General features: G+C 44.6%; 6 protein-coding genes and 1 pseudogene across 6 annotated transcripts; 3 read left to right on the forward strand and 4 right to left on the reverse strand.

The window, feature by feature from the left end:
* The first annotated feature begins 1,310 nt into the window (after positions 1-1,310).
* Positions 1,311-11,580, forward strand: SLC51B (solute carrier family 51 subunit beta). The gene is made up of 4 exons (XM_045540945.1): positions 1,311-1,395; positions 8,866-9,068; positions 10,146-10,236; positions 11,291-11,580. Exons 2-4 carry the CDS (start codon positions 8,972-8,974, stop codon positions 11,493-11,495), a joined length of 393 nt encoding a protein of 130 aa, XP_045396901.1. The 5' UTR covers positions 1,311-1,395; positions 8,866-8,971; the 3' UTR covers positions 11,496-11,580.
* Positions 11,581-12,150: 570 nt separating this feature from the next.
* On the reverse strand, positions 12,151-25,607 carry RASL12 (RAS like family 12). The gene is made up of 5 exons (XM_045540959.1): positions 25,262-25,607; positions 23,147-23,203; positions 17,789-17,862; positions 16,875-17,065; positions 12,151-13,911 (listed from the first exon to the last, which is right to left on the reverse strand). The coding sequence occupies exons 1-5, from the start codon at positions 25,362-25,364 to the stop codon at positions 13,536-13,538; spliced, it is 801 nt and encodes a 266-aa protein (XP_045396915.1). The 5' UTR covers positions 25,365-25,607; the 3' UTR covers positions 12,151-13,535.
* A 6,146-nt stretch (positions 25,608-31,753) lies between these two features.
* Positions 31,754-35,451, forward strand: KBTBD13 (kelch repeat and BTB domain containing 13). Its single transcript, XM_045540973.1, has one exon. The coding sequence runs from the start codon at positions 31,754-31,756 to the stop codon at positions 33,128-33,130; it is 1,377 nt and encodes a 458-aa protein (XP_045396929.1). The 3' UTR covers positions 33,131-35,451.
* A 12,076-nt stretch (positions 35,452-47,527) lies between these two features.
* On the reverse strand, positions 47,528-63,142 carry UBAP1L (ubiquitin associated protein 1 like). Its single transcript, XM_045540986.1, has 5 exons — positions 62,566-63,142; positions 56,618-57,187; positions 54,239-54,448; positions 48,588-48,689; positions 47,528-47,749 (listed from the first exon to the last, which is right to left on the reverse strand). Exons 1-5 carry the CDS (start codon positions 62,683-62,685, stop codon positions 47,615-47,617), a joined length of 1,137 nt encoding a protein of 378 aa, XP_045396942.1. The 5' UTR covers positions 62,686-63,142; the 3' UTR covers positions 47,528-47,614.
* Positions 63,143-65,683: 2,541 nt separating this feature from the next.
* LOC123631012 lies at positions 65,684-65,801 on the forward strand (annotated as a pseudogene).
* A 5,638-nt stretch (positions 65,802-71,439) lies between these two features.
* Positions 71,440-84,460, reverse strand: PDCD7 (programmed cell death 7). Its single transcript, XM_045540997.1, has 5 exons — positions 83,449-84,460; positions 81,114-81,252; positions 75,377-75,613; positions 75,025-75,112; positions 71,440-73,307 (listed from the first exon to the last, which is right to left on the reverse strand). The coding sequence occupies exons 1-5, from the start codon at positions 84,451-84,453 to the stop codon at positions 73,184-73,186; spliced, it is 1,593 nt and encodes a 530-aa protein (XP_045396953.1). The 5' UTR covers positions 84,454-84,460; the 3' UTR covers positions 71,440-73,183.
* Positions 84,461-88,368: 3,908 nt separating this feature from the next.
* CLPX (caseinolytic mitochondrial matrix peptidase chaperone subunit X) lies at positions 88,369-127,845 on the reverse strand. Its single transcript, XM_045541010.1, has 14 exons — positions 127,505-127,845; positions 121,531-121,691; positions 119,970-120,087; positions 111,435-111,589; positions 109,321-109,480; positions 108,076-108,117; positions 102,567-102,743; positions 102,025-102,189; positions 101,029-101,117; positions 99,878-100,042; positions 95,932-96,231; positions 94,213-94,305; positions 91,387-91,493; positions 88,369-90,123 (listed from the first exon to the last, which is right to left on the reverse strand). Exons 1-14 carry the CDS (start codon positions 127,581-127,583, stop codon positions 90,033-90,035), a joined length of 1,902 nt encoding a protein of 633 aa, XP_045396966.1. The 5' UTR covers positions 127,584-127,845; the 3' UTR covers positions 88,369-90,032.
* Between the last annotated feature and the right edge of the window lie 14,566 nt (positions 127,846-142,411).

Below are 142,411 nucleotides of genomic sequence, written 5' to 3' on the forward strand. Positions count from 1 at the left end.
ACATCATGTATTACAAGGCACTCCATGATCCGCTCCTGTCTCCCTTCCGACTTCATTCCACGCCACCTGCCTTCATCACTATGCTTCAGCTACCTTGGCCTCCTTTGTATTTCCCCGAAACGTGAAGCTAGCTCATTATTTCTTCAGTGTCTTTGCACCTGCTGTCCCAGATCTTTGCATGCTTAACCCGTCATTATTCAGTTTTTAGTATAGTAATATAGTAGTCATTGCTTCCCCACCCCATTCCTTTCCATATCATTACATTGTTCAAATTGTTTGTGGAAATTATTACTAGCTGCAATTATCTTAACTATGTTTTTGCTTACTTTTTTGTTGGCTATCTATCTCCCCTGGAGTTTGAGCTCCAGGACTAGGGTCCGCAGCTGTCTTGTTTACCATTTATTTATCCACATAGCAGATGCTCAAGTAATATTTATTGAACGAGTGAAAGCATTACAAAATGATGAGGAGCTGGAGTTCCGTGCACCCCCTAGGTTCCCTGTTGGTCTCCTTTCCTCTGCACCACGCAGCCATTCACACTGTTGCCCACTGCTTAACTCATAGAGGAACTTGGACTTGACATGCAACCTCACTCAGCCTCTATTTCTTCACTTGTGGAAATGGGAACCCCACTTTCTGCTGAGCCAACAGCAACACTTGCTTGAGATGCAAGGAGCCAGTGAGTGGAAAAGTCCACAGACTACCAGAATTGAATGGGGCTGGCCTGGTGCAGGGAGAGCCTCAACCTGGCCTGCTTCTTCCTCTCTGGGTCACTGGTGCTCACACAGCCTCCCCAACCCCCACCTCCAAAGGTCTTGTTTTATAGCTCCTTGTGAAGAACTCACATGACGCCATGACCTTCACTATGAGAAAGTACAGGCTATAAAAGGCCAGCCTTGGCTCCCTGCTCCGTGGTTAACTATTGATAATATTAGGGAATAGAGGCGTGGAGCGGGCATACCACATATCCCCCCACAGTGATGGAAGCACAGAGCTCTCCAGCACACCCCCCTGTCCAACCAAAGGATCTGAATGTTCTCTCTTTACTTGAGGCCAATGCATAAGAAGGAAACCACTGGGCTCCCGGTTCTTTCGGATTGTGAAAGTCAGGTGGAGCCTGTTTGCCCTCCGAGGCCACTGGTTCAAGAGGCCAGTCACCCGGAGTGGCAGAGAAGGCTCCAGGCCTGGGTATGTGCTAAGGGCAGAGCTGCCAGGTGGACTGAGCTGCCCCGGCTCTGCAGGCACAGTCCCCTAGCTGACAGCTGTGGCTGCCTGCGAGGGCTCAGGTGCAAAGGCCATCCTGTGCTGCTGTGAGGAGGAGGAAGAGGAAGACACAGAAATCAGTGCTGCTCCCAACAGCACATCAAGGCAGGCCCCAGGAACCCAGGATCCAGGGTGAGTGTCCTCAGCCTGCCGGGGGTGGGGTGGCCCAGGGTCTTTGGCAGGAATTATAGCCCAGTGGCAGATGGTTAAGCCCTGTTTAAAATGCAGGGATCTCCCAGAGGGGCTTAAGGAAACGAGACAACTAAATGCAACATGATATCCTAAGTGGGATCCCGGAACAGAAGAAGACACTAATGGAAAAACTAATGAAAGCCAAATAACGCATAAAGTTTAATAATAAAAGTGACAATATGATGCTCACTCTAAAAGCAAACTGAATAAGTACTCTGATAGAAGTATGTTCCTTATTTCTGTGGTAGCTAACACAGTTGGGAAGGGCTAGTCTCAGTTCTGGACTTGGATCCATTTTGTGATTTGATTTTTTTGTTGATTAGAATATGCTTATTATAACGATATTATACATATTTAAAACACACTCCACGGTGGAAGGCAGCCTACATGCATCTTTGTACACTTATCTGATTAGTTTCATTAATTAAATATCCAAAATTGGATTGTTTTATTTATACATTTTGAGAAAAGGTATACATGAAATGTAAACATATATTTTAAATGCATATAAACATACAAAATATACATTTAAAATAAATACATAAATATATTCACACATTACATAATGTAATTACATGTGTCATTTTCATGAAGGTAGTGTGTACTCACAGGAAACTGCAATACAGAAGTGTTCAAGGTGAACACCCATCCCACTCCCCAGAGGCAGACAGTGTTAGGTATCTTGACCCCCACACTCTGTCCTCAGGGGAGTCTGCCTGTGGAACAGGGATGTCTTACATCTGAGATTGGACAGAACATCACAGTCCTTCTTAGCACTGTGCCCTGGACAGTCAAATGGAGCTGGAACACAAGATCACATCTGTTAGTCATTCCTGTGACTTTGTCTTTTCATTATTTTGTAGATCGATCAATAGATATATAGATAGTTCACTCAAATGAGTAAGCAGGTAGTGTGCACCTGAGTCCATAAAAGTCTATAAAAGGTCTTTCTTTCTCCTGGACTTCTATCTCCATCTTGACACATAGACAATCATTCACATGTGAAAAGCTTAAGTCAGTATTGTATTCATGTCAAAATATTTTCCCTTAAAATCTGTAGCTGTTTCTTTAGTTTTTTCAGAGCATTTAGTGCTGGAGAAAACTCTGATGCCAATCTAGTCCTTTTGCTAATACTCTGGTTTTCTGTTTGGTGGTTTGCCATCCCTTTTTGTTTTGTTCTGTTTTTGAAAGTGGATCTCACTCTGTGGCCCAGGCTGGAGTGCAGTGGCACAATCACAGCTTGAGACAGCCTGGATCGAACTCCAGGGCTCAAGCGAGCCTTTTGCCTCAGCCTCCTGAGTAGCTGGGACTACAGGTTCACACCACCACACCCAGCTAATTTTTAAATTTTTTGTAGAGATGGGGTCTCATTATGTTGCCCAGGCTGGCCTTGAACTCCTGACCTCAAGCAATCCGCCCACCTCAACCTCCCAAAGTGCTGGGATTACAGGTGTGGATCCGGTTGTTTTTGAATGCTCCTGGCTAGGCGTCCAAAGGCTATTTTGGGCTGAGGTTGTTGAGCTCCTATGGCAGTGTCAGAGGAGAGGGGACTTAAGAACTCTTTGTTCTCTCTTTACCTTTTGTTTTTGTTATTAGTGCACCCAAGGCTTTGATCTGTTCAAAGCCCTTCTCCTGGTTTTATCTCCTTAGTTACTTTTATCTCTATTCCTATTCCCTTCCTCCTCCTCCTTAAGAGACAACCATCCTAATGTGTTTAATATGTGTCCTTTTAAAAAATGTATTCTTGTAAAATGTGTTGTTTTGTGTGCATATATTTTGAATTTTCATAAATAGTATGGTATGACCCCATTATGATCCTTGAGGATAATTTGTTTAGGATACACTCAGGAGCAGGACTGCTGGGTCATGGGGTGTGTACACTTGATTTGAGTAATTTGCTGTCCTGATGGCTGCTCTAGTGCAGACACTACCAGTGCACAAGGCTAGAGCCCCAGAGCCCCACCAACATGCAGCATCATCCAGTTTTCAAACTGCCAACTAATAGATGTCAAGCAGTATCTCATTTTTGTTTTACTTTTCATTATTCTGAATACCAAGGAGTTTGAGCATGTCTTCATATGCCTGCTAGCCGTTTGGGTCTCCCACTTTGTAAATTGCCCATTTATATCCTCTGTCCATTTATCTCCTGGGGTCTGTCTTCTTCTTGTTGTTTTGCAAGAATTCTTTGTACATTCTAGATATATTCCTGTCTCGGTTTTAAGCATTGCAAACATCTCATCTCAATCAGAAACGTGTTTATTACTTTATTCATGAACAGATATCCTTAGTTTTAATGTATTCAAATCCATAAATTTTTGTTGTTATTGAAAGAACTTGTATGGTTTTGTTTAAGAAGTCCTACCCTACATCTATTAACTGTGTATTTTTCTTCTTACATTCAGGCCTTTAATTGATCTGGAGTCTGTTTTTGTACGTGCTGTTTGTTAGCTATGCATCCACTCTTTCTTTTCTCCACACGGTGAGCCAGTTTTCCCTACACTAAACAACTCCTCCTTTCCCTCCTTTATTGGATATCAAGTTCCATGTGTACATAGGTCTCTCTCAAACCTCTATTCTAATCCTTTCGTCTAGTGATCTGGTCTTGTGTCAAAAACCACATTTTTTATTATTCTGTCTCAACATCTGGTGGGGCCAGTCTCTCCTCTTCATCTGTTCTTTTCCCCCACACCAAGGTTGACTTAGCTATTTGTGGATGTTCATTTTCTATATAAATGTTAGCATAAGTTTATCATGGTCCTCAAAAAATCCATTTTGATTGGGAGTGCAGTGAATGTATAGATTGATTTGAGGATAATTGACATCTTTATAATTTATTCAGATCACTTTCTTTGTCTTAGAGTTTTAAATTTTTCTCCATAGAGGTATTTTGTATTCTTGGTTAAATTGAATCGAGATGCTATTGTGAATGATAATCTTATTTTTCTAACTTTTTTTTTTTGAGACAGAGTCTTGCTGTGTCACCTGGGGCTAGAGTGCTGTGGCGTCAGCCCAGCTGACAGCAACCTCAAACTCCTGGGCTCAAGCGATCCTCCTGCCTCAGCCTCCTGAGTAGCTAGGATTACAGGTGTGCACCATCTTGCCCAGCTAATTTTTGTTTTTAGTAGAGACGGGATCTCACTCTTGTTCAGGCTGGTCTCGAACTCCTGAGCTCAAGCAATCCTTTTGCCTCGGCCTCCCAGAGTGCTAGGATTACAGGCGTGAGCCACCGCACCCAGCCGGATATCTTATTTTTATTTAATTTCCAGCCCACTAATAACATGAGAAATGCTATTGATCTTGCATATAGCAACCTCGATGAATGCTTTTATTAGTTCCAATTGTTTTTCTAGGTAAATGTATCAAAACCACATTTTTTATTACTGTGTCTCAACATCTAGTAGGGCCAGTTTTTCCTCTTCATCTGTTTTTTTTCCCCAACGATGACTTAGCTATTTGTGGATATTTTTGTATGAGAAATGCTATTGATCTTGTATATAGCAACCTCAAAGAATGCTTTTATTAGTTTTAATTGTTTGTTTTTCTAGGTAAATAATCTTGTCATCTGCAAATTATGAATTTTATCTCTTTTAAAAAAGAAGCTTACTTCTCTTTCTTTCCTTGTAGCACTTGCCAGGACCTCCAGGACTATATTAAACCATAATAGTCAAATGCAGCCAGAAAACTGTTGTCTTGTCACTTAGCTTAAAGAAGTGTATCTATAGTTTCTCCATTTAACATAATGTTTGCTGTAGGATTTATTTTTATTGCAGTTAAAATACACATAAGAAAATTTACCATCTTTACCATTTTTAAGCATATGGCTTAGTGGTATTAAGTACATTCACATTGTTGTACAACCATAACCACCATCCCTCTATAGAAAGTCTTTTCATCTTATAAAATTCAAACTGTATCCTTTAATCAATAACTACTCATTCCCTTCTTCCCTGCTGTAGGATCTTTCTTTCTTTCTTTTTTCCTTTCTTTCTTTTTTTTTTTTTTGAGACAGAGTCTCCCTGTGTCACCCAGGCTCCAGCAGTGGCCCAGTCATAGATCATTGTAATGAACTCCTGGACTCAAGGATTCTCCTGGCTCAGCCTCCCGAGTAGCTAGGGCTACAAGCATGTGCCACCACACCTGGCTATTGAAAGGGTGAATGACCCAAAGGACAGATTTCACACACAGGCTATGTGGGAGCAACAAGGCTGGTTTATTCACCCGGGTGTGAGTGGCCTGAGTCTTAAAAGACAGTCAGCATAGAAGGGGGTTTTGTGAGGGTTTTTACGGGAATAGCCGACCCCCTCCCACCTACCCTGTTCAGTTCTTTGTTGCTGGGCCAAACTCCTGATCTGTATCATTGTTGTGGTCAGGCAGGTGAAGAATTCCTTTCTGCTATGTGCAGTTCGTGTATGGCAAAGGACGGTGGGCAGAACAGCTGCTGTCTGTAATAAATTATTCAAACAACCAACTCCTAGGACCCCTTTGCCCCAGTCACATCCATCCTTCTGCTCTGGCCTCGTTCTTATCAGGAGAGCTAGGGAGGGATAAACTTCGTCTCTATCAGGGAGGGAGGGGGAAGGAATGCTGGCTGCAGCTGTCTGTTAGATCTACAAAGTCCGGGGACTCTCCAGACTCCTGTGGCTATTGTTTTACAAGCCTAAATTTTACATTAACCACATTCTGTCCTATACATACTTTTCGGGTTCCCACCTGGAACAAACCTAACAGCTATTTATTTATTTATTTGTGACAGGGTCTCGCTCTATTTCCCAGGCTACAGTGAAGTGGCATCATCATAGCTCACTGCAACCTCAAACTCCTGGGCTTAAGCAATCCTCATGCCTCAGCCCCCCAAGTTGCTTGGGACCACCGGCATGTGCCACCATCCCTGGCTAATTTTTAAAATTTTCTGTAGAGAAAAGGTCTTGCTATGTTGCCCAGGCTGGTCTCAAACCCCTGGCCTCAAACAATCCTCCCACCTCGGCCTCCCAAAATGTTGGGATTACAGGAATGAGCCTCCATGGCCAGCTTGTTATAGGATTTTTTTTTTTTTTTTTTTTTTTTTGAGACAGAGTCTCACTTTGTTACCCGGGCTAGAGTGAGTGCCGTGGCATCAGCCTAGCTCACAGCAACCTCAAACTCCTGGGCTTAAGCGATCCTACTGCCTCAGCCTCCCGAGTAGCTGGGACTACAGGCATGAGCCACCATGCCCGGCTAATTTTTTTTTGTATATATATTTTTAGTTGGCCAGATAATTTCTTTCTATTTTTAGTAGAGACGAGGTCTCACTCTTGCTCAGGCTGGTCTCGAACTCCTGACCTCGAGCGATCCACTCGCCTCGGCCTCCCAGAGCTAGGATTACAGGCGTGAGCCACCGCGCCCGGCCCAGGATTTTTATATATTGCCTTTACCATGTGTTAGCAACTTCCTTTTACTCCTAGTTTACTGAGTTTTTAATCATACATGTCAATCATATGCTTTTTCTCCTTTAGCCTAGTAATGTGGTGAATTATATTGATATAGTTTCTAATGTCAAAGTGTCTTTTCATTCCTGGCATCAAACTTACTTTATAATGATGTATTATTTTCTTAATACATTGTGGAATGTGGTTAGCTAACCCTTTTGTGTTTTTTTTTTGTTTTTTAGGATTTTCGCACCTACTTGCATAACTGAACGGGTCTATCATTTTCTTTCCATGTTTTGTCCTCATCTAGTTTTGAAACCAATGCTAGCTGCACAGTGCAGTTTGTGCTCTTTATCTATTTTGGGGGATAATTTGTTTAAAATAAGAATTAACTACTTATTGAAAGTTTATTAGAACTCACAATTAAAGCCATCCAGACCTGGACTTTATTTTTGGAGAGAAAGTCTTGGACCATCATTTCTTTATTATTTATTAGTCTCCAAGTTTCTTGTTTCTTCCTTGTATAATTTTGGTATTTTATGTTTTTCTGGGAATCTATCCATTTCATCTAGATTGCCAAGTTCATTAGCATATAGCTCAAAATAATATTCTATTATTTCTAAAATCTCTGGTGTCATTTTGTTTCTATAACTCGTTTCTTTGCATCTTCTTTCTTTGGGTCAATCTTGTCAGAGATTCATTTTATTAGTATTTTTTAGATGGCTTTTGGTTTTCTTCATCTTCTCCACTTTCCCCCTCTACTTCATTGATTTCTGTCTGTTTTTAAATTGTTTCCTCTTGTGTTGGTCAGAGGACCCAGTGATCCAGAGGGGAGAAATTTGCCTAAACACAGTTAACCAGAAGCAGAATCAGCTCCCTGGCTCTCAGCCCAGGGCCCACTCTCATGCCCTGCAGCCCTCATACCAACAGCCCAAAACAGTCAGGGGCACCAGCTGCCAAACCTTGGCCCGGGGCTGACACAGAGGCCTGGGCTGTCCAGTCTAACAGCCACAAGACCCAGGGCCACTGAGCACTTGAAATATGACTAGTTGGAATCGAGATATGCAGTACGTGTAAAATTTACACTCAATGTCAAAGATTTGATACAAAAACTGTGAAATACCTCAATGATTTTTACATTGAGTACACATTGACATGATAATATTTTGGATATATTGGCTTAAAAAATGTATTGTCAAAATTAATTTCACCTGTTTCTTTTTGTTTTTTAAAATATGGATACAATAATATTTTCTATTAAGCAGTAATAATATCGGTAGTACAAGAATATGTCACAATTTGTGACTGTTTTGAGATTGAGGTTTGGTTTATTTGTAGGGGCAGAAAAAGGCTCAAATTAATGAAAGGATTTAGCCAGGCAGCATCGGCTCTCCTCCTTCCTCTGCAAATAACAGAAACCAATTCTGCTAACTTGTCCAAAAATAGTCCTCAGGGGGTTGCGGAACAGAGGGCAGCACTGACCAGCCAGGACTAGGGAAGCGGGCGCTCTCCCCAGTAGGAACTGGCGGCTGTCTTTCTGGGCACTTCCTTCTCTCGGCTCAGGGTAGCAGGCGTGCGAATCTCAGGAAAGAGACGTGATAGGCCCAGCCTTTGACACGTGAGGAGATAGAAGCCTGTGATTGGCTATTGCATGAGCCTCAAGGGCGTTGGGACGAGTTGCTAAGGAAACGGGGGTGGCGGGCTGTGGGCCGTATGAGGGCGGGGTTGCGCATGCTGCGCATGTGAAAACCTGAGCTGTCTTCTGCAAGGGTCCCATAGTGCGCCAGTGGCTTGGTGCTTCTCACTCCCAGATCAGTGCTGCTCCACACGTGATGGATTTCAATAAAGATTTGAGTCACTCCTATAGTCTCTGCCCCTCTGCGCCCCACCTGCTCCTGGATCCGGCTATTTTGGTCCTGCGGGCCGGAGGAGACCTGGGTTTGGGCACGGAGGGGAGGTCAAACTGGGGTGGGCTATCTGGTCATGCTCTCTGCGCTGTTTCCAGGGGCCTGCAGGGCTTGTCTGCTAGGAGGCCAGGAGGGCAGCTGGAGCTGAGGGCCTGAGGTCGACGTGGTGTCCAGAAGCACAGCTAAGCGGGAACAGGGAGGGGCATGGCGCACAGTGAAGGGGCTACTGGAGCCCCAGCCCGCACCGTGGTGTCCCAGGAGCTGCTGGAGGAGATGCTTTGGTTTTTTCGTGTAGAAGATGGTAAGTGGTGTGAGTGATGGTGAGGATGGGAGCGCTTCTCAACACAGAGCAGAGTTTGGCTGAAGCCCCCTGACACTGTCATCTCCTCCCCTCGGGCGGCACCTTCCTCCAAGACAGGAACCGAGGCTGGGCATCTCAGCACCCCGCGGGGTCTGGCCGAACAGCACCCTCCTCTCAGGGAGCGGTCACTCATCGACGCAGCCATCCAATCATCACAACTATTTATTAAGCTCCTACTGTGTGCTGGGCACTGTTGTCAGCACTGGAGTGACAGTAGTAAATAAAACACAAAGGTCTCTCCCCTTGTGGAGCATGCATTCTAGTGCAGGAGATCGAAAATAAACAAGCTAAACAACTAAATGCATGGTGTGTTGGTAAGAGATAAGAGGAAAAATTGAATAGAGAAAAGAGAATAGGAAGTGTGCAGCAAGGGTAGGTAAGGCGGTCAAGGAAGGCCTCACTAAGAAGGTGACATTTTAATAATCAGGAAGGTGACTTTTGGGAAGTGAAGGAAACAGTCATGCAGATTATATTTGGGAAGAACATTCTTAGTGGAGGGAACAGCAAATGCAAAAACCTTGAGGCTGGACCCTGGGTCATTTCAGTAGTGTGGACAAATCATGAGTATCCAAATGCAGATCAGCCACTTTATATGTTATGTGTTATCTATGGGCAGTTGTAAATCCTTCCTCCCCCTCCCTGCCTTCCTCTTTCCCTCTTTCTTCCTTCCTGCTTTTCCTCACACTACACAGGGCCAGCCCCTGGCAAAACTGAAGCTGGTGAAGTTTATCTTGGCCCACCCTACTCACCATCCCACCCTCACTCCTTTTTCCCCACTCTTCCTTAGCCGCAGTCCTGTCTCCACCATTAGCTTAGGGCTTCTCCAGAGCGAGATTGTGTCTTCCCCATGTCCACCTGTTAGATTGTGTGTCCCCTGTGTCCCCTGAGGCAAGGGGCTTATCTTTGATTCAGTCTCCACAGCGCTGTGAGCTGGGTCTGAGCCCAAGCCCCAATTATTAGGGGCCTAAGAGGTACCTGGCCTCTCCTCAAGGCTCTGTCCTGTGTGTCTCTCCCCAGCATCTCCTTGGAATTTTTCCATCCTTGCCCTGGTGGCCGTGGTGGTTGTGATAAGCATGGTCCTCTTGGGAAGGAGTATCCAGGCAAACAGGTGAGGAGCTGATCTGGGGGCGGGGGGGGCTCTGGAAGGTAGGGGCCCTGCCTTCTCAAAGGGAAATCTAGGGAGGGGTCATCTAGGAACCTTGGCTGCCCACCCTCTGGGACAGCAAAATGCAGCCTCCAGGGTCCTTTGAGAACCTAAAGCTGTTATAAAAACAAAAACACCCCAGCAACTATCCCTGATTATCACCCCTGGGCTGAGGCCAGTAAGTAGGCATGACCTGGAGGAGGGTAGCCATTAAGAAGGTGACCTCGCCTCTCTCACCCTGTCAGGAAGCATCCCCCTCAGCAAGGTCAACTCACAGACAAGGTGGCTGTCCATGACAGCAGCAGACCCGCTCCGCTATGGCCCAAGCAGATTCCCTGGACAGCCAGCTTCCCACAGCTGTGTCCCTCCACCATGACCAGGGAGTCTCAGGATACCTTGAGTAACACAGACTTGGAGAGAGGATAGACTTGCAGGAGTTAGTGGCAGGAATGTCAGGTTGAGGAAGTGGGCAGTGGGAGCCAGTGAAGGTGGGGGTGAAGTGTGCACTGTGGGGTCTTAGAAACATGACCCGTGTTGTGTGTAGGCTAGTTTGGAGAAGGAAGCACCCAGAGGCAGGGAGAATAGTTAGGAATTTCCTGCAGTAGTGTGGGGGACGGGGTGTGGGGTGACAACGACTTACACTAAGTAGGATGAGCATCCTGGAGCCAGAGGCAGTGTGGTTTGGTGAAAAGAACACAGGACTCAGAGGCAGGAAACTTAAGTGAACGTCCCAGGTATGTGCTTCTTTGGCCTCTTTGAACCACATTTCCTCACCTGTGAGGGGAGGGGGTGGCAGTAACAGCTGAGCTCACCAGTGGCAGTAAGGATTCCTTACTGAGACGACACCCACGCAAGTGTAAGGTGTCTCTCTGCCAAAGGAACATCCAACCACTGCTGCTTGTCCCCCAGCAGCTCCGGCTGTGTAGGGATTTCCCCTCCAACTCTAAGCCATCTGGGAGATCCACTCCTTCCCCACCCACTCAGGCTTTCTGATCAACACTGTTCCCTCTCTTCCCAGAAATCAAGAGATGCAGCCAACAGAAGAAGAAACTCCAGAAGTCCTGTATTTGGATGACGCCGGAATCAAGGATCACAATAGCCTGAACAACCTAAGCAAGCCTTTGCTCTCAGAAAAGCCAAACATGGCTACGGTGGAAAATGAGTTAAAACAGAGTGATGTCGCATTGGTTCTCCTCCCATACTCACCAGAAGCTGAGAGCTAGGGAGAGTTCAGAGCACGCACACCCTAGCCCAGGCACATGATCTGAGCTCAGCTCCATGGCCTGAAATCTCTCAGGTTTTACAGTCCCCAAGCAGCCTTTTTTTTTTTTTTAATTAGCAGATAAAACAAACTGCAAGCAAAGTAAAATTCTATTATTTTAAAAAAATATTTTATTAAAATGCTCCTGGAAGTGAGCTGTTGGAATTGCATAGTTTGTTCAAATAGTAGTGGTCCACACACACACAAACACACACACACACACACACACACAAGTGGCTTGGAGCAAAAGTGCAAAACCCGTAGCCAGCCTGTGGGTCAGGAAGCCTGGCCAGGACTCTCAGCATGTGGTCTTGAGTAGCTACAGATTCCATTTGCCCTCAGCTTCTCCATTTATAGAATGAGGCTGAAGATTGGGTTAGAGATGCTGTTTTCTTTTACTTTTTCTTTTTTTTTTTAAGACACAGGGTCTCTCTCTATTTGCCCAGGCTAGAGTGCAGTGGCCTGATCATAGCTCAGTGTAACCTTGAATTCCTGGGCTCAAGTGATCCTCCTGCCTCAGCCTCCTGAGTAGCTGGGACTACAAGTGCACACCACCACACCCAGTGGGCCAGTCGAGATGCAGTCTTGCTATGTTGCTCAGGCTGGTCTCAAACCCCTGGCCTCAGCGATCTTCCTGCCTTGGCCTCCTAAAGGACTGAGATTATAGACCTGAGCCACTGTGCCCAGCCAGAGACACTGTTTTCAATCCAACCTCCTGAGACTGCTCAGAGGGGGGAAGGAACAGGATTCTGGGCTCAGGATCCCCTTCTCAAGCCCCCACCTGCCAGAGCTCTCCTGCTTACCTGCGAAGGGTCTGTGAGGACTTCCTTCGGACCTGGCCTGCGGCAAACACTGTTGGAAGTGATTGCACTGCCTGCCTCTGAGAGCCCTTTCTTCCCAACAGCGGGATCCCAAAGGAGTGTTCTGATCCTGTGTCTGAGCATGGTGTTCTGATATAAGCTGTGGTGATACCATCAAATAATTTATGCAAAATATTGCTTTTTTAGCCCCAAATGCTTTAGGTTCTATCTTACAAAAGTGGGCTGTGAACACTCAGACCCACTGCTGAGGGTACTGGGTCCTGCCAGACCAGACTACAAACAGGTATAAGGTGCTCCTATCTGCCGATCTGTTGCTACTGCCAGGAGGCCTGGGTAGTTGTCACTGGAGAGGACAACTTTGGTCTGCAGCCTTTATCGTTAAACTTCAGAGGGCTGGTTCCCAGGGTCTAGGCAGAGTCCTTAGTGGTGGGGAAATGAGGGGACCCCGTATGCTCGCAAAAGAACCGCTCAAGCTCTTCACACTGGACAACCACAACTCGCAGCCCCCGCTGGCCTTCTGGCCTCACTGAGAGGCACAGTGAGGGAAATACCCTTTCCTGGGACTTCTTTGTCCCGCCCAGGCTGTCCCATTGGGTTATTTTAACTAGATTTTCCTTGGGCAAACCGTGGGGTTTGTTGCCAGGGCTCTAGAGCCAGGCTCCAGCCTCGGAAACCTGCAGCCGCCCTGCCTTTCCTGTCCACCAGGTGGCGCAAGGACCTCAGGGCTGTCACTCCCGCTGGCCGCTCTCTGGCCTCCACAGTGACAGGACTCCTGGGAGCTCTCCACCCAGACAGTCCATTAAGTGCCACAGCTGACCCAACTGTAGCTGGAGCAGAAGGGGTGATGGCAGCAGGACGGACATTGCAATTTCTTCCTGCTTACGGCTGTCCCCAGGTCTCTGGGTTGTCGCAGTGGCTGTTTTTCTTCCAGGGTCACAGATGCTGTGGTTACCATGGAGAACAAGGCCTGGGAGGAGTAGGAGCAGCATCCCCGCTTGTCCCTCCAGCTCACACGGTGCACTAATTGTAGGGACACTGCTGGGTGCTGGAGGCAGGGTCAGCTGTCCACCAGAGGGTGAGGGCTATTGGTCCATCAGAGGGAAAGGCCGGTGGTGACAAGCCAGCGCTTGTCCCCGCAGCCCTGCCCAGCCGTCGCGTCTGGGGTTCCTGAAGAGGGGCCCTCAGAAGATCTTGAAGCCCTTCAGGAGAGTCAAGGTAGGTGCCTTGCGCTTGCTCTGGGCCCGGGATGACTTCACCGTGACCAGCTTAGCCTGGGCTATGGTGGGCATCTCCTTCAGGCTGACCGTGGAGAGGGTGTTGAAGGTGCAGCTGGCCAGCCCGTGCCGGGCGGTGAGCGGGGCCTGGTGGGGCAGGGCCCTCTCCTCAGAGATGTAGAGGGGTCGGGCCAGGGGGCTCCTCTCCAGCTCCCGCCGCGCCTCTCGCACCGCCTCATGGAAGACGTGCTGTACGTGCTCAAAGTCCAGGCAGGCAGAGACCTCGAAAAACAGGCACCCAAATCTGCCCGCCAACGCCGCACCCTCTGCCTTGGTGACTTGCCTGGTGAGGAAGCAGGGCGGGGCAGGGAGTTAGGCGCACGCTGTTCCAAGTTAGGCAGATCAGCTTCTACACCCAGCCCCCACATACTAGCTGGGTGGTCTGGGGTCATCTCCGTCTCTGAGTCTCAGTCTTCTCATCAGTACAATGGGATGATGACATCTGCCTCTCAGGGTTGTTAAGATTAAGACAATTTGTGTCGAGTGCTTAGCACTGTACCTGACACAGAGTCAGGGCTTAATAAATGGTGGCTGATGTCACCAAAGCCAGGATTTAGGGATGAGATGAGAGAAGCTGCTCCCCCATGTGAGACACTAAGAAGGCCATTCCCAGCCCCGCCTCTCCTCTACCCCAGCATGGGTCCCTGGGGCAGGAAATGGGCCACCCACAGCCCTGGCTTGTGGGATCAGCTCTGGAGAGAAGCAGTTGCTTGGACTGAAGGGTGTTAGACCACAGAGGTGACTCTGGAAGCCTGTGGTTGGCAGAGCTCTCAGGGCTCGTGGGGAGTTGTGTCTGCCTGCCCAGGGGGTGACAACATGTCATGGTGAGGAGGGGGAAAAGGAGGGGGCAGAACACCTATGCCAGCTTGGTCCTATACCACCTCCTGTGATGGCAGGATAGACGGTTTGAAACTGAGAAGGTTCTAGTAGCGTCTGACCTGAGAGCCATGGGGATTGAGGTGGGAGGGAAGAGAAGAATGGCTCTCCAGTAGGTCAGCTGTGCAGAAGGGGGGAGAGACAGGGTCCCTGAGGTCTTGGGGCCAAGGTTCCACTGGCTGAATCCTCCTGACCTACTGCCAAGCTGCCCCACCCACCATTTCTGGGGATGACGGCACAGCCCATGAGATGAGAGGAGACACCAGGGTGGGCAGCGGTGGGAAAAGGTTTCTGAGTCAAGGTCAGTGTGGCAGGAGCAGGGGGCTGGGAGGCGCTGGCTGCCCAGGGTACTGCTCCAAGGAGGGGAATGGGTATCAGAGGGAGAGGGTGACTGGGACAAGAAGAGCCAGGGGCCAGCATCTAAGCCACTCCCCACCCAGGGCTGCCGTCCTGTCCTTAAGCTCACTGCTTCCCGAGGAGCCCCTTTTGAAAGAATGCTTGGTATTATTTGCTTTTATGATGAGTTTGAATCTGCAACTTTGTCATTATGGGGCTTGAATAATGAATTTTCAGAAAGAAGAACCCTGGGCATGCATGTATGTGTGTGAGTTGGTGACACAGGCACATAACACTGTCCTTTTTCTTATTTTGTTGCATTCTAGTGAGCTGTTTTTTGTTTTGTTTTGTTTTTTGAGACGGGGTCTCGCTGTGTCACTTAGGCTAGAGTGCAGTGGTGTCATCATAGCTCACTGCAACCTCAAACTTCTGGGCTCAAGTGATCCTCCTGGCTTAGCCTCCTGAGTACCTAGGACTACACGTGCACCAGCACACCCAGCTAATTTTCTTATTTTTTGTAGAGACACAGTCTCCTTATTTTGCTCAGGCTGGTCTCAAACTTCTAATGAGAGTTTCATCAGTGGTCTGGGAAACATAGCCCTAACCCACATTTTATCCTTTTAGCTGCAAGACAGTCATGGGAAACAATGACCAATGCTCAGCTAAAAGTTAGATTTACTGCACTTACTGAATCGTAATCTACTAACCTTGGGACTTGAACAAAGAATGAAAGGGGGATAAGTTGTCGTAACTTGTTCTTAGGGAACTGATGCTACTTCATTTCAGCCATGTATTCTTTGTCATTTGCTCCCAAATCATTTTTAGACACCCCCTTTGACAAAGATTGGGGTCTAAACAGTGGTCTAGTGTTTTTCCCCATATTGAAAACTGGCCTGTTCACAATCCAGTCTTTTTTTTTTTTTTTTTGAAACAGGGTCTTGCTCTGTCACCCAGGCTAGAGTGCAGTGGTGTCATCATAGCTCACTGCAACCTCAAACTTCCACAATCCAGTCTTCTGACCCCTTTTCTAGGGCACGTTATTCCTGAAAGACTACTTTTCGTGGCTTTACAAACACATGACTTTCCTCATTCCCCGAGATGTGATTTGTCCGGGTTTGAGGGCTTGACTGCCTGGGAAGGCCCCTTCCTGTGGTCCCCGTTCATGAGCCCACACCTCACTTTTCTCACTGCCCCTCTGACCCTTCTAAACAAACACCAGTCAACGCATCTTTGGGGCCTCGGGGAGCAGGACTGACCAGCCAGGGTGCAAAGCTGGTGGAAGTTGCCGTACGTCGCAGGCAGACCGGCCACACAGGACAAATGTCAGTGCTGGAGAAATCCAGTAGGATCACTCATCAAGTACAGGCAACACAGCCTCAGTGCCTCGGGGCCAGGCAGGCAACTCCAGTGTGTGGAGAGGGTGGAGGTAAGCCATGGGGCCTGGGGAGGCCTGCGGTCAGCTGGAGAGAGCATGCCCCACCTCAAAGCATTCCAATTCCAGGTCTTTTAAAACACGGTCCCGGCCAAGCAAAATATGGCTACAGCATTCTGTGGTGATGTGCCCTCTGGCCCAGTCTCTGACCTCTGATTCAGGTCCAGCCCTTTCTAAGAGAACTTGCCCCCAGCATGGCCAACTGTGGGAGTGAGCGTGGGGTGGGGCTGAGCTTGGGCGAGGCCAGAGTGGGTTGGACCAGAGCAGCCACCTGACCCAGGAGCCAGTCAAACCGGAACTGGCACTGATTGTCCCTCAGCTGCTGGGAGTCGGATTGGACGGTCCTATAGACTCAGGCAAGGAAGGGTGAGCCTGAGAGAGACCACAGAGACCCAAGAGGGTGGCAGGAATGGCTTCTCCTCTGACTTTCAGGGTCCAGCCCCTGCGTGACCCGGATGACTGCCCTTCCTGTCCCTGGCTGACGGGAAGACCAATGCCCACTGGACCCTTACAACACAATCCTTCTTACCGAAATCTGAGGGGATTACTGTTCTTAGCAGCTGACTAATCCCTGAAGATGAGGCCCACGCTGGCCGCCTCACCTGTACTGGGCCATGTCCAGCTTGTTGCCCAGCAGCAGGGCGGGGTAGCTGCGCTGCGTCTCCCTCGCGTGCACGGCGAGCAGCTCCAGGTAGCTGCTGCTGCCCTCGAAGCTCTGGCGGCTGTCGACGCTGTACACCACCAGAAAGGCGTGGGCCCAGTTCAGGTAGCGCTCACAGTTCCTGGGGGTGTCCTGGGGTGAAGGAGAGAAGCCCCCTCAGGGGCCGAGGGGGTCAGGGTAAAGGCCCTCACCTGAGCTGCCCCGTCCCACCTCCCCACTCCCCGAGTCTTTGTACATTGTTCCCCATCAGAGCCCTTTTTCAAAGGGGCACTTGAGTGTGGCTTTGGCTGGGCGTGAAAGGAGACATTGTCTCGTGGAGCTCCCTCCCACCACCCAGCCAGAGGCTTGGAGACCTCGGCCCCTTGGGCACAGAGCCGAAGACTCTGGCATGGCCCCTACAGAGACCTGGCTGTCCCTGGGCACCACTGGTTTCAGGTCAGGTTCGTGCTGCTCCTTTGGCTTCTGAGAATAACTGGCATCTGGCCTTGGCAGGGGCGGCAAGGACATGGGGGCAGATGTGTGTGTTGGGGGTGGCTTGGGCGAGGGGCTCACACCAGAAGCGTCTGCGTGAGCAGGTGTGCACCTGTCTCCATGTGTGCATGAGCAGAACACCCCGTTGCACGGATCTCAGAGCTGATGCCAGCAGCCCTCCGGCCTCTCAGCCTGCTTCATCTTTCTCATTTGGCAAATGAAGGATTCAGGCCCAGAAAGGTGAGCGCCTCGTTCAGTTTCCCGCAGCAAAATGTAATTTAAAAGGATCCAAATTCCCATGTGAGGCCCCCCACTCTGGGCCAGGACTTCTTAGGAGGCTACACTGATTCTCAGCTCTCCATGGGCAAATGGGGGTAACGTTACCAGGTCTGCAGTGTCCATGACTCTCAGGTGGACAGGCTGGTGGTCCACAGTCTCCTCGGAGCTGTAGGTGTCCTCTGCAACACAGACGGTCAGCAGGTCAGACGCAGTGAACTGGGTCTAAGTTTGAGCTTCCCTTGTATGGCCTCAGGGGGCCCTCGGGAGCTGCTCTGGGTCCCAGGCCGAGCTGGGACGGCTGTAAAGTCCTTGGTTCCCACTCACATGGAAGATGTGGGCAGAACCTCCTACCAAGGAGATGCTACTCTGCCTGCCGGGCTCAGAGGATTAGCGGCCACTCACAGAACATGCCTCGGGGACAGGACTGTGTCTGGGCCCATACACAAAGCTGGCAGGATGGAGTGTGTGGCCCACGGGCCCAGTTAGCAGCACAGGCTCAGGAGCTGCACTGCCAGCCCCTCCGTCCCCAAACCCCAACCTTCTCCACCCTCTTCCCCCGCTACCACAGTACCTGGCCTGCAGGAGGCCCCCAGTGACAACCCTCCTGTCCCCAGTGGGAGAAGAGATAAGGCGAGACAGAAGCACACAACACAATGGAGGCAGCATTCTAAGAAGGTTTTACAAGTAATCTTTGTCAACATGACAGCAGAGGAGTCTAGTGTAGTCAAAAGTTTTAAGTTGGGGCCGGGCAGGGGTGGTTCATGCCTGTAATCCCAGCACTTTGGGAGGCAGAGGTGGGAGGATTGCTTGGGGCCAGGAGTTTGAGACCAGCTTTCCCAACATAACAAGACCCCATCTCTACAAAAAATTTAAAAATTAGTTAGGTGTTATGGTGCACGCCTGTGGTCTCAGCTACTCAGGAGACTGAGGCAGGAGGATGGCTTGAGCCCAGGAGATCGAGACTGCTGTCAGATGTGCTTGTACCACTGCTCTCCAGCCTGGGCAACAGAGAGCGTCTCTTAAAAAAAAAATAATCATGAAAAAGTTTTAAGTTGAAGATGTGGAATCAAATCCAACTTCAGCTGCTTTTTAGCTGCGTGACTTGGCTGAGTCACTTCAGCTCTCTGAGGCAATGTCCTCAGTTTAACATGGGAATACTATGGTAACACTGGCTAACCATTTCCAAGTCTTTACTCCGTGCCAGGTGTTGTGCTAAGTGCTTGTCCCTACATTAGCTCGTTTAATAGTCTTATCTCCCAGGGCTCTGTGTGTCAGGAGTGGATAGGCCCCCAGGACATGGGGCCTGGGCCACTAGAAGTGCCTGGGAAAGGGCAGTGGGGACCGTGGTGCTCCAAGTTAGCAGGGCAGGTTCACATTCACAGGTGATATTTTTTTGCTTACATTTTATTTTGAAAAAAATTTAGACTCACATAGAAGTTGCAAAATAGTACAGAGTTCCTATGTATTCTTCACCCAGCTTCCCCCAATGTTACCACCTTACCTAACCATAGCACAATGACCAAAACCAAGAAACTGACATTGGTACCATGGTACCATATAAGCTACCGACCTCATTTGAATTTCATGAATTGTCACTTATTTTTTTAGTTCTCATGACCTCAAACCTGAGAAAGCAGCAAGCGAGTGGCCACTCATGCAAAGAGGACCTCACAGACACACCGGCAATCATTCGCCCTACCCCCAATCTCTGCCTATGCCACTGGAGCACCTCATCTTTTCCTGGTGGTCCCCTGCCCCCAGTGACCTTAAAAACCACCCCTCTTGGCAGAACCGAGATGCTCTCTGCGTTCCTGGCAGCATCCACTGTGAGAAGGGCACCCTCCCAACCCTGGCTGAATTCACAGTCAAACACTTCTCTCTGAGGGCCACTGGCAGCCAAGCCAGGCCTGGACACACTCCAAGTCCACTAACATCCAGCATGAATCACAGACAGCTTCTTGTCCCCAGCCTGCTTTGGGAACATGGATAAATAGCTGCTCTTATGCAAAGACAAAAAAAATCTAATGGAAACTATGCCCGAAATATTTAACTATATTTGGTCCAAGAAGACCTACCCCCAGATGCCTACATCTCGTTCAGATTTGCCTTTATTTTCCTGCCAAAGCTGTCTGATGCATCCCTTTTAGGCATTCCCCCAATAGGCACAGTGTCCTGCCCAGCCCAGCAAAAGGTTCTAGCCCACCTTGATCTCCTGCTGCCCTTACAGCACGACAGCCTTTTGAGGTTGCTGTTAGCTCCAGTGTAGCGAGAGGACAAGATGAGACCCTGAGAAGGAGGGAACTCGCCCAAGGCCACACAGCATCCTATCAGCAGAAGCAACTTGAATTCGGGTCTTCCAGGCTGGGCTGCCTCCCCATTGGCACCCCCTCACCCCCTGAGCACAGTACAAGGGAAGACCAGCTGGGGACGTGGAACGTGGTGGGGCAAGCTGGAAGAAGCCTCAGAGGCCATCTAGTCCAGCTTCCCCTTTACAGATGGGGTGACTGGCCTCAGAGGCTGGGGCGGGGTCGGGGGGGGCTCCTTTCCCAGTCACAGTGATGTCCAGTCTTTCCGTCACCAAGTCCCTGCCTCCGGGTACTCTGGTGGGCTTCACAACTCCCAGTGCTAATTAGCATTCTGTGGACTTCCATGCCGAGGGAAGAGTTGTTTCCCAAAGTGTCTTTCTCTTGAGCTCTGGTCAGAGCGTGTGCAGGGTAATGCCACAGCAATGGTGTTCGTGTCTTACCAGAGCAGAATGAGGGCAAGAGAGGTGAGAGCTGACATTATCCACTGGCCAAGCCAGGTGAGATGCCCCAGCCCTTCTGTGAGAGGGGAACATTCTCCTGGAGACCCCAGCTCCTCCTGGGGGGCTCAGCATGGGCAAAGCCCTTCCACAGGCGCTGAATGGGGAATTGAGGATCCGAGGGCCCAGTGCCACTCAGACCTCTCACTAGCATAAGGCCCTCTCTACGCTACAGCACGAGGCTGCCGTAGTAAAGAGATGAGTTGTCTCGTCTTCCTTTGTACCTGGGGGTCTCCATGATCTTAGTCAAATCACCGAGCCCTCTCTGCCTCAGTTTCTCCACCTATAAAATGGGGATAATAATAGGAGCTCTTCCTTAAAGGTAATCCTAAAACCAAAAGTCCTAAAACCACAGTTAAAAGCATCTATGTTGTGCCTAGTACTGTGCTACATGCTGGAAATGGGAGTGAATCTCCACCATCAAGAGGCTCCCAGAATGAGCTCAAGCTCTTAGAAGACCTTGGAGAGGGTGGAGAGGTGTTTTGCCAACGTCTGCCTGATGGCTAACCTTCCCCTTGAACGTTCAGCCCTCTCTCCACAGGAGGAAAAGCTCTGGTCCCACAGTCTCTGCTGTTGCTGGAACCAGCACTGGGACAGTGGCCGGAATGTTTAGGCCCTTCCCAGCAGAACCTCTGAGGAGTGGCACTGCCCCCTAGAACACGTCTGAGAGGAGAGCGTCTGTCGCCTCTGTAGCTTGTGGGCGCTCAGTGTGGGCTGAGACCAGGACCGAGGGCACTAACCACAGCAGGGCTGCCCCTCACCCAGACAGCCTGACTCCTCATTCCACTACCAGGTCCAAACTCCAAAATTACTCAACCAGGAAGCTCAAACCGCCACTGTAACAGGCTCATCCGGTGGGACCCCATGTAAGGGTATGGACTGGGGGCAGGGAGTAAGAGAGGCTGGAGGCGAACTGCCAGAAAAAATACAGGATGCTGAGTGAGACTTGAATTTCAGATAAAATGGAATCATTTTTAGTATAAGCATGACCCATGCAGAATTTGAACTGGGCAGAATGTATCTTTTGAGGTGTGTCGTTGGGATCCCTCCCACCTGCCCATGTGCCTTTCCTGGCTGTGCTGCAGCCACCTCACCTCCGTCCGCAACTCCTCTGTCCCATCTCTGATTCCCTGGTCTGGCCTCCCCGGCACCTCCCTGGCGGCACGCCCCATTGCAGCCTGTGTCCCCCTCTCTCAGGAGTTGACCTCTGCTAACCAAAGGGGCTCCCCTCAGACCTGCTGTGTGACCTCGGCCCAGAGGCCTCAGCTCCGTGGGCCTTTTTCCTCCACTGTAGCACCAAGGTACAGGGCTTTGAGGAACAAACCCCTTAGGGACTGTCAGTGCCTCTCCTGCCCTGTACCCCTGACTTAACCAAGGGAACCCCTCCACTTTCTCTGTTTGACATCCTGGGGTTCCGTTTAAGATTTGGATGAAGGGATTCTGCTACCTAAGGAAAAAAAATGTTTTTAACCATAAGACTAAATAGCCCCGAGGTCTCTTCCTGCTCCAACACTGGGATTCAGTACTCTGCCCAGGCCTGAACTAAGGGGCTGGTGGGCACCGCTGGGTTAAGGTGCTCTTTCTTCCAGGTACAGTAGCGGCATTCGATCAGGGGCCTGCTGCAGGTAGTGTGGTGGGTTTTTGATATGTGTCACAGAGCCCCGGTTTCTTCAGAGGGCTCTCAGGGGGCCCACGAATGCTTTATTCTATTTTTATGAGTGGAGAAAATAATCCTAGACTGCAATGTCCATTTTCAAAAGGCTAAGATCATCCACATACCCTGTTGTTCCCAGTGGACAGTTTACAGTAAACAAATGGTATAAATGTGAGCTTTAAGTTACATTTACACTAATAAAATCCTGCTTTTATTTTTTTTAGATATTAGGGTTCCATGTAAGAGGTTATTATAGGAAAAGGTCCTGCTACTAAAAATAATTTTCAAAAACACTGATCCAATTAATCAGATGCACAGGAAACCTTTTGAGGAAGAAGGAAAAGCAAATATGCACTGAGCATCTATTGCGGGTCAAGTACTGCACTGGATCTTTCATGTGTCATCTCTTTAATCCTCAGAGTAATTCTCTGAGATAGGTATTTTTATGCCCATTTTACAGATGAGGAAACTAGTTCAGAGAGGTTAGGTGACTGGCTCAGGGTTGCACAGCCAGTAAGTGGCAGAGCCAGGATTCAAACTCAGCACTGTGACAACAAACATCCCTTTTTCCAAATACCAGGATGCAGCTATAAAACAAGACTAGTTGTCTCATGTGGTTCAAAAATTGGTTCAGAAACCAGCACCACAAAAGAATTTCTCAAATGTCTTGTCCAGCTTTTCTGAAAAAGAACACTGAGTAATCGTCTTGAAGAATGACACCTATTGGATGTGGATATCCTGTTATATTTGCTTTTTTTATTTTATTTTTTTTTAAATCTCATCACGCCTCATATTTTAGGGCAAATCAGCCCCAGTTGCCTGGGTGGGCTGTGAAAGGGATATTTCTGACACTTAAAACATTTTCCCCCATGGGCTGAGTCATCCTGGTGGCTCCTTCCTTCTGCCCCTAGATGTGCAGTCCTGGCCAGGGCCCACCCACGGGGTAGGCCCCAGGGGAGTACTCCAGGTGGGGCACAGGCAGCAGGAGGAAGGAGTGGTTTCTTACCCAGATTGGGGTCATATTCGCTGATGAACCTCTTGGTCAGAAACTTCACGGTCAGGGCTGCAAGAAGCAGAAAGAGGTCAGCTCAGTCTCCCCGCTGTGTCTGGCTGCCAGCCCCTCTCATTTTAGGCAGGCCGCAGCTAACCTCCCTGATCCCTGGCTGACACCACGCTCAGCTCTCTCAGGGAATGTGGCCGGGGAACTAAAAGGTTGGTTTGAGAAGCTCAGAAGAAACCAGAAATATGAAAAGCTGAGTCCCTCTAGTTGCACCCTGAGATTTTTTTTTTAGTGCCAAGAAAAGCGATGAGAGACAAGCCTATGGGGTGTTTGTGAAGACCGAGTGCAGAGGTCAGGACCCCTGCAACCAGTTACCTCGGGGTCAGCCTGCTGAGACCCCAACTAAAGGGAGACGTAGCCCACTCTGGACAAGCCACAAAGATTCTGAAGTGCGGAGCATTTATTCCAGCTTTGGCTACAAGCCAAAGAGAGAGTAAGAGCAGAATTGATCGTGGGTGTGTGGTCCCTGGGAAGGGATTTCCAGGTGAGGTCCAGGTGAGACCTGAGTCCCCAGTAAACACACTCTAGTCCTGGTCCTCCACAGCTCAAGTCTTGGCCCTCTCCAGGGCCTCCACACTCATCATGGGTGTCACAGCAGAATGTAAAGCTCTGGAACGAAGTTCTCCCCAGTGGAACACGTTAACAAGATTCTGACTTGCTTCGGAGGTTAGCCACATAAAGGACCAGCCAACTATTAATATTATACTGGATTCTTAAAAAGTAATATGATATTGTTAAGAAAATCCTTAAAATTCTTTCCTAGGATTCCTAACAGTGTCATTTTGCAAACTAATACCCAGGGAATACATACTTCAAAATGTACATTCTTTCATTCATGTAGTCACTGGCTAAACTGCACTAGTGACAGAGCTACAGATAGCAATGCGATTTTCAAAGGGAAGAAGCAAATCTTTTCTGTAGGAAAACCAGATGTGGAGTCCTCTTTCTGAGTCAGGAGGGCTGGCTTCAGAATCAGAGAGTAGGGCCCCAGTGAGTCTCCAAGAACACGGTGGGGAAGGAAATTCACGGCTAACTGAGCAGGGGTGGCCATCACTAACAGCTATTAACTAGAAAACCAGCCAGTGGAGGAGCCGCTCTGCCCCAGCACCTTCATTTGTCTGGGACTGGGTGGCAGGGGAGAGGCAGATCCTTTGTCTCTGGTGACACCTCCATCCCCTTGGGCTCCAGCTGCCAGAGTTCAGTGTTGACAGAAGTTATCTCAATGGAAGCCCAAGATCTTGGTTCATCAAGAACAAGTCCCAGGCACCTGGGACCACAGCTCAATGTGTTTCCAGAAACTTAAGAGAGGGGTCTGGCCTGAAACAAACACATTTGATAAGAATGCACAGTTTGTCCCAGAATCCCAGGGAATTGGGGTGGGGAGTGGGGGAGTGGCCCTTCCCGGAGAAATTCAGTTAGCTAGTAACTTCTACCAACTTCCTTCAGTGGCGGCTGGCTGAGGTGTGTGGATGGGGAGGGGGGGTGGAAGGGACGCCTTCACTCAAGCCTAAATCAGGGAGTAGCAAGGCTGCCACTAAAGCTCAAAGAGGGCCCCCGGCTGGAGATCAGCGCCCAACAGTCCCTTTGGAGCCAGTCACCAAGACTGACTGCTGGCCCCAGGAAAGGAGGTGGGGGTGGGGGTCGGGGGGGCTGGTGGCAAGGGAGACCGGGAGAGGACTGGGAGACAGAGAGAAAGACAAAGGGGAGAGACAGAGGGAGGGGGACAGCAGGGGTCACAGACAGGGAGGACAGAGACACAGTGGGAAGACACAAAGGGAAGAGACAAGCAAGGAACAGAAGACAGATGAAAGAGATGGAGGAGCTGAGAACAAAGCTGAGAGAGAGAGAGAGAGGAGAGAGAGAGAGAGAGAGAGGGGGAGGGAGAACGTGGCAACAGAGAAACTGAGGCAAAGAACAAAATCACAGTGTTTCACCCAACCTACCTGCGTGAAGGAAGCCCCCCAAACCAATGGAAGAACCTGCCCCCTCGTCCACAGCGTTCCCTCCACCCACTCCGTGTCTCGGGTCCCCCCCCCACACCCCTGCCCTCGCGCCACTCACCAGACTTGCCGGCCCCGCGGCGCCCCAGGATGGCCAGGTTGACCTCGAGGGGCGCGCTCTGCTGCCCGCTCCCCGCGCGGGGTTTTCCGAACACCGAGGACATGGCGACGCCGTGGAGAGCCACACGGGTCTTCGGCCGACGGGCCCCGAGCAGCGCGCCCTCCCGTCGGGGCCCTCGGGAGCGGGACGCGGCGGCCCTGGCACTCGCGGCCGGCCTCGCACCGAGCGCCTAGCGGCTGCGACTGGCGCGGAGGAGGGGCCGCTGCAGCCTGGCGGGCGGGGCCGCCCCGGACGCCACCAAACTCCTTGTAAGGGCTGCAGGAGCCCCCCACGGCCCGCTCATCCCGCTCCCTGCGCAGGGAGGGAGCTCCAGCCGGCCGCGCCCCCCAGCGCCGTGCTCCGCCTCGAGGACCCGGGCGCCTCCATCCTCTGGAGCGCCCCCAGACCCGCCTGGGAAGACACAGAGAGGGAATCTTGGGCGTAGAGGGGTAGAAGGGAAGATGTTTCCAGACTTTCCTTCTACTCATTCTTTTTCCACCAGCAAGAAAATCCACCCCTCCCTTTGTTCTATCAAGCCGGGCCTCCCCTGCCTCCTCCAGGAAGCCTCCGGGGTTCAACTCCATGACTCCTCCTTTCTTTAGGTCACAGCCAGCTCAGCCTAAGCGCTCTATTTCCCCAATCACATTGTCCTGTCCTTTGGTGTGGTGACTCTAGAGATAGCACTGCAGTACCCAGGCTCCTGGGAAGGGGGCGTGAGAACCCCTTACTGAGAGTTCATGGCCGATATAGGTTCAGCTTCAAGAAACCTAATCCACCCTGGATTACTGTTTCTCGTCGATGAGAGCTAATGAGTTGCATGTGTTTGTGGCCTGTTGCGTAAATGGGGTATTTGTTCTAAAACCTGGCACCCCCTCTTGCCCACAGCAATTCTGGGATTGGTGGTGGGCCTCGCAGGGGTCACCTGGTCATTCCCCTTGGGACTCAGGGTAAATGTGGAGACAGGGCAAAGGGCCCACACTGCGAACCTGGACACTTAGGATCTAGTGCTAGCTCCTTCCTTTGGGTGATCTTGGGCAAGTCACCTCATTTCTTTGGGCATTGGTGTCCCCCTCTATAAATACTAAGGGAAGGAGAAAATAAATCCAAATCTCGTTGATGTGACTCAGGCCTAATTGAGAATGATGGAATCAGCCCTGAGTACATTTTAGGACCCTATGAAGCTTCTCTTCTGGAATACACTCAAGCTAGAGTGGGGAAGGGAATGGGGGCCTCAGAGACCTCTCTTTGCAGCGCTTCTCATTCCTCTCCCCCCAGAGGGTTAGCTCTTCTACCCACCCACCCACAAGAGAAACCATGGAAGCCCAGGCAGGGTTCCCGGCAGAGCTGGAAGGCAATAGCTTCTCTTCCACCAAGAAGGAAAATTATTTTCCTGGATAGGACATGAATATTGACTCAGCCTAATTGTGTTTCAGGGAGATCATGGTAAACCAGCTGTTATAAAGACTCTAAGGTATGGGGAGGAATTTGTTTAGATTACACCCTCAGGCCAGAATTGCTCCACAGCTAATGACCAACAGTTTTCCTTTGAGTTGTAGGAGGTGAGAAAGTGGGAGCCAAGTTCCAGCCACAACCCTGGGCTGGCCCCAGTCCTGTGAAGACAGACTGGTTGTGGATGGGGCCCCTGAGGACAGAACTAGTCTCACTGGAGGACTGCTGGAGGGAAGGCAAGCTGTGGACCCGCATAGGTCCTATCCCATATAAACTTGAGCTCTGCTACTTTCCAGCTTATGTGATGCTGGGGAAGTTATTTGACCTCTATCTGTTCTCAGTTTCCTCATCTTTAAAACTTGGACCAACCAGGAGCTGCAAGGAGGCAGATTCTGGCTGTGTGAAGGTGAACTCCCTAACCATCTGAGCTGTCCGTAGTTAGAAGGGGACTGTCTTTGGAGGAAGTGAGCTCCCTGACGTTGGCAGCAACCAAGGGGGTGACCACTTCAAGGAGGTGTTACAGAGGAGACACCATCATGACTTGCACGATGCAATGAGATGACCCTTAATTTCCTTCTAGTTCTATTAATAGTTTAAAGATTAGTAGCCAGCTGGCTACTCAGGCCCTCAGCTGTGACAACTCAGTGCTCAAAGTCTGCCCCTCCTCTAAGTCTTGGCAGGAAAACAGTGCCCACCTCATGGCTGCAATTGTCCCTTCCCCCATCCTCAGTCTCCTCACCGGTGGGCTGCTTATCCAGCACCCAGAAGTTCCCACTGTGGACTGGAAAGGCCTTGGGGATCAGTCACACTTACTGTCAGACCATGGAATAAGCTACTTTGCCCTTTTGGGCCTCAGTTCCTCATTTTTAAAATAGGAATTATACACACACACTCACACACACATATATATATATAATTTTTTTTTTTTTTTTTTTTTGGAGAGAGAGTCTTACTCTGTCACCCTGGGGAGAGTACAGTAGCATCATCTTAGCTCACTGCAACCTCAAACTCCTGGGCTCAAGCAATCCTCCTCCCTCAGCTTCCCAAGTAGCTGGGACTATAGGCACATACCTCGACACCTGGCTAATTTTTCTGTTCATAGTAGAGATGGGGTCTCACTCTTGCTCAGGCTGGTCTCAAACTCCTGAGCTCAAGCAATCCTCCCACCTCAGCCTCCCAGAGTACTAGGATTACAGGTGTGAGCCACTGCACCTAGCCTAAAATAGGAATACCATTAAGGATTACATGACATAGCATGGAAGTGTCCTACCCAGAGCTTGGCCCATGGCACCATAAAAGCAAATGATAGTTTCCTCCACTCCCCCTGGATATGAAGAACACACATTTCTTATCCACCTACCAAGAAGTCACAACTGTTTAGTGACTAGAAGTTTGGACACTTCAGGTCAAGAGAGAGGTTATTCTGCTAGGGCAAGTAGCTCAACTCTCCTTACCTCACCCTCCATGAAGGTTTTCTCATAGGAGGCCCTCAGGCACCCAAAATGCAGAGGATGTGGCACTGAGCTCAGCAGTGGGCATGCAGCAGGTGCTCACTAGATATCTCTGGAGTGAATGAGTGCAGCATGTACAGGTCTAGACATGTAGGGCCTGTGAGGTTTTCCCAATGGCAAGTCCTACCCTTGCCACCCACCTCCAGCAACCATTTCACACAAAGCTAAGCTTTTGGTATCCCTTTGTGGTGTTGCTGCCTTTTCTGGAGGCACAACATGATAACCACTTCTGTGGCTGTTCAAGAATAAATTCAGATGTCAAAGCTGAACAACCTAAGAAGTCAGATTCAAATTTCACTTTGTAGATGAAGAAATGAGGCCTAAAGAAGTTGGTAGCTTTTGCAGATCAGTAGTAGTACCAGCATCAGAGCCCAGGCAGGAACCCTGACTCCCATCTCCAGTGCTCTTCCTTCTCCAAGTCCAGGCAGTACAAGCCACTCAGTACCCTATGTGCAGAAACACCACCATAGGTGGCAGGGGTGAGGGCTCCCCCACCAGACTGTGGGGGTGGGGGTGCCTCCCAGGGCAAGGGTTATGTCTCCTCCATCAGACTGGAGGCTCTTGTGGGACAGGGCTGTGTCTTCTCCATCAGACTGGGGATTGCAGTCTGATGGAGAAGACATAGGTTAGGGTCCAGGAATCCACTTAACAGACCCCTACTGTGTACCAATCATGGTGGATACAGGGTTGAATTAAGGCTGGGTCTGTGCTCTAGAAAGGCTCAGGGTCTGACACAGACTCCTTTCCTTGCCCCCACCCCCAACCTTGCACAGTGTGGGGGATGCAAAGTGGAGAGGGAGATTGGTGCAGGGTCGAGCAGGGCCTGGGAACTCTGTGGGCTGCCCACAGCCAGGATAGTTCCTTGTCCTTTTCAAATCCCAGAGGGACACTCAGTGTCTGGGAGGAGGAAACTCTTCCCAGCTGCAGACAACACCCCACTGGGGCCTTGGAGGCAGGGCCAAAGAGCTGATCCTTAGTCCAGCCTCAGAAACCTGACCCCCACCTTGGGTGACCCTCTCCCCACTGCCTGGCTGCTGATGGTGGAAACTGGGTGTGTGTATGAGCCCCAACCCACTCAAGCCAGGGCTGGAGTTGGGGGAAAATAGAGCTGAGAGCAAACTTCAGCCTGCTCTGCTGAAGGGTTTGCATACCCTCCCCTTCCTGCCCTCAGGAGAGGGCCAGGCGATGGTTCCATCTGGTTGTGTCTGCCAGTTACTGGGTGTCTGGAACAGGCCATTTCATAGAAAACTGTAGCCCCAGGATTGTGCAGCAGCCCTGGCCCCCTAGGGGTCAGTCCCTCCCTGGTCCTGCCCATTATTTGAGCCCAGCAGAAGGCAGCGTTTCTCTGCTCTGAGGCAAGGCTAGTGCAGATGAAAGGAGGCAGCAGGGCTGGAGTCAGCAGGGTTCAGTCCACCCCACATCCTCGTTCATAACCAAGGAAAAGCCCAGCTCATCTGTAAGCTTTTCTTTCCTCATTTGTGAAATGGGAACAGTCAGACACCCTCTCTCTATATCACTAAGGCCACCAAAAAGGACAGCCAGGACCCAGCACTGAGAGCCCACTTGTCCCCAAGAGGGGGGCTGTCATGCCTGCTGCCTGGACATGCCTGGCCCTTTCAGCCAATGTCTGGCCTCAGGGAAGGAAAGGAGCTGGCAGAGGGCCTGGGATAGTATTCATGGGGTCCCCTGCCCACACTCTCCATTTCCTCCTCCTCTTCCTGTCTGGTCCCTGGGGCAGAGCGTCAGAGATATTTCTGGCTGCCTCCTCCAGGCCTCTGGCTTCCCAAGCTCACACAAGTGGTGCCCCACTTTGATGGAGTGAACTGGGTGGGAGTTCCCTAGCAGGGGAGCCACATTGGTGCTGGGTCTACAGATTTATACATGTGGGTCTATGCATATGTTTATCTTAAGGAGGAAAGAGATTCCTCCCTCTTTCCACCTCCTGCTTGGTCATTGTGGGCCAGTCATCCTCCCAAAGAAGGCCTGCAGGTGACAATGGGACAGATGAGTATCTTCTAAATGATGAATACCATCCTACACAGGTCTGGGCCTCAGTTTCCTCCATATACAATAAGGTGGGAGGAGAAGAAAGTCACTAAGCTCCCTTCCACTTGACATTTTGGGACCCAGAGTCTTAGCTGGCCACCCATGAAAGTTCTGTGCAGTGGGAAAAATGCCACAGGCTGGGCAGCAGGAGGCCAGGAGCTGTCTGCACCAAGCTACAAGACCCTGGGAAATTCCCTCTCCCTCTCTGCCCCAGCTCCTCCACTGTAAATGAAATGGTTGAACCAAGTCTGAGGTTCCTTCCAGCTGTGACATCCTGGTACAAGGGGACTGCCCAGCATTTGTAGCACAGAAAGGCAGCAGAACACATTGGTATGGGCACACATTCTAGAGTCAGACTGGCTGCATTCCAGTCCTAGGTCTACCATTCTCTGACCATGTGACTAAGCCTCTTGGTGCCTCAGTCTCCTTATCTATGAAATGAGGCTGTTAATAATATCTAGTTCATAGTGTTGCTATAAGTAACAAATGGATAATATCTATTAAATGGGGGAATCATAGCATGTACTCACAGGGTTGTTGCAAGGAGTTAATATAAAGTACTTACAACAGTGCCTGACACATAGTGCAACGTGTTAGCTATTACTATTTCAAGAAGCCCTTCTTCCCATCCACAAGCATATAATCCCCTCTGCAGCCCCACTTTCTTTTCCCAGAGCCACTTAGCAACGGAGAAGCCCGGCAAATAAGGAATAGACATCAGCTTCCCATTTCCATCCCAAGTCAGGTCCCACACGCAGGAGCTTACTGGATGCTCACCTACAAAGCGAGTGGCTACCCCTTCCATCTTAGAGAAGGAAACTCAGTCTCAAAAAGAGATTGGACTAGCTGAGAGTCAGGGGCAGAATCTCAGGCCAAATTAAGACCCTGGTCCTGGACTCCAGCCTGGCCCAATGTACTTGCTCCATCTCCGCCTCTCCCTCCAACCCGCATGTCCCACCGCTCTGAGCTGAAGGGATGGGCTGTGTATTAACCCGTCCGTTTCTTCCCAGCTGAATGACGTTGGACAAATCACCTAAACTCTCTCGGCCTTGTACTTCACAGATATTGTCCCGATACTGTGAAATAAGTGTTATTATTGGTCCCATTTCGAACATGAGGACACCAAGAGTCAGGGAGTTATGGGACATGCATGAGGGCGCACAACTGGTATGACGCGGGTTCAATGGTGTGTCTTTGTTAGCAGCCCTCACGTGCCCAGTATGCAGTCGGTGTTCGGTATATGGTCACTATTACTACTATTTCTCCTACGGAAATGAGTGACCACGCAGGTCTCCAGATGCCCTCCGGGCCCGCAGCCATTCAGCCTGCGAGCCACATCACATGAGCCATACTATCTTTAGCCAGGGAGATATTTATATCCCCCGGGGAAGTTTCTTCCGCTCTTGGAGAGCCCCAAAGTGCGCGGCCTCCGGCCCTCAGGCTCGCCATGCCGCGGGGCCCGGAGGAGCCGGTGCAAGTGTGGGTGGGTGGCCAGCTCTTCCAGGCCGACCAGGCCCTGCTGGTGGAGCACTGCGGCTTCTTCCGCGGCCTCTTCCGCTCCGGCATGAGGGAGGCGCGCGCGGCCGAGGTGCGCCTGGGCGTGCTGAGCGCGGGCGGCTTCCGCACCACGCTGCAGGTGCTGCGCGGAGAGCGGCCGGCGCTGGAGGCGGCCGACGAGCTGCTGCAGGCCGTGGAGTGCGCCGCCTTCCTGCAGGCGCCGGCGCTGGCGCGCTTCCTGGAGCACAGCCTCACGTCGGACAACTGCGCGTTGCTCTGCGACGCGGCCGCCGCCTTCGGCCTGCGAGACGTGCTCCACAGCGCCGCGCTCTTCATCCGCGACGGCGCGCGCGAGCTGGCGGCCGAGCTGGCGCTGCCCGAGGCCCGCGCCTACGTGGCGGCGCAGCGGCCCAGCACCTACGTGGCCGTGAGCACGCACGCGCCCGCGCCCGGCTTCCTGGAGGACGCGTCGCGCACGATGTGCTACCTGGACGAGGAGGAGGACGCGTGGCGCACGCTGGCCCCGCTGCCCCTGGAGGCCAGCACGCTGCTGGCAGGCGTGGCCACGCTGGGCAACAAGCTCTACATCGTGGGCGGCGTGCGTGGCCCCAACAAGGAGGTGGTGGAGCTGGGCTTCTGCTACGACCCCGACGGCGGCACGTGGCGCGAGTTCCCCAGCCCACACCAGCCGCGCTACGACACGGCGCTGGCCGGCTTCGACGGCCGCCTCTACGCCATCGGCGGCGAGTTCCAGAGGACGCCCATAAGCTCCGTGGAGTGCTACGACCCGGCCGCGGGCTGCTGGAGCTTCGTGGCCGACCTGCCGCAGCCGGCCGCCGGCGCGCCCTGCGCCCATGCGCGTGGCCGCCTCTTCGTGTGCCTGTGGCGGCCGGCCGACACCACAGCTGTGGTGGAGTATGTGGCGCGCGGCGACCTGTGGTTGCCGGTGGCCGAGCTGCGGCGTCCGCAGAGCTACGGCCACTGCATGGTGGCCCACCGCGACAGTCTCTACGTGGTGCGAAACGGACCTTCCGACGACTTCCTGCACTGTGCCATCGACTGCCTCAACCTCTCCACGGGCCAGTGGACGGCGCTGCCCGGCCAGTTCGTCAACAGCAAGGGAGCGCTCTTCACGGCCGTGGTGCGCGGCGACACCGTCTATACGGTCAACCGCATGTTCACACTGCTCTACGCCATCGAGGGCGGCACTTGGCGACTGCTTAGGGAGAAGGTCGGCTTCCCACGGCCTGGATCTTTGCAGACCTTCCTCCTCAGGCTGCCTTCTGGCGCTCCGGGGCCTGTGGCCTCACCGTTGCCAGAACTGTGACCCCTGGGCTGGCTTTAGGATGGGACACCCCGAGTCTTCCCTGAGCCAGGCTGAGTGTGTGAGGCCGGCTAGGAGCTTCTGGGAACTACTTTCTGTTGACACACCCAGGTTTGGCGCCTCCTGGTGGTGTAGCCATGTCCAAGAACCTCAGGGAGCAATGACCATGCCCGGGTCTGAGCCTTCAAATCACTTGGGCTCTGCTGAGAGCTGGTGGGTCACCATGTCAGTGAAAAGGATTGGGAGAGGGGGTGTTAGGATTTGAGTAATCCAGACTTGCATGTAATGGGTCAGTAATTGAGTGTGGCTAGGAGTGGGTTAAGTGATGTTAAACTGCCAATCAGTAGGCGAGAATTAGGTACTTACTGTGTGCCCAACACAGTGCTGGGCTTAATGAGAGCTTTAGTTGTCAGAACAGGGGTCCACAAAGCTTAGAGTCTAGCCCAGAAAAAAATCTTAACAGTTATAGGACAACAAAAAGGTTTATGCACACTTGTAAGTAAATCCACAAAGAGTTGAAGGCAACATGCAGAATTTAAAAAACCCACCCACAGTATGACAAAAGACAGTACTGAAGAAGTCAGGGCAAAGGGAAAATAGGAAAAATATATAACTCCAGGAAGGAGGAGAGTATACAGACTATATGGAAGAGACAGGCAGGGTACAGTTAGCTGCTGAAAGGGGAGGTTCAGACCGTGGGGACTGAGCTCAGAAGAGGAGGAGAGGTGGGGAAGACTAGGGCAGGTGGGAAGGGTCTCTGTGAGCCCAGCCTTGAGGGCCGAGCAGCTGTAGGTGGAGGCGTCTGGGGAGCCGGTGAGGCTGGGTGGACTTGTAGCAGATAACTGAGCTGAACCTGTGGGGGAGAGAAAGGATTCCCCACACCCTCTTTTGGGGACAGGGAGCCTCAGGGGAGCATCAATGCCCGTCTCCTTTTTGCCCCACCACAGGGGCAGTGGACTGTTAATCTGTATGACTTCAGGTCACTCAAGGCACCAGCCCAGTCCTGCCTCATCTTCCTCACTTGTATCCCCTCCTCCACATTCTATAGGTTCGCCCTCTTGTCCTAGTCTGTGCTCCTGCCATCCCCTGGGCCTGGAGTGCATTTCTCTTCCTATCTGTTGGCTCTATACCTACCTCCTTTTTGCAGGATTGGCTGATCGGGCTCTTCACTTTCCTGCCTCCTGGCTGTAACATCACTGTGTGTGCGCAGCCGTGCACATGTGCGGATGGTAAGGGCAGAGATCCCGTGCTGTTAACTGAGCTGGGGCACTGCCCCACCTGCAGAGAAAAATGATGATGTCTTAAGAGAACCCAGGCGAGAGAGGTCACTAGTTAGGGATCTGGTGCTGACCTCTGTTGTTAGATGAGGACTCTTGTCCCTCTAAAACACCCAGCTCTGGCTTCTGGGCTGATGCCTGCCCCAGCCCTCCAGTAGACTTCTCTGAGTGGTTCTGAATGGTCTCCAGGGCCTGAGGCCCATGGGAAATCCTGGCCTCATCAGAAGTGGAGAAGGCAGCGTCATCAGCATGGCACCTCTTGGGCAGGGAGGCTAGTGTCAGGGCTGCCCCTAGCTGCCCGTACTCCTAACCTATGTCCCAAGTCTGGAGAATGCTGCCTTCAGAAGCCTGGGACATTCCAGCCCTGGAGTAGCCTAGTATGATGAGTCACAGCAGTAAACCCTGACTTTTGCATCCTGTGAATGATGTGCAAAGTACTTTCCCCCTCCAGACCTACCTCGGGCTTCGGAGTTGGGTACCTTCACCCCGTGGCAGAGGAGATATGTGAAGTTCAGAAGCTGAGTGACTGGCCCAAAGCCACATGGCACGGCAGAGTCCCTCACTTGTGGTTCCATCAAACTATGATTTTTATTACGTGTCAAAGATTGACTTAACTTGGTAATAAGGGAACCATAGAAAGGCAAAGCTGGTTGAAAAGCATTTGAGAGACAGAGATTTGTATGTTTAGTTGGAAAAGACATTCTGAAATATGTTTGTTATGTTAAAGAGCAAGCTGGGTAATGTCTTATGGGGCAATAAAACCATAATTTCTGTGGTTCTCTAGTGGACAGAATTCCCTTGCATCTTTACATACATGCACATACACACTTGTGCATGCACCTGCAAGTTAGCGTGTGACTTCACAAAGCCTGGGGCCTAATCAATAGCAAATTGTAAAACAAAGGTACACTCCCCTTGAGAATTAGATAACTCTTTATTGTTCAGCCCTGTCCCAAAGTGACATTGAAAGGACATGCAGTCCTCCTTTTGCCTTACTTCCAAGTTACGGATATTTTTTCGTAACAGTGGAGCATTTTCCTCTTTGCTTCTGCCTCCTGTCCAACGCTGAAAGCCTGACACTTGCAGTGTGGAGATGTGTCTGCTGACGGGCTCTCGCAACCCACAGAACTTTGTGTTTGGCTGCATTTGGGGCTACTGTGATGGGGCCGCCTGGCTCCTGGTGTTTGGTGGTTCCACCTGAAGCCCTTTCTGAGATGATTTTTGTGCATGATAACAGTGTTCACAGAGAGCTTTCTCGCAGTTGACTTATTTGCACTTGAGGATTTTAAGTGGTAGACGGTTTGGCAATGCCCCTACTGCCCCTCTTAAAGGAAAACAAAACCAAAGAGTGCCTGATTGGAAGCAGCACAGCTAGGAAGGGGTGTATGCTTGTTTTCTGCTTGGCTGACCCGAGATGGACAGGGTGTTGCTGATAGTCTCCTTAACACTCCCCTCCCTTTTCCCCTTCTCTGCACCCCCACTTCTTTTGGGAGGTCATTTGCTCCCATGGACCTGGCCCTTGCTCCTCCCTCCTCTGTAGGAAAGTTAACTGTGCTGGGTTCTCTTGCCTCAGGATATAGCTGGGAGACTCGTGGCTCACTTCCCAAGGGTGTTGATGAGTGGTTTAGGCCCTGGGTGGGGCAGAGGGGGGTGTTTGCACTTTCACAGATGTCTCCCTCTCAGGAAGTGTGAGGGAGGCTTTCGTGACCCAGCCCACCTTCTCCCCTAGCCTAAGGGCCTCACTGTTAGGGCCCCTAGTCCACCCACAGCCAGTGTGTGTCTTCACTGCCCACTACCGTCGGCAGGGATGGTTACCATGCCTGGTTTGCAGTCGAGGGATCCAGCAGAATCTCAAAATGACTCACCCAAAGTCACATGGCCAGTTAAATGGAAGAGCAGGGTCTTGAACCCAGGACTTGGGATGCTCTCAGCCTCTCATAGCCTAGCACTTAAAACTTGTCCAGTGTGTGAAGGGGTTTGGGGGCACAAACCAGGTGCAGGTGTGGACATTTCAGACACAATTAGGGTTTACTAAGCTCAGAAGGCAGGATTTGAAATCTCTGTCCAGTCCAGAGACCACTCCAAGAAGTCTATCCTTCCAGAGAGAGATACCCAGCTTAAAACAGCAGAGAGCATTTCCCGGAACCTCGTGGCAGTCCTATAGCCCAACCGTTGGAGCTCTCTCCAGTCTTCCACACATTCTCCTTGACCTTGGCTGTGGATGCCCTGCACCCAGGCTTTCCTCCCCTGGGATTATCCTGTTTTGTTTATGTAGCCTGCCCGACAAGGCTGGAGAGATTAGTCCTTCCCACACTCCGCAGGGCCTGCTTCCTTGGGTGCCTCCCGTCAGTGTGTTCCCATGGCAGCCAGAGCCATCCTAATGAAACTCCAGTCAGTCGTGTTGCTGCTCCTCTCAGAACCCTTGGGTGGCTCCTCATCTACTCAAATGAAAGCCAAGGTCCTTCGGAATCTCCCACCCTGTTTCCGCCCTGACTTCATCTCCTGCCACTCTCCCTCTGGCCTCATTGCTCTTCCTCAGACACAACAGGTACTCTCCCAGCTCAGGGTCTGTGGACTGGGTCCTTCTGCCTGGCCTGCCGCCCTCACTTGGCCGCCTGGCTACTCCCCTGCCTCACACGGGTCTTTGCTCAGATGTCACCTTCATGCTGAGACTTTTCCTGACCTCCCTGCTTAAAATCTACCTCCCTTTACCTGTTTTATTTTCCTCCATAGCTTCAACATCATCTTCCATGCTACATTTTCACTGGTTCATTGTCTATTTCCTCCTACTAAAATTTGAGCTCCATGAGGACAGAGATTTTTATGTGTTTTGTTCACTGCTGTATCACCAGGACTCAGAACAGCGACTAGAACATAGTAGGGGCTTAAGAAATATTTGTTGCATGAATGAATGAATGAATGAATGGTCATTAATGGATGTCTGTTGAAAAAAAATGAATGAATCAATCAATTGATCAGTCAATCAAGGGAAACCCCACGGGAGAGGTACAGAGAAAGGCCCTCAGATTTCAGAGGAGAGGGGTGTCGTTTCTGGCAGGGCTGTGGGGGTTGGGCAGGTGGCCAGGGAAGACTTTTCTGAGGAGGTGATGAGCTGTCAAGTCCACCCTGGGAAGAGTGGGCTCTGGGAACAGCAGCCACTTGTGGGTCACTTCCCTTCCTTCAAGGGAAGGGAAGAGGCTGGGATTGGAAACACTAATCATCCTGTGAGGAATTGCTCCTCTTGGCCGTGGAATACACACAGGGCTGCTCTGTTTATTTTCCTTTGGCCCCAAGCAGCTGGGCCTCTTTTTCATCCTAATTGCTTTGCTTCAAGTTGCTGTCACTTCCCAGGAATGGCAGCAAATTAACTGTGCTGGTGGGAGACACAGCTGTCGGAAGACAGGCTGTTCCTGAGTATGGACGATGGGCACAGGAGGGGACCCCGGTGGAGGAGGTCTCATCCCAGCAGTGTCCCCTGTGGCCCTCATGATTCTGCCCTAGCTGGGGTGAGGAGGCACAAAAAGGGGGAGCCCCTCTCTCTGGTGTCTCAGCCACTAACAAAAGTAAAGGGGGCCTTTTGCTGGGCCACGGGGTCTGGGAGCAGGGTATAAGCATCTAGTCCAACTCCTCTCTTTGCACAGGGGAGGAACGTAAGGTCAAGGGGGCCAAGCAACCTGCCTGGAGCCACACAGCAATGCAGTGGCCCACCAGAGCTAAAACCTGCTTCTCTAGAATCCTCCTGTCATGACACACTGATCTCTTGTGCTGCCTTCAAGGACAACACGAGGGAGGTGCCCCACAGTGACCCGTCAGGCCTGCCCTCCCTCACCCCAGACCTCCATCCTTTCCCGTAAAGCTCACCCCTCTTGCGTCCCATTCTTGCAGCACTTGAGTTTGATTCAGCAGGTAGAAACAAAGGAGTTTCTCTCTAATAGTGGTATTTGGGCACCTGTGCCCTTAGATCTCACATGTGTGTGTGCGCGTGCACACACACACACACACACACACACACACACAAACTTTTGCCAACGCTAAGGGAGGCTGGAAGCCGTTGCCCAGTATGCTTCTCTTTCCAGGTGACATTTTCATTCTAACTGGGGTCTTACAAAGACCTTCCTAACCCCAAAGTCCTCTTAGCAGAGGGCATTTCAGGTGCTCCGAGGGAAACAGCTCTGGATTGGGGTGGAAACAAGGGCCTGAGGGGCTCGTAGGCGCCACTGCGCAGAGGGCAGTCCTGCATGCCGGCCACCAGCCGGCTGGTTTTAGAGTCCAGCCCCAGCTCTGACGGGGACTGCTGTTTGAGCATGGGTAAGGTAAATCCCTTAACCGTTCTGAAATTAAAGTGTCTCAACTAACCAGAGATGACAGCTCCTAGCCCGAGGGCTGCCATCAGGGTGCAATGAGAACCCACAGGCCGGCATACGCAGTCCTCGCCCTCCACACTGCTTCCCTCCATCCTTATAACAGACCCCTGCTGTGGGGAAGGCGCAGGTCCCCGAATGGACACTGTTCCCGCAGTCTGTGCTTGTCACTCAGAGGGGCAGCATGGCAGAATGGTTAAGCCTGGGCTTAGGCGCGGGGGGACCTGGCTTCATGTTCCAGTGCCATCACTTCCCAGCTGTGTGATCCTGGACAAACCTGGTTTCTTTATAAAATGGAGATGATGATGGTAATACTTCTTTTTTTTTTTTTTTTTTGAGACAGAGTCTCGCTCTGTTGCCCGGGCTAGAGTGAGTGCTGTGGCGTCAGCCTAGCTCACAGCAACCTCACACTCCTGGGCTTAAGCGATCCTACTGCCTCAGCCTCCCGAGTAGCTGGGACCACAGGCATGCGCCACCATGCCTGGCTGATTTTTTTCTATATATATTTTTAGCTGTCCAAATCATTTCTTCTTATTTTTAGTAGAGACGGGGGTCTCGCTCTTGCTCAGGCTGGTCTCGAACTCCTGACCTTGAGTGATCCTCCCACCTCAGCCTCCCAGAGTGCTAGGATTACAGGCGTGAGGCACCGCGCCCGGCCAGTAATACTTCTTTACACGGAGCCGGCGTGCAGGTTCTGTGAAGCACCTGTAGTTGTGGGGCCTGAGAAGCTGGCGTCTGAGTGTGAAGGGCTGTCAGTGCCAGGAGGGGGAACTTGGGCTTTATTCTGCAGGAAGTGGGGAGTCACGGCGAGCATTTGAGCAGGTGAGTATGACAGAGAGGCTGCTTGTGTCGGACGCCAAGGCCCTCATTCAGCCCTGTGCTGCCTGTCTTGTTTGTCCCTCCAGATCTGCTCTTGCTCCTCCTCCTGCTTGTGCCTCGGAGGCTGCCTGCTCGGGTGACGTCACTGGCTCCCATGACTATGCTCCATGATGGGGCCGCCAGCAGAAGGTGGGAGGCGGGAGTAGTGAGGTCAGGGGACTTATTTCCCGGCTCCCTCCCTGCAGGGTCGGCTTGTGCTGACCTTTTTTCCTTCACTGACCTGAGTCCCAGCTCCTGTCAGGTGGCCCTTTCTGTGCAGCCGTCTCAGTTTCCAGGTCGTGTTGGCTGCCCCCTTCCCCCCCACTAGGCCTAGGAGTGGTCACAGTCCCTGGGTCACTAGCCTTGCACCGTCCCTGTGGGGGCCCTCCCCCCTGTGTAAACAGCCTCTTTCCTCAGCTCTCCTCCGATGACCTGATTGGAGTGTGCCATCTCCTTCCTGCCAAGACCATGCTGGATATGTGCCCTGTCCCCTCTGACCCTCAGCTCTCTGGGCATCCGTCACTGAGTGGCTTGGCTCGGGCACAGGAAAGGATACTGGAAAACGTCCATCTCAGTGCCTTGGCCTGATTACACAGTGATGGGAACCAGAAGAGTGTCTTACGGGTAGGGGAGGTGACTCAGTGACCGGAAGCGGGGGCTTTGCCTCCCAAGCAACTTGAATTTGAGGGGAAAAAATTGGCCTTTAGAAGCTCTCTGAGGAGTGGCTGGGAATGGAAACAGGACCAGATCCATGAGCTCCAGGGTGCACACTCTGCTGCTGTTCCCAAGTCGGGGCCAGGCAGGCCTGCAGCCCTGGCTTCTAGGCAGGGTCGGCCTCCCTACTGCCCTGGCCAGACCTGCCCGTTACCAGGCTTATCCAAGGGGCCTGCTCAGGGGGAGCCTAGGAGACCCTTGCTCCAGGCCCAGCCCTGCCGTCCATTTGCTGGGTGACATCGGCTGGTTGTCTCACCTCTCTGAGCCCACGTTTGCATCCGTCATTGCAGATGTGTCAATGCACACATTGGCTGTGGGGTCAGATGAGGGGACATGTGTGCAGGCTCGTCGTGAGGGGAGCCGGTGTGGTGGGAGGGATGCTCCCGCTGCTAGCTCAGACTTTCTGGATTCTAATTCAGTTCTAGTACTTTCTGTCTGTGTGATCTTGGGCAGTTGTTTGACCTCTCTGAGTCTCAGGTGTGCATCTGTCAGGGAGGACATCAGTACCTAAACTCACAGGCTGTTGGGAGGGTGAGTGAGGTCATGTGCAGAAAAGGCCTAGGGCAGTGCCTGGCCCACAGTAAGGGTCAGTAAGCCAGAGAGCTCTCTTCCCTCAGGCGAGTGGATTACCTTGGCAATAGCGTAGGTCTGGCTTCAGACGGAGAAGGCAGTTAGTGACTACCTGGTGTGTCTGGGACCCCCAAAGAGGAGTTTTTGGCCTTGAAAGCATGACCCACCATTCCTCCTAATTACAGCATGTGTCTAGAATATAACCCCTGGCCCCTTACCGCCTTAGGGACATGGGACAGTGCTCCCTCTGGCAGAGGGAGGAGGGGCAGGCATGTGAGTCCTCCCTGGCCTGTGCAGATGGCCCTCCCACCACAGATCCAGATGTGGAGAGGGTGTCATCCCTACGACCCTTGGGCCTCAGCCCTGTAACTGAGGTCCCTGAACTCCTGGGGAGCTCAAGATGCTTCTCTTAGTTTCAGTCCCCTACCTTGAAGCCCCCAAACACCTCTGATCTGCCAGTAGGCCATTACATTGGCCACCTGCCTGCACACAGCCTGGGGTTGGGGTGACAAAGCAAAGCTCCTTCTCACAGACGCAGGGGTAGTGGTGTCCTTGGCTAGCAGCACCCGCTCCTCTCCTCAGAGCTCAGCCTGGTCCCCACAGTGTGGCCACTGCTTCTGGCCTGCTCAGGGATGGTGACCCATGCTTGTCTCTGCTCCACCCTGCTGCCACACAGAAGGAGCACGTCACAGGGGTCATGAGCCAGGGGGCACCTCTGTCCCTTCCTTGGGCACTAGGGGCCTGTGCAGATTAACTCCAGGCCCAGCCCTGCAGTCCTTCCAGGCTCTGAGGGGCCGGGCACTAAGGATTGGGGGACTGCCTTTGTGCCCTAAATCACCTCCCTAATAGTGTCATGCCAAGTACCTAGAGTTCCCTCAATACTTTCCGGCAGGTCTTTGCCCTGAGAATTCGGTGAAAGCTCTTTGGAAAGCAGGTCCCTTTCAGCACGGGCCACGCCTCAGGGCTAACTCCTCTGAGTCTCCCTCCTGCCTTCCTTCCCTCCTTTCCCGATTTTTCGTCCAGCAAACCCCTCTGAGCACCTCCTTTGACCACAGGCTGGGCCAGGCGCAGGGGCAGAGAGACAAGCCAGGTTCAGTCCCTAACCCCATAGTAACAGGAAGGAGGCAGCCCCTTCCGCAGTTACAGGACCACAGGGTAAGTCCCTGCTGGAGCGATGCCCTCAGTGAGAACCAGGGCTTCCAGACCTCCTGCTGCCAGCCTGTGGGGGGCAACTGTCCCTCGTCCAGGTTTACCGTCTTAGACCTCTCTCTGGGTTCGCAGGGGTCAGGACACACTCTGACCCATTTGGCCGCTGCCTTCACTCGTGCTCTCATTGCATCCAGCAGGGTGCCTTGGCTGTCAGCCAGGGAAACCTCCCTTGGCTAAGTTCAGGAGAGCAGGATCTTACTGCAAGGCCTTGGGGAAGGCCAGAGCACCTGGCTGGAAAGGGACGGGGGCCCCAGCAGCAGGAGCTGTTCACAGTCCCACTGAGGCCACAGCCAGAATGAGTGTGCTCAGGACTCCAGGGCTCCAGGCCAGAGTCGGACTGACCCTGTGTGGGTGACATGTGCCTACCCCCTGGTCAGGAGAGGACAAGGCACTTTGACGAACAACACACTGAGATGGCCCACAGCAGGGGGAGGGGTAATTCCCCCAAGAACAAGAACACCGGGTGTCACTTAAGAATAAGGGGACACGGGCAGCCCTGGGCCTGCTGAAGTTCTTGAAATTGTTTGGCTGCTGGGGGTGTTTGGAACCTGTGGTTAAGCCATGCCTTGGGGCTGTCCCCAGCTCCCTGGCTTCCCGCCTTCTGTCCTCATCTGGTACCCAGTTAATGTCTCTGCTCAACCTGGAAACATTTTCTTAACGACAAAATAAAATCATAGGTTAAAAATCTCAAGCTGTAAAACAGCAGATGACGTGGTGTGGGCAGCTACCCAGAGGACACAGAACGCACGTCTCCTGAGTGGGTGGCCTTATAAGGACAGGTTCAGGAGGAGAACGGGCAGGAGGGAGGGCCACCCACCAGGGGAGTGTGAGGCTGGGCTGGGGGTGGGTGCCCCCCTATTGGGCTGGGTGTGGAGCCCGCAGGGGTGCCTGGCTAGGACCCCATTCCACTTGGAGGGAGTTGGCAGAGCGCAACCTCCAGAGGCCCTCACTGGGCCAAAGCCTGCCTGTCCCTCCGCCGCCACTGTGTCCACCAGCACAGGCCCCGACCTGCTCTCGGCTCCCTCCAGGGCGGAGGCGTTTCCTGTGCTCCATCTCACCTTCTCCACAGCTGGTACGGTGTGCAACGAAGGTTTGCAGGGCGACAGAAGCAGTAAATGAATGGCTCTTTGGTGGCCGTTTTGGCTCATCAACTGGGCTACAGCACCTGGAACTCAGGGCAGCCTCTTCTCAGAGGGACCAGCGCAGGCTGAGTAGGTGCTTAACAAAGGACGTGGTGGCTGAGTGGGCAGGGCCCTTGGGTAGAGCTAAGTGATCAGTTTTTGCCCTGCTCAGGATCACCTTTGTCCCCAACATGAAGGCACACATACCCCAAACGCCCTCCAGACAGTGCCTGTGGCAGGCTTTCACTCCCGCTGAAGACACAGTGTGTTTGACAGAGGGAGTTTCTGGGAGAGTCCTCGTTGTTTAAGATTCTTCTAACCTCATCATGTCTAGGAACAAGGGCCTGGCCCTTGGGATCAGGGCGGGGCAGGGGGCTGCACCAGGAGATCCTGTACCAAAGAGGGGCTCTAGAAGCCTTCCCCAAGCCCTCATTAGGACAGATCCGTCCCTGAGCTCCCTGAAGCCCCAAGTCCCCTCTCAGTGGGTCTGACGCGGAGACAATGGATGTCACCCGTTCCCTTCACCAGCTTTTGCTGTGCCTGAAACCCTATCGCTTATGAACCATTATTCTGAAGTGGGCGCTGCCTTCTCCCCAAGTCCTCTTTTAAAAGGCAATGAGGCCGGGTGCAGTGGCTCACGCCTGTAATCCTAACACTGTGGGAGGATGAGGCAGGAGGATCACTTGAGGCCAGGTGCTCGAGACCAGCCTGAGCAACATAGCAAGACCCTGTCTCTAATACAAATTTTTAAAAAATTAGCTGGGTATGGTGGCGAGTGCCTGTAGTCCCAGCTACTTAGGAGGTTGAGGCAGGAGGATCACTTGAGCCCAGGAGTTGGAGGCTGCACTGAGCTATGATGGAGCCATGGTGCTCCAGCCTGGGCAAGAGAGCAAGACCCTGTCTCAAAAGAAAAAGAAGGCAATGGTTTCCCCGCAGAGGTCAACAAAGGAATTTTTCAATCTCCAAAGAGGACAGGACAGGGCAGCTGGAGGTCAGACTGCGGTTAGGGGAGGCTGAGAGGGGAGGAGGGTCCCGGATAGGGAAGGGGCTCCTGACTTCTCCAGATGATCTTCAGAGGCCAGCTGTGACCTGAGAGTGTGTCTCCCTCCTCCATGCCCAGAGTGGAAGGGTCAGGGCTGAGGAGCCTCTGGCGGCCCCTCAGCCAGCCCTGCTCCCAGTGCCAGGAGATTGATGTCAGCTGCAGAAGGTTAAGTCAAATCGAAGCAAGAGCAGCTGAGGCTCCTACCAGAGGTGAGAGAGGAGTGGTGCCAGCTGTGCCTGCTCAAGCCGCCAGCGAGGGCCAGCGAGGGCCCAGCCGTGCCTGAGGCCCCGACTCAGGGAGGGGCTGCCGCACCCGCACCACAGCTATTAGAGTAGAAGCTCAGAGGCCCACACGGGGGGCCTGCTCTGCTGTCCTTCTGTCCTAAAATAGAAATGTCCCTTGTATTATACAAATACAAGACACAACAAAACTCCCTTATGTGATTGCCTGAAATCCCACCACTAGTCATGTATAATGTGGGGTTAAGCAGTGCCTCTCTTTCGGTAGGCTGCCTAGTGGGCCCCCAAAGACGTCCACATCCTAATCCCTCGAACCTGTGAATATGTTACCTTCTCTGATAAAAAGGACTTTGCAGTTGTAATTAAGTTAAGGATCTCAAGATGTGGGATTATCCTGGATTAGCCTGGTGGACATAAGGTAATCATGAGGGTCCTTCTAAGACGGAGGTGGAGGGTCAACTAGACTGAGGGCACATTCCCTGGGAAGGGAACACACAAAGAACCCATGGTCTCAGCCTGAAATGGCTTAGGAGACATCCCTGCTGTCAGTTGGGAGGACTTTTTTTTTTTTTTGACACAGAGTCTCACTCTGTTGCCCAGGCTAGAGTGCCGTGGCATCAGCCTAGCTCACAGCAACCTCAAACTCCTGGGCTCAAGGGATCCTACTGCCTCAGCCTCCCGAGTAGCTGGGACTACAGGCATGCGCCACTATGCTCGGCTAATTTTTTCTCTATATAATTTTAGTTGTCCAGATAATTTCTATTTTTAGTAGTGACAGGGTCTCGCTCTTGCTCAGGCTGGTCTCGAACTTCTGAGCTCAAACGATGCACTCGCCTCGGCCTCCCAGAGTGCTAGGATTACAGGCGTGAGCCACCACACCCGGCCAGTCGGGAGGCCTTTGTCAACCTGCTGGCACTGGCCTCTGAGGGAACATGATGGGGACACACAGAAGAGGAGACAGAGCATAGCGGTCAGAAGGGAGAGCATGAACCGAGACAGGATGTTCTTCATGCTGCATGCTTGGGCCAGGCCTCGGTGTGCTGCATGAAGCCAGGACGCTACCATCCTCCTGGCCTCATCTCCAGGGGCCACCTTGTCCAGATCACTCCTTCAGGCCACTTGAGTGTGTCATCTGCTATTTCAAGAAGCCACCAAGGCAGCCACCTGACCCTTAATATTAGCTGTAAAGATTGCCCTTCTCCCAGGCAGCGCTAACAGAATCTTCTGCTCCAGCCACCTTCTTGAACCTTGCTGACCAGAGAGGCTGAGTCAAGCGTGGACAGGTTCTCCTGGGTTTTCCGAGTTGGATTATACATGCTGGAGATTTGTTGACCATAACAATGATGAGGACCATCAGAGGAAAGGCAGTAGTGGTTATGGGATGGGGAAGGGTATAGATATGTATAAATAAGTAAATAGCGACTAGATACCATGCCACAGGCTTCCTGTGTGCCATCCCACTCAATCATCACAGTTGGAAAGTTTCAGCGTCTGGGTTTTAGAGATAAGAAACTGAGGCACAGATAGGTCATGTGACTTTCAAAAAGTCACACAGCTAGCTAGTGGTAAGGCCACAGTTTCAGCTCAGATCTGATTTCAGAGTCCATGCCTCTAACTACCACACTATTCTGCCTCATAAAAAATATTTAAAACTAATTTTCCCATCTTCTCATTTTCAAGCAATAATTTTCTAAAAATGGAAAGGTTTGGAGCAGGAAGGGAGAAAGATGGGAGTAATGAGTGGGTGAGGGCCTGCCAATCGGTCACCTCTAATCAGGAGGGCTTAATAAAGTGGCAAACTGAGGCCAGATTGCCTTAATCATAAACATAATAGCTGAGGACCTAACATTGCATTTTAGGAATTAAACTTTAATGTTGCTGTCTTTTCCAAGGGTAGTTTTATTTTTGGCAACAGACACATGACCAGCTTTATGCCATCTTGCCCATTTTCTCAAATAGTTTTGCATTGCCTGCACGTTATTCAAAGCAAATTTTAAGGCCAAAGAATATTTTTAATGTGATTTCAAGTTGGCAGGCATTGAGCTTGGTGGGGTTGAAGCCCTGAGAAATGTGCAAGTTTTTGTTTGTTTTTTTTTACAGGTCTGAGCTCCAGGTCCAGCCCTGTTTGCAGGGTGGAGGGGCCGAGAGGTTTTGATTCTGTGTTAATTGCCATTGGTCCTTGCAGAGGGCCAGCTGGGAAGGGCAGGGGCTTCAGTGTCTTGGGCTCTGACCTCTGTTTGCCTGAGTCCACCAGGGCTCCGGAAACTGGTCCCTTCAATCCTTGGGGGCCTCTAAAGGATAGGCCTGGGGTGACTGGAGACAACTCTGGTCCCCACCTCCCTACCCCCCAAATGAGGAAAGACTGACATAGGACCACAGATTGTCAGAGCAGAAGGGGACCCAGATTGGCTGGTCCTGAGGGTCACACACGCTGGCCATGGGCCTGTTACATTGTGAAGAATCCCCAGAGAGCTTCCTGCATGAAACAAAACAGATTCCTGGAGGCTGCCAAGTTGAGCTTTCTGAATCAGAATATCCGGGGCTGGAGCCGGGGACTCTTTAACAAACTCCCCAGGGACTATTATGGAAAGCAGCCAGGTCTGGAAACTTTTGACCTTGTTAAATCTCAGTACTTTTCCTGGGGACACTGAGGCCCAAAGAGGCCTTGAGCCAGACATGAGCAGACATAAAATCAGAAATCAGGTCTTCTGACCTGCAGTTTGATGTCCTTTCCACACCAAGACCAGGTTCTAGCTTGACTCGGAAGAGCTGTCCATCATTTAGTTATTTTAATTTTCTTAACATCAAAGGTACTAATGCATACAGTTTGAGTCAAATACAGGTCGTTTTACAAGGCTTATATGAAAAACACGGTTCCTTGCCCTGCTCTCCCATCTCACCCCCGCAGAGGCAACCACCTTCAACTCTTTCCAGCTGATTCTTTTGGTGTTTACTCCCCCTTGGCATTGTTTGCGTTTTCATACTGAGTAACATGCATCGCTTTGTTATTCTGACTTGGTTTAATAACACAGTTAGGATGGATTGCCAGGTCTGGCCCTGGACGGGAATGCCTGGGTGTTGGGGAGTGCCCAGCGGTCACTGGGCACAGGCCACCAGCTCCTCCAGGGCTTGCTCTCGGCGGTTGCCATGGACCAGCAGCACCTCCTTGATCCGGTCCTGCTGGAAGCCCATGTCGCTGAACTGTTCCCAGAGGCGCAGGAACTCCCCTGCCTGGGGAAGAGGAGGCAAGGAGGGCACTGGGGGCTCTGGGAGGCCTGGCCTCAGCCCTGGGGAGCCCCCGCCCCAGTGCCTGCTGTGCCTACTCGAAGCAAGCTGTGCCCCCCGCCCGGGCCAGGTGACATGATCCTGGGAGCACCTTCCTCTCCCAAGGAAAGAAGGCCCAGCCTGGCCACGGGCTCTGTCCCAGCTGCACTGCCACCCCTCCCGCTGGGTGCTGTGCTCTGGCGCTGGGGCAGGAAGAGGCAGGTGGCACACTGGTGCCCAGAGCGTGGGGCTGTCTCTGTCCCCAAACACTGCTGGGGGCCCACAAGGCAGTCTCTGCCTGCCTTCCTCCTCTGACCCTGGAGCTTGAAACTTCACCTCTGCTCCCTCTTTCCTCCTAGACATGTCACCCACTCCTCTGTTCCCTCAGCCTCTGTGAAGAACTCTGCCAGTTGCAGACAGGATTCCAAGCGTCTATCGGGCACTTAGAATTTACTGTTGGGCACACACCTGCATGCATTCTGGGTGGGCGGCAAACTCCCTGAGTAGAGAGTACAAGCATCTTTGCACTGCCCATGGCTCCTGTCTGGGTGTCTGACAAAGGGGACATTCAGTAATACCTGCCGTGTTGACTCAGTTAAAGAAAACAAAGTCCCCTCTCCCCTCCACCTTCTGTCTCCCTTCCACCTCTTCCAGTTCTTCCTCTGTTCCTCCCGCCTTCACCCATGCTTCAGCTCCCTGGCCCGCCTTCTCCCCAGGGTGGGGCCGCAGGCCGGCTCCGCCACCAGGGTCGTACGGCACCCTCAGTCCTCCCAGCCCCGGGGCCCTGGCAGGAGGCCCTGCTCACCTGGCTCTCCGAGAACTGGAACATCTCCATGGCCTCCTCCACCAGGCCTTCCTCATAGCCCTGCCGCAGCAGCCGGTCACAGGCGCTGAGGTAGCTGAGAAACTGGGCGGGGAGGGGGCAGAGAGGAAGGGGTGGTGAGAGGAGGGTGGGCGGCAGGCGGGGCGGGCAGGCTCACTGGGCAGCCCGCCTCATGCGACCAACAGGAGAGGAACAGAGGCCTCTTCCGACAATCAGCGGGCAGGTGGACAGTGGGTCCTCACCAACTGTCCCAAGCTGGGGGCTGGAATCCAGGAACAGGGCTGTCAGGGTGCGCTAGGGAGTTCACAGAGCCTAAGTGGGGAGCAGGACAGGCTTCAAAGGTGTCTTACCTGCCACCCCAGGTATTCCCGCACACCTGCACCACCCACTCTCCCTGGCCTGTTCTCCCATCCACACTCGTGCACCCCCACCCCACCCCCAGACACAGCTCTGTCATCTGGGACTCCGTGAGCCCCTACCACGCAGCAGTCCTGTCCCCGTGCTGGGAAGGGGTGCAGGCCTGAAACCTGTTAAAGTCATCAGGGGCCACTTTACCCTCAGGATAATGAGCTGCTTCCTTGCCGGGGCACAGAGCCCTGCTCACCTGCCCACAGCCTCGGTTCCCCCTCAGCCCCGCCAGACATCTGCACATGCGGCCCCCCCAGCCAAGGCCCCCTCCCTGCCCCTCAGTCCTTGTCCTCTGTGCTTCCCCTGCACAGCTCGTCTCACTTCATAATTGCTTCCCTTAAGCTTTCTCATCTCTCCCACCCACCAACTTCTCCCTCCCCAAGGGAGGGGTTGTGTCTTATTCACCACTGTGTCTCTGGCACCCAGCATGGCGGGTAGAAGCAGCTCAATAAATGCATGCTGTGTTTATAATATGAAGGAAGAACTACATCAAGGAATTCTCAGCGTAGTAGGGGAGATAAACCAGATACGGGACAACATCAGTGCCAGGCACATCAGAGCAGGATTTATGGGGACTGGGTGCCAAGTGAAGGCTCCAGACGGTAAGAATTATGGATGTGTGTGCAGAAGGAACAGGTCGGGTTTCTGCAGACCTTCAGAGCTGGGCTAAAAGCATGGATCATCTAGACTAATCGTCTCAAACTGTTTTAGCTCCTCAACTGTTTGTCCAAGCTCAAGGAAGCTTCAATAATAACAGGATAAGATCAGAGCTGCTTTGGGAGAACTGGGGCCGGGGGCATGGGAGCCTGGAGTCTGGTGCTGCTGCCCTGAGGTACTGCCCATGACACCTGGACCTTGCTCTGAGGACATTCTGAAAACCACCTACCCAAGCCCTCCTTTCACAGTTGAGGAAGCTGAGGTCCAGGCAGGGCAGGTGGCTTGCCCAGGGGCCCAGGACTAAGGCCCAGATCACCTGCCCAACCTCTTAGTCAATGCCTTGTCCAGCAGAGGCAACAGCTACTAGAGGAGGGCTTTGAGCTGGCTAGAGGACAGGGTTTTCTAAGGGAAAACCTTCACCTTCAGAAGGAGGGCGGGAAGGGCAGATGGTGGATGTTCCCTTCACCTTGTGAGTCACCCACAGCAATGGCTCTCAGCCTCAGCGCTCACTGCAGCCACCTCTGGAGTTTTAAAACTACTGATCCTGGGCCTCACTTCCAAGGGTATGATATAATTGGTCTGGGGGCAGCCTGGGCATTGGGATTTTTGTAGCTCTCCAGGTGGTTCTAGTGTGTGCCCAAGGCTAAGAATCACTGACCAGGGACAGCTGACCTCTGGCCATGCCAGGCTGGATGTCAGAACCATCTGCAGATCTTTTAAAAGTATAGGTCCCTGGGCCCACCTCAGATCCAATGGGACCCTTCAGGATGGGGCCTGGGAGTCTGCATTTGTAAAGATTCTGCTGCTTAGCCAGTCTTGTGGCAGGAAGGAAGGAGTGACGGACAAAGCTTCTCTTCTGTGTCTCTTTCCTCTCTTGGACTTTAAGCACCCTGTCTCCATCACCTGATGTCCTCCCTCCTGGGCCATCTCTTGTTTATCTTGGCCAAAAAGGATTTACTGCAGTGTGTGCCTTTCAAAGAAAGAAGGAATCTGAACCCAAAAGAGTTGCTCAGTTAATAGAACTTCATAGAATGGAAAGAAAAACTTATTTGGTAGGGGAGGATAGAAGGGGCCTGGCGCCCGACTGCCCACTGGGGAAGAAGGCCAGCCAGAGATCCAGGGGGCCAGGCAGGTGGCCAGTCTATATCTGGAAACACAGTGTTCCCAATGCAGTGAAATCCTTCCAGCCCACCCGCTGGGAGCCCAGTGCCCTGTGCTGGCTCTGACTGATCTTCAGACCAGTCCACCGTGATGGTCTGAGGCCACAGCCTTGTCACAGGGCCTAGAAGGACTGGAGAGACATGTCAGAACCCCACTGTGCACCTGGCCCCTCACAGCCCTCCTGGCCAGCTTCCTGGCCAAGGCCCTGGCTTTTCAGTGGCAGTGTAAGGTAGGAGCAACTTTACATCTGCTCTTAAATCTCCTATCAGCCTGGAATGCTGTCCTAGGAGGTTCTCACACAGAAAATGAGAGAAAAAGCAACCAAGATTCAGAGTTCGACCAGCTTGGCCTGAACCCCAGTGCTGCCATTGACTGGCTGTACCCTGGCCTCAGTTTCCTCATCTGCAAAGTGGTCAGGAAAGTATAATAATAGCAACCAGCCAGGCATGGTGGCTCACTCCTGTAATCCCAGCACTCTGGGAGGCCGGGGTGGGAGGATCGCTTGAGGCCAGAAGTTTGAGACCAGCCTGGGGGATGGTGAGACCCCCACCTCTGCAAAAAATTTAAAAATTAGCCAGGCTATGGCCGGGCGAGGTGGCTCAAGCCTGTAATCCTAGCACTCTGGGAGGCCTAGGCAGGTGGATTGTTTGAGCTCAGGAGTTTGAGACCAGCCTGAGCAAGAGCGAGACCCCGCCTCTACTAAAAATAGAAAGAAATTATATGGACAGCTAAAAATGTATATAGAAAAATTAGCTGGGTGTGGTGGTGCATGCCTGTAGTCCCAGCTACTCGGGAGGCTGAGGCAGTAGGATCGCTTGAGCCCAGGAGTTTGAGGTTGCTGTGAGCTGGGCTGACACCACGGCACTCTAGCCTGGGCAACAGAGCGAGACTCTGACTCAAAAAAAAAAAAAAAAAAATTAAAAATTTGCCAGGCTAATCCTTCTGCTAAGGCACCTAATGGGTGCGGTGCGCACCATCTGGGGGAAGACATTCTTGAAGCTCTGACTTGGATCGGGCAAAGGCAATATACATAACCTAAACATTTGTACCACCATAATAGGCTGAAATTTAAAATAAATTAAAAAAAAAAAAAGAAAGAAAGAAAACACCGCAAAGGGGAATGTTTTTTTCAGGTGGAGGGATGGGAGTGCAGGCAATGGCATTCAGTGTTACCTCCTGACCCTGCTAACAGTCACTCCTTCCATGCCTCCCTTTTGCCTACTGGGTCATTGACCGAATTCTCAGCCCAGCCATCAAAGCACCCTCGTCTGTCCACAATTCCCCTTGTCTTATTCCCCCCAGCCCACCTCATGCACCTTCTCCTCCAGCTAGACTGGTTGGATTAGGGCCTCCCAAACACTTCCTTCCTGCCTCCGCTGCTTTGTTCACACTATCCCTCCTGCCTGGAATGTCATCTCTTCTCCTTCCTTCAGAGTCAGATCTTATCTACTCTTGAAGTACAGCTCAATGCTTGCCACTTCCATGAGGCCATTTCTTTTCTTTTTTTCAGCTGTGGGAATGTGGTTAATGAAGCCTTTCTTGATCACTGGAATCTCCTTGTGGTAAATTGAGAATGACTATAAATTCTCTGAAGTCCCTCCCATCAAGAGGTGGAGTCTGTTTTTCCATGCTTTAAATCTGGAAGCCAAGCAAGTGAGTATGGTGGTGAACTCTGTAATCCCAGCTACTTGGGAGGCTGAGGTGGGAAAATCACTTGAACCCATAAGTTCAAGGCCAGCCTGGGCAACATAACAAGGCCTTGTGTTTTTAAAAAATAAATAAATCTGGGATGGTCTAAGACATGCTTTGACCAATAGAATAAGGCGGAAGTGACTATGTACAGTTTCAGCCTAGGCTTCAAGAGGCCTTGCACCTTTCACTCTTGCACGCTTGGAACTAAGTGGGCTAGCTTGCTGGAGATATGTGACCCCTGACAAGTGTCACCGACCACTGGACTGAGAGTAAGGCCTTCTTAGACCATTTAACCCCAGTTGAGTTACCAAACTGTACCCATATGAGAGACCCCAGGTGAGATGAGCACAAGAACCACCTAGCTGAGCCAGCCCCAAAACCGCCAATCCAGAGAATCATGACCAAATAAATTGTTTTTATATTAAGCCGCTAAGTTTTGGGCTCGTTTGTTATACAGCAATAGATGACAGAAACACCTCTGTAGCACTCTTATCCCTTCTACTCCCTAGCATCTTGTCATTACTACCTTTTAAAAGGCACTTTGGAGGTCTTCACTCCCCTGCAGGTGCTCTCACATTCTTGGCTTATATTGGGAGTCAAGATCTGCTTCCAAACATTAGAGTGGCTTGGAGCGCTACCCTCTGAGGTCATCATGAGTGTCCACCATTTTTCCAAAAGAATAAACTCTTCAAGAATAGAATCTGGTGTGATAGACTCTATAATGTACCTTCCAGATACCCCTTCATTGAATGACTTGTTGTCCCAAATGCTGAGAGCTGGGAGATACCCTTCAGGGATTTCCTTAACTGCAGAGATCCACTTCTCCCATGCAATGCCTGACTGAGGCAGGGGTATAAAGGCCTGACTGTCTCACCCCCACTTAGGACAACTCTGACGGCCATAGAAGCTCCAGAGTTGAGCCTGCATTGCTGCTCAACTTCTCCCTCTGCCCACTCCTGCTTGGTCCCCTCCCTTCCACAGGAGTTGATCAAGGGCCTCCATGCATCCTGCATGCCAAACTCCATCTGAGTCTGCTTTCTGGGGAACCCAGCCCACAACACTAGTTTTTATGTACCTTGGTTTTCCCAATAGCTCCTAGCTGTATATAAACACCCAGGAAGTGCCCAAGAAATACTCTTGACTAGAGGGTGGATGGGTAAATGAAAAGGGAGAAAGATAGATGTGGGTATGAATAAACTATTCATTGAGGGAAGCGGTTAGAGCTGCACCATCCAATATGGTAGCTACTAGCCACGTGTAGCTATTTGAATTTAAATTTAAATTAATTACAACTAAATAAAATTTATAATTCAGTTTCTCAATCACACTAGCCACATTCCAAGTAACTACACCTGACTAGTGGCCACCGTTTTGGACAGCGCAGATAGAAAACATTTCTCTCATTACAGAAAGTTCTACTGGACAGTTCTGGAGAGATTCTTGACTGTCCAAACTCCAGTCACCCTGTATTTGGGTCAGGGTTCAGGACAGGTGTTGAATACTAAGATTTCTCAAGTGGGCATGGGGATTCCTGATAAAACCCTATGGAGGAGGCAGCATTAGGGTCTAGAAACTTAGAAAGCCTCATGATTAGAGCCAGGCTGGGGTTCTGCCTCCAGGAGAAGGAAACAAAACTTGAGGTTACCAGTGAAAACCACGTGGCCACTCACCTGGCTCCAGCTTCACAGCCCCTCAGCTCCGGGTCCCCCACTCACCTGGCTCAAGCTCTGCCTCCCTGTCTTCTGCAGAGCCACAATGGCCCTTCGCAGGGGATATCCCAGGGCGACCACTGGCCCGATGAGGTCTTGCTCCTCCTGGCTCAGGGCGGACAGCAGGTCAGCCGCGGCATCAGGGTGTGATCTGTGCGTGTTGAGAGGCTGGGGTGCCTCACCAGGAGGCGGCAGGCAGGTGTACGGGCTGAGGGACTGAAATTCAGACAGGCTGCACGTGTCAGTTACCACAGGAGGTGACACCCAGATGGGCTGGACATTTTAAAAGGTGCCTTTGGGTACCCCTTTCTATACAGAGTAGGAGCCGATACTGTGGAGGGTGTGGAGTCCTGCAGACCCTGCTCCCCGCTGGTTACTCAGCCTACTCATCTGCAAGACGAAGGCAACCACAGAAGCTACCTCCTAGAATTGATATGAGGCTTAAGACCATGTGAGAAAAGGGGTTACCAAGGGCCCAGCACACAGAGACTGTTAGCAAATGCTAATATGTCATCTGTTGCTTAGAACACCCTGCAGAAGGAATATGATAGGTCCATCCTATTATCCCATTTTACAGATATTGAAATGAAGGTTCAGAGAAGTTAATGACCTGATAAGCAACATGGGCTTGGGACCTGAACCCTATTCACAGGAATTTTTTATCCCACAACTTAGTGAGGGGAGGGCAGGAGTGGATCTTCCCAGCCAGACCCTCCTCTTGAGCTTCGCTGGGCTGGGGTTTGGCAGGACATGGAGAAGGGTAGGAACTGGGCACCCCCCACCCCCTCAGCTGTGGTGCTGGAGAGACCCAAACAGACCCTGGATTAAGCAGGGTGGCTTGAGGGCATTTCAGTTTGTTTCGCCAACCCATCTCCTGTGGGAAGTCCCCCTCTGCTGGCCCTGAACATTTCGCCCTGTCTCCTCCTCCCAAGGAAAGCCCAGCTGCTGCCCTGGCTCCTAGGCCGGAGTGAGTATATGAGGGATATGAATTCCCACCCATCCCCCTCTTCTCAGGGGTTTCCCTGCTGTGAACTTGCCCTGGGCGCTGCCCATAACCTGCAGGGTGGACTATAACCAATTTTAGGAGCCGAGTCTACTCTTGTATCCTTGAAAGGATTCTTAGCCACCCTCTGCCTCAGTTTCCTATCTACAGAATACTACCCCATCCCTCCCGCAGGGCTGTTGCTAGAGTTAAATTAATCTTGACCCAGGAAGAGCCTTTCCAGTATCAATATCTGGGCTTTGATGTCGGCAGTGCCTGTCCATCTCACAGAGCCTCTCCTCCTCCACCACATTTGCTCTAAACAACCGCGGGAAGCATTGCTGGCCCACTTCACAGGCAGAGAATGGGTGGCTCAGTGACTTGCCTAAGCTTACACACCAGTGAGGAGGAAAACCCAGCCCTCAATTTTCTTCTGTCTTTTGGATTGAATTTCACCTTGGCCTTACTCTGCAGCATCTCCCTGCCTGACTGTGGGGCTACTGGGGGACAGAAACCCATGCCCAACTGCCACCTTCTGCTACTGATCCTGACCCACCCCCATCTGCTCCAGATCCAGGTTTTGTGGAGTTTGATACTCATACAATTTGGAAGAGACCTTTTAAAGAAAAAGGACAATTATGAATAAAAAATCGGGTAATATTAATACAAGACCTTGGAAGGGACAAAGTGAGGGGCCTTAAATTTTGCCTTCATTTCTGCTCCTGACTGTTCCCGGTTCACCTCCTCCATCCTGAAGCCTTCCCAGCCTGCAGCAGCCTTCCCTTCTCCATCTCAACACCCCACCCCACTATTCAGTGCTGGGCCTTGTCCCACACTCCCTTGGCCAACTCTCTTTGCCCTGGGATTTGACCTTGTCTGTCCCAGCCCAGTGTCTGGCAGGAAGTGACTGTGCGGTGGGCACTCCTTGACTGAGCCTCCAGCTCACCAGCCTGCAGCAAACCTCTCCGAGCGGGAAGGCCCTGATTCCAGTCGCCGTCATTCAACATTCGTTCACGGAGCACCCTCTATGGGTCAAGTCTGCTCTGGGAACAAATTTGAATTGCGATCCAATCCCCGCCCTAAAAGAACTCAAATTCCAGTGGAAGAGACAGACAGGTAACGGATAATCACAATCATTGTGACAGGCGCCCTAATAAAGGCTAAAGGAAAGGCAGCCACGATTGGAAACGGAGGGAATGGGGGGGGGGGGGCCTCTGAACAGGGAGCCTCTAACCAAAGGGACGCGGGAAGGACAGAGCTGCAGGCCCCGGGTGGGAGCAGGTAAAGGCAAGGAGGAGGAGCATGAGGAGGAGGGGACGAGGCTGCGAGCCCGGCTGGGGACCCAGACTATGGGGGCCTCGGCTGCTGAGCTGCGGCCTTGGAAGGGCGGGCGGCGTCCTCACCGCGACTGTGGGCTCGTGGCTCCGCAGCGGGGGCACGGCGCCGGCTGTGGATGGCCGCGGGGCCGGCTCGGAGGTGCTGGGGAGCTGGGGCGCGGGCCCCGGGGGGGGCGTGGGGCCGGAGCACAGGCTCAGCGCCCGGTGGCCGCGGAAGCGGTGCAGGAGGGCGCGGGGGCGAGCGGCCAGCCTGCCCTCGGAGAGCCGCCGCCCTGCCCCGGCCAGCTCCGACCTCAGGCCGCGCAGCACGCCCAGCGAGCCCAGGCGATGGCCGGGGCCGGGGCTCGCCGGGGAGCCGGGTTGGAGGTCGCAGGGGCCCGGCTCTTCCTCGCTGGCAGAGGAGTCTTCTTCCTCGTCCTCCCCGTCCTCCTCCTCTTCCTCAGGCCACTCCTGGGGTCCAGCCTCCGGGTCTTTGATTGCGGCAGGCTCAGGCGCCACCCCGTATTCGGGGCTGACCAGCAAGAACCAGGCCGGAGGGGCTGATGCAGTCCCCGGGTCACCGCACTGGAACGGGCAGGGTCCCCAGACGGCGGCCTCCACCCAGAAGAGCGCCCTCCTCTCCAGGCTGAAGTCATGCTGCGGAGAGAAGGCGACATAAGGCCGGCGAGGGGGGCAAACCAGAACCCCAGGGGCGTATCCCTAATCCGCCACCTGGGGTACCCTGTTCAGCCAAAGACTGCCTAGGCCTGGACAGCTTCCGATTCTGAGCCCCGGGCACCCATCGCAGCCTGCACCCACCCTCGGTTTTAGCCAACACTGTGGTCGATTGATATCAATGATAGTTTAATGGCAAACTCTGGCATGAAGCACAGTGAGGAATTACTGAATAGAATGACATGTAGCAGAATCCAATATCTAAATCCCTTTGCCATTCAGTGTGTGGTTGAACAACAGCTGCTTAAAAATATTCTTGTTAAAGAATATTATTCTCTGCTTAAAAAATAAAACTTGTTGTTAGCAAAGCAGCTTTCCCGGGAGCCCAGTGCCGTTTGCCACTGAATAGTCTGTCAGCCTCTGAGATCGTCCAGGGCGGCCAGGCACGCAACCTCCCTATGGAGTAATCCCTGACCCCATACCCTTTGCTGCTATCCCAGGTTCTTTTGGGGCCCAGGAAATGTGACAATCGCTAATCTTTGTTGAACTCTATCTACTTACTATGTTCTAGTGTCATTCCTATTTCCAGATTATGAACATGAGGCTCAGAAGATTTCATGTGCTAGGGGGACAGGTTGGTGGTGAGTGGTGGAGCTGGTATTCCTCTGTCCACCTGACCCCGCAGTGCTTTCTCCACTACTTATCAGGCCACCTAAAAAACCAATCTGGAGTCCACATAATCTAACTTGACAGCTTATAAAATGAGGCAAATAAAATATTCCTGTTTCCTACCTTTAAAATTAAGAACAGAAAACATAAAACTCCATTAAAATATAAAAAACTTTTGGCCAGGCTCAGTGGCTCACGCCTATGATCCTAGCACTCAGAGAGGCCGAGGCAGGAGGATCACTTGGGGTCAAGAGTTCGAGACCAGCCTGAGCAGGAGTGAGAGACCCTGTCTCTATTAAATAGAAAAATTAGCTGGGTGTGGTGGGGTGCATCTGTAGTCCCAGCTACTCAGGAGGCTGAGGCAGAAGGATTGCTGGAGCCCAGGAGTTGGAGGTTGCAGTGAGCTACGATGATGCCACTGCACTCTACCTGGGGTGGCAGGGTGAGACTCTGTCTCAATAAAAAAATAAAATAAAATAAATAAAAATGTAAAAAAATTTAAAGGCAATTTGCTGTACTTGGCCAGTTAAGAGAGAGAGACTCGGGGAAGTGGTGTCTGGGGGTGGGGGACAGGTAGGTAGAAAGACAGGCATGGACACTTGAGACACTTAGATCATAGGCACTGGCCCCTCTCACCCCGACAGGACCCCACCTCAGAGAGAGGAGCATACGGTAGCTGCTCCAGTGGGACTCCCTGCCTGGCGTCAGGGACCATGTCTTATTCCTCTCTGTATCTTCAAGGCCCAGGGCAGGCCTGGTATAGAGTGACCATTTGTACGCATGTGCAGAATAAATGGTTAGAGAAAGAGATTGGAACAAAATAGGTGGTTTGTGAAGGACAGAGGAGGGAAAAAGACAACTTCAGAGCTAACGAGGCATACTTGGAGAGAAAGAGCCCAAGAAAACAAGAGACAGCCAGTGTGTCTTAGAGGGATAAAAAGACACAAAGACCCAATAAAATACCAACACTTGATTTTGGAACTAGGCAAGATGATTCTAAAGTTCATATGAAAAACAAGACTAGCCAGAAAAACTCTGGGGACAAAAATATAAATAAGGGTAACTGGCCCTACCAGATGTTAAAATATATTATAAAACCTCAATAATTAAAACTATGGTACTGGCACAGACAGATTAAAGGTACATAATAGAAAGTCCAGAAATAGACCTTAAAATATCTGGGGATTTAGTAAATAATAAAGGCGGCATCTCAAGAAATAGGAAAACAAGTGACTGGTCTGTAAATGATGTTAGCTAGCTAGAAAAAAAAAAGTTGGATCGATTCTCACACTGTACATGTACAAAAGGATCAACGATTTAAATGTATAATGTGAAACCTTAAAAGTATTATTAAAAGACAAGAGAGAAACCTTTATAATCTCAGGAGGACAAAGCCTTTTTCACTTTGGATCAAAATCAAGGAGCCATTTTAAAAAAAGATAATTCTACTACACACACAGACACACACACACGCACACACACAAAATCTGCATGGCAAATACACCCCTAAGGTCAAAAGACAGGTAACAAACTAACACTCATGTCACAGACAAAGGACTAACTTCACTAATACAGAGTGCTGAGAAATAGATAAGAAAAAGACCAACAGTTCAACAGAAAAATGGGCAAAAGATACTGTAGTCCACAAAAAAGAAAACACAAATGGCTCTTAAACATATGAAAAACTGCTAAACCTCACTCATCAGGAGAGAAAGGCAAATTAAAACTACGCTGACCCTGCATCAAGGACAAGAGACAGTAAGAGAAACATAAAAAAGAAAAAGGAAGAGAAAATATTATAAAAAAGGACAACAATAAAGAAAACAACCTGCACTGAGATCCCACTTGCTTATCCCTTGGCATATCCAGTCTGCTGACAGCCTGTCGGGGAGCTGGGAGGAAAAGGCACTCTTATATTGCCAGCTGGGATGGAAGTCAGCATACCCAATGGAGGGCAGTTTGGCGATGCACTCACACAAATTCAAAAGGACATTTGCATGTAGTCATGGTTCCCTGCAGCATTGTTTGTAATGTCGGACTGGGGACAACCAAAATGTCCATCAGGAGGGGACTAGTTCAATAAAGTATCATATATCTATATAATGCAATACTATGCAGTGAAAAACAAAATTGAAGCAGCTTTTTCTGTACTGATGTAGAAAGATCTTAAAATACATTAAGTAAAAAAATCAAGAATAAATATATATAAAATATTACCTTTTGTATATAAAAAGGAGGAAATGATTGTATTTGCTTACATATGCCCACAAGAATCTCTGGAAGAATGCATTAAAAATGAATAACAGAGGTCACCAGGGAGGGGGTGGAGGTGGGGAACAGGGCAGATGGGAAGGTATCAGGGGGAGGCTTTTCACTCAACCAGGGGTAGGCAAACTGCCTCTGGGCCAAACTGACCCCACCCTGTTTTTGTAAATAAAGTTTTATTGGAACACAGCCATAACCACCCATTGTGGCCATATTGCCTATGTCTCTTTCTCCCCACAACAGCAGAGTTAAGTCATCGCCAGAGTTTTTACTATTTGGCCCTTTACAAAAAAATGTTTGTCACCTTCTGCTCTATACCATTTTATATACATATATAAAAATTTAAAGTTTAAAATCACATGAATGTATTTCCTATCTAAAAAAATTAAATTTTTAAAAAAGGAAATTAATTAAAGGGAAACTATGAAACAAGAGGCCTATTGAAGCTTTAACTATGGAAGGAAGGGCTTCTTGGGAAGGCAACAGGGCGGAAGAAATGGACATGGGCTTTGGGGTTTGACAGATTCGTGCTGGAATCCTGGCTGTGTCATTCATAAGCCATGTAACCCTGTGGGTCACTTGGGTGGGAGCTTTGGTTTCCTGTGCCATGGTATAGGAATACTCACCTTCTAAAAGGATCATCATAAAAAGGAGAGAAGAGCAAATGTATGAAGAGCACCTACCACAGGCCTGGTCCACAGTAGATGGTCAATAAATGGTAGCTGTTTTTTTTTCCCTTTAGGCCACCGTGTATTGATCTGGTAATCTAACATCTACAACGGTGTTATGGGGTAACATCTTTCAAGTTCCAAATGCTGGGAATACATCCTGGTGAAGCTAGAGGATTGACCAGGGGAGGCTGTAAATCATATTTGGAGTCCCCTGCTTTTCCATTTGTTAGTTTGGCCCAGTGGTAAAAGAAATGGAGGCCCAGGAAGGGAAACAGGCTTAAGGGAAAGCAGTTGCCCACCCCAAGCATAGGGGGCATAGCCAGGGTCAGCATGTGGGCATGGCCTTGGCAGAAAGTGTCCATTTCTGCTTCTAGGAAAAGTAACCTTCAGAATAGCCTCTTCTCAGTGTGGCTTGAGCTCAGCAGGGAGGGAAAAGCTGTGATAATCCACCACTACTGCAGGCTTAGTAAAGCACGTTCCTCTTCTCAACAACAAAAGCCCTGTGCGAGAATATGAGCCCACAGCACAGGCTGCCAGGGAGAGTGAGAGCTCCTGCCCCACAGAGCATGGGTCCCTGGACATTGTGCTCTGAGCTTTACAAAGCTTATTTCCATTCTGGAAACCCTGGACCTAAGGAGCCTCAGTGCAACTAACTCCAGGGTCTGCAGATGAAGCAAAATTGCACCGGTCTTCCCCTGCACCACCAGGCCACCCAAGACCCTCCACTTGCCCCTCCCCAGGTCTCTTCTTCATGGACTGATCTCTGCTTCTGACTTCCCTGCAACAGCTTCCCCTTGCTTTTTTTTTTTTTTGCCTTCAAACCTTACCTGCCCTGTATCTCTCATATTCCGAGTCCTACTCTTAGCTAGTATGAAATGACCTGGAGTCAGGATCTGGGTTTTGGTCTTATCACTGCCACTAACTTTAGAAAAATCATTTCTCTTCCCTGGGCCTCAGGTTCCTCATAGGCAAACTGAGTGAGAGCCAAACCAGATTCTCAAATTTTTCTACGAAGTACCCTGCAGACAGTGGAGAGTAAATATACAAGAGTCTGAGGACCCAGCCCCAAGGGGCCAATGCCAGCTCCAGCTCCTTGCAATACTGTTCTTTGATTTTCTTAAATTCATGCAAATTTTACATCCTACTCCATGATATATCTGTGTTATAATGTAAATGAAATAGGTTTCCCCCCTAAATCTTCAAGTAAACTTGAATCTTCAGGAAGTTTAATCACTTTTATCCTGAGGTCACTTGTGATATGACTGCATTCCCTGGGAGTGTGCATATCCCCATGTGTAGGCCCCTGGGGTGCATCAAGGCCACCTCCAGGGGAGATGGGCTGTGGGGCTGTGGAACAGTAATCCCTTCTAATGCGTCCCATGTAACTGTCTGCATTTTAACAGGAGATTCCAGAGACAGTGTCTTAGACCAAAGAAGTGATTCTAATGGTGGAATTTTAGACATGGCAGCAGGGTGATAGGGAAGAGAGGAATTGCAGCATCCTTGCAATGACTTTCAGTCACTTCACAGAGGCAGCCTCCCAATTATCCTAAGCTTAAAACAAGACCCACTAAACAATCCTCATCACCCAGCCACCAGCCTTCTTCATGAAACACATTTTCTTCTATTGGGTTATTTCCAAACTCCATAGACTGTATGATAGCAGCTTAGCTGCCCTTTAAAATCAAGGAACAAAGCTCCCTGGGGCTCAGCCTCAGACCCACAGACCCAGGAGGTAGACAGAGACACACTTACCATGGAACCCAGCAGAAGCTCCCTGCAGGCTGGGACACTGAGCTCTGGCCCGGGGAGAGGTTCTGTGTCTATCACAAAGCCCTTGGGCACCTTGAAGGGAACACCGTCGAGGGCGTTCATTCTGTCAGAGGAGTGTGGAGATGGCTGAGCGGGCTGGGGCAGGGCGCCTGGTGGCAGGGAGAGATTGTCAAGTCCCGTGGACCAAGCTCAGGCCTCACTGCTGTCCTGTGTGGTCACTTAGCTGACCCCTACACAGCTGGAAAGGAAAGGTGAAGTGGCCCGTGCTGCATAAGGGAGGAAATGAATAAAAACAAGAGCATTCACACTGACAGGACAACTCCTTTCACATTTAAGTCATGCTCTAGACCACTGTTCCATATTGAATATGAACGTGAATTCATATTCAATTCACTTTCATATTTAAGTCATGCTCTAGACCATCGTTTTCCAAAACATGGTCCACAACCTAGTCCTAAAGCATTGTATCATAAGAGCTGTCATCCAAATGTTTAAGAAACAAATAACATCAATTTACATAAACTCTTCCAGAGAAGAAGAAAATAAGGAAAACTTTCCTTCTTTCCTTTTTAGAGACAGGATCTCACTCTGTAGTCCAGACTGGAGTGCAAAATATGATCATAGCTCACTGTAACCTCGAACTCCTGGGTTCAGGGGATCTTCCCACCTCAGCCTCCTGAGTAGCTGGGACTACAGGCATGTACCACCATGCCTGGCTAATTAAAAAAAAAAAAAAATTTAGTAAAGATGGGATCTTGCTATGTTGCCCAGGCTGGTCTTAACTCCTGGTCTCAAGTGATCCTCCAGCCTTAGCTTCCCAAAGCACTAGGATTATAGGCATGAGCCACCATGCCCATCCTGGAATGTTTTCTAACTTATTTGGATTTTAACATAACTCTGATAGCAAACTTGATGAGAAAATTAGAAGCCAATTTCTTGTGAACATGGATACAAAAATAATAACAAAAGTAATTATGTCTCACGCCTGTAATCCCAGTTCTTTGGAGGGCTGAGGCAGGAGGATTGCTTGAGACCAGGAGTTCAAGACCAGCCTGGGCAACACAGCAAGATCCCGTCTCTACAAAAAATAAAAAAATTAGCCGGGCATGGTAGCACACACCTGTAGTCCCAGCTACTCTGGAGACTGAGGCAGGAGGATCGCTTGAGCCCAGGAGTTTGAGGTTGCTGTGAGCTAGGCTGATGCCACGGCACTCTAGTCCGGGCAACAGAGACTCTGTCTCAAAAAAAAAAAAAAAAAAAAAAATGTTAATTTGGTAAAGTCATTGAATACAAGGTCAATATTAAAAAATCAATTATATCTCTATATACAAACAATAAGCCATGTAAATAGTATCTTCTAAAAATTTCATTAGATATTGACATTTTAAAAAGATACCATTTATATTAGCATTAACTACAAAGGACTAAATCTAACACAAGACTTCTACATAGAAAACTATAAAATGTTAGATTAAATGGAGGAACATACCATATTGGAGGATTGTAAAATTTAATATTTTAAAGATATAAATTCTCCCCAAATTGATTTATAGATCCCATGTATTAAAATTCCATCACATTTTTGGGGTATAAATCGGCAAGCTAATTCTGAAATTAAATGAAATACAGAGGGCCAAGGAAAGCCAAGACACTTTTGAAGAAGCAACATAGAAGACTTAAGTCCAGAAACAGATCCACACATATAGGGATCCTTGATTTATGACAAAATTGGCCCTGCAGAGCAGTAGGAAAGGGAAGGTTTTTTTTTTTTTTTTTTTTTTTTTTTGAGACAGAGTCTCGCTTTGTTGCCCGGGCTAGAGTGAGTGCCGTGGCGTCAGCCTAGCTCACAGCAACCTCAAACTCCTGGGCTTAAGCGATCCTACTGCCTCAGCCTCTCGAGTAGCTGGGACTACAGGCATGCGCCACCATGCCCGGCTAATTTTTTCTATATAGATTTTTAGCTGTCCAAATCATTTCTTTCTATATTTGGTAGAGACGGGGTCTCACTCTTGCTCAGGCTGGTCTCGAACTCCTGACCGCAAGCGATCCACCCGCCTCAGCCTCCCAGAGTGCTAGGATTACAGGCGTGAGCCACCGCGCCCGGCCCAAGGGAAGGTATTTTTGATAAATAGTTCTGAATCAATTGGATAGATATCTACCTGGGGAAAAAAAAATCTTGACCTCTACCTCACATCATACACAAAAATCAATCCCAGGCAGATTATAGATCTAAATGTGAAAGATTAAATAATAAAACTTGAAGACAAAATGAGAGACTATATTCATGGCCTTGGAATAGGCAAACATTTCTTAAGTTGCAAAAGGGACTAACTAACCATGAAGGAAAATACTGATAAATTGTATAATATTATACTAAAGTTGAGAACTTCCATTCATCAGAACACACCATTAAGAGCACAACAAAACAAAACAACAAATCACAGAGTGGGAGAATATATTTGCAACACATCTATCTGAAAAAGGATTTATATCCAATATATACAAAGAACTTCTATAAACAATAAGAAATAGGCTGTGTGTGGTGCCTCACGCCTATAATCCCAGCATTTTGGAGGCTGAGGGAGGATCGCTTGAGGCCAGGAGTTCCAGATCAGCCTGAGCAAGAGAGAGAACCCCTTTCCACAAAAAATAGACAGATTAGCTAGGCATGGTGGCACACGCCTGTAGTCCCAGCTATTTGGGAGGCTGAGGCAGGAGGGTCACTTGAGCCCAGGAGTTTGAGGTTGCAGTGAGCTATGATGACGCTACTGCACTCTAGCCGGGGTGATAGAGACTCTGACTCAAAAAAACAAAACAAAACAAAAAAATAAATAGGTAAAAGATTTTAATAGGCACTTTACAAAGAGTATATCCAAATAGCCAATAAACATATAAGTTGTTAACCTTTTTCAGTCATCAGGGAAATGCAAAATAAAACGAGATACCACTATACACACATACAACCATGAATGGTTAAAACAGTGTTGATGAGGATGTGGAACATCTGTAACTCTGATGCACTATTGGTAAGAAAGTCAATTAGTATTATTCAACAGTATCTACTAACGCTGAAATCCAAGAATTAAAAACTCATTCACATATCACTTTCTTGGCCTTTTGGCTAAGATCAAGTATAGTATCTGTTCTTAGTTTAGTCATACAGCAGCCAGGAGCTTCATTTTTAATGTACTTTAAACCACATTAAATATTGAGCCTCTTGCATTGGGGGAAAAAAGGAAAAAACTCATTCACATAGAATTTAAGCTCTTGACTGCCTATAATATACAATTAATTCTAGACTCCCGGCTGCAGTCTGGCATTCTGCAAACAATCAGGGCTTACCAGGGAGCGCCTCTGGCTCAACACAATCTGTCACTCCTGCCAGGATGATGCAAAGCCCTGCTCCTGAGGTCACTGCGGTCATCCTTTTCCCCACAGGAGAGCACCATGTGGAGAGGCAGTGTGGGTAATCTGAGTGCAGAGAGTTCAAATGAAGGCAGGGGGGCAAATCCCTTAATTCCCTTCTCTCCTCCCCCAGCTGCCCGTTCTTGTCAGTGTCTTACTGTACGTAAGACTCAGAAGGCTTCTCCACCCCGCACCTGGAGCCAGTCTCACTGCATGTCAGGAAGCAGCTCTTCATGCTGCCTTCATGGTACAGGATCAGGCAGGTCCCAGTGTAACCAATAAATTATCTCCCTCATCAGCCAGTTCTTTTATAGGGGACCTTTGAGGGTGTTATAGGAGACACAGCAAAGTTCAGCAAGTTTTGGCATTCTCAGATTTATTTATTATTCACATTTTCAGCTATCATTTGAATTCTGAGCTGTGGGGAAGGGCCATAGTTTACTGAGACTAGGTGTGAACTGCCTATCTACTTAGCAGGTATAGGGCACCTGTCTCCTCTATCTTCCACCCAGCATCTGCATCCTAGTAGGTATTCTTCACTTAGCCCTATACTTGCTTTTGGAATAATTTAAGAGTTTGAGGATTCTGGCAACATATCTCTTAAGAATGGCAAGGGCTACAGTGAAAGGTATGCTCTAATTAGAACATATTTTCAGCGAGTGCTAAGTATGAAATGAGAGGTACAGAGTATTAAGTGATAACATTCTCCAGAGGAAAGGAGTGTTCTAATCCTTGTGGGGGTTAGAGAAGCTTCAGCAAACAGATGGGACTTGACTTGGACCCTGGAGCAGTCTGTGAGCAGGGAAAGGGTCAGATGGACAGCAAGACTCCAGGGAAGGAAGAGCTTGAGCAAGGGAGCAGAGGCAGGAAGCTGCAGGGTGAGGGGATGAGAAGCTGCTTGACTCAAGTGAGTGAGTGGCCTGTGCTGGGAAGCAGTGGGAGGCAAGATTGAAAGGGTAGACTGCGGTATAATGGGGGAGGATTTTGAGCTTTAGGCAGAGTGCTGACTATTCAGTAGGTGGTAGAGAAAGCTTGTAATAGGCCTGAGGGTGTAGGGTGGGGTGGGAACTTTAGCAAAGCAAGGCTGTGCATGCTTCACCAGACTGTGTAACTCAGGACTTCCCAAACACCAGTGCATGGGTCTGTGCCCATTTGGTTGCATCTGAGCATAGGTGTTGGAAATGGGGTGGGTGGAAGTTGTGGTAATTGGTCTAGGTGGAGCCCAGGCAATGGCATTAATACTCCCTAAATGACTTCATCCTTACCCATAGCTTCAATTACCTATGATTCACACAAATTCTCTAGTTCTTTTCTGAGAGCAAACTCATAACTGCCTACAAGGCATCTCTCCCAAGCTATCTCAAACTCATCATATGAAAAGTGAATTGATTTTTCTCTCTCCCAAACTGCTTCTGCCCACCAGAGGGTTTCTTGTCTCAAGGAATGGTGACATTGAGCCAGGTACACGAGGACTCACCCCTGACACTTTTTCTCTCCTTTACCACCACCCATCTCAAAACCCATGCATGCCAAGTTTTATCTCTCAAACCTCTGGAATCCAGACACGTCACGCTGTCTCCATTGTTATCATGGGAATCCACGCCCCTGTTATAGTATCTCTCACTGGGACACCTGGTCTGCATGTATCTTCACATGCTCTATTATTACAATTCTGTTCCACATGCCAAGGCAAGAGGGATCATTTCAAAACACGGAACTAAAGCCACTTCCTTGCTTAAAATCCTTCAATGGTTCCTGGCTGCTTTCAGAATAAAAATTAAACTCCTTCTGAAGCTCTGCAATGTCTGGTCCCAGATTCCTCTCTGCCCATCTTACTCCAGCCATGTTAGCTTCAACTGCTGTGGTCCCTTGGCCCACCAGAGCCTTTGCATATGCTATTTCAGATACTTGCTGTGTTCTTCTTCCCTGTCTCTTCCCCACAACTGTATTAAGAGCTGTTCATTTTTCAGAGCAGAGCCGAAACATCACTTCCTCAAAAAAGCTTTCCCTGATCCCCAAACTTGGTTAGATTTACCTAGCATGGTGGCTTTCAGGAATATTTTTTATTTATGGGACTACAGGTATATGCCACCACTCAAGAATTTTTTTTACTGTGACCCATAGTACACTTGGTGACCAAGCATACACATATGTAAAATGAATGACTCTTACCATTACTATATGTTACATAGATATTTTCTATTATTTCACCTAAAAATGTATTACAGAACCCTGTTTGGAAAAAAATCCTAATTCATAATTTCATAGAACTATGCCTTTCCTTCAAAGCACTCAGCATATTTTAATGATTGCTGGATTAGTATGTCTTCCTCATAACCTGTATTTTCTATAAGGCTAGGGAGTATTTGGTATTTTGCTTAGCCTCAATAGGAACTTAATAAATATTTGGATAATGAAAAATGTAAATTGGTTAGGAAGTACTTTTCCTTGTGGCACTTACCACAACTATAACTAATGACTAATTATCTGTATAATCAATCATTAAGCTTCTCCTCGCTAGACTCAAACTCCAGGAGGGCAGGAATCCTGTTTTTCCTGTTTATGTCTCTAGCATCTTACTGCAGTACCTGGAAAATGGCAAATTAAAGACCATTTCCCAAAGAACAGTTCAAATCCTGGTACCCAGATTCTGGCAGGCATGGATGAATAAAGCTGAGCAAAGCGTCTATTGTTCTGCATGGTCATGCCCTCTACCACCACTTGCCTCAAAGACCTCAATGTTTGTTTCAGGGACTATCAGAAACCAAGTTTATTTCAAAAGGCAAATGGAATCTCCATTGGAAACAAATTCTTCATGGGTGGCCAGATGTGGCAAGTCAGGAACTACTGTGTGGATTCACACAAAGGTAAGCAGCTCATTATATGGGAATAGTTTATTGGTTCTAAGCATTAAAAACATTTTTCGTTGGAAATGTCTCATTTAATCACTATTCCCCAAATCACTACTAATACTTTATAGCATTCACATTCTGTTTATATATAGCATATTATTTAAATGGAACAAGATATACTTTGTACTTACCTTGTAATTGCCAGAACTTCCCTGTGGACAAAGCACGTAGAAGTGAATTGCTACAACAGATGGTATAATCCTCGCTAAGCTTCTTGTTACAAACGTCACGTGGACACAGGAACATGAATGGTTTTAGAGTGATTAACTTGGTTGGCTTGTGGCAGCAAATTCTTTGACATCATAAACTCAGCTACTTGGATTTAATATCCTTAGTATTTAACATATAACTAATCTATTTCTCTCGTAGCTTTCTAATCTCTCCTGTATTTACCTAATTTATTAAAAATATATGCTTTTGTTAGAGTTTTTCACAAGTCCAGGGTCTCTCCTCCTAGGAAATAAAAGAATAATCTTGCATATAGAATATGATGAATCAACATATAATTGGTTAACTTTCTGGTGAGTCTATGAATGATTTTATTTCTCTATTTTCATTCATTCATGTTCCACATATGAAGAATGTAAGTAATGTGTAAAAAAGACATGATTTAGAAAAGGGCTGAAGGCTCAACAGAATTGGAGTTTCTGGTTCTGTTAACTGAAAAGAACAAGAATCAACCAACAATAACAAGCACTTCTATCATGTAGGCTGTAATCTTATAAATACCTTCTCCACTGAACAGTAACCAGGGCTTGTTGGAGAAATGATAGATTCCAGGTCAGGGGGAGGAAATGTATGTGAGAAGCTTGGGACAGAATACTGGGATTGTGTGGGAACTCAAGAGCTTAGCTGAAGAGGCTCCCATTGGCCAAAGATGAGATAATAAAGCTAACAATGAACCAAAAACAATATAAGATACAAACTCATAATGATACTTAAAAACAAAACTCATTGTCTACCTTTAGAGGATGGTGGGGAACCAGGTCATTATTTTGAAAACTAATAAATAAAGGGAACCAAGTATTTATCTCTTGCTTTTTCTATATAAATTGTACTCCAGGATAATCACATAGTTGATGAAGGGAAGTTTCTCTTTTTAGAAGTATTCCAGCTAATAACTAAACAATGACAATTAAACTCTATTTTTCAATGCCCCAATGAATTCATGAATCTAGGTCTTATCAGTGGCTGCTAACATCACAAAAAGAGACAACCAGACATTAGTGCCTCCTGAATGGAAGAGCACATCACATCTATGAAGTATTCTTGCTGGAAAATTCCAATCTAAATGTGATCAAGTTTCTAGATCAGTGTTATCCAATAGAAACATAATGTGAACCATCTATGCAATGGCACATCCCAAACTAGTTACATTTCAAGTGCTCAACAGCTGTGTGTGGCTACCATATTGGTTTAAACACTAACTTATAGGATATACATGGAGGGATATGGTATCACAAGGAAGCAATTGGCAAGACCAAGACCGTGGGAACTCTTTAGGAAAACTATTTCATCAAGAAATAAATTGCGAGGGAAAAAGAAAGAGTGACAGAGTATAAAAGTACATGAGAGGGAACAGGAAGGAGACCTGGAGATTATCAGAAATTTAACACACATCAACCAACAACATATTGACTGTATTTAGATTCTGACTTGAACAAAATGTAAAACATTTATGAGATAGGGAAATTTGAACAATGACTGGGTATTTGTGATATTAAGGAGTTATTCATTTCTTTAAATGTGATAATGGTCCTGTGGTTAAATTTTTTAAAACCTGTTTAAGGCTAGATACTGAAATATTTATGAAGTAATTTGATGTCTGGGATTTGCTTCAAAATAATCCAGGGTGAGTGGTGGATGTACAGATGAAACAAGATTGGCCGTGAGTTGACAATGATTTGAAACGGGATGATGGGTATATGGAAAACAATTATGTTATTCTCTTTATGTTTGAATGTATTTGAAATTTTCCATAGTAAGTTTAAAAAAAAAAGACTGTGGGGTAAGATTATGATGATACTGCTCATATTCTTTTTTTTTTTTTTTTTTTTGAGAAAGAGTCTCACTCTGTTGCCCAGGCTAGAGTGCCGTGGCATCAGCCTAGCTCACAGCAACCTCAAACTCCTGGGCTCGAGCAATCCTACGGCCTCAGCCTCCCGAGTAGCTGGGACTACAGGCATGTGCCACCATGCCCAGCTAATTTTTTCTATATATATATATATATATATATATATATATATATTTTAGCTGTCCGTATAATTTCTTTTCTATTTTTAGTAGAGACGGGGTCTCGCTCTTGCTCAGGCTGGTCTTGAACTCCTGAGCTCAAACAATCTGCCCGTCTCAGCCTCCCAGAGTGCTAGGATTACAGGCGTGAGCCACCGCACCCGGGCGCGATACTGCTCATATTCTTAAAAGTTCAATTCATTAAAGGTACTATTGAGTCTTTCTAACCCTGTAAAGAATCAGTGGCTGGTGCCACTACCCACAGGCAATAAACCAGGAAAAGCTTACAAAATAAAAACCAACCAAACAACAAAAATAATACTTATTTTATTTACACCTTGCAGAGGCCAAACGAGAGGAAAGAGGGAAGGGTTTTTTCTCCACCTGTGGTTAAATGCTACCCTCCCCTTGGGCTCTGCTGCCTGAGTTTTCCTCAGTCCCTCCATCACACACCCTGTCCCCATCAATGTAGACGTCGTAGTAGCAAGGCTGTCTGGACACCAAACATACATCATACAATTCATATTTTTATTTCTACTCTTTCTGCATCTCATCAGAGAGCAAATGGTGGAGATGTCTAACAAAAAGGCACACAGGGCTGTGTGGTTATGTGAGGCTCATCGTATAAGATTCTAAGAATTATAAGCTTGAGTATACATGCTGGAGACATGTGGCCCTCATTCCTTGTTAACTCTATAAAGCATAATATATATATTAAACAATACAAATTAATGGAAAAGGGACAAAGACATCAGCATCCTGTCCCAAAAGCTTCCAACTACAGTACACAATATCATTTCCAAAGTTGATGATTTCCTTTCCTGCTTACCAGAACTGGATTTTGCAGAGTTTGGAGTTTGAGATTCACCTTCCTACAGCAAATGCCTGTTTAATAAATTTGAATTTTGGAGTGAAAATGTGTTTCATCAATGTGAAAGTGTGTTAAGTGATTTGGAAGGTAACAAATTGGGGGCAAAGGCTCAAACTAAAAAATAAAAATGATTTTTATTTAATTTTTCAGAAATATAAATAGCAAAATAATTGGCAAAAACCAAACCAAACAGAAAAGAAAAAAATGACATGTTATATGATTGATCATCTCCAAGCACAACAGCATTTATTAATGAATATAAAAAATAAATTATATTACTTTTATTTGCTTCTTCCCCAGCTTTGACTGCATGGATGCTTTTGGAAGTTTGAGTTCCCAAGAAAATTCCACAGCTATACTGGCTCCTACAATGCGACTGAGTGAGGTTAAGGTCCCACTCCCATATGGAAATAAATTTCCATCCTTGGGGATTCTGAACTAGACCCCTAAGAATTTAAAAAACAGGGGCTTTCATTAGGTTCCTTCTAACATGACGAAAATACAGCCTTCGTCCATTAAGACACAATCCAATTTAGGGACAGGTACTCTTTAGATTTTCTGAGTTCACATGAGTACTAAGACTAGGCCACCACCTGTTCTGACAACCCAGCCTGCAGTCACTGCCATCTTCCTAACTAGCAGCCTTCCAAGCTGCACCAAAACTGAGATTAACAAAACTGAAGATAAAGCATTTTTGAACTTTCCTCCTGGAAGTTAAAGGGCTCTTTGGGTAGGAAGGGTAAGGAGGTTTTGCATCAAGCTTGCTTTCATATTTACTATTGGTGGAAGGGCTGCTAAATCAAATCAGTGCACATCTGTATTGAGTATCTGAGTGAACTGAGTGTACTTACCCATCACCACACAAAGAAGTTAGAGCAAATTAACAAGTCATTCTGGACCAAGCCCCTTAAAACAGAGGCAAATGTGGTAAACCAAGGTCACTTCTTGTGGTAATAACCTCAGTTCACCTAAGTTCTTTCCTGAAGAACCATATTAATCTCCTGATTCAAGAGGCACCTCTGGCTAGCACAGAGCACAGAAAGAAAGCATAACGTCAGGACAGGGCAATGCCACATGGAGTTTAGAAGTTGTGATTTAGTGTACAGCACAAGATGGCAGCATCGCTAATATTTAGAGCTGGAAACAGCGCTGGCTGGACCACACTCCTGGAGCATCTTTACTAATGGAGCTTAATAGCAGTTGCCCAGATGTCGTTGCTGGGGAGCGGGGGAAGGACCCATCCTTGGGGAACGAAGTTGCCTTTGGGATGATCAGATGGCACCAGGTACTGATCCCAATCATGCCTTAATAAGAACATTGTAGAACAACTGTTTATTTCTGTTTTATTCCAAGCAAGATGTTTAGCAACTAAGTATTCTATTGCTAGTACTTAGTTTTCAAATGACTGATGTACTAATTAGCTATAGAACCTGATTATTAGAAATTATGCAAAAGTTATATTTCTTAAATGCACACAAAGGGAAAAACTCTGAAGACCTTATAATTTTGTGGATAACTAAATAATTATACAGTCGACCCTCATTATTTGCAGATTCTGTATTTGCATATTTACCTACTCATTAAAATTTATTTGTAACCCTCAAGTCATCACTTGTGGTGCTTTCACAGTCACTTGCAAATGTGCAAAGCGGCAAAAAATGTGAGTCATCAAAATGTACCTTCCCAGTTGAGGAAGACAATACTCCCTCTGCCTTCTTGTTTTCAGTTCATACTATAAACTAGTGCCCTTTTCTTGGTCTATTTAATGCCATGTTTTTCACATTTCTGTACTTTTCATTGATAATTTCACTGTTTAAAATAGCCCCCCTAAGTGCAGTGTTCCTAAGTGCAAGGCGGCTGTGGTGTGCCTTGTGTAGAAAGTATGTTGGATAAGCGTCATACAGGCATGAGTTATAGTTCTATAACTGTGAGTTCAATGTTAATGAATCAACAACATATATTAAATAAGGTGTCTTTAAACAGAAACACACATAAAACAAGGTATTGATCAGCTGACAAAAATGTTGTGACCAAGGGCTCACAGGAATCTACCTAACCCTATGTTTCCTTTAGGAGTAATGGTTTAGTATTCTGCAATTCAGTGTTTTCTGGGACATTATAGAACATACCTGCCATGAATAATGAGAATCAACTGTACTTATGTTTAAAGCTAAAACTTATATATTAGCCAAAAATAAACTTTCCCCAGAACATTAACTTGGTATGCTAAAGAGCATTTTTGCATGAGAATCACAAATTGTTGAATTTGGAAGGGAACTCAGAGATCACTTAGTTTGGTGATTTAGAAACCATACTTTAAAGACCCCTAGGCCCCAAGTGGATGTTTGGGGGAGTCTAGAAACAACAAAGTACTTACAGGAAACCACAGATTTAAACTGCCTGGGGAACCCATTCATTCAATTTGTTATACATATTGATTTCTCACAAGACAGCACTCAAGAAGAGTGCTGCTGCTAATGTTTGAAGGCCACATTCTAGCCCATCATCTTCATTTTACAGGTGAGGAAAGTGAGACACAGAGAGCTGAAAACTACCCAGCTCATTAGTAACTGTTGATTCAGATGAGGCTCCTTGTTTCCAGGTTACCGGGCTTTGACCTATAAAAGCTCAGAAGTCAGCATGGGTCTTAAGCAGTTTCCATAGGCAAGTACACAGGGGAGGGTTTCTTTTCCTGGGTCTGGTTAGCACCATTAGAGAATTAGAAAAAGGAAGCCAATGCTTTAAATCTACATAACAGGTATAACATGAGAAAATACAAAAGGGCAAGTCACAGCCTGAGTTTCAGTTTCTTCACCTGTTAAAATAGGGACATCTATTTTTCAAGGATTAATGACGACCAAACAAGATGTAGGCAGCATCCTTGAAACTTGGAAACATTATAAACCCATTAGGAACTTAAAAAAAAAAAGATACGGTAATAGACGTCAACAACGCAAGCACCTCATCAAGCACTTCTTGCGACCTAAGGGAAAGGCAACACAGATAGCCAGCCCCTCTGACCTGATCTGGATGAGCGCGGGCAGGGAGTGCTCAGCTTGGAGGTAATACTGTCGGAAAGGCTGCAAGAGGTGAGCAAGTGGGAACTCGTCTGAAAGAGAAAAAGCACAGTACCACATCATCCTACTTGATATCTAGAGTGTGTTTCTCAAGGCAAGGGGGCTGAGCCTATGATTATGACAACGTGATCAAATGCATTTCATCTGTAGCCACAGGTTCCATGATCCAGTTTAGAGTTTCAAATCTAAAGGTGTCATTTGTCACCTACCACCTCTTAGATTAAGTTGAGATCACCCATGGCAACAGCTGTCAATGTAGTATTTTCCTTTTCTCCACTGGTCACGGAGAGACTTACCTGGATCCCCAAATAACTTGGACTCAATTTCACGTTTCTGAAGCAAAAATTTCTCTTTTTCTTTTCTCTGTTTCTTTTCCAATTCTCTTTTCCTCTCTTCCTCTTGTTCTCCTTCCAACATAACTCTAAGGGCTCTCTCTTCAGCTTCATACAGTTCAGAGCGTTTTTTAATGAGTTTTCTCAGACGCTGAAGATGATGCTCGAAAGTCTCATCTGCGGAGGCTGGAGGACAGACCCCTGCATAAAAAGAGCCAAATGGCATTTTAGATTCAACTTGTTGTTATCCCCAAATCCATGTTCTAATGAGCAGACTCAAAGTCCTACCTATGGTATAAATTTGCTTAGAATTTGGAATCTACCCAATCTTTAAGGCTCAATCTGATCTTTTTGAATTTCTCATTACTGACCCTACCCTGACTCTCTCTAAGTCCTCCTTCTAGATCACACCACTTAACTTTTGACTTTCTTTCTTTCTAATGGTTTGATTCTCCACTTGGGACAGTGAACTCACTAAAGGGAGGAACTTGTCTTAACTTCATTGTTCGTGAAATTCCCTAATTATCAATTCCCAGACCTAACTAATTAACAATTCTCCCTCTGACTCTGAATTTTGGGAAGGCACACTTGGATGGTTAAGAAGATATACTTAACCACACTGATCTGCTGCTGACAGCAGGGTGACCAACTGTTTCAGTATGCCTACTTTTGGCACTAAAAGCCCCATGTCCCAGGAAACCTCTCAGTCCGAGGAAAACTGAGATTGTTGTCACCCTGATTAACTTGTGAGGTCAGCTGCCAACATGGCTAAAGCCACAATTGGGAAAATTTGATTACAGACTGCTTATTAGGTGATATCAAAGAATTACTGCTATTTTTTTGGTGTGATAATGGCATCGTAGTTGATCATGGGTACTTAGGTGTTCTACTTTTGTGTGAAATTTTTCATACAGTTTCACAGGGAAAAACAATCTAAATTTAATGAATACTTGAGTGGACTACAGTTCTGCACGCACAACCGTAATGGCCCTATAATATAAAAGCTGCTAAATCTGCTAGGTGATCCAATGCAGAGTAATGTGAGTGTGATCTATCCTGTTAGTCCTTGGAGGTTGATTGATTGATTGGCTGATTTCTTTATTCAGACATGGGGTCTCACTCTGTCTCTCAGGCTGGAGTACAGTGGCCCAATCATAGCTCAGTGCAGCCTCGAACTCCTGGACTCAAGTGATCCTGAGCAGTTGGGACTACAGGCTTGCGCCACCATGCCCAGCTACTTTTTAAATTTTTTTTAGAGATGGGGTCAGGCTGGTCTAGAACTCCTGGCCTCAAGGAATCCTCTCACCTCGGCCTCCCAAAATGCTGAGTCCTTGAAGATTTTAAAGGAAAGTGTATTTATTACCCAAGCATTTTAGCAATACCAGATATAAAGAAGAAGAAAATCCTAATCTCACTACTACAATCAACCATTTTTGGCCGGGCTTGGTGGCTCATGCCTGTAATCCTAGCACTCTGGGAGGCCGAGGCAGGAGGATCACTTGAGCTCAGGAGCTGGAGACCAGCCTGAGCAAGAGTGATACCCCATCTCTATTAAAAAAAAAAAATTATTTTCCCATGTTCTCTTCTTGACTTTTTGTCCATATATTAGCAAGTTCATACAGTTCAGCATAATATGTATGTAATTTCCACATCCTCATGTTGATTCTCTATTCTTTTCCAGTCTTCATTACTATTTAATGGTTCTGTCCTATTCCATCAAATCAATGTATCATAATATACTTAACAAACTCTTAAGTATCTACTTCTGGACACTTAAGGTATTCCAAGTGTCCCATTATTATATAATGCTACATGAATACTCTTGAGCATGTTATTTTTTTCCTTCCTATGGATTATTTCTATAGGAAAAATTCTCAAGAGTGAAAATGTTTATGGATACTTTCAAGACTATCAAAATGTGGCACTAAACTGCTTCCTAAAAGAGCTATACATTTACACAGTTACCTAACACTTGACACAGAGAAGGTAATTAATAATTCTTCAATGAATAAACGATTTTCAACAGGGTTTTAATAATTTATGCTGCCACCTGTGAAGTACAATATTGCCAGCTTTGAGCACTCAGTTTTCAATTTTGGCTGAAAAAATGGTATAAAATAGTGGTTCCTCAAGTTTAGTAGTTCTATCACTTGTGAAGTTTTAATTTGCAGGTACGATTCTTTTCTCCTTCAACCACTAGAGATAAGTGATTGTGGAACTCTCCTACCTTCACCTTCAATGCTAATATTTCTCCAGATCATTTTTCATAACTGCTTTGTTTGAACAGGTTTACAGTCACTCATTCTCAACTATGGGAACTCTACAACTCAAATTCATCTTCTGCTAAGTTGACAGGCTAATATTTTCCAAGTACACACAAAATTTTTATACGCGGACAAATTTAAGCTGTCACTGTTGCTTTGTAATAATTTCATGGTTTTGTTTCATTTCTTTACCTTTACAGATTGTAAATATTTTAGGCTTCGTAAGCCATTCAGTCTCTGTTGTAACTACGAAAATCTGCTCATACAGCAAAAATACACAGACACTTCATCAGCCCTTAAGTGCCTGCAGAGCCCATGAGGAGATGTGGCTTGCTCCCATCTCAGGCTGCTGGACCTGGGCCACCCACCCACGTCTCCCTCAACCCCTCGTTGATCACTCCCTGGTCAACCTGACACAGCCCCTTGGAAATGGCATTCCTTATCCAGTCTTCCTCTTGACCCCACGTACTGGCACCGTCTAGGTTCCCTCTACGTCTAACACTCATTCCCCTAGTCCCACAGCCTAGACACCAATGCCTTTGCCTCTATTCCCCTTCAGCCACACATACCTTGGGGCCTCATCCAGTCTTTGGACCTTGGCACGTTCAGAAAAAACCTTCCACCTCTATAAAGTCTTAAACTCAATTATTCTCTTCTCCGACTACAACTTTCTCCCCCTCCAGTACTTTGGTTTTTTTTTAGACAGAGTCTCGCTCTGTTGCCCAGGCTAGAGTGCCGTGGCGTCAGCCTAGCTCACAGCAACCTCAAACTCCTGGGCTTAAGCAATCTTTCTGCCTCAGCCTCCCGAGTAGCTGGGACTACAGGCATGTGCCACTATGCCCAGCTAATTTTTTTTTTCTATATATATTTTTAGTTGTCCAGATCATTTCTTTCTATTTTTTAGTAGAGACGGGGTCTCGCTCTTGCTCAGGCTGGTCTCGAACTCCTGACCTTGAGTGATCCACCCGCCTCAGCCTCCCAGAGTGCTAGGATTACAGGCATGAGCCACCACGCCTGGCCCCTCCAGTACTTTTATTAATAGTTCCTTCTCCCCAGAGACCTGTTTGTCAGCTTCACCAAAACTTACATATAGCATTTACTATGTGCCAGGACTGTTTTAAGTACTTTATACATATTTCCTAATGTAATCCTCACAACACTCCATGGGTAGGTACTACCATTATCTCCTTTTTATGGATAAGGAAACCAAGATGCAGAGAAGTTTGAGTAACTTTCTAAGACCACACAATCTCTCCGAGTATTTGCCACTTTCCAGAAGGAGGTAAAGGGTCTACCTCTTCCTCCAGGAGTCTACCTTTTCCTCTTATGTCTCTGATCTCTCTTGGTGTCTTTTGTAGTCTCTTCTTCATCTGCCTTGATTTTGACATTCCTTATGATTTTCTTTTTGCCCTCATCTCATGCTATACAAACTCCTTAAGGTCATTCCAACTCACGGCTACATGCCGATGAACTCTTATCCAGAATGTACCCCAGGCACCCCAGGCACCTCAAACTCAACAGGCCCCAAAATGAACTGGTCAAGCACAAGCCTTTTCCTCCTCCTCTGTTTTCCTGCGCAATTGGAATGGTATCCTCACTCATTCAGGAGACCAGGCTAGAACCTGGAAGTCATTTTTTACCCTTCGGCTCCCCTAAGATACTTATTTACATGTATATACAACCCCCCTTTATTCTATATTTTATTTATTATCTATTAAATTCCTTTACTTTTCTCCAATACACTGGCTCTTAGCTCATGCTCCCATACTATCCCTGCCCAGACTACAATAGCTTTTCCAGTCTCTCTCCCCTGCTCCCTCTCCCCAGATGCTCCAAATCTTTCTCTGCTCTGCTGGCACTCACTGATCTTTGTCATCATTTCACTCCACTTAAAAATTTTCAGTAGTTCCCCACAGCTATAGGCATAGATAAAAACTCTAGACTGGCCCATAAGACAGTTTGCAACGTGGCCTGCTTACATAACCAGCCGCATCTCTCAGCACTTGCTCAGAGTACACACATCTTCAAGAGGGAAGTTAGAAAGCTGTTTTCTGCTTAAGTACGTGTGTAACCAACTGCTAGTTACCAAATCATTTTACATTCAAGTCAGTTAACTCCAGAGGCTGATAACTTTTGTAGATCATAATTCTCCTATAATTCCCTCCTTCTTTTGGATCAAAGTGAAGAAGACTAATATTGAGAAATGTTGGTAAATCCACTTGGCAAAGGTTTACTGAGCACTCACCTCATAGAGGAGGTGGGATGGGGGAATATTAAATAGTAACCCTCAGGTTTTGTATTCTAGTAAGAGAGATGGATAGACACAGCCGATGCTAACTCCCTTTTGACTTACTTCTGCCTTTTAGTGCCCTAAAAGTACTACAGTGGGGTCATTTGATTCTGAGGCCTGAAAATGTGCATTAGCCACACTGAAGGCTGGCACACAGAAGCCAATCACTTACGTAGTGACTGAGCCTGGGCGAACGCACGATAGTCACGTTCCAACAAAACTTTATTAAGAGTCTAAAAGAATCAGTTTTCGTTTATATTATAAACCACACAGGGGAAATTATTTGCTAGAGTGGCATTTGCTAATTTGTGTACTCTCAAATATCTCTGGTGAATGCCAGGGCCTACAATCTACTACATAAGGCAGCAGCATGTGGTCCAAACCAGACGCAAGTGAGAAGGAATAGGAGGTCACCTCAACCCAGATCAGAGAAGAATGAAGAATCCTGCCTCTGTGTTTGGTTTTGAAGGATAGTGAGATCTTAAAATGGCAAAGATGGGACTCAGGGCCCACAAGAGCAAAGGTCCAGACAGGCAAATGGAAAGCACAACTGGGTAACTTCTAGAAAACCAGCATGGCTGGAACAAACTTTAGTGAAGAGACTTGGACTACCTGTGGTGCTTCCTCTAGAGGCAAGAGGAGACCAGTGAGGTCTACTGAGTACAAAAGTGACATGCAGGGAAGCTGGGAACATCTATGCACTCTGCAAGGCACTCCCTGCACTGTCCAACTATTCATACCCCTTCAAATTGCAATAATTCAGGTTTGAAATGTATCTGAATCAAAACTTTCTGGTGCATCAAGTAAGGGTAGGAAAGCTTTCAGCTTGGCCCCTGGGCAACGTTGACCAACCACGGCAAGCACATTCAGACAAGCATGAACAGGAATGCCTAGGGTAGGAATGATGAGTCAAAGGGAAGGTAGTGGAGGGGGTTCCCGCATCTGCCTCTCTTTCCAACCTTCAACCTTAGTTACCAAAGGCTAAAGATCTGAGGCTTCCTGCTTCAAAACTTCTGGGTGACTGCTGACAAGGCCAGTTACGCTACAGGGTGAAAATAACGAAGTTTCAACTACTTTCCCTTTAATAATATTTGGAGTAGGAAGGCACTAGGGTAAAGAAAGGGAAGAAATGCAAATTCACAGTTACCTTTCCTCGCTGCAGCCTCTTTCCTCAGTTTCCTCAGTTTCTCCAAAGCCCGAAGAATGTCTATCATTCTTTTGGTGTCTGCTTGTTTTTTCCTCACTTCAGATAATACGCCATCAGCAGCAGCTTTGAGTTCCTGCTCCTGGAAGACAAACAAAGCACACAAGACCTAGTTTTAGGAACAACCTCACAGTACAGAACAGCTGCCTGGTGGTTAGATTTCAAAGGATCAGCGTTACAAGAGACTCTACTGAATCTACATCCCAATTTCCTGGGTGTTACACAACTCCCCTCTAGCCAAGGAATTATCCCCTCTACTGGTGGTATAACTCTCATCTTAAAGGAGAACTTGTCTGCTCTGCAGCTTCCACATAAGCACTGGTTTTTGTTTCTTCCTGAGTATCTCTCAAAGTGTGGTCCCGGGAGTATCTGTGTCCCACTTACCTTGTTAAGTTGGGACTCTTCTGTTAAAAACACAGACTCCCAAGGAAGGAATGGAGTTGGAAAGGCCAAGAACTCCACAAAAGTCTCTTAGTGATAATCTATGCAGTTTGTACTCTCCTGCTCTAAGGTCTCAAGGATTTCTTCCACGTGACCTTCCAAACATTTGAAGATCACTATCCTACTCTTCTTGAGTTGGTTCACATGCAGAGTCAATAACCCAGTTCCTCAAGCCACTCCTCATGCGACTCCATGGCCAATATCCTCGCCATGGGTGGTAGAGAGGATCCTCTTGTCTAAAGTTCTCTCTTCCATCTGTCAAATAAGTGCCTGTAATTCCACCATTACAGCCAATACCAACCTGTTTCACTGTCTAAGTATTCCCTCTGCCTGGAACTGCTCATTTTGCCTTCACTTGGCTTTGATACTTCCCTCACGATTCAGCTCAGATGTCACTATAACATCCAGAAAGCTTTCCCCCAATGGATTACATATCCCTTCTTTGGGCTCCTACAGCACCTACAGTTGAAATCCTAACACACACCATGCTATACTGACATGATCTTCCATGGGGCTCTAAGCCCCTTAAGAACAAGGCTATGTCTATCCCCACCATTCAGCACTAGGCCTGGCACAACATGGGCCCTCATTAAACGTCTGCTGAATTGACCCACACTCCCTCAGGTTAAAGTGTTGCCTCTCCAGGCATTCTCCTTTAAAGCAGTGATATTCCTGATTGTGCAATGAGAAAGTCTGCCATCAATACACTTCACAGCAAAGTTATTTCAGACTCTAGGGCAGTGGCAGACAGCAGAAGACATTAGCTGATTGCAGAGAGTGGAGGGAGGAGGTAAGAGAACACCAGAGGCACTCAAAGTTAACAATGCCTTAAACAACTATTCGAACAATTTCCAGTTTCACCCTGGCCCTACATAAGAGCTTGAGATCAACAGGCTTTGGAATCAGACAACCTGGGCTCAAATATGAAGTGAAACTGCCACAAACTGGTTGTATAATTGTTGGCAAGTTAATCTCTCTATCCCTCAGTTTCCTAATCTGTAAAACTTGGATAATACCTCCTACTTCTCTGGGCTGTTATAAAGATTCAAGATCTGATACACGTAAGGACTCTAGCATAGCTCCTAGTTTATACGATAGTAAGTGCTCAAAAGCACAAACAGCTGTTTACAAGTTTTAACCCTCATATCCCCAGGTTCTGCAGATGGGAGGGTGGCTCAAAGCCAGGAGTTTGAGACCAGCCTGGGGAACACAGGGAGATTCCATCTCTACAAAAAATTTAAAAGTTAGCTGGGCATAGCAGCACCTGCCTGTAGTCCCTGCTACTCCGGAAGACACAGGAAGATTGCTGGAGCCAGGAGTTCCAGGCAGCAATGAGCTATGATTACACCACTATATTCCAGCCTGGGCGGCAAAATTAGACTCTGTCTCTTTACCAAAAAAAAAAAAAAAAAATGCCTTATCAGCCAATTGGGGTATTTACTCCTTGAAGTAGGGCCCCCAAGCTCTTTATATTTTGTATTCTTAAAATCACCTAGGGCAGTACAAGACACAAGGACCCAGAATGTTAATGAATGTTAGTAAGTGGACAGAAGTTGGCGCAGGATAGAGAAGACCTGTCATTCCTGCAATGCCACCGTGTAATCTTATACTTTGTGTTTACAGAACTTTACAGCGCACCTAGTGCTTTTGTTTTGCGTATCATACATCATCAACACGCAATTAACATAGAGGTATGAGGTGGAAATACTATCTATCATTTTATTTTACCGATAACGAAACAGAGGCTTAGCCCTGGAAAATGACAGCTTAAAGTCTCACGCCGCTTCAGGTTCCAACCATCATCATCCCTAACCCCATGAGCGTCCGCTGCTCTCACCCGCTTCTTCTCCTCCACCTCCTGCACACATTTCACCCTCCAGCGGTCAATCTCCTGCTCGCGTTCCGCTGCCCGCGCGACCTCCTCCTCCCGCTCGGCCTCGCGTTCCCGGGCCCTCTCGCCAAGCCTCAGCCGGCGGCGCCGGACCCTCTCCAGCCTCCGCCGCGCCTCGCCCACATAGGCGGCCTGGGTTAGCGGCTGCAGCCGCTCCGCCAGTTCGGCGCGCAGCGGCGCGGCCTGGGCATGCAGCAGGGCCCAGGCCGCGCCGTCGGCCTCGGCCTCGCGCAGGGCCTGACTCAGGCCGCGGAGCCGCCGCACCAGGCGCAGAATCCCGCGCAACCGCGCGCGCACCTCGCCTAGGCTGGGCCCGGCGTGCGCGCGCTGCGGCACCGGGCAGGCCCGTCGCGGGGTCCCGAACACCGCCTCCAGCCACTGCCGGTCGCGCAGGCGCTGGAGGACCGCGTCCCCGAGCACGTCGGACGGCGGCGGCGCCTCAGGCCAGCGCGGGCTCCATGGCGGCCCCGGGCCGGGAGGCGGCGGCCGCGAGCGCTCGCCGGCGTCGGTCCCCGGGAAGGGCCGGCACTGGGGCAACGGCGGAGGCAGTGGCGGCGGCGGCACCTGGTAAAAGGCCCCGCCGCCGCCGCCGCCGGAAGCTTCCCCGGGGGCCCGGGGCTGCAGAGCCAGCGGAGGCTGGAGGAAGGGGGCGGAGGCCCCCGGAAAAGGGCCGGGCCGCTGGGGAAGAGGCGGCGGGAAAGCCGGGGAGGGCAGCGGCGGTGGCGGGCAGCCGAAGGGAGCGGGAGGCGGCGGCTGCGGAGGCGGCGGGCCCGGGCGACCCGGGGCGAAGAAAGGCGGCAGGGCCATGTTGCCGACGAAGATTCTCTTGTGGAGTGACAGCAATCTGAGTGGTTCCCCAGGAGAGTCTTCCGGGCGGAAGTGATGTCTTAGGACGCGCGACGCTAGTACACACGCGCCGCCGGAAAGCCCGGTGCACGGTTGGGCGTTCATTCAACCTTCTATCCTTCAATTCATAAGTACTGTTTTTACTGAGCATTCTAGGTGTGGAGCTACTCGTTTCGCATACAGCGGGACTAAGAGATACAGGTTTTCTCCTCATGGAACTACCTGTCTAGTAAAGAAAACACATTAATCAAGTAATCGTGCAAACGTAGATGTGCAGTGAATACTTGATATAGTCAAAGAGGTTGGGAAAGGTTGTCCTGAAGATTTGAGACTTCAGCTGAGATCTAAATGATGAATATGAGTTACATAGAAAAAGAGAGGGAAGCACAGTCTAGATGGGAACAACATATGCAAAGGCCCCCTGGTAGATAGGAGTATGTCTCGTGGGAGGATTGATAGAATGCTAGAAAGCCTGAGAGGAGTTTGGTGATCCTGGGGAGGTGGACAGAAATCATAACGTCCAGGGTCTCATATCTTAAGAACAACGGTAAACTACTGATTTTAAGCAGGAGGAGAAGGTAAGGCAGTGCCACATTAGATTTTTTAAATTAAACTCTACTTGAGACAATTGTGGATTCACAGGCAATTGTAAGAAGCAATACAGGGAGATTCTGTGTACCTTTAACCCAATTTCCCCTACTGGTAACATCTTGCAAAATTATAGTACAATATCATAACCAAGATATTGACATTGATACAGTCAAGATACAGAACATTTCCATCACTGGCAGGATTCCTCATTTGTCCTTGTCAATGGGAAAAAAAGCCAAACTCTGTAAAATAATTTTAAAGAGATTTACTCTGAGCCAAATTTGAGGACCATGACCCAGAGCCATGCTCAAGTCTTGAGCAAGTGGACTGGCTGAGGTTGGGTTACAGTTTGGTTTTATACATTTCAGGGAGACAGGGGTTACAGGTAAAGTCATAAATCCATAGTGGGAGGCATACATTGGTTTAGCCCGAAAAGGTGGGCCATCTCGAAGTGGGGAGCTTACAGGTTATAGGTGGGTTTAAAGATTCTTTGGCTTGTAATTGGTTAAAGACATGAAGCTTTGTCTAAAGGCTTGGAATGGTTTAATATAGTTGCTGTTTATCAGAGATAAGCATATATTTGTTGTGTAAATTGAGGACCTGCAGGTTTGTCTTGCATAGCCTTAGGCTTGTTATTGGGTTACAAAGGATGTCCCCAAGGAGGGAGGGGGGCATGATGAGGCATGTCTGACCTCCCTCCTCCTGGCAGGCAATTTAGTTTTAGGATATTCCTTTGGCCATAAGGGAGGAGGTCCATTCATTCAGCCGGTGTGGCGGTGAGCCTTAAAATTTTATTTTGGTTCACAAAGCTTTATATTTTAAAAATAGCTAGTAAAGACAGCCCTCATCCTTCTTTCAGCATGTTAAGCGTAGGAGCCCTGGAACTGGTTTACCTGGGGCTAAATCCTGGCTCTTTTAACTGGTTGTGTGAGCTTGGGAAAGCTACTTAACCACTCTGGGCTTCGGTTTCTTGATCTATGAGAAGGGTTGCTTATAGTATCTACCTCAGAGTTGTTGCATTAAATATCAGAGTGACAGCAGGTAAGTACTGTATGAGTGTACATTATCATTTTACTTGTTTACCATTTTTGTTTCTTCCTCTATATGAACTTTAGAATCAGCTTGTTTCAATTAAAAAATCTATTGGCTTTTAAAAAATATTAAATGTAAAAATTAAACCAGGAATAATAGACATCTTTATGAGTTTCCCCATTGAAGAACACAGGATCTCACTTTTCCCTGGACTTGTGAAAATACCTACCCATTCACTTCTTCCACTTCCACTGCTACCACTTTAGCCCAATTCATCATCTTTTCCTTGTTCTCCTAGTCTGTTCTCTCACACTGCAACTGAAGTGGCCTTTAAAACTTAAGTCAGTTCCACAGACCTACTCAATTAAAAAAAATTAAAAACAAAAAAACTTAGTCAGATGTCATTTCTCTGTGCAAAACCTTCCAACAGCTTCTCATCTAAAAGTCAAAGCGTGGAGGGGAACTGGAAACTGCAAGACCAACTTTTAGTTTTGCTGTGAACAAGCTGGTCAACTGGTGGAAAGGATGTGGGTTCAAGGAAGTTGTGTTTTGTTTGTATGCAGATGAGAACTGATCTGAAAAAAGAGAAAACTGATGAGATAGGAGACAGGCCAATGTTGGAGAATGCTGAGTAGGCCTATAGTCATGTTTCCTTCCATTCATTTTCCTCAGAGCCTGCCCTTTCCAACAATCGAAAATGCACATCTAATCATGGCCAACTCCCCTGCTTAAACCCTTTTTAATAATGTCCCACTACTTTCTGCAAAAAATTACAATTTAACCTGGCATACAAGGCATTCTATTATTTGTTTAAAAATGTATGGAACACCAAATACATGAAGCACTATGGTAGGTGCTGGTAATAGAGTTAATAAGAGAGGCTTGGTCTTCACCCTATGGAACTTAGGGTGTTGGAAAGATAAGTAACTAAGCTTGGGAGATTTGGTATCAGACAGAAAATACTAGGCAGTGTTTAGATGCTGCTGGGAATGATTCAGAAGGAAGGAGACAGGTAACGTAGTAGAGATACCAATAAAAGAAGTAAAGGCCTTGAGAAATGAGAGGGGATGATGGGACCCAGAACATATGTGGAGTGATTGAGTTTTTGTTAACAGGAATCCTTCAGTTTTAACTAGAAAGGCTGCATGATGAAGTGGGTAGATTTATAGACAGTAGGACGATGAGTTCCATCTGATGATGCTCTCTCAATGAGGCAATGTCTTTAGCTGGACGGAGAGAATATTAAATGGTCATCTCAGAGTATTAATAGGTAAGTCATGGTTATCTAAGGCTCCCTATTTGCTGTTTTACACCTCTGAGATTTTGAATTAATTCTCACTATTCTTTTCTGGCATATTCCTACATGTTCTTACAGACCCATCTTCTGTACCACAACACCTGGTACCTCACCTCCACTATTAAAATGCACTGATATTTGTGTTTGCCTCCCCTACAAGAGTAGTTTCTTGGGCCGGGCGTGGTGGCTCACGCCTGTAATCCTAGCACTCTGGGAGGCCGAGGCAGGATAGCTCGAGGTCAGGAGTTCGAGACCAGACTGAGCAAGAGTGAAATGCCGTCTCTACTAAAAATAAAAATTATATGGACAACTAAAAATATCTATAGAAAAAATTAGCCGGGCATGGTGGTGCATGCCTGTAGTCCCAGCTACTCGGGAGGCTGAGGCAGGAGGCTCGCTTGAGCCCAGGAGTTTGAGGTTGCTGTGAGCTAGGCTGACGGCACTCTAGCCTAGGCAACAAAGTGAGACTCTGTCTCAAAAAAAAAAAAGTAGTTTCTTAAAAATCTTGATCTGTATCCGTAGTGTCATGTTTTGTGAGGGACACTTCTTAAGGATTTTCAATAAAAACCTTAATTAAATTTTGTGGATCTACAACTGGAAGAGTTAGAGGCCTATGAAGTGCCACAGATTAATCAATCCCTAGAATAAGGCAGCTCATATGACAACTGTGCCCTTTTTTTTTTTTTTTTTTTTGAGACAGAGTCTTGCTCTGTTGCCCGGGCTAGAGTGAGTGCCGTGGCGTCAGCCTAGCTCACAGCAACCTCAAACTCCTGGGCTCAAGCAATCCTACTGCCTCAGCCTCCCGAGTAGCTGGGACTACAGGCATGCGCCACCATGCCCGGCTAATTTTTTCTATATATATTTTTAGTTGGCCAGATAATTTCTTTCTATTTTTAGTAGAGACAGGGTCTCGCTCTTGCTAAGGCTGGTCTCGAACTCCTGACCTCAAGCGATCCACCCACCTCGGCCTCCCAGAGTGCTAGGATTACAGGCGTGAGCCACCGCACCCGGCCAACTGTGCCCTTTTAAAAATGGCACTGCTTTGGCCCTGCTTGTTGCCGTCAATGCAAGTTGCAGTATGGACACACCACCACGTTGACTTTCATTTAGACCTTTTGTTTTATTCAAATGCCAAAACATAAGTTCCAAGATACAAATTGTAGTTAGAGTCAGTTGTGTTTGATTTAAAAACATCAATTATGCTTTGTTAGCAACTTCCAAAACCAAATATAAGTTGTTGTGACTAAAATGTCTCCCAGCCCATTTTTGGAGGATTACCCTCTACATGTTTAGAAGCTAGTCTGATCTCCACTCTACAAAAAGGAAAATGATGCTATAAGAGAAAGATAATGAACAGAATTATAATATGAAAGACTTCCTGAGAAGATCTTGAACCATTATTGGGGAGACTAAGGATACCTATTTCTGTGCCATATTATAGCGACTAGCCTTAAATACTCTATAATACAAAGTGCATTTCTGGTCCTACCCCAGCCATAAATAGGTATCTTACATCCCTTTTTATTACATCATAGAAGGCTCAACTCTTCCATCAACAGGATTTAGAATTTGCTAATAGCTTAAGGTTTTTTTCATAAGCAAAAGTAGGTAAAAGGAAAACTCTAGAGTCTATAAACCTAAAAAAAAAAAAAAAAAACCACTGATTTATAACAATTATGAGATTGCATTGAATAATATAGAAACTTGTGTCATTACAGAAGGAAAGAAAAAAACTTAAAAGGTACCCAAACCCAAATACTTTAATAATTATGGAATCAAATGATACAGTTTTCAAGTACCAAATTCCCCCCCTACTTTTTAGTTTTGTTATATAATGAATGTTAGTAACATGTTAGTGTGACATATTCACTTTGGCAGATAGCAAAACAGATATTTTCTTTAATGTTCTGTGAAGCCAAAGAATTAGACAAATGTTTGGCACCAAAACACAAAACAAAAAAACTAGCTCAATACTTTAGGTAAGTAAACAGTATCAGGATATTGAGTTCCGCATATAGCCATTGCTATGGCTAATACTGCATGCTTTTTATAGAATTAGATGTATAATCTTTTTCTGAAGATTTAAGCCAGACTTCAATTCCATCTACTCACTCATGGTACCAAAATGGATCAAAGATGGCAAATAAATCAGGCAAGTCAGTAAGAGAATGGCCTTTTTTATAGTGCCAATTGGGAAGTTAGTGTCATGCATTAGCAGATAAGACTAAGAATATAGCTAAACAAATCATCAAAATATGGTTCTTGAGGATATTTTTTCATGAAATTTTTAACAATTTGAAAACTACCTGGTCCAATTTTTCAGATGAATAAAATTCTGGTATTTTCAGGAAACACATGTAAGTAGAAAAAGGTAACACTAAAGAATGGTATCCCAACATTTAATTTTAAAGAATTTATTTTCCCATTTGTAGAGTAACATTATTGTAAAATTCAGTTATTGCAATACCTGCATTGCTTAAAGGAATTCCTAAGAATTTTGTTAAAGCATATTTTTTAAAAACTGAACCAAAATAATGTACATTTATCTCTAAACACTGTATCATTAAAGTCCACATAATGTCCTCTGTATAAATCAATGTGATGTTACAATAATATACATGATCTGATTCTTATCCTAAAGGCTTCTCTGACCATGTATGATAGCCAAGATAGATCCAATGCCTTTAATATCAGACTGTAGAGACAGTTATGATCCTAAACAAAAGAAGGAGAAGCTTTATATACAGGACAGGACTCTGACAGTCTAGCTGTTGGCAGCATCTGCCTGGCGAGGCCATCCTTCTTCTTCAACGCCAGAGTCATATTCCTCTTCGGATGATTCTTTTGTTGGAGCCCTATAATAAAAAGCTATGTTTATTTGTTTTTTAAATAAAAATTGGAGGCAAACATGATTTCTAGACTTAGAATAGTAAATTAATCATCTAGCTAAAAAAGCCACAAAAATAGAAAATATTCAGGGCATTTTAAATATTGTTTGCATAGTGATGAAATATGGGAAACAGATTACACAACCAAGAGTTGCAAATAAAGTTCCCAACATTTTCCCTAACAAATTTATTACTGAATTAAATGGACAAGTGTTCAATTACGAAGGGTTAAAAAATCCTTTTCTCCAACAAATAAAGTAGAATCTGTTATTTCAACTCAAATGCTTTAATTTAGCACATGTATGCGGTAAAGAAGCTGATTACTTATGACCGAATCTGACCTAACTGAAATTAGTCAAACTTATGATTTAGGCCATCACAATTCCTTTTAAAGTCACATATCAACGTCATTAAACAAAAGAAATAAAAGATTATATCTTTCTGAATAACTGAGGCTGTTCAAAACCAATTAACTGCCTCCAAAGTTATCTTGGAAGATAAACAAACATAAAACATATACCTTGTGACTGAGTTCAACAGAAACCTAACTTGTGTGTAGGTAACATTAACATTAAGCCCTGTATAATAAATACTTATTGAATAAACCAGGGTTAGTAAACTACTAGATTTTGCAAGCCAAATCTAGTCCATTGCCTCTTTTTGTAAATAAAGATTTATTGGAACCCAAACATACTCATTTATTTAAGGCTGCTTTTGTGCCATGAGGGCAGTGTTGAGTAGTTGTAATACAGACTTTATGGACCTAACGTATTTCTCTAGCCCTTTATGAGAAAGTTTGCTGACCCCTGGAATAGATAAATAAAGCAGTGAAAGATGTGTTGAATTTATCAACTGATACGACAGTACTGGGAGAAAAAATTATGATAAAGTTTTGGACTTGTGAAAGATATAAAAAAGTCAAAGACTTTTAGAGAATTAGTAGCAAAAATTCATTTTAATCTCATTTGTATTGGTTTTATGTCTCTTTTGATACTTTTTTTAAGAAGAAAAAAGTAGAGGTTGATTTTGAAGATCAATTTTCAAAAAGACACAAAAATACTATTATTTTACAAACTCAAATTCGATTTTTCTACAGAAAACTTAAGATTATTGCTTTCCTTACAAACATAAGGATTTTTATGTAATTTTTAAATGACAGACCAATAACCCCCAGCAAGAAGGAGCTGATCTTAAATTTTAGATCTGTTCCGGCTTGAAAATATACTTTACCGAACATATCCTGGTTCCTTTTTTCCTTCTACTACTTCTTTGTCAACCTCCACACAAACAATATCAGAATTGGGGACTTCAAACATTGGTTCTAGTAACAGCTTTTCCTAAAGAGATAAAAAGTAATGATTTACATGGAAAAAAGGTTACAAACAAAATTCTATAGATCACCAATTGAATCCACTCACTCAAGAAGTACTATTTTACTCTATATTATACACTAGGAACTGAGTGCTGAATGTATGTACTCATACATATGTAAAGCATTTTTTTTTTTTTTAAAGAGATGAGGTCTTGCTGTATCACCCAGGCTGGTCTCTAACTCCTGGGCTCAAGTGATCTTCCTGCCTCAGTCTCCCAAGTAGCTGGAACTATAAGCGCAAACCACTGCACCCGACTCATATTCTTAATATTAAAATAGCTTCTAACTAAATTTAGAGAAGTTGGCACGGCTGGCGCACAGACACCACAGTGAGCGGAGGGTGGGGAGAAGTGTCAGACTGAGGTGGGTTTGTAGGGCTGGTCCCAAAGGAAAAGGAGGGGTTCTGGAAGAGTGACTAGTCGTCCATAATTAGCATAGCTAACATTTCTATTACTTTTTACTGCTCACAAAGAGCTTTCTCACGTGATCCTCACAACAGGTGTGGTGCAGTAGACTGGGGCGCGGTAGAGGTTTGGACCCAGTTTCACAGACAAACAAACTAGGTCCAGAAAAGTTGTGGTTCACTCAAGGTCATGCAGCTAGAAGGGGAAAGAGGCTGAGCCAGGACTCAAACCAGTTGTTCGGACTGAGAATTCTGGATTAGAGAAAAATGAGAAACAGAGGGGGAGGGAAAGCAACCGTAACCAGGAGAGGTTCTGTTTAAGGTAGTCTCAAATAAGACAGAATTGTTTTGCTACAGGGAGAAGTAAGAATAGCCTAAAACAGGAAGTGCAACACATTCTGGAGAAGGATAAAACTGTAATGCCAAATCTTGTACTTTTACAGATACTGAGTTCCAGATAGTCCTGGCCAACTTGGGAGAGTGGCATTTCTGGGTTCCAGCCACCCTCCTCTCCCCTAGTCTTGAAGAGGGGCAGAGAGTGTAAGTGGGATATTGAGGAGTAGAAGAGGAAAGGGGTGGAGTCACTGGAGTGACTAAGTCCCCTGATAACTGAGGTCACTGCTGCCTGGTCACGTTGCGGGGAATGACAGGACACCCAAGCCTAGGGCAGGCTGAGGCAAGGATCACTTCCTGGTGTTCTCAACTAGCTGCAGCAAATAAGGAGGAAGACACTCTTAAAAGTCCCTTCTCTCTGCTGCGGGTGACTCAGGAGTTCTCTCTCCTGACTCATTTAAGAATAGGGAGAGGGAAAGCAGGACTTGTATAAAGAAGGGTTTAATGGGGGAATCTGCCACCTCCCCGGATCATAAATACCCTCAACTTGGTGTTTACAAGTTCAAGTTCTTCCCACCAACCATGAACTAGTCCCCCAAAGTCTCCCACCAATGACCCACCTGGAGACCCACAAAAACAGTACGGAGGTTGAGTGAGAGCAAATGTATAAACTCAAAAGCACAAAAATGAAAATACTACTAAGTGTCAGGACTGAAAAAAAATAAATAGCTAAATCCAGAAAAGGCTTTCTATAAGAGTAAGCTATTTATCAGCAGTGGTGGCTTTTTTTGTCAACATGCACATATAAAAGACTATATTTTCAGACTCCAATGTTAACTCAGAAGTATTTCTGGCTTATTCTATGACTAAGGAGGTCAACTGGTAATCCTGACTTTGAAAATAGTTTAATCCTAAATCATCTCTACCAAGCTCTTCAATTTCAAACTATGACTTCAAATGAGCATTTGCCTCAAGAGCTGTAATAGATCTAAAGTTGTTTACTACAGATAACTAGTTTTGCCTACATGTAGGGCCGGATTATACTCCATCTAAAGGAAAATACTGGCTGAGTACACCAAATTTTCTAAAACATGTCAACTATATAACCTATACTTCTAGTTTGCATGTGTATAAATCTGTCCTGAATCAGTAACACTTTAAGTCCAAGCCCTCATCAGAAAGTATATCAAATTGCCTGTGATGAATGTGTAGATCCAATCAAAAGTCCTATTGAGATTGAAGATGTGACAGTTAACAGGGAAATCCTTAAAAGGAAATAGGAACATATTCTTGCTTTGGGAGCTTGCTTAGGGAAATAGTAACCTGCTGTATACAGCTAGACCTGGGCATAGCGGAGAGAACTCTAAGGAAGAGAGTGGGTGGTGGCAAGAAAATAGTCCAGGTCCCTAGGATCTGTAACAAAATGAAAAATAGTGAGTTCAACAGGTGTGGTGGCTCATAACCATAATCCCAGCACTTTGGGAGGCTGAGGTGGGAGGACTGTTTGAGGCCAGGAGTTTGAGACTAGCCTGGGCAACATAGTAAGACCCTATCTCTAAAAAAAAAAAAAAAAAGCAAAAATGGTACCTACAACCTACTTTTAAACAAATAAACAAACAAGAATGAGGATTTTAATAGGTCTGAGAAAGGGCTCTGAGGCCCATATAGAATTTCTTGAAATTCTCCTTCCCATGATCCTGATTTTCTATTTCATTAATCATATTGTATGTGTCCTTTGTTGCAAACACCTTTTCTTTCTGGAAAAAAGCAAAATAAAATCTACTGTGATAAAAAACCAAAATCATAAAAACCAAAAACATAAAAACAAAATCATAAAGAATTAGGCCAATTCTCTAGATGTATTTCCAAAAGAAAAACAGGGAAGCTTAATATTCTCAAAACTCAGACCAAGAAATAATCTAGTTTTTGTAGAATAATGCCAACTTACCATTATGGACCGAAGGCCTCGTGCACCTGTTTTTCGTTCTAGTGCCAATTTGGCTATAGCTTTCAAAGCATCCTCAGTAACATTCAGTTCACACTACAAATACATTGAAAATAAGTTAGAACTTAGATAATCCTTTATAATATTTTTGTAATATAACCATATAGCATTTGATCTATTGACTATTACTACCTATCACCATTGCTGGTCTTCCTAGAATCACACAATTTTAAAACTAAAATAAGTTCCAGAAAGTTAAGTACACTGATTCCATGATACCCAGAAACACAGGCAGGGTCAGAATCTCTATGTCTTGATTGATCCTATATCCTTTCAGACTGAAGTATCACTTAGACTTTATCACTTTCCTCCTAGAAAATCTCCATTGGGTCCCTGTAACTAACTACATTTTAAAGAGTGTTACTAACCCTTTAATCCTATAAGACAAAGGTAAAACTTCAGACAAGTCTCTTTAAATTATCACAAATTTCATAATAGTAGAGTCCAAATATTGAGATAATATTTTAAAAAAACCCACAAAATACTTCAACAACAGAATTCATAAGATCTTGGTATTAAATATTAAAATAGCTTTGCTTATTAATTTCTACCTCCAGAAAATGTAATATTTAAGTGAAGTGACTATTTCTTATGGTGTTTTAGAACTCTGCCTTTAAAAAGCACTTGTTTCTATATCAATTAACCTGTGACAGTATCAGTACTATGAATCACAAGTTTGTTCTTAAGCTTGAAGAGAATCTTCTAGATTAACATGTACTTTTTTCAACATTTACTGGACCTGTATCTTTACACGCTACAAATGAATGATAATTCAGACATCTTTGCCCTCAAGGAACTTACAGTCTATTGGGTGGTGACAGATGAGTAAATTAGCATTTACAGTCCAGTGTATATACATGGTGCTAATGGAGCACCAAAGTGGAGTCATCTAAGTAAGACTAAGGGACCACTGAAAGATTTTAAGCAGGGAAGTAAAAGAATGAGCCTTGTGTTTATTCATTCAACAAATACTTATTGAGAACTAACTTAATATCTATTTGCTGGGAACTGTGCTCAATAATTTTTAAGTGATCCATTCTGGAAGTAAAGAGGAAGATAATGATATTTTGGTGGTGGTCAGACACAGACTAGAGATAGGCAAACCAATTAGGAACCAAATGCATGGGTCAAGGTGAAGAATGATAAAGGGGCTTGACTTGTGGCAGTGATAATGGAAAAGAGGAAACTGATATTTAGGGACACTAAGTTCATAAAACCCAAACCATTTGCTATCTGATTGGTTGTGTGGGCTACAGTGACCTCCAGGTGTCTGGCTACAGAGATGTAGATGTGAGAGTTAATAAAACTTTACCTAGACGAAAGTATATATAGTATGTCACAACAAAAGCATTTAGAATTTCAAGGCTGAAAGGACAATCCTGCGTGTCTGGCTTGAAGGGGCTGGGCTAGAGTGATGCCATCATTTATCTATACTTGGGCTTTATGCTACAATGATGACTTTAATGCAAAAGAAATAAAGCCAAATCCTAAATACAAATGTAACATAATGTGCCTTCCTTGATTCCTAGGTCCATATTTAGTGTGGAATAGGCTGGTATTCTAGATGAGCAGGATTCCTTTTTAATTTGTTAGGCTAATTTATGTAGAATTTCAATAGCAAGAAAATCATCATTAACTAGGTATGAAAAATAAAAATCTAACCTTATCCATGCTGAATAAGGCCTGGTACTGAGGAATAACAGCATTACGTGGCTCAGTCAGTATTTGTACAAGTGTTTTCTCATCTAGGCTATGCAATGGAACTACCACAGGCAACCGTCCCACAAACTCAGGAATCATGCCAAATTCAATGAGATCTCTGGCTTCCACATGACGTAATAACCGATCTTTTTCTTCAATGTCTTGGTGAGTATTTGATTCTCCACTTCGATTGGCAAGGTCTGCAGCAGCTGCAGCCCTTCTGCCTTTTCCCAGATTAGAAGGTGTTCCAAATCCAAGGTACTGCCAAACAAATGATGCATATTATAAATAGTAGAATGAAGTTGCATTGCCTTAGGTACTTTACATGCATAATTCACGTTATCTTAGCCCCAACTCTATGAAGGTTCTATTAGCAATCACATTTTACAAAGCAAAAAAACAGGCTTAGAGAGATGAAGTACCTTGACTAAGGTCTTGTTGTCCGAAGTGGCAAAGCCAGAATTTGAACTCAGGTCTGTCTGCCTTCAGAGCTGAGAACTTAACAACTATGTAATAACCAACCCTCAAAGAATGAATTCTAATAAAAGTAGATAAGTAAGAACTGTAAAAGAAGTCCCCAGAATAATTAGGTAGTAGGGTTTATTACAAGACTTCTAGACATGTGTGGCTTCTGAAGGTGTAAAAAATATACAAATGGAGAGAAGTAATTTTTTTGTAACCAAAGTTAATTTTGTAATATTGTAAACTAGAGTGGTGCCTATGGAACAAGCAGCCTTATGAGAAGATTACCCTCAAGTGTTTTACGTAACTGCTAACCATTCTACTAAAATCATGATTTTGGGCTGCATACATCAGCCTATCAGTTAGATAATTTAGATTTTGTAAAGAACACATAAGGATGACATAAAAAATACTAACTTTGCTGAACAAGGGTGGAGATATAAAGGTATAGATCTTGCTTCAGTCAACATAAACTGTACTCCAGGCAACTGTCAGATCAAGTGTAATTTTACATGTCATACAGCTTTTGTCAAAAGAACAGAAGTAAATGATATGTGAGAATATAGCCTAAGCTAAAAATCTGTTTGCAATGGACTGAATATTTATGTCCCCCAAAATTCGTATGTCCTAACCCCCAAGGTGATGGTATTAGGAGGTGGAGACTTTGGGCAGTCATTAGGTCATAAAGGTGGAGTCCTAATGAATGGGAGTAGTGCCCTTATAAAGAGACCCCAGAAAGATCCCTCCCTGTTCTGCCACATGAGGTTACAGTGAGAAGACGGCTTTCTATAAAGAAGCAGGTCCTCACCAGACACAGAATCTGCTGGCACCCTGATCTTGGACTTCCTAGTCCCCAGTACTATGAGAAATAAATTTCTGTTGTTTGGTATTTTGTTACTGCAGCCTGAAAAGACTAAGATACTATTCCTCTGACCATGTAGAGAATGCATCAGAAAGCAAAATACCCTTCATTCAATAATTTAAACATTATATATGAGCATATATAATATACATACACATGCTTATTTCATATAAATATGTATTTATATATAAATAAACATTTATTAAGCATTTATAAAACGCTGGAGATTCAAGCCTGAAGACAGCCCTTATGCTAAAGGGGCTTATTCAGAGGGCGAACACATGAGGGCATTAAGTTTCATGGGTATAATAACAGATGACTGTACAGGGCACTGTGACATTGTAAAGGAAAAAGTTTCATGTATTGGGGAGAGAAGCAACCAAGAAAGCCTTCATAGAGGAACTGATTAATCATTTAACAGTTTGAGTTTTAAAAGATGAACAGATATTTTGTCTACTGGATTGATAGGGGAGGGCATTAGCAAAGGCAAAAGGCATATGTTTAGGACTGTAAGCAGTTTCATAAGGCTAAAATTTAGGTATATTTAATATTGTACCTTTTCCTTTCCATGAGGGTTGATAAAAACAATAGCCACACGGACATTTTTAATCCTCTATAAAATCATTCTCAAAGAGTCTTACATCTCTCTCTCCTTTTCATAAAGATCTACATGACAAATTTTTTATAAACTTCGTATCTCCTGAAGACCTCATATACTTCCTCTTTCAGGTAGTAAGAACTAGGGCCTATGATTTCCCCCTAATTTTCATTAGGTTCACAGCTAAATGGTGGGACTTAATTCCCAATAAATCAGAACTATGAGTTACTTTCTTGTACATGTTTCTGATTCTTTTTCTTACATTCATTTTAACTGTTCTGTTCTACATGTTTTCTAGTTTCAAATCCTTTTTGGAAGTATTAAGAATTATTAATTATAAATCAGTATCAGGGCCGGGCGCGGTGGCTCACGCCTGTAATCCTAGCCCTCTGGGAGGCCGAGGCGGGTGGATTGCTCGAGGTCAGGAGTTCAGAGACCAGCCTGAGTGAGACCCCGTCTCTACTAAAAATAGAAATAAATAGCCGGGCATGGTGGCACATGCCTGTAGTCCCAGCTACTCGGGAGGCTGAGGCAGTAGGATTGCTTGAGCCCAGGAGTTTGAGGTTGCTGTGAGCTAGGCTGAGGCCACAACACTCACTCTAGCCCGGGCAACAAAGTGACACTCTGTCTCAAAAAAAAAAAAAAATCAATATCAGAACACAGTCTCTGTTTTTGGTTACAGAATTTCAGATTACAGGTTACAGATATAAGGTTATCTCTTTCTCAACACATACACAAAAAGATAATTTCTTCTAATTTGCTAGGCTAATTTATGCACAATTTCAATAGCAAGAAAAACAATTTTCACACTTAGTTAATTTATGTTTTTCCTGTTATTGAAATTCTACACCAATTATGAGAAAAATAAAAATCTAATCTTATCCATGCTGAGTAAGGCCTGGTACTGAGGAATAACAACATTACATGGCTCAGTATTTGTAAAAGTATTTTCTCATCTAGGCTAGGCAAAGGAGCTATCATGGGCAACCATTAGCAGCATTATTATTATTATTATTTTTTTTTACTACTACTGAATTGCTACTTAAACTAATACATTCAAGGCTAAGAAGACTTATAGCAAGCAAGATAGCAAACAGCTGATTTATGACATACTCATTTAGGTAGAATGCTATATAATATAAAAGTGATCATTTGTGGCTATTATGTAAAACACAAAAACATGGAAAATATAGGTGTTTTATGAGCTGCCTATGTTGACATTACATTTTATTGTCATCAGTCAACAAATAGGTATGGGGCATGTACCTTCAAGATTTGAAGAAACAAATCCCAGCCCCAGTTAACAGCAGGGCTTATAAGGATGCTTAAAAAACACATATAAAACTAGGTGGTATCACAACCCTTCCCTCTAAATCCCAAAATGCTTCCCTCCGTTTGTGAGTGTCGGCAGTGAATTAAGACTCTATCTATAAGCAGGGGCAATGAAGATAAGCTGCTTATTGGGCTCCAGTGAATTGGGCAGGAGGAATGAATAGAAATTTTACTGATAATAGCATCTAACTTTAATAATAAAAGAACTCCTTAGATAAAATATTAAATTGAACTCATCAAGTTAAACTTTAAAAATGCCTATATATAGATATTTAGAAATCTTCTAATTTATTGCTCTGAAAATTTTTGAAAACTAGGAATAGTTTTTAAAAACTAACTTAACATCATCTATGGGTGCTCGGAAACTGCAAATTTAAGGGAAAGATGTATAGCAGATCTGTGAATAACATCATTTCCTTCTAACGTCGATAAGAAAAAAAACTGATTTTGTTATCCATCATTTTGCTTAAAGTCAGTTTCTAAGAACCTATCAATAATGTTAAGTGAGGACTTACTGTGTGTTTCTAATCTGCTCTAAGAAAACCTAACTCTTAAAAATCCATGACTAGTAGCCAGCAGATATGAGAATAGAAACTGAGTACCCATCCTTTAAATGCTCTTTATCCTTCTAGTAACCCCTCAGATACACTTACCTTTTCATTTTTCCTCCTGCTTATGATTCTGTCTAAGCCATTGAAAGCACCAGATGCAACAAAGAGGACATTTGTTGTATCAACTTGTACTGTTTCTCCACGTAGCTTTCGGGAATTCTTTTCTGGAACATTGACTATTGTGCCTTCTAGTAGTTTTAACAGACCCTAAAGAATGAATGATTTATAGCATCACCATATAAGTACATTATTTATTGTATTTTAGATAATGGGATTCAATGGGGAAAATAATATGTGGTTATGGTCAATGAGGATAACTAATGAAAACTCCCACATTTCTGCAACATGAAAATCTAATGCATTTATCGCATTAATAATTCATAAATTTGTTTGAAATGATTATAGGACTCCCGAAACATCATAATTTAGCAAACAGTCAACCTAAGAGGTTGTTTTTGATGGTGAAGACATAACTTCTGACATAAAGACAGAATCACGACATTATAAAAGAGCACTCACATATGGTGGGAACATTCAAAATTTGAAAATAGTTGAACCTATGTCTTTCACATAAATTAAAATTCTATTCTCCTAAACTTTGAGAATACCTATATTTTGAGATGCCTTATTAAAAAAATTATCCAGCACATTTTATTATATAAGTGTTTTCATACCTATGTCTCTGTCAAAAAAAGTGAAGCAATTCTCCTCATCCTTTAGTAGTTTATGTTATAATCAGTTACCATTAAAAGGTCAAGTTGACCAACAGATTATTGTGATTTCAGTTATGACTCTGCAAGGAATGAGATGCTAATTTGTATCTATCTTCTAACTAAATGGAAGGTGTAAGAAACATGTACATAGTTCATTCATGTCTAGTCAGAACCAGAACTTTCTTCAAGAGTCTTCTAAAAATGTTTAACTGGGCCTTTGAGGAATAAAAACAACAAAGATTAAATTTCATTTTTCTGTTTTTCAAAATATTTTTAATTTCCTAAGCAAGGTAATTTGTTATTAAAAATCATCAACAACTTTCTTTTAGGATCTGACCTACTTCAAAATGGTATGTGGAGTTTGGGGTGGGAGAAATAAACAAAACAGAATCTAATTGAATGTGAAACCAAACGTACAATATTTGGGAGAGGTTGATGTATTCCTTTTAGTGGGCTTGAACAAAATATTCAACTGCTTACTTGCTGAACGCCTTCTCCACCTACATCCCGTAACTGATGAATGCCTGGCACACTGCCAATCTTATCTACTTCATCCAGAAAGACAATTCCTATAATTTAAGGAGGATTCAATTTATAATATGAAAAATACAGATACAAGATAGGCTCAGCTTTAAAAGAATAGGTAGCTAGAGAGCAAGGTTATTTATTCAATCTTTCATATTTAACATATGCAATGACTTGATATTCTAAAAATACACTCCTATCTCTCCCATTCATCATTCTGTACAACTTTTTTGTAATTTATTTTATAGAATATCATTTGGGTATGATAACCAAATCTCTTAAACAACAGTTTCCTACCCTACTAAAGTTTCCAAATTCTTAATAGTGCAGAAGTAGGAGGTATATGCAGTGCTGGTAATAGCAAAACTTTAGCTTGCTTACCCTTTGCCACCTATATTCTTGCCTTAAAGGAATTTGAACAGGGAGCTGTCAAGCTCTTTGTGTAAAAAAGGACAGATGACAGATGGAGAAAGGAGAAATGCAGCATCTATGACATCCCGTAGGTCAACAGGCTAAACTGTTTCTAAAATCATCCAGCATTCTCCTCCCTTGCCCCCACCTCACCCCTTCCCTAACCCTAGCATTAGGATAGGAGTCCGGAGTGGTTACGGTCAATGAGCATAACTAAAGAAAACTCTCACATTTCTACAACTAACATAAGAATCTAATGTCCATTAATAATTCATAAATTTATTTGAGTTAGAATAAGAAAAGCAATGATAGTATTAAGGACCTAATGGAATAATAATTTGGCCTGTTTTCACCCTAGCAGCCTTCTTATGACAATATGGCAAAGCAAACTTTGTGGCCCTTAATTAGTATGCAGAAATTATATAACATGGGTATTTTTATATAATTACAGAATTCTAGTCCTTGACTCAAAATAAGAATTCTATTATCTCTTAATATTAAACTAAATCTGGGGACAGACGAGCTATGCTGAAAACATACCTTGTTGTGCCTTTTCTACATTATAATTGGCATCTTGGAGCAGTTTGGCAATCACAGATTCAATATCTTCACCTACATATCCAGCCTGAGTCAGAGTTGTACAGTCACAGATAGCAAAAGGGACATCAAGGCATTTAGCTAAAGTTTGTGCCAGCAGGGTTTTACCTACAAATAGAAACAGTAACTAAACATTTACTAAAAATATATTGGCACACAATTTTTTAACAAAAATGCAAAATACATTTGAGTAGTATATAATAAAAAGTTAATTGCTACATCCTTTTTCTACTATGATTTAGATCTAGTTGTTTGTTATTTACTTTATTATTCCTGTTAAGATGTTAGAAACTGGCCTGAAGGGCAACAGCTATGCCTCAAATTTAGCTTGAAGCCTATGCAGGACACTGATAATGTATCTAGAAGACTGGCCTTAGATTTTCTTCTCAAGAGCCAGAATGCCCCAATCATAAGATACAGGTTATAGAATCATTTATATTCTATTTTTTTAAATGAGTAGTAAATTTTCTCAGGAAGTTATTTACCTGACCCAGTTGGTCCAAGCAGCAAAATATTACTTTTTTCAAGTTTTATGTCATCATGAGAAGAATCCAATACTTCACCTCCTCGTTTTTCCTGAGGTATTTGTTGATTTACCTGTTGCTGCATTGATGCTCCTAAAGCATTCCCATGTGGGCTAATTCCAGCAATCTGAAGCAATTCTGAAAAAATGCCAAAGGAATAACTTGAGCTTCATTTAAATTTACTTGAAAAAAAATGCCCCATAAAACCCTACATCTAAAACCAAGTATCTATTTAGAAAAATTTAAATATTTTGACATTCTGTCTTACCTAAAAAGGAAGAAATCTCAACTTATCTCATCACAAAGATACACACACAATGATCATACAAGAAACCTCAAACTGGCCGGGAGCAGTGGCTCATGCCTGTAATCCTAGCACTCTGGGAGGCTGAGGCGGGAGGATCGCTAGAGGTCAGGAGTTTGAGACCAGACTGAGCAAGAGTGAGACCCCATTTCTACTAAAAATAGAAAGAAATTATCTGAACAACTAAAAATATATATAGAAAAAATTAGCCAGCCATGGTGGCACATGCCTATAGTCCCAGCTACTTGGGAGGCTGAGGCAGGATTGTTTGAGCCCGGGAATTTGAGGTTGCTGTGGGCTAGGCTGATGCCACGGCACTCTAGCCCGGGCAACAAACAGAGTGAGACTCTGCCTCAAAAAAAAAAAAAAAAAAAAAGAAACCTCAGGCAAAGGAAATAGATTCTTTTCACCCTCTTATTTATGTAAATATATAAGAAGAATACTCCACCTGAGGGAAGGCAGTACAATGGGAGAACAGTGCTAAGAGTTAGCTTTAGCTTTGGGCTCCTTTTGTCTCTAGTTATATGATGTGTGTCACATAAACATTGTGTTTCTGTTTCCTAATCAATAAAATAGCCAGAAATACCTGTCCTATTAATATCAAACATATGGTTGGAAGGTATAAGAACAAAATGCAACTGATATGGAGGCACTTTAAAAGATAAAAAGCATATTATTATTTATATATATTTTCAGAACAAAGGAAAAGAAGCAAGGCTGTAGAGAAAAGGAAAAACAATGAACTGAAGAATTAGGGAACTAGGGTTCTAGTCTCAGTTCCGTTTCTGTGTGATTGTGGGACCATGGTAAGTCATTTAACTTCCCTGGAACTGCTTCCTTACCTATAACATGAAAATAAAACATACGAGGTCTGTCTGGAAAGTATCGGTATCCAGCCATGTAATATGAAAAACAGAGACATTTATTGAAGAAGTTACAAGATACAAGAAACTTTGTACATAGGACAATGACGTCTCAATCCCCTTCAAAGTAGGCACCTTGGGACCTCACACAGTTTTCCCAGTGTCTCTTAACCTAACCCATACACATTCAACATTCTCAAGTGTTCTGCTTGTTGCAGGCCTTCCAGAACATGGATCACTTTCAACAGATTCTTGACCACCTTTGAGGCGTTTGTGTCACACTTTTATTTGCGCCAACTCATTGCATTGTCCCCAAAAGCCTTCTCAATCATCCAAATAGTTTCCGTGATGGAATGTTCAAGCTTAATGCGAAATTTGATGCAGATTCATTTCTCTACTCCTCAGTCATTTTCAATGTGCCAGCCACACAGTATACATGGCCACTCAATGGTGTCTAGTGCCCCACTGACTAGTACCGTGACAGTGTCATTGTTCACACATGCACATTCCAGTCCATTCTCCTTGGCTGCCAGGTTACATAGGTGATGCGCAAACTGTTCTTTTTATATTAATAATGGCCAGATGCTTTCTGGACAGACCTAGCATGGCCTCTACAATCTCTTCCACATCTAAAAATGATTCTGTGAGTCTACCAGAGAAACCAAATATTGCAAATCTCACTATCTTTGGCCCTATCTGAATCTCTCATTTTACTGCATCTCAAATGGATCTTTCTAGTTCCTTTTAACACTTAACTAGATGGGATTGATATTGCTGGTGAATTATCAGTTTATCAGCTGGGTCCCTACAAAAATAAATCTTTATTCTCATTTTCATCTTGCTGAGGGAAAGAAGCAAAATCGTCTTTAAAAATTATCCAGATTTGTAAATACCCAGATTGTTCCTGGTTCTCAGCATTTGAAGTTTCTATGATCACATCAAACTTATCTTTTCTGGATTTATTTTTAGGCTTGTCTCTAAGAAATGGGTTAAGGATATCAGTATTTCAAAGCATTACTATTTTAATTAAACCACTAGACAGAATAATAGTTCAGCAGATACATCCATTATTATGATCCTATTCCATCTGGTTATCACTTTCAAATTATCCTCATACTTAAGGTTTAAAGAGTTATTTTATGCATCAAAAATAAGCAGTCAATCAACATTTGAATTTAATTAAATTGTGCTACATTTGAGGGTTAATGATTAGTGAATAATAATGCTATGCCTCATTATAAGTCATATAAGGCAAGAAAACTTCAGTCTGCTATATGAGGTTAAGTTGTCACTAGCAAAGTTTTTTTTTTAATTGCAGCAAAATCTGGTTAAGAATTGTGACTATACAGGAAGGGGCTTGGCTTAAGCTTAGCTCTGCCTAGTGGGAAAAAATTATTTAGACAGAGTTTGGGATAAGCAAGGCCAGCAGACCCAGAGCTTGCTTCCCTCTCTCTCTCTCTCTCTCTCTCTGATACACACACACACATACACACACAAGATTTAGATAGATTAATAATCTGAACAAAATTGTAAGATGCATATTAACCACTGTAGAGTCCCATAATATATGTATTTAACTCACTCAATGATCTAAGCAAAAAAGAGAGAGAGAGAAATAATTTAAATGATGCAGATGATGTATATCATTCCATTTTATAAGGATATGCCCCAGAGTAAACTTGAGGTGACTCTCCTATTCTTTCAGTTAGTCCCCACTCCTGCATCTCTCTCTTACTGTGTAAGCAGCTCTCTATAATGAGAAGAGCTATGGGCAAGCAGGCTAGTGTGTTCATTGCACAAAGCTCACCAGCCATGTAGCCATGGACAAATTACTTAAAATTTCTGTGCTTCAGTTTTCTTATCTGTAGAATGGGGCTGAAAATAATAGTTTCTATCTCACAGATTTGGAGTTTGGAGAAGATTAAATCCATTAATATATGTGAAACATTTAGAAAAGTGCCTGACAGTTTTATAAGCATTAGAGAAGAATTTAGTATTATTATTGCTATTTTTCTAGTGTTTAATTATTTGTACAACACAGCCCTTAAATGCATGCCAAATATTTCACCTGGTGCTCAACTTAAGAAACATCATTATGTTCCAATGATGGAGGGAAAAATAGTTGTGTCAGTCTTACTAAAAGTTGTATGTTGGTTTCTAATATGTGATTTCCAAAGGGATTTATAAGAATAATTTTGATTATATATGATTTTGGTCTAATGCCAAAAGTTAGGTTCTAACTTTAAAACCTGAAGTAACATATAAAACACAACCGCACATGACAATAAATTATATTTAAGCTTTTGAAATATTTGCTTCTAAATTTGTTTTCCAAATATTGGAAATATTTGCTTTTTTCCTAAGTTCTTGTATACTGTTAACATTTTTTTTTTTTTTTTGAGACACAGTCTCGCTCTGTTGCCCGGGCTAGAGTGAGTGCCGTGGAGTCAGCCTAGCTCACAGCAACCTCAAACTCCTGGGCTCAAGCAATCCTTCTGCCTCAGCCTCCTGAGTAGCTGGGACTACAGGCATGTGCCACCATACCTGGCTAATTTTTTCTATATATATATATTTTTAGTTGGCCAGATAATTTCTTTCTATTTTTAGTAGAGATGGGGTCTCAACTCTTGCTCAGGCTGGTCTCGAACTCCTGACCTCGAGCGATCCACCCGCCTCGGCCTCCCAGAGTGCTAGGATTACAGGCATGAGCCACCACGCCCGGCCTACTGTTAACATTTAAATTACAATACATTACTACATACTACATGACATGTCTTTAAAATACTCACTATAGACTTTCTTTACTAATTCATATTAGTTTCACTAGCCATCAGCTCACATTTATAAGTATGGTATTGATTGCATATTTGATTATATTTTTGATTATGAAATATTACACATGCACTTAAAGCTTATTATTTAGGTCTTACATGCTTATATATAATCTAATTCTATTATATTTATTGTATTTCTCAATTTTACCATGCACAGTATAATCAGTATTTTCACAAATTTAAAAATACCTGAAGATGATTTTATTACATATAATAAATGTTATGCCAGAGGTGGTAAACCAGTTATATTCTCATGCCTCATCCTGTACATATAGTACATTTCAAATAGTAGATATTTAACACTCCTTGGTTTAAAGGCAAATGTGAAAGTGTCAAACTTAGCCAATTTTCTTTTGTTATTTCAATCACTAAAAGAAAAGGCCATGTGAATCTTTCTTTTTGTTGTTGTTGTTTTTTTTGTTTTTTTGAGACAGAGTCTCGCTCTGTTGCCCGGGCTAGAGTGAGTGCCGTGGCATCAGCCTAGCTCACAGCAACCTCAAACTCCTGGGCTTAAGCGATCCTACTGCCTCAGCCTCCTGAATAGCTGGGACTACAGGCATGCGCCACCATGCCCGGCTAATTTTTTTTTTTTTCTATATATATTTTTAGTTGGCCAGATAATTCTATTTTTTAGTAGAGACGGGGTCTCGCTCAGGCTGGTCTCGAACTCCTGACCTCGAGCGATCCACCCACCTCGGCCTCCCAGAGTGCTAGGATTACAGGCATGAGCCACTGCGCCCGGCCATGTGAATCTTTCTAAGACATCCCTTGAACCTTTACTCTCTGTGCAGCAACTATATCTACCTACAAAGTAATAAGTAAAAGAAATCAGTATGACTACTCTCCTTGGTGTATCAGGTACCTTCACACCCTCCCTCAGACCGTCTAATGCTTATAGGGGCAGTCCAGGGCTGGAAACAATGAGTTAATGCTTATTCATAAGTTGCAAGACTATATAAGTTTCACAAATAACAAAAAAGAAACTCTGGTTTCTGGCAAAGAGAAACTAGAAGATAACATGCCTTGCTTCCCCAAAATTTCTGTCACCTACAAGCATGCCAATTCTAATCGTAATTTGGCAAAAAAAAAAAAAAAAAAAAAAAAGATATAAAATAGCAAACTACAGATTTAAAGATTTAAAGAACTGTAACTCCTATTAATATGTCTATATTAATAGAGGAAAACTATATATAATACTTTATATGTCTCTAAATTATGCTTTAAGAAGTATCACAACAGAAAAGATCAAATACCTGAAATAACACAAATGACACAAATTAGCTATGAAAAACTATTCCAAAGTTATATATTACATGTATGATAAACAAATTTATATAATATATATCTTTCTTGCTAATACATAAGAAAATAAATACATGTCTACCATTATTACTGCTGAAACATTTCACTGAGGTATATGGCTAAAGGAAGAATGATTAGAGAAGAGGACCTGAGCAGAGGTCACTTACTTGTAAATCTGTACTCATCCTCCCGTCTTCTTATTTCTAACTCTAAGAAAGAGGATGAAAATGGTAACATGAAAATATTACATATTTGTTTAGTTTAGGGGAACAAACAGTGAGTATCCCATTTCCTGCCCTCTTCCAAATATATTTAAAGGCTGTGTTAACATTTTGTTCAGCTTTTCACATTATAAAAAAAATTTTGCTCCATGATTAGACAGTGCTTTTGGACCTTATAAAAATGAAGGTTCCAAGTCTTCCATTAGTTATGACTTACACTTTGTAAAAATAAAGTAACTGATACTATCACATAACTATTTTGCAGTAAGTACAGCAAATGAACAAGTATCTTCATTGAAATCAGTTATATATTCAGTAGCTACTAAAGATGATCAAGATATTATAGTTTTATAAATTTAAGGATTTAGCAAAACTCCTTCAAATTGTATAATGATGATTAAAAGAATGTAAAATGGATTGTAGGCCTAAATCAGAAATCAGGACCCTCTGGTCAACAACACAAAAACTTAAATATTTACATTTTACTTATTCATAGATTTTTTTTTTTATAAAATCACTCTATTAATGTAACACACATTACTGCCCACAGTAAGTTGAGATTACAGTATATTGGTATATTAGAATCTATCATTAATGAGAATTACACTTTGAATCACTTACAAATTTACCCTTAACCTTGAACTCTGTAGCTAGGGCCCAAAGAAGAAAGATTGTTGGATATGTTATATTAAAGTTAGTATTCCTACACATCTCTGACATAGGCAAATGAAATTCTGTATCCTGAACCCCGAAGAGAAGAACTCATAGTTGTAGAGAGCATTGCAATGATCTAGTGGTGAAGTCTATAATTCAAAGCTGATGTCTCAATCTCTACCCCAGTGGCTTTCAAACATTTACTGAGATCCTCAACAACGAATACATTTTACTTTGTGATTCAGATCCCACGCACATACAAAACTGAAAACAAAAGTTTTAAGAAACCGTATTTACCTTAACTACAAGTTAATGTACTCTGGTTATTTTCTATGCATACCTATTGAACTTTTTTCAAAGAAATGCTCTTTGAAAGCCTACCAAAGTGATTTCATGACCCACTAATGGGAAGTGACCTGCACTTTGAAAAATTCTGCACTATACTAAAAGCATTTTAAGACAAAATCAAGGAGTACAAATCAAGATTACTTCTAAGCATATGAATCTCAATTTAGGTCAATTATCAAAGACACTAACCTCTAGGTGTTAATGATGTCTGCTTCTCAACTTCTGCTTGCTGTCTCAGATTAGCTGGGATATTATTATATATTCTCTTATAATGATTGTACACAGCAACTGAAAGCACCTTCTTAGCAAACGACTGGCCAACGACATACTTGTCGAGGTAGTTGTAAATCTGAAAAATGATTAAGTATGAATAATTTACTATGAGCTATCATAAAAGTACACACATTAAAAAGTTATATACCGAACATATCTGCTTACAGTTTTAAATCTGAACAAAAGACTCTCATTAAAAACAAAATGACAAGGGCATAATTCACTATGTAGCAATGATTCAGAGGCCTTAAACACTAAATGAACAAAAACACAACTCATTTGTTCTCTTGCTTAACAAAGTATCACTGTACCCTACCAGTGCTATGCTAGTTTCTATTCTATAAGCAATGCCATCTATCCTAATTTTTTAAGAAACAATTAATATTGAAGTCTTAGAATATTACATATGCCACCATGGGTCTAAAAGTATCATCAGTAATGTAAATCATTAAAATAAATCCTTTCTACACTTCTCTCAAATCATATGAATACTATTCTTCACAAAGATAACACATTATAAAACTATCCTTTTCAGAAACAGGCATTAAGTAATCAAAACCCATTATATGGTAGGGTGCAGTGGCTCACGTCTGTAATCCTAGGACTCCAGCAAGCAGAGGCAGGAGGATCACTTGAGCTCAGGAGTTCAAGACCAGCCTAAGTGAGAGTGAGATCCTATCTCTATTACAAATAGAAAAAAGTAGCTAGGCATGGTACGGCACGCCTGCAGTCCCAGTTACTCGGGAGGCTGAGGCAGGAGGATTGCTTGAGTCCAAAGTTTGAGGTTGCAGTGAGCTATGATGACCCCGACCCCACTGTACTCTAGCTGGGGTGACAGAGTGAGACTCTGTCTTTAGAAAAAAAAAAAAGCTGTTATACTACCAGTATTTATGTGTTTTAATACAAACATTTAGCTTCTTCTCAGATATTAACTTTAAAACTACTCATTTATTTAAATGACAATCTAAAAATTTTATTCTTAATGGAAACTGAAGCTCTATTCTATACTTGGATACTGCCAACAGCGTAGAACCTGGGGTAAATTCTTTCAGTTTTTAGTGAATAGAAATGAACCATTAACATTCACCAACTCCTGAAAATAGTTAAATTACCTACTTATTTTATAGAACTTTGACTAAGATGTCTAAACTCTACACAAATTTGTTGAGAATATAAAGCCCAATAGGGATATTTTCTATTACTTTTTTATTTTTATACAACAAATTCTTTAGTTGTTGACCATAAACATTTTTATAGGTTTTAAAACCTTCATTTATCACCAATTATACCCACAAATTATTAAATCTGCCACAGCACATTTAGAGGCAGAGGCAAATGTGCTGGTATCTAAACATAGAAGAAGAAGAAAGATATACTGAGGCAGAGGGTGAGAAAATCAAAGTGTGCAAACATGAGACATGGCCAGAAAAAAAAGCAAATGATCAGGGTGGAAGAGGTTTCAGTTCTTAAAAAATGTACACCAAGTACCGAATGGAGCTAGTACAATACTCCACCATGTTTTACAAGCCAATCACACCCTGCCTGAGACTCGGGAGCCCATGCCACAATAGCCACAGTGCTATTATAGGGCAGCTCTGGCACATTGGCTATGAAAAAATTACTCATATTGTTAGGCTGAAGAATGTTTAACCATAAAATAGACCAATTTAAGGGGGATAATTGTAAGCTGGTATTATTTAGGGACCCAAACTAGCAAAAAGAAATCAACAGCTGCTCAATTATAATGATATTATTTCAGATTAACTTGGTATTAACACCATTTTAATAATTATCTAACTATATTTCATTGTTACTGAATACAGCAATCATGACATGGGAAAAAGCAATGGACCCTGAACCTAAATTCCAAATACCAAATATCAGTAACAATTTAGCCACATATGGTCCATATTAAGAACTGATAACATTTGTTCAGAAACTAGTACGAAGATTCAATATAAACTGGGGAGAGAGAAGCAATGGAACGTTTTCAAGATAAAATGCTTATAAGACTGGGCTAAGAACTATACCTTCTTGGGGGGAGGAGGTGGTTTCTGTTGGAATGCCAATTTTACAGCTTCTGCTGCTGATTCGGGTTCTTTAATTATGCTTTTCTTTGAGTCTGCTTCAGATAGCACAACAAAAAAATGATGACATTTTTCACACTTGACAAAACGGGTGGATGCTGTAAAGAAAACAGAGGTCAGTAGAGGAAAATAAAAATATTTCAATAGCATTTAATCTTAAAGAGTCACTGTAAATGAAAGCTATGCACTTGACAAAAGCAGACTTACTGTTCACATTAGCCACACTAACAGACTCATTTATACACTATGTATACTACAAAGATACATGAGTTCAGTAAACTACCTTTTGTTCATTTCCACTAGGTTCTTTCATTTTATGATATACTTAAAAGATTGGTTGAAATTCTTTTAACTTTGTGTTCACTAAAGATAATTTTTACAAGCCACTTTTAGAATATTGAGTAATCATATTTTACTGAAATATATGAATGAACAAACTGAAAAAAAGTACAAATAATCTATTTTTCCAACATTTTATTATGAAAAATTTAAAACATACACAAAAGTTGAAAGAGATAAATCTATTTTAATCCCTAAAAATGTAACAAGGTATATTCTTTAAGTTCTCTCAAACTTATGAGCATTTTAAAACTCTGACTTGGTAAATATATAAAATTATTTCATGTCTTCCTTATTTCATCTTTAACTACTTCACTAGTTCCTATTTCTCTGACCAAAAAACCACTAAAAAACTAACAAAATAACAACTTTCTCAGTCATACTGATTTGATTTAAAGATAATCCTACAATGGCCAGGCACGGTGGCTCACGCCTATGATCCTAGCACTATGGGAGGCTGAGGCAGGAGGATTGCTTGAGCTCAGGAGTTCAAGACCAGTCTGAACAAGAGTGAGACCCCATCTTTACTAAAAACCAAAAAAGTAGCCAGGGCAGTGGCACTCGACTACACTCCCAGCTACTCGGGAGGCTGAGGCAGGAGGACTGCTTGAGCCCAGGAGTTTGAGGTTGCAGTGAGCTATAATGACCCCACTGCACTCTAGCTGGGGCAACAGAGTGACACTCTGTCTCAAAAAAACAAACAAATAAATAAATAAATAAAATAAAATAGTATAGTCATACAGCTTTTGAAAGCAACACAAGGGCAGTTAAAAGTGAGGTTAAAAAGGGTTTCTAAATTCCAATGCTTCGTCTACAGAATATATTGTGTTAAACCAAAGGTGACTTTTCTTTTCTCTCTCTTTTTAAAATATGGCTATAGGATACAGACATATGGACATAATACTCTTTTTTTTTTTTTTAAGAGATGGTGTCTCACTATGTTGCCCTGGCTAGCCTCAAACTCCTGGGCAAAAGGGATCCTCCCACTCAATCTCTCAAGAAGCTAGGACTACAAGTACATGCCACTATGCCCCAGCTTAGACAAATACTCTTAACTCTTGGCCTAACCCTACAAATAATGGTAACTGGGAACCTCAGAAAGCAGCATGGTAGAGAATCTCAAATAGATACAGGTAACAAATACAAAGCTGGTATGTGTAAGAAATATATTTTTATGTTTCCTTATGTAATCCAACTAGAAAAGTAGAATTGCAGAGAAAAAGAATTTTTAAAAAAACTGGAATTTTTCTTCTTTGGGAAAAATATAAATATAAATACCTAACCAGAGATTACAGGGAAACTGAACTGGCAAGCACACCTAAATCTTCTAAAATAATCTAAATTTAAAAAATAGACTATTCTACATTTAAAAAATAAAGCTTATTATGATATTCAATCAATTTAATTCTTATGTTTTCGTTCTTAAACACAAGGTCAATTAAAACCACATTCTGGGTAAATTCTAATAACAAACTTTAAACTGTAAGAGGGCTCATCCATGTTTAAGAAAAAAGTCATGTTATTCCAAGTACCCGCAGATTAACACAAGCCCAAATACATAATCACCACTTCCCATGAATGGGAAAGATAGTCAGTGCCTTTATAATGAGGCACCAGTTTACAATTGCTATTGATGGTAAACAGGACAAGGATTAAAGGGCAGAGAAGCCTCCAATCTAGTTCAGGCTGTGTGACAGGAAAATCTGGCCTGAGAACACAAGAACATAATATTTCTCTAGGAAATTAGGTCAAAGGAAAAGAGATTAAGCACCAACAAATCACATCCTTCTTTGCTTACTGTTGAAGGGTTGCTTAAATTCAACGTGAATATTTGCAATACAATTTTACACTGAAACATGTTCAACATATACTCAAGTTCAAGGATGCAATTTTATTTATCAAAATACTATTTTGTAAAAAAATTACAAGCATTGCAATGCATATTTTTTTACTCCTAAAAACAAACAGGAAAGACCTAATTTTGTTAAATTACCAGGGGATAAAACAGACCTCTTTCCTTGAAATGATTACTGTACATATCCTATATTCCTTTATATAAAATACTGTCCCCAGTAAACATGCTTATATAATGCCAAAGACAGTAAAAGGCTTTTCGTTAGATTATCTAAATGAAAGTTCTTCATGATTCTGAACACGTTTCAGGGTCCACCATGAAATCGCTAAACCATTGCAGAAAAGTTTATTTCTAACTCCAAGAGACACATAAGTACAGTAAGCCTTCAAAAAGTATTGCACACAAAGACTATCTGGGGCTGGGCACAGTGGCTCACTCCTATAATCCTAGCACTTTAGGGGGCCAAAGGGGGAGAATCAATTAAGTTGAGAGAGGCTAGGCGTTCAAGACCAACCTGGGCAATAGGAAGACCCCATCTCTACAAAAAATAAAAAAATTAGCTGGGCATGGCGGTGTGTGCCTGTAGCCCCAGCTACTCGGGAGGTGGAGGCAGGAGGATCACTTGAGCCTAAGAGTTTGAGGTTGCAGTGAGCTAGGCTGATGGCACTGGACTCTAGCTCGGGCAACAGAGATCCTGTCTCAAAAAAAAATTTTTTTTTAAATATTACATACATAAAAATAACTAAAGGCTCTACCATAAATAAAAATAGACAAAGTATTCATATTTGGCAAATTATTGTTTTAAGCAGGCAAAGTAAACTAAAGAACAGTACATACTATATAAGTCCTTATAATAAAAAATTTCTTAGTATTACTCTTTTTTTTTTTTTTTTGAGACACAGTCTCGCTTTGTTGCCCGGGCTAGAGTGAGTGCCGTGGCGTCAACCTAGCTCACAGCAACCTCAAACTCCTGGGCTTAAGCAATCCTACTGCCTCAGCCTCCCGAGTAGCTGGGACTACAGGCATGCACCACCATGCCCGGCTAATTTTTTCTATATATATTTTAGTTGGCCAGCTAATTTCTTTCTATGTTTTTTAGTAGAGACGGGGTCTCGCTCTTGCTCAGGCTGGTCTCGAACTCCTGACCTCGAGCGATCCACCCTCCTCGGCCTCCCAGAGTGCTAGGATTACAGGCATGAGCCACCGTGCCGGCCTAGTATTACTCTTATTTCCCCAATTTCTGATGATTTTCTGTACATTTATAATGGTACCTATAAAAATGGTATTTTATTTCCACAAAGTCAAGCAAAAGTACCCTAAGAAAACAAAATCACTACATATATACTTTCAAGATAGAATGCTATATAGCAAAGTCTATGAGCTAATAGGGTTTTTTTGCTTTATTTTGTTTTTACTAAGTCTGATCTGGTAAAGTTAAGAATAGTTTTTACATTTTTAAATAGTTAGGGAAAAAATCATGACAATGAAAGTTATATGAAATTCAAATCTCAGTGTCCACATACAAAGTTTTATTTGAACACATCCACACTTATTCACTTACATTCTCTATGACTGCTGCTGCAGAACAGAATAGTTACAACAGACCATATGGCCCACAAAGTCTAAAATACTTGCTATTTCGCCTTTTACAGTAAAAGTTAGCTAACTCCTGCTATACGACATTTAAAAGGAAAGAACTACCCACCGAGAGAAAATATTTGTGAATTGTGTATCTGGATAAGGGTCTAGTAGTATTCAGAAAACAAAGAATTTTTCAACTCAACAATAAAAAGATAACTCAATTTAAAAATGGACACAGGATTTAAATAGACATTTCTCCAAAGAAGATATACACATGGCCAATAAGCATCTGAAAAGATGTTCAACATCATTAGTCATCAGGAAAATGCAAATCAAAACCACAATGAGATATCACTTCAGATCCACTATGAATAAAATAGGTAGGTGGTAAAAGAGAATGTGGAGAAATGGGAACCATCACACATTTTCTTTCTTTTTTTTTTTTTTGAGACAGAGTCTTGCTCTGCCACCCAAGGTGGAAGGCAGTGGCATTATCATAGCTCGCTGCAACCTCAAACTCCTGGGCTGAAGCAATCCTCCTGCCTCAGCCTCGAGTAGCTGGGACTACAGGCATGTGCCACTGTGCCTGGCTAATTCTTCTATGTTTAGTAGAGACAGGGTCTTGCTCTTGCTCAGTCTGGTCTTGAACTCCTGACCTCAAGTGATCCTCCCGTCTCGGCCTCCCAGAGTGCTAGGATTACAGGTGTGATCCACTGTGCCTGGCTCCTCATACATTTCCAATTATAAAATGGTATGGCTGCCATGAGAAACAGTTTGGCAATTCTGTAAAAACTAAACAGTTACCACATGACCCAGCAATTCTAATCCTAAATATATAACCAAGAGAATTAAAATATACGTCCACACAAATGCTTGAACACAAGGTTCACAGCAGCATTACTGTAGCCAACAAGTAGAAACAATCCAAATGTCCATCATATAATGGTACATTATTCAGCCACAAAAAGCAATGAAATACTGATACATGCCACAACACAGATAAACCTTGAAAACATGCTAAGTGAAAGAAGCTGGACACAAAATGCCACACATTATATAATTCCATTATATGAAATATCTAGAAGAGACAAATCTATATAGACAGAAAGATATTAATGGCTGCCAGGGCTAAGAGGAGAGAAAGGTGGAGAGAGATTAAGGGCTATGGGGTTTCTTTCTGCAGTGATGAAAAATGTTCTGGAAACAGTGGAGATGATTAAACAACTTGGTACATATACTAAAATCACTGAGGGTGAATTGTATGGTATGTGAATGATATCTCAATAAAAATAAATTTTAAAAAGGAAAGGACTAGGCCCTTTATTTATACAGTTGTCCCTCAGTATACATGAAAGAGTGGTTGCAGGACTGCCCTCCTGTCACCAAATCCACACATACTCAGGTCCCGCAGCTGGCCCAGCAGAACCTGCATATATAAAGTTGGCTCTCCATATATGCAGGTCATCTGTGTTTGGTTGAATAAAAGCTGCGTATAAGTGGACCTAGGCAGTTCAAATCCTTATTGTTCCAGGGTCAATTGTATTAACATACACAGCTTTCAAAATATTGCTTATTGAAGGCCGGGCGCGGTGGCTCACGCCTGTAATCCTAGCACTCTGGGAGGCCGAGGCGGGTGGATCGCTCGAGGTCAGGAGTTCAAGACCAGCCTGAGCAAGAGTGAGACCCCCGTCTCTACTAAAAATAGAAAGAAATTATCTGAACAACTAAAAATATATATAGAAAAAATTAGCTGGGCATGGTGGCACATGCCTGTAGTCCCAGCTACTTGGGAGGCTGAGGCAGTAGGATCACTTAAGCCCAGGAATTTGAGGTTGCCGTGAGCTAGGCTGACGCCACGGCACTCACTCCAACCCGGGCAACAGAGTGAGACCCTGTCTCAAAAAAAAAAAAAAATATATTGCTTATTGAAAACAAGCAATTTGCAAAAATATGAATATATCACACTTTTTAAAAAGTCTTATGTTCAACGAAGATACACTATAGGAACTGTAGCTTTATCTATAAAGTTCTACTCTTTTTAATAAAGATATATACATGGATTCCTCAAGTAATTAAAAATAATTAAAAATGACAAGAGTGGACAATTACCTAAACAGGCCATTCACAAAAGAATTACAAGTGACCAAAAAGCATTTAAGATGTTCATAAATTAGAAAATAAATAAATGTAGATATAAACAAAATACGGGTTGAATAGCCCTTATCTGATATGCTTGGGACCAGAAGTCTTTCAGATTTTAATTGTTTTTTGGATTTTAGAATATTTGCTGAAATACATACCAGTTAAGCATCCCTATCTGAAAATCCAAAATCTAAAGTCCTCTGACGAGCATTTCCTTCTTGGTGCTCAAATAGTTATGGACTTCGGACCATTTCAGATTTTGGATTTTCAGATTAGCGATGCTCCAGAGACTTTTATTATTGGTAGGCAAAATCAAGGGAACAAAGGCTCCATGCACTGCTGGGGCCTGCAAGTAAAGCTCCAGAGGACAGGGCTAGTGTCATGTTCATCTGTGTATTTTCTGAGCCTAGCAGTGTCTAAATCAACAGATGTTTGCTTACTAAATTTTGTACCTAAGTGTATACTCTTCTCTTACTCTTTCCTTCCACATTTTCTACTCCCACATCCCCAACCTCAATTAGAATTCCCAAAAGAAACAGGCCTCAGCCTTGAGTTGATTACAGGGTTTTCACACTGGTCTGTTTTTTGTTGTTGTTATTGTTTATTTTTTTAAGAGGTGGTGTTCTCACTCTGTCACCCAGGCTGGAGTGCAGTGGTGCAATCATATCCACCTCACTTCTCTAGAATCTTATTAATCTCTAAGGAAGGAGCTTGGGAATCTATGTTTAACAGTCACTTTCAGTGATTAATACCACCTGGCTAATTTTGAAAACTGTGCATAAAAGAAAAATAAATTTAATCCCTACAGAATCTCCAGTTGGTAGAAATGTACGGGATAGGAATTTCTGAATAGCAAATCTTTACTACTATGTGACCTTGAATGAGTTACTTAAACCTCCTAAGTCTCAGCTTCTTCACTTATAAAAATGAGAATTCTCCCTAGCCTGACAAAAATAAGGTAGTGAAAATAAAATTAAATGTTGGCATTTGGCCGGGCGCGGTGGCTCACGCCTGTAATCCTAGCTCTGGGAGGCCGAGGCGGGTGGATCGCTCGAGGTCAGGAGTTCGAGACCAGCCTGAGCAAGAGTGAGACCCCATCTCTACTAAAAATAGAAAGAAATTATCTGGCCAACTAAAAATATATATACAAAAAAATTAGCCGGGCATGGTGGCTCATGCCTGTAGTCCCAGCTACTTGGGAGGCTGAGGCAGTAGGATCGCTTAAGCCCAGGAGTCTGAGGTTGCTGTGAGCTAGGCTGATGCCACGGCACTCACTCTAGCCCGGGCAACAAAGTGAGACTCTGTCTCAAAAAAAAAAAAAAAAAAATGTTGGCATTTATTAAATGTTAGTTTCTTTCTTTTTCTGCTTTAAGAAATTATTCTTCACGTCTGTAAAGGTTGAAATCTTTCTCTGAGGGAAAAAAAGGAAAATTTTTAATGTCATACATTAAAAAATATGTATGATACTGCCCTTAGAAACCGAACAATTCTCAGACTCCTTAGAATTTTATTGTAGCACATCAAATTTTGTTTAGGAAGTTTTATCATCTAGTTCTATCACTTTCATTTTATGTTGTGATTTAAATTAAATTTTCTTCAGACTGATTCTTCTCTTACTTTTTACTAGGCAAAATCATGAAGAGAAAACTTCTAATATTCTAGCTATGGAATTGAGCTACTTTAAAAGGCTTTCCAAAATATAAAAACATTCTACAAAATTACAATAGTACTTTTTCATATGGTAGCGAATTAATATTAATGGTAAAGGTGAAACTGCAACTAAAGTCTCAATGTTAGGGTTAGGATACAGACAATCCTCTCCAGCTAATCATCAGAAACTGAAGTCCTTGACCATTGGCCTTTTTACAACTAGATTAATATAGGAAGGCTGAAATGATGGTGCAATATAAGTTACCCTTGAGTCATTACCACTAAGTCTAAATTGTACAGGCAATGAGTTTGAGTATTCGATTCATTAAAGAAAGTATCTGTAGCAGTATCTTTACATTTCAGAGAGTTACTGACACTAACAGCAAAGTAAGACAGTTGATTTCTTCCTTTTCTTAAGTTCTGAATCATTAATAATTATCAGACCCTTCCCAGAATTGCATGCTTACCTCCTCTGGTAAGCACCCAGAGAAGAAAATGATCTTAATATTTGAATGACTGACCTTCCTAGCCATATAAGATGCTCAATAGGTATTTGAAGAATGTACTAAAAAATATAGACTAAATAAGTCTTGGTTCTCTTTTAGCCTAATAATCATATATGATAACTCACAAAATCCAAATTTGAAATAAACACATGTAAGCAAAATAAAGCAGCAAATATTTTTCTTAAATTATCTCTCATACCACAGTGCAATTATTACCAGTCCTGAAGATTTTTAGTACATGGTGAACATTAAGAATCATGTAAGTTCACATAATTTATATAATATATATATTTATACTTATATAAATGTATATATTATATATTTAAAAATAATTATATATTTCTGCACATTTAATAATTTATAGAACAGGTAGGGAAAAAGAACAACACTAGAAATCATACTTACATACGAAGGTCTCTACATGCGTGCACAAGTCACCACATTTAGGACAGCGCAGTTGGTTCCCACCTTTCCCAGAATTCCCAGAGCCTGATTTCTTACTGCTTCCCTCACTCACTGATTTCTAATGTTTGTGGAGGAGAAAAAGAAGAGTGTCAATTAGTAGTTTCAGGCAATCATTTTATATGTAACTTACATGTAAACAATATTGTTTGTAATTAATCTTACTTTTTAAAAAAATTTCTAGAATGAAATTATTAGTATAGTTTATATCTATTATCACTGGTATCAAAAGGTTTACCACAAAAATCAAATTAGTTCTAGTAAACAAATATATTTATCTGTAGTCCTCCTTTGCATGGTATATGCCAGTATGTATAATAAATAGCTTTCTTTCAATGACTCAAGGAGCAATAGGAAAAAAGTTACTGAAGGCAAAAGACTACATTTCAATGAAATTAAATCAGGAGTTATTATGGCAGGTGGTGTCTCAATAGTCTTAGATCTAGCTTTTCTCACCTCTAAAATGGAAATAATTTCACCTACTTCAGAAAGCTGTTGTTAGGATGAAGTATGTATACGAAAGTCCTTGCCTTTTGTCTAGCTTATAATATTAACTCAAGTGTTAATCAAATTGACATAATGAAAAAACTGATAAGAAGTCATTGACCCAATGTAACTACCAATCATCTACTTGCTAGCTATAGAGTAGCCCAACATTAAGTTATACCAGAAATCCAAGATTTTTAGGTAGAAGACAAAGTGGCCTTTATACTATCATAAGTTATAAGAGTTGCAGTCCAGGCACAGTGGCTCACGCCTGTAATCCTAACACTCTGGGAGGCCAAGGCAGGAGGATTGCTTGAGGTCAGGAGTTCAAGACTAGCCTGAGTAAGAGCAAGACCCCATCTCTACTAAAAATAGAAGAAAAAAAACTAGCCAGGCAACTAAAAATAGAAACAAAAAAAATTAGCCAGGCATGGTGGTGAGCACCTATAGTCCCAGCTACTCGGGAGGCTGAGCCAGGAGGATCACTTGAGCCCAGGAGTTTGAGGTTGCTGTGAGCTAGGCTGACGCTACAGCACTTTATCCCGGGCAACAGAGTGAGACTGTCTCCAAAATAAAAGAGTTGTACAAAAGGAGGAAATGACAGCTATTCCTAATTCAACCCTACTGACTACATAGATTGTTTAATGACAGCTCTTTACTATTTTGGGATGTTAGAAATTTTAATTCTTGCTTACTAAGTACACAACTTACAAAAGTATTTTATGGTCCAAACTGAAATACAAAATAAAATTACATAAAATTCTCCAGCTCATTCTATGTATCTCATATTTCCTACATAAAACATATAAGCCAACAGGATACATAGTACTATTACTGTATTTCATTGTTTATCTTTTTTTTAAATTAATTTTATTCTTCATTATTTATACTTTCTCTCTTAAATTACTTTTTCTTTACTTTTTTATTTTTTCATCATCCTCTTGTTGCTATAATATTTAATTGTTTAAAGGAGAGAACTCACATATGTGTATAGGTGAAATAAAGATAAAACAATTACCTTATTTCCATCACCAGAACCATCTTTACTTATCCCATCTTTTGAGGCAAAGTATGCTGGTGTTTCTGTAAAGGTTCTAAGAGGAGCCCTTCGCAGAACCTGGGTTTCAAAGGTCCCAAGCCTTCCTAAAACTGGTATATGAATGCGGCCGCAAGAAATACCTGAAAATAAAATGAAATCTAGTAGTCTACACATCAAATATTGACATGCCTCAATAAATTCCCGGAAATAAATTGGAAAAAGCTATAGATTTCACAACAGCAGCACAAACTGATAGAGAAGACAGTGACACCACCAGAGGCAAAGGGCTCTCAAAAGCAGGCCAAGCTTGGGCCTCTTAAAGATTCCAGGTAAATAAAGATGTTTTTTTCTGGATTGTCCTTTGTAAGTAAGGCAAGAACACCCAGGTCACAACAATGCATGACTCTTTCAAAGTTTGAGTAGAGTTCAACATCTACTTCACCCATAGGATTTTGAAAAAGGCCATGTAGATCCTATATTCTTATTCTTCTTATATTATTTCTACCAGTGAGAATAAGTATCTGATAGCAACTCTTGTCTCTCTCTTTGGTTATATGGGAATAATAATAACTGTAACAATGGAAACAAACTTCAAGTGTTTTTTTTTCCTCCCTACTCCTCCAGTGTTCTTGAAAAAATTATGTACTACTCCACTTATATGAGGTACTTAATAGCCAAAAATCATAGAGACAATGAGTGGAACGGTGGTTGCTGGGAGTCAAGGGGAATGGGGAGTTGCTCTTTTAACAGGTATACAGTTTCAGTTCTACAAGATGCTGATGGTTGCACAACAACATGAATGTATTTGGTACCACTGAACTGCATACTTAAAATGATTAAGACAGTGAATTTTATGTATGTGTATAAAAAATTGGAGGAAAAACAAAGTTACATGTTGTTCATTAAAATACACATTAACATTTTCATGAAATATTTTCATCTAAACAAAAAAGAAATATAATTCAATAAATACCACATAATCACCATCCTGCTTTCTTTCAAACATTTTAATCTTTTGCCAATTTTGACATTAACATTCTTAAAAGGAACTAAAGGAATACCAGGCCGGTGCAGTGGCTCACGCCTGTAATCCTAGCACTCTGGGAGGCCGAGGCAGGATTATTTGAGCTCAGGAGTTCAAGACCAGCCGGAGCAAAAGTGAGACCCCATCTCTACTAAAAATAGAAAGAAATTAGCTGGACAACTAAAAATATATAGAAAAAATTAGCCGGGCATGGTAGCACATGCCTGTAGTCCCAGCTACTTGGGAGGCTGAGGCAGAAGGATGGCTTGAGCCCAAGAGTTGGAAGTTGCTGTGAGCTAGGCTGATGCCACAGCACTCTAGCCCCAGGAACAGAACAAGACTCTGTCTAAAAAAAAAAAAAAAAAGGAATAACAAACTTATTCTATAGACTACGTTAGGAGTTAATAAACTTTTTCTGTAAGGGTCAGGATAGTAAATATCTTCAGCATTATGAGCATGTAGTCTCAGCCCCAAATTCTCTGCAATTGTAACAGGAAAGCAAACACAAACAATATGTAAACAAACAGGTGTGACCAGAGTTGATACATGGGGTCACTGTTTGCTGCCCCCCGATTTTTCTCATATAAATCTAAAATAAACCCCAAAATAAATTATAATCAATGGCAAAAACAGCCATATTGCATACTGTGGGGCACCATCTCCCAAATAGTCTTTTTTTTTTTTTTTGAGACAGAGTCTCACTCCATTGCCCAGGCTAGAGGGCAGCGGGATCACCATAGCTCACTGGCAAGCTCAAACTCCTGGGGTCCTTGCCTCAGCCTCCCAAGTAGCTGGGACTACAGGCACGCACCACCATGCCCAGTTAATTTTTCTATATTTTGTAGAGACCAGGTCTCACTCTTGCTCAGGCTGGTCTTGAACTCCTGACCTTGAGAGATCCTCCCGCCTTGACCTCCCAGAGTGCTAGGATTACAGGCGTGAGCCACCAAGCCCAGACCCAAAAAGTTTTTGTTCCCTATGCAAGAAAACTGAATGGTCCTAGGTTAAACAAAATTCCATAGATTTAGCTCTGACTTGGGTGGGGCAAAGGCAATATATGTAACCTAAACAAATTTGTGTCCCTGTAATATTCTGAAATTAAAAATATAGGCCGGGTGCGGTGGCTCACGCTTGTAATCCTAGCACTCTGGGAGGCCGAGGCGGGTGGATTGCTCGAGGTCAGGAGTTCAGATCAGCTTGAGCGAGACCCCGTCTCTACTAAAAATAGAAATAAAAGTTATCTGGACAACTAAAAATATATATATATAAAATTAGCCAGGCATGGCGGCGCATGCCTGTAGTCCCAGCTACTCAGGAGGCTGAGGCAGAAAGATTGCTTGAGCCCAGGAGTTTGAGGTTGCTGTGAGCTAGGCTGACACCACGGCACTCACTCTAGCCTGGGTAACAAAGCGACACTCTGTCTCAAAAAAAGAAAAAATATATATATATATATATATATTTTAAAAAATTCCATAGATTACTTAGTACTGCAGGGTTACTAAGAACCTTGCATAAGCTAATATACATTAATGGATCTTCAAGAAGCAAGTTTCTCAGCAGTTTACAAAAGTGCTGTTAAGAGTTAATAAAGTAAACCAAAAAAAGGGAGAGGAGGGGAGGTTAGTTAATACTTAAATTTAAGAAACTAATTTTGCCTCCCTCACTTTGTTCCCTATTAAAATTCGACTCAGGTTTTAAATTCTTATTTATATATCTGTTAGGGCTTTTAAGAGATCATGCACATGTGTATACATTGTACCCAAATACAAAAATTGGTTTAAAATTATGTCCCTAAAACAATTCAAAAACAATTTTAGTATATAACTCCAATTTTCTGACATGGTTGTATGCACTGTTGGAACTAGTTTCTTTAGTTATTTATTATCCTAGGTCATCCATTCCAATTCTACAAAGTACAAAAACAAATCTACCAAATTTTTAAGGAAAGATACAAACAAGAGGAATCAAATTCTCTCATCTCTATATAGTATGACAAAAAACACCAAAGAAGGATTAAAGGTTTATGAAATCCCAGTCCCTAATCCATACACTGTAAAAATTTTGCTTAACACTAAATTTGAATACTAATAAAAACCCAAAATGAACTGCTTTTTGAGGGTAGGGAATGGAATTTCACTATGTTGCCCCTGCTAGACTTCAACTCCTGGGCTCAAGAGATTCTCCCACTCTAGCCTCTTTAGTAGTTGGGACTACAGACACACGCCACTGCACCCGGATTGAATGTATGTAATGTTTTCTTCTATGTAATGTTTTCAAAAGACATTTCAAATTTTCTCAACTGTAACGTTCCCAGGCCAGGCGCGGTGGCTCACGCCTGTAATCCTAGCACTCTGGGAGGCCGAGGCGGGCGGATTGTTTGAGCTCAGGAGTTCGAGACCAGCCTGAGCAAGAGCGAGACCCCATCTCTACTAAAAATAGAAAGAAATTATATGGACAACTAAAAAAAAAAATATATATATATATATATGTGTGTGTGTATATATTAAGTTAGCCGGGCATGGTGGCACATGCCTGTAGTCCCAGCTACTGGGGAGGCTGACGCAGGAGGATCACTTGAGCCCAGGAGTTTGAGTTTGCTGTGAGCTAGGCTGACGCCACGGCACTCTAGCCTGGGCAACAGAAGCAAGACTCTGTCTCCAAAAAAAAAAAAAAAACCATATATACACACACACACATACACACACACACACACACACACACACACACACACACATACATCAAAACTAAAAAATACTAGCAATTTGGGTAGAAAAACTATTTTAAATTTCTGCTTTACTATAAGTTTCATATTCAAAGCAAACAGCCCATCAGGAAAAACAAAAAGATCTAGTACCTGATGTGACTATTCACATATACCTTTTCAAACTACCATTTAAAATTTTTTAAGTCCTGCATGACAGGTCCATGGAAAGAGAAAATCGCACTTTACTTTAGAGCAGCTCTGAAATCACCCCTTCTATTCTTAAGACTTATTGTACAGAAAAGTTCTACATAATTTGTTAGAAAATTATTTTGATGAAATTCTTAATTCTACTGTTTATAACAATAATAAACTACTTAGCCAAAGTTCAATCCTGATTTTTCTCTTTGTCCTCTCTTCCTCTTCCATGAATCTTACATAAAAATAACCCTCTTGGCATTAAGTCCTTCAAGAAAATATCTCTATATTCTTGTTTACCTATGTATAGCTTCTACCATAGAAAGTAAATATCTTATGTACTAAGGCTTGGAAAAGTCTTGACTGTGAAAACCATGTGCTATTTCATTGTCATGTAAAAATATCAAATTCTGTAATGATATTGGGTGCTGTCTCACATTTGAAGCTTAATTTACTCCTTTACAGTGAAAATGATGGTTCTGTATCTCTGAAAACCCTTGGCAAACATATTAAAATTGATATACAAATAGATAATTCTTAAACCAAAATTTGTATTGATATACCTAATGATAGATATATTTAAATTTTAAAAGAAAACAGTGGTTGTTTTAAAAAACAAACAAACAAAACAAAACTGCTTATCTCCTATGACTCATGAAGAGTTCAGGGACTCTTGGCTAGAACAGATCAAGAACTTTTTCAAAGAAGCCTTCCCTGACCAAAGAGAACAACACATAAATACTTTATCTCCTCCTAGAAAGTGTATTATTCTTGTCTATTCCACTAAACATGACGGTGAGGAGTTATTCACCACTCCAGCACCAAAACAGGATCTGGCACACAGCAGGCCCTCAATAAATATTTAATCCAAATAAATGGATTAAAAATCTCGGTCACTACAGTGTGGGGAATCAAATTCCTGGAATCAGGACATCTACTTCTTGAGGTTTAACAACGTTTTAGGACTAAATTCACTCCCTTACATTTATTTACCATTTTACAAAATACTTCTGCCCACCTCATTTAATCCCCCTGTAGTAACTAACTTGGCAGGATATACATTTACTGAACAGTAAGAATTTTATAATTAACCTAAAAGGTTCCTATTAACCTAATAGGAAAAGGTGGCTTTTTTATTTATCTAAGGGTCATAAACTGGTAAGCCAAAATAAAAAGAACTTGTCTAGAAGTTAGTGATTAAAACAAGATCTAGCCTCCTAGACTGATATTCATAGATTTGGGGAAGAGAAAAATGGTTTCTTTTCCGGAATCTCTTGGCTGGGGTGTCACTTTTTTCACAGTTCCTGATAAACAGGAAAGGTAAACAAGCGCCACTATTAAGAAACCATCTTCAACTGTCAAGTTGGGAAAGCCAGCGAACCACTGTTGATACACCCAAGTACTTCAAAAAGAACTGCGGGAGTTTTCCCAATCTCCCTGGCCGCTTTCCTGGGGGCCCCCAAGGTTTTCCCAGCTCCAGGGAAGTTCCGTGAGCCTTGTTTACGTCCGGGCGACAGCGGCCGCATAATGACAGTGACACCTCGGGTCTCGCGCGGCTTCCGTCTGGGACGGCCGGCTGGGTGCCCTGAGGCCGCGGGGGACCCCAACAGTGACAGGCCCCCCAGAGCCCACGACAGGCCCGTAAGGAACCCAGCCAGGTTCCGGAGGAGACTCAGCCGCTGCGGGCGGCGGTCCCCGGCAGGGCCGAAAGGGGTCTGGTGACACTTTTCAATGAAAGAGACATTTTGTGCCTCTTTCAGAGTTTCTGCGAAGTGGCCACATTCCAGCCCTAAAGTCAGGAGACCAGAAAGCGAGCACAAGGTGTTTACTCCAAATTTGAGAAACTGCTGCTCCAAAGATTGGCAAAGCCCCATCCCACGGGGAAGATGGTGAGGGGTGCCAATCGAAGCGCCGCGCATCCCCTCACACCCCTCGCTTCGGGTAGGCCTCGTGCTCTGCCGGGGGTCCCCACCCGTCGGCCCCTCCACTCCCCCAACGCCGCAGGCCCAGGCGTGGGACTATTTTGTTACCTCTCTGCGCGGAGGCGAGTGAGGAGGTGATGAGCCGGGCGGCCGCCGCGCCGCAAGTACAAGCGCCGCAGCTGGACATCTCCGCGGGGCCTAGGCCGGGGCTTCGCCCCCTGAAGATCTCTACGTCTCAGCAGTCGGACTCCTACTCGCAAGGTGTGCTGACTCGGTTCTGAACCCTACCGCTGGCTCTAGGCCCAGAGCAGAGTTCACCCGCCTGGCCTTCGCGCTCCTCGTGCCCCACCGCCTTCTACTCACCAAAGTAGACGCCGATCCCCCTCCCTTCCCCTCCTTCTCCTCCTCCCCCCACCCCCCCTCCTACCGGGCCCGGGGCGCGTGCGCGCGCCTGCGCCCTAGCCCGGAGGGGGCGTGGGCACGCGCCGCTCGTGCGTGCGTAAGACACCAACGGGAAGCAAGAGGAAGGGGGTGGAGACCTGGGCGCCAATGAGCCCGCTACGGCAAGCAGCTAGTCCCGATTAGGGCAACTACAAGTCCCGACACGCAATTTTTCCGGAAGTCCCTCTTTCGTAGAGTTGAAAGCTTTGAAATAGACACGGAGAGTTGCATGCCGGGAGTTGTAGTCCCAATACATCATAAACTCTTTTTCTGGTCGTTTTCTGTTGGGGCAGGGAAGATCAAAATGATGACAGTAGCTTAGCTGGCCACAGAGGGAATCTTTAAAGTGACTTGGCAGCCAGTAGACACGTCAGATTCAATAAGTTCCTTCTCCTGGGATTCCACATCCTATGTTCCTTATCTTTTCCTTGGTTTCCTAACTTGTAACGTCAAAGTGGTACATTACCTAGTTCCCTGAGCAACAATTGTTGGGTAGTGAGAGGTCCCCCTCCTTCCTCTTTCAGGCCTAGTGGTGATAAAACTTCCAGCTGTTGATAGTCCCTAGGTGTTCTACAGTCTTTTGAAGGTTTTCTTTTTTCTTTTCTTTTCATCTTTGAAACAGAGTCTCACTCCCATGCCCTGAGTAGAATGTCGTGGCGTCAGCCTAGCTCACAGCAACCTCAAACTTCTGGGCTCAAGTGATCCTCCTGCTTCAGCACACCATGACGCCCGCCTGATTTTTCTATTTTTAGTAGAAAGGGGGTCTCACTCTTGCTCAGGCTGATCTCGAACTCCTGAACTCAAGGATCCTCCGGCCTTGGCCTCCCAGAGTGCTAGGATTACAAGCGTGAGCCACCGCGCCCAGCCCTGAAGGTTTTCTTAAATCTGATCACACCCTGGTAAATAGTCCTTTCATTAAGCCCTCTTCTATTACCCTTTGAGCCCTCTGCCTGCAGGGCCTGCTTCCTCTGGACAGGTAAACAGATAGGCCAGCTGCACAAGGTGAAGGATAGTGACAGTCGAATCAGACCTCTCTGCCACTTGGGTTGGTGTCAGACTACCTTGTGTATAAGATTCTGATTAGCTCAGCTCCAGAGAAATTGCCGCGTGAGCTTGGATGCCTTTAGTTCTGAGCTTTGGGGGAGGAGAAGGAAGCAAGCCAGGGTCAAGACTGGGTCTCACAAATCCATAAGCCTCATTGATCTCCATCCAGAGAAATGTGTCATATATTATAGTTCCCTGGGTCTGGCTGTGAGAAAAGAGTATTGGCCTTGGCTCAGGCCACACACTTTTTTCTCTTTGTGGAGATGCCTCCTGGTACTCTGTTAGCTTAAGGTAGCACAGACCAGAAGAAAGCCCGTCTTCCTTCACCAGGACCTGGACCTTCCTCAGCAGCCTCCATTAATAGAATTTTTTTTTTTTTTTTTTGAGACAGAGTCTCACTTTGTTGCCCGAGCTAGAGTGAGTGCCATGGTGTCAGCCTAGCTCACAGCAACCTCAAACTCCTGGGCTCAAGCAATCCTCCTGCCTCAGCCTCCCGAGTAGCTGGGACTACAGGCATGTGCCACCATGCCCAGCTAATTTTATATATATATATTTTTTTTTAGTTGGCTAGATAATTTCTTTCTATTTTTAGGAGAGACGGGGTCTCGCTCTTGTGCAGGCTGGTCTCAAACTCCTGACCTCGAATGATCCACCCGCCTCGGCCTCCCAGAGTGCTAGGATTACAGGCGTGAGCCACCGCGCCCGGCCTATTAATAGAATTTTGAGAGAGGAGAGTCTCTAAAGTTCCCTAAATCCAGTGTTTTCAAACTGTGTTCCTAAAACTTCTCAGAAGCTGTAACTCTGTAGTGGGGGGTGAGGGAACTAAGTAGAATGACCTTCCCTGCCTCCTCCTCCATGCCACCCCAAAATCAACCAGAGCAGCTCTGCTTTTATCTGTTTTGTTATTGGAGTTTGTTTGGAAATAGAGTTTTTCTGCATTAAAACAATGTTGGAAATTCACTGAGCCTTGGACAAACCTCTTCTTTTAGAAATGAGCTAAGAGGGTGACAGGGACCCTAATACCCCACTCCCACCTTCTTTTTCAATTATAATCATATTTACTTCTTTTTTTTTTTTTTTGAGACAGAGTCTCACTCTGTTGCCCAGGCTAGAGTGCCGTGGTGTCAGCTTAGTTCACAGCAACCTCAAACTCCTGGGCTCAAGCAATCCTTCTGCCTCAGCCTCTCAAGTAGCTGGGACTACAGGCATGCGCCACCATGCCCGGCTAATTTTTTCTATATATTTTTTAGTTGTCCAGCTAATTTCCTTTCTATTTTTAGTAGAGACGGGGTCTCGCTCTTGCTCAGGCTGGTCTTGAATTCCTGAGCTCAAACGATCCACCCATCTCGGCCTCCCAGAGTGCTAGGATTACAGGCGTGAGCCATTACTTCTTATTATAGAAATAAAGAAGACGTTTGTTAAAATGTATGGATTGCTATAAAGCATGCTTAGTAAGAGTGTTGTTAAGGCTCAGCTGGGAGTACCACTCTAGGAAGCCTTCCCTTATCTGTGTCTATTCTAGGGAGTTGCCTTCTCATTCATTCAGTCAACAAATACTTACTGAGCACCAACTGGTATTCATTATTTTGCATAAAAAAATGTTCCTCCTCTCATGGAACTTCTAGTGGGGAAGGACAAGACAGTAACTAAAACAAAAATATATGCCAGCAGTATGATGATGTGGGAATATCCTTATATTATTTCCAGAATGATTTAACATTTAACATATTTATGGGTTGATGCTTTGTGTGTTTAGCCTTGTATTCCCAATTGGACTATGAGCTCTTTGAAAGCAGGTACTTCATTATATACTTAGGCTGAGTCCATAGTAGAAATTTTTGGTGAATATTTGATTAAGTTCTTACCTTCCACCAATCTTTTGCTGGCAGAAACCTGGGATGTTGACTTCATAAAATCCTACACATAAGCAGAGTGAATTATAATTGACAAATAGCTGATTGTAAATAGACATAAATTCTACAAATTTATACAATGATTAATCCAACTAACTGAGTGTCCCAGAAGCAATTCCCAGGGGTTGCTTGATTAACAGAGTATAGACTTTGCCCTAGAAAGTACAAAACAGAGGGAGCCGTACACAGCTCAGTTTAACTTTTTCTCAGCACTGTGAACAAGGGTCATGTGGCTTTGGAATCAGCCTGATGATGGTTTCATCACTCAGGGAACACAAATTTGGTAGTTAAAATTCATCTCCCTAAAACTATGCTCTTTTTCTTTTTTTTGGTTCATTTTTTCTTCTTTATTTTTGGCATGTTCAGAAGAGAACAGAAAAACTATGTTCTTGTGGGACAAAATTTACCTAGAGTATATGGAGATCAGCACCCAACAAGCAGTGGATTAGGACACTAACTTTGTGGGCTAGACTCTTTGATGGTGTAAGACTGGGATACTTATACATGAGGATATACCAACACTTCCCAAATGGTGTTTGCGAACAGATGGGTGTCAAGTTTAAACAAAATAACATCTGTGTCGGGAATGGTTCAAATGTTAAGGATCATTCTTTAGGAACCACTTGACTGTTTGAGAAAGGAGCATATTCTATTTTATAAGTGTATGCTCCTTGACCTGAAATTCACAGGTTGGGACAGCATACTTGCTCCAGAGTATGTCTGCTCCATGAGATGGAGCAGAGCTAGGGATCTGGGCAAAGAGTGATGGGACTCCAGAGGCCCTCTAGGACTTTCTCTTCCACTTGGCACTGTATACATGGTTCCTATCAGGCCATCCTCTCAAGTCTGAATTCAGAAGCACAGAGCCATTTGAGATTTTCCCTGTGATAAAAATGGATCCCCTAGCAGGAAAGTTATGGCAAATACCTGTGGTCACAGCTTATCAGCTCTTTGGAACAAAGCACTTCCACGTTACACCTACTTTCAGCTCTTTTCTTTTCTGACAGGTTAATGGTGCTCTTAAAATGTCAAGTGCAATTTTCCAGCTCAAATAGTTTTACTTGAGAAGCTAACTCCTTGAGTTATCTACCTTTTGTGAACTACATAGCTGAAGGCACGAAACTTTTTATGTCTTCATTTTATGCAAAACTGTTTTTTTCTTTTATACTTGACTCTGCCTCCCAGCATTGTGAACATTGTGAGTTGCTATGAAAAATATTTTAACAGATTAGAGTCAGTGAGCCATCCAATATTAGCACTGGATTTTTCAGATGAGGAAACAAGTATATTAAAAAGATAGGGACCTGACCGAGGTCACATGACAAGTGAGAAATAGAATAAAGCCCAAAACTTCTGATTTAATTCTGATTTAAAACTGTGTTTCTCGGTCCTTTCTTTTTTAACCCAAGATTCTTTTTTTTTTTTTTCCTTTGGAGACAGAGTCTCATTCTTCTGCCCTGGCTAGAGTGCCATGGCGTCAGCCTAGCTCACAGCAACCTCAAACTCCTGAGCTTAAGCAATCCTTCTGCCTCAGCCTACTGAGTAGCTGGGACTACAGGCATGCGCCACCATGCCCAGCTAATTTTTTTCTATATATTTTTAGTTGTCCAGCTAATTTCTTTCTCTTTTTAGTAGAGATGGAGGGTCTCACTCTTGCTCAGGCTGGTCTCGAACTCCTGATCTCGAGTGATCCTCCCGCCTCGGCCTCCGAGAATGCTAGGATTATAGGTGTGAGCCACCGCACCCGGCCCCAAGATTCCTTTTGATAAACATAAAAACCTCACCTTCTCCTCCACCAGAAATTCTGATACAGCCTTTCAGAGAAGCATCATTCTTTTGGGAATATTTGTGGCTTCCAAATAAAGACATTTCTTTTTCATGACTAAACACTGCTCCTTCATGTCAGCAGACATTGATTGTCCCTGGCAGGATATAAATGCTTTCACATTCATAGTTTTATCTGATTCTCACAACAACCTAGTGAGGTATTATTAATATTATCAGCATTCCAGTTTTACAGCTGAGAAAATTGTGATACAGAGGATTTAAGTGATTTGCCCAGGGTCACGGCAGAACCAGGGCTCAAACCCAAGTCACCATGTAGTTTCCATTACTTCCCTATATCCTCCAAAAGCTGGTGAGATTTTAGGGCTCTGAAGAATTTCCACCCCCTACCCAGAAATATCTCACATCAAGGACTAAAAAGCCACTGTTCCGTTAAGGCAGTGATCCACCATCCTTCCTTCTCTTGAGAATTACTTGGGTATCCTAGATGTCTGGGTTGTAGAGAGAGAGAAAAAAAGAATTACTTGCAGTGTTTGTTAAAATACACTTAGGTACCTCCCCTAAAGGTTTTGATAAAATAGTCTTGAGTGGTGCTTGGGAATCTATTATTATTGCTAGAATCAGGAGATGGTAAGGTTTATTTGCAGAACTGAATAAGGTATGTTTCCACTGTGGTGATAGAAGCCTATGCCTTTATTTTTCAAGGTCTCTTTTTTAGGTTCCCTCCAACTGCTACCACTTTCTCCCTCAGGAGTCACTGCCCAACCTTGGTATTGTGGAGAGACCAAGGGGACAGGCAAGAAGGTGCTCATCGTCCTCCTGGGCCTGTCTTTGGGGATTGGAGGTGACCTCAGCATGAGGCTACCCCACCTTCATCCTGATGTTCAGGGAGATGGTCAGCAGATGGCACTAACTCACCACAGCTTCCCTTTTTGAATTTTGTGGTACAGTTCTTAAAGCTCATCCAGTGGAATTTTTGGTGTGTCAAATCTTGAACACAGTGTTAGGAAATAGTTGTTCATATTTCTAAGGGGCACAGATGTCAGGAGTAGCAGGATTGGTGTGTGAATTCTAGCTGGGTCACTTACCAGATCGGTGACTTCTGGCAAGTTACTTAACTCCATAAGCCTGTTTTTTTCAACTATAAATTGGAGTGCTCTTGACCTCCTAGGGTTAATGTGAGGAACAAATGATTCTTTGGCACCTATTTTAGTAAGTAGGTGCTTACTAAATAATAAAGATCTTTTTTTCCTGTGCAATGTTGTGATTTGTGGCTTTTCCTTTATACCTTTTTTATTATTATTTTTTTTTGAGACAGAGTCTCAACTCTGTTGCCCAGGCTAGAGTGCCATGGCATCAGCCTAGCTCACAGCAACCTCAAACTCCTGGACTCAAGCAATCCTCCTGCCTCAGCCTCCTGAGTAGCTGGGACTACAGGCATGCACCACCATACCCGGCTAATTTTTTCTATATATATTTTTAGTTGTCCAGCCAGTTTCTTTCTATTTTTAGTAGAGATGGGGTCTTGCTCTTGCTCAGGCTGGTCTCAAACTCCTGAGTTCAAACGATCCACCTGCCTCGGCCTCCCAGAGTGCTAGGATTACAGGCATGAGCCACCGCTCCCAGCCCCTTTATACCTTTTTAAAAATTCCTTTTTACTTGTGCTTCTTAGCCAGATTGTTGAAGATCTTACCATACTTCATTAATACTTTAGCATTATGAGGAACTTGCCTGATTTCAAATGGAAAACTTAAAAAGATGAAAGAAAGAATATGAACTCTTGATTTATAAGTCCTTTTCAATGTTCACTTCACTTGCATTAACCATAATATTAGATAATAAAAGTGATACTTGCATCAGTAACAATTATAATCATTTATTATTTGCTAGCAATACTTATACACAAGCACCCACTGGGCTAGGTATATAAGGTAGACCCACGGGTAAATTAGTAATAACGAGGAAATGAGAAGAAAAGGCTTCTGAGCCACCAAATTAGATGTTACAATGTTGACACATCAAAGTTCATGTACTTTACTCATACCCAGGCCTTCAGAATCTCACTCCCTAAGTCTCTTTACTCATTTAAAATACTAATTTGGTCATATGGATCCCCATTCCACAAATGAGTAAATTAGAAAGGGGGAGGCCACCGCAGTGGCTCATGCCTGTAACCCTAGCACTTTGGGAGGCGGAGGCGGGAGGATTCCTTGAGCCCAGGAGTTTGAGACCAGCCTGAGCAACATTGCAAGACCCCGTCTCTACAAAAAATACAAAAAAATTAGCCAGGTGTGGTGGCATGTGCCTGTAGTCCCAGCTACTCAGGAGGCTGAAGCAGGAGGATTACCTGATTCTGGGAGTTTGAGGTTGCAGTGAGTTATGATTGATGCCACTGCACTCTAGCCTGGGCAAAATAGCAAGACCCCATCTCAAAAAAAAAAACAAAAAAAAAAAAAGAGAGAGAGGTGATAGAAACAGACGTATTAACTACAGCCAAAGTGTTCTCTAAGAGATTGACAAAAAGGGGGGAAACAGAAAAACAGATGTATGAATCCAACAAAAAGAGTATGTAGTCTGGAGTCATTTGGTATTAGGTAAAATTTCTTATATATCATATCAGCCTTGGATGCCATTTTATTATACCACCATAATATTGATGTTCATGATTGTGTTCCTAATGCATAAAAAAGATTGAATTATGGTATCCCTGTTTTTAAAGAGACAGAATATAAACTTTGATATTTCTACCCCAAACAATCAAAAGTTAAAAAGTTTTGTCCTCGTTAGTGTAGTGGTGAGTTAAAAAAAAAAGTTTAAAAGTTTTGGAGCTTAAATAAAGGGAATTTTCTGAAAAACCACTTATGTAGAACAATTCAATTTCCTATTGTGCCACAAAAATGAAGCATCACCTTGTTAAATCTACAAAAATTTTCAGTCTTCCATTTCCAGCAATAACAGTAATAACAGCAAACACTTACATAATGGTTACTATGTACCAATGGCTAATATATACTGTATTATATATGTTCAACTGAGCATCATAACAGCCCCATGAGGTACTTATTGTCTATATAGTTGAAGAAAGAGAAGCATACAGAGGTTAAATAACTTGTCCAAGATTTCACTGCCAACAATAAAAGAACCAGTGTTTGAACCCAGTTAGCATGGTTCTAGAGTCATGCATTTAACCACTCCACTATATTTTGCAGTACTCAGTATTAGATTCTCCTGAAATAATCTTTTTATAGCATTGTTGGGCACAAGTGTTAAAAGTCTCTAAGAACATGCAGGCAAACTCTTATATTACTGCACAGAATGAAAATTTATCATAATAAACTCAGGAATTGATTTTAAATTAGCAAGCAATTAGAGACTATCAAAAGCAACCAATTTTGAAAAAGAACATCCTCACCTACAAAAAACCTATTGAAAATGAAAACTATAATTGTTAAAATTATATGGATACCTTTAATTAGTATTGTAGCCAAGCTGAAAAGAGAATTTATGGATTAAAGGACAGATCTAAAGACACTATGCAGCACAGAGACTAGACGATGAGGAATATGAAATATTAAGAGATGTGGAGAATGGAATGAAAAAGTCTTAGTTATATCTAATTATAGTTCCAGAGAAAGGAGTAGAGAAGAGGCAATGTTTGAAGAGATGATTAAGAATTTTCCAGAACTGGGCCGGGCGCGGTGGCTCACGCCTGTAATCCTAGCCCTCCGGGAGGCCTAGGCGGGCGGATCGTTTGAGCTCAGGAGTTCGAGACCAGCCTGAGCAAGAGCGAGACCCTGTCTCTACTAAAAATAGAAAGAAATTATACGGACAGCTAAAAATATATATAGAAAAATTAGCCAGGCATGGTGGCGCATGCCTGTAGTCCCAGCTACTTGGGAGGCTGAGGCAGTAGGATCGCTTAAGCCCAGGAGTCTGAGGTTGCTGTGAGCTAGGCTGACGCCACGGCACTCACTCTAGCCCGGGCAACAGAGTGAGACTCTGTCTCAAAAAAAAAAAAAAAAAAAAGAATTTTCCAGAACTGATGAAAGACATTTACATCTATCCATAATATGTGAATCCATAATGCAGAAAGGACAATATTTACCAAGTGGGACAATTAAAAAGATAAACACCTAAATTAATTATAGTCAAATTTCACAACACCAAAAACAAAGAAAATATCTTAAAAACTCAGGTGGGGCATAGTGGCTCGTGCCTGTAATCCTAGCACTTTGGGAGGCCGAGGATCAAGATCGCTTGAGCCCAGGAGCTCAAGACCAGCGTGGGCAACATAGTGAGACCGCCATCTCTACCAAAAAAAAAAAGTGAAAAGAACCCACAGAATGGGAAAAAATATTTACAAATCATGTACTAATAAAGGTCTAGTATTCAGAAAATATAGAGAACTCTCACAACTCAACCATAAAAAGACAATCTAATTTTTAAAATAGGCAAAGAGTTTGAACAGACATTTTTCCAGAGAAGATGTACAAATGATCAATGAGCATATGAAAAGATGCTCAACATCACTAACCATTAGGGAAGTGCAAATCAAAACCACTTTACAATCACTAGGATGGCTATAATTTTAAAAATAGTAGAAAATGCCAAGTGTTGGCAAAGATGTGGAGAAATTAAAACCCTCTTAGGGAACGTAAAATGGTGCAGCTGCTATGGCAAACCATTTGGCAGTTCCTCAAAAGTCAAACAGAATTACTACATGACCCAGCAATTCCACTTCTGGGTACATACCTAAGAATTGAAAACATGTTCATACAAAAATGTGTACATGAATGCTCATACTGGTATTGTTTGTACTAGGCAAAAAGTGGACACAATTCAAATGTTCACTAACTGATTAATAGATTCAATATGGTATATTCATCAATGGAATATTATTCTGCCATAAAAGGGAATGGAATCCTGATACATGCTACAACATGGAGGAACCTTGAAAACATGCTAAGTGAAAGAACCCAGACATAAAAGACCACATATTGTATGATTCCGTTTACACGAAATGTCCAGAATAGGCAAATTCATAAAGACAGAAAGTAGTTGCCCAGGGCTGGAGGCAGGAGGGATAGGAAGTGACCGCTAATGGATATGGGGTTTCTTTCTGGGGATAAAAATATCTGGAATTAGAAATTTTTTGTTCAAGTTAAACAACAATTGTAACCAACACTTTAATCCCAAGGATTCTCACAAAACATATTACAAATGACACCATGAAAAAAAAAACATCTTTCACAGTAACTCAAAGTTCAGCTCTACAATGTAACCCTTAAATTGGCAAGACACTTGTATGTTGATTATCTCAAATTTCCAAATAAAGAACGTTACAAACAGCTATGTATTCATGCACAGCAATCACATAAGGAACTGAACTTAGGATCTAAAGCAAAGGTAAACTTTCTTGGAATTTATCAGATTCTATACCAGTTAGGCAACCTGCACAGCAATCACATAAGGAACTGAACTTAGGATCTAAAGCAAAGGTAAACTTTCTTGGAATTTATCAGATTCTATACCAGTTAGGCAACCTCTTCCCAAGGTGAAAACTAGTTGGATTTTTCAAAAACCTCTAATTTAGTATAATGGTGCAGTTTTTATTTTTACCTGCTGGTTTGTTTCACAGGAACTTTTAAAGACTGCTTGTTCAACTATAGCTGCATACTATATCCATACTATATCCCAGATATGGGGAAAAAAGTAAATCTTAGTTCAATTTTTGCCAATTTTGTTTCTATATTTTAAAAAAATCAATGCTTCAGCTGGGCAGGATTTAGAGGGCTATTATTAGTTTATGCAAAACTAAAAAGCAAATTCAATTTTGCTTAAGGGAACATTGGAAAGTAACAATTCTTGGTATTAGAAATTGATGGTGGTTGCACAACTTTGTGAATATATTATACTAAGAACCACTGAATTGATAAATTTTATGCTATGTGAATTATATCTCAATTTTAAAACCCTGATAGTTCTACCAACAAGAGACCTTCACTGAAATAATTTCTAAAAGATATTCTTCAGAACAAAAATGACTTCAAAAGCAAAATCTGAGATGATAAACATGTAAATAAACAAACATTGTATTTTTTTTTTCTAGGCAAGCATGAAAATGAGGTTTATTAAGGAAAGAAAGGGTTATAGGGCAAGAGCAAGATATAGGTTTACAGAGCTGACACATACACCACAGATGACAACCAGACCCAATGTTGCAGCAAAGGGAGAGCAAGAAGAGCAAAAGGAAGGGTAACAATGGGACAGGTTATGGTCTGCATATTGTTTCATAGTGCCCGGATTGGGACCTCCCTCATGGTTCCGAGGTCATAAAGCCACTTTGATTGGACAGTTGGGAGTTCCAAACATTGTATAAAATAATACTAAGCTTACTTTGAAGGGTAAAAAAAACCTAAAGTATTGTTTGTGGGTAAATATTCTGTTTAACTTTGTTAAAATAAGTATGTATAATAAAAATTCAAGAGAAAGCACTAAATGAATAGAAAAAGTGTAAAATTTCAAATCTGTAGAAGGAAGAAAACTAGAATAAGAAAAGTATTACTCAACCCAAAAGCTGACAAGAAAGGAGAAAAAGTGATAAAAACAGAAAACACCAAGTAAGATGGTAAAAACAAGTCCAGATAGATCTATAATCACCATATGTATTTGCTAAACTCAGTAGTTAAAAGACAGATTGTCAGATTGGATAAAATAACTAAAATCTACCTATCATGCTGTTTACAAGAAACACATTTAAAAAAACACGAAAAGTTAAAAGTGAAAAGGTATAAAAAGATATACTGAGTAAATACTAACTAAAAGAAAGTTGGGAGCTATGTAATTAGACAAAGGAGGCTTTAAGACAAAAAGCATTATAGGATCAAAGAACATAACTACATAATGATAAAATATTCAACTCACAAGAAGGCATGAAAATTCAATACTGAATATGCACCCATTAAAAGAGCCTCAAAATGTATAAACCCCAAATTGAGGAATTACTGGGAAAAACTGCCAAGTGCACCATCTATTGGAAGATTTCAACACACTATTTACTAAACAGAACAATTAAGCTTGAGTTAATGATCCTATGTAGAGCATTGCACACAATAATTAAAGAACATACATTTTTTTCAATCACACAGACATACTGCAAAAACTGCCAAGTCATGAAATAACTACTAAGTCATGAAACAAGACTCAACAGATTTCAGAGACTAGGTATCACACAGATCTCATTTGATATATTTAAAATCCCCTCATGTTAGGAGATGAAAATCTCTAATCTCTCAGAACCCACAATGATCTGCTCACTGTACCCCAAAGTATTCACCCTTTTGGGTGTCTCCCCAATTCACAAGGATTTCCTTTCTCTCAGAATTTATTTCTTCCACCCTCCAGCAACCATGACTGTATAATAGAACTGCCCTTTAGGCCCCACCCCCACCATGGCCATAGTTGATTGGATTAGAGGTGCCAGCTGGGCCAATTAGAGTCTCTCTCCAAGGAATTTGATTGGATAACAGGATTGCCCTCTATGCGCCACCCCTGTCATAGCTGCAGTTGATTCGACTAGAGGTAGAGCCCTAATTCAAACTGGGCCAATCAAATCTGGTCTCCAAGACAAGGCTCTTTATTGACTTGAGAAGATGTAAGTGGAGTTGGACACATGCTTCTGCAAGCCAAGAGGAACAGAGCAAGCTGATCTGCAACGGTGAGATCAACAGTTCCTGCAGAGAGGAGAGACCACACAGTGAGAGGGAGAAGCTGCAAGATAGACTGACCAGAGAGAGCGACCTAGAAAGAAGAGAGAGAAGCATGTAGAGCAAGGTTGCGTTAGAGACTGAGAGAGCAAAAACCACTGACTGTGAGAGAGGTTAAGAGAAACAAAACCAGAGAGAGTGGTGGCCTGGATTCTGATGGCTCAGCAGTTCCTCGTTCCAGTCCTTCTGGATGTTAGCTGGCACACCTGTTACTTGTAATCAAGAGACTTCCAGGATGCAGTCCCACCTCCACTCTTGGCTCTACACAGTCCCTTTGCCTAAAACCCTACTCATCCCTGCATTGCCTCCAATTTTGCTTACATCCTCTCAATCCTTTAAGACTCTGTTCTTGTCTGGACATCTTGGTGTCATTTTTCTCCATCACCCTAGCTGAACTCAAGAGAGTAGTGTTTAGAAAACTCTCATTTGTAAGCAGAAGCAGCCTGATGGTTCTATCTTCCTTTCTGTGCCCTTCCTCCCGCCATCCAGCGTCCATCCTCATACAATTCACACCCAGTAATTGGGTGATTGGCCGGAGAACAGCAAGCTAAGACCAAAACCCCAAGGCTTTTCAGAAATAAATGTTTTGTCTACGCAGTGTACAGTTTCTGCAGGGGAACAACTGGTGAATCCGAGGTGGTTTAGTGAACCAAAGGCATCCTGGGAACTGTGCTCTTAGCCTCACTGAAAATCATGGAAAGGACTGTAAAAATAGTCTAGATTCTAATCTAGACCAGCCCCTTCATTTATAGGTGAGGAAATTGAGGTCCGAAGGAAAATTGCACAACTAGCACATCTGGCTTTGGAGACAAAATGCTTAGGAATTGAATGTCATGAGCACTGATGAAGTTTTACTGTGTGAAGGAGAGGTATCTGGCTGCCAGTGCCACCCAGCCTCCACCCTCTGGTTTTGTACAGCTGTTTCTGCTTGTGCCCCTTGTTCCTGACAGCCACACCATCCACAAGCCTGCTCCTAGCTATCACTCAGACTTCAAATTAGATGTCACCTCCTCTAAAAAGCCTCCTCTGACCACCACCCCCTCCAAGTCTGATGTCACCACATGCAGCACATTTTACACTATCTCATAAAGGCCTGTCTACTTGCATACATGGCCTGGCATTAAGCACTCAACAAATGTTTGGTGAGTGAAGAAAAGAGTCTGGTCCCAGCTGCTGCCTGCTGGAGTCCATTTATTCAGGCCCTCAACTGAGAACAGCAAGGGAAGGGCACAGGGTGGAGGCCCAGTCAGCCCACCTTCCCCAGCACCACTTCCCTATAAGTTTAAAGGAAACTGGTGGTCAGGTTGAAGCAGCTGGGGCGTCTGTGCTGCAGATAGCTGTACACTGACCCGTAGGCAGGGGCAGTCAAGCCTTCCCAAGCAGTGAGAGCTGCTCCCTGGGAGGAGTGGGACAGAAGTGAAGTCTGGAAGTGGGTCAAATCGCAATCACAAGGCCACTAGGCCTTGGTCTTGTATACGCTTGCTTTCTCCGTGGTCATGGGATGTGATACTCAGCCAGAGAAATTTCTAATTGATTACAAACCGAACTCCCAGAAGCTGGGCAGATGCTGATCCAAGAGTACAAATCGAGCCCAGGCCAGAGGTGGCTCACGGAGCTGCACTGGGCTGGCCAGGGGGTCAGGGAAAGTTTTTTGTTCTGATTGTAAACAATGCCCTCTCCTCTCCCAGTCCCCTGGGCCTCTTTCCTGATAGATCATGGAGGAGTTGGGATGGGGGAGTGAGTGAATCTTACCCAAACCCACACCCCACCACCCTGTTGATGCCTCTGAGATCGCTCTGGCACAACCCACTGGCCTCTGATTTACTATTTTAAACCAAATACCTTTTCCAAAAACAAAACCCTGTCCATTTGGACCAGTTGTTTTACTCCAGGGACATGAGCTGTTACATATAACAGAGATCTGGTGTCTGGAAAAGCCAAGCGTCTTTAGAAGAGTTTTAAAAAGAAGAAGAAAAAGAGAAAGCCCATGATTTCTGAGTGAGGTCAGCCAGCCCAGCTGGAGAAGGCAACAAACTGCTGGGGGGAGCCAAGGACCACTTCGCCAG

Source organism: Lemur catta, chromosome 1 (assembly GCF_020740605.2).
Source record: "Lemur catta isolate mLemCat1 chromosome 1, mLemCat1.pri, whole genome shotgun sequence".
NCBI classification, from domain to species: domain Eukaryota; kingdom Metazoa; phylum Chordata; class Mammalia; order Primates; family Lemuridae; genus Lemur; species Lemur catta.

Bases quoted from the DNA above. Each gene is read 5' to 3' on its own strand.
- SLC51B (XM_045540945.1), top strand. From the start codon at position 8,972: ATGGCGCACAGTGAAGGGGCTACTGGAGCCCCAGCCCGCACCGTGGTG. The intron at 9,069-10,145 runs GTAAGTGGTGTG...GTCTCTCCCCAG, and splicing joins GTTTTTTCGTGTAGAAGATG to CATCTCCTTGGAATTTTTCC. The intron at 10,237-11,290 runs GTGAGGAGCTGA...CTCTCTTCCCAG, and splicing joins AGGAGTATCCAGGCAAACAG to AAATCAAGAGATGCAGCCAA.
- RASL12 (XM_045540959.1), bottom strand. From the start codon at position 25,364: ATGTCCTCGGTGTTCGGAAAACCCCGCGCGGGGAGCGGGCAGCAGAGC. The intron at 17,863-23,146 runs GTAAGAAACCAC...TCTGTGTTGCAG, and splicing joins CGAATATGACCCCAATCTGG to AGGACACCTACAGCTCCGAG. The intron at 13,912-16,874 runs GTGAGGCGGCCA...CTTCCTCACCAG, and splicing joins CTGGACATGGCCCAGTACAG to GCAAGTCACCAAGGCAGAGG.
- KBTBD13 (XM_045540973.1), top strand. From the start codon at position 31,754: ATGCCGCGGGGCCCGGAGGAGCCGGTGCAAGTGTGGGTGGGTGGCCAG.
- CLPX (XM_045541010.1), bottom strand. From the start codon at position 127,583: ATGTCCAGCTGCGGCGCTTGTACTTGCGGCGCGGCGGCCGCCCGGCTC. The intron at 108,118-109,320 runs GTTAGTGTCTTT...CCTCTTTCTTAG, and splicing joins GACATCATTAACACCTAGAG to AGTTAGAAATAAGAAGACGG. The intron at 96,232-99,877 runs GTAAGTGTATCT...TTTGTTTGGCAG, and splicing joins GCAGGAGGAAAAATGAAAAG to TACCTTGGATTTGGAACACC.
- UBAP1L (XM_045540986.1), bottom strand. From the start codon at position 62,685: ATGAACGCCCTCGACGGTGTTCCCTTCAAGGTGCCCAAGGGCTTTGTG. The intron at 54,449-56,617 runs GTGAGGACGCCG...TCTGAATTTCAG, and splicing joins GCCACGAGCCCACAGTCGCG to TCCCTCAGCCCGTACACCTG. The intron at 48,690-54,238 runs GTGAGTGGGGGA...CTCCCCGCCCAG, and splicing joins GGAGGCAGAGCTTGAGCCAG to TTTCTCAGCTACCTCAGCGC.
- PDCD7 (XM_045540997.1), bottom strand. From the start codon at position 84,453: ATGAACGCCCAACCGTGCACCGGGCTTTCCGGCGGCGCGTGTGTACTA. The intron at 81,253-83,448 runs GTGAGAGCAGCG...TTTGTCTTCCAG, and splicing joins AGGTGGAGGAGAAGAAGCGG to GAGCAGGAACTCAAAGCTGC. The intron at 75,614-81,113 runs GTAACTGTGAAT...CTTTTTATGCAG, and splicing joins AGAGGCTGCAGCGAGGAAAG to GGGTCTGTCCTCCAGCCTCC.